The following is a 111,363-nucleotide window of genomic DNA, read 5'->3' as shown; positions in this document are numbered from 1 at the left end:
CCAATTAAACTACCTCTTGAGAATATGACGTTTGAAAGTTAGATAAATTAGATTTACCTCTTCAAATTACAACCATATTTGCCGTGCCTTAATAATAATCTATTCTCTTTATTCCATAGGGGTTGCAATATTCTCTTTCGCACAAAAAATTTACAAAACTACACTCCACATAAGATAAAGAATTTCCAAAAAAAAAAAAAAAAAAAAAAAAAAAAATGGACAAATATTATAGGGAAAAAAGGAAAAAGAATTCAAAAAATGAAAGAAAAAACATAAACAAAAAAATTTGAAGAAAACAAAAGTTAAAAATGTTGCAACCCACATAAAGACCAACAACTAGGAATAGGATGGAATTATATGGATCATCATTAATCGGACTATATGTGTTTGACCTATCTCATTTTATAAATAATTATTAGATTTGTGAACTTATATTTACATAGGATAACATGACACTTGCCAAAAGGGTGATAATTTGGGAGGATAGAACTTATTTTCTTTAAAACATTTCCATATATATATATATTAAAGTCTAATAATATGTTATAGGGAGATTAAGGATTCAAAGGAAATTAAGAGGTTTCCCAACTATTATCACGCATTATGAGGTTTCTGAAATAATAATAGGTGCATGCAAAAGCCACATATACGTAACCGTGGCTGCCCTTACAGTGACAACATGGCATGCTTATTCATCATCATAACTCAAAAAAAAAAAAAAAAAAAAAAAAAAACTCTCAATATTTAAGAATTCACCACATTACACTTCTTCCTGATCTCTCCAAAACTTCCCGTGAGCAGATCAACGGCTCCCATCCTCTTCATCGACTGGCCAAACTCTGTGAAGAAATCATCAGAATCAAGCAGCTCATCAACGATGTTGGCAGCACCTTCGTTGGTTAAAAGCGCTGCATCAGATTGGAAAAGGCCTTGATTTTGCTTCAGATTTTTGAAATAATTGTTGTCGAAGGACAGGGGGCTTCCTGGGTCCATTGGAACAGTTGTTGTGTTGTCTGAGAGGCTCTGGCATTTGGTTTTCAAGAAGGAGGCATAGTTTGAGTTTAGAGAAGGATCTTCATCTCCTTTTCCCGTGAAATTGTATAGCCTGTTGCTGAAGAATTGGCAATGCCCAACACCAATTGTATGTCCACCTGCCCAAAACAGAGCTATTAATCTTAATCTTATGGGAACCATAAAATTACACAGCACCCCAACTTAAGTGTATGAAATGCAAATACCCACCAAAGATCTTCAAAATAAGACTAAAAGTTGGGCTTCCTTGGGCCAATACCCGTCTAGTTGAATAAGGGTCTATGACAATTAAGGACAAAAACTTCTTCAAACCGGTCCAGAGGAAATATTCTCAAACTCATTTAAAATAGTGTCAAGTGTCAATAAACATTTAAAAGCCACATTAAATTTAGTCTAAGTTAGTTAATTGTTATGACGTTAAGAATTTAATGTGGCTTTTAAATATTTATAAACTTGACATTTGGAATGGATTTGATGATTCCAGACTGGTTTGAATGAAATTTATACTCCTATGGCAATTATTTACTCAAATTGCTAGTAATTTAGGCAGGTAGTACAAAAAAGGTCATATGGGATTCATATGTCCGAGTAAGTGGCCAGGTAGCCCAAAGAATCCCATATGGACTCTTTTGAATTACTTGCCTAAACTGCTAACAATTCAGACAAACAATTATTATAGATCTCAATCCCGTCCAGTTGGGCCCAAATTTTTTTGAATAGTGTTGTTAAGTTGAGTTTGAGCTATACATAAAGCCTGAAACCAGGTTTTGACCCAATTTGAAGTGATCGGGCAGCCCTTTGGATTTTGCATTTGGGCTCATATTGAAAAGAAATGAGGTTATATGACTCATCTTAGCCTGGCCCGTTTTGAATATCATTACAATCTTCTTATGTCGGCAGTCTAAATCCTAAAACTGCATCTTTGTTTGTCTCATGATAAACGTTGTCTTCACAAATCTTTCAAAAACTTATCATTTTTATGAAATCAAATGATGATGTTTTTTTTTTAAGAACTTTGTGAGCACAATGGCTTACACTTTTGTGAGTTTTTATTTTTATTTTTGTCTATGTTTCGTGATCTTATAGACTCATTACCTGATAAAACAACAAGATCATGAACAGTGAGGCTTTTGTTGGCAAAAGATTGTTCGAGGGTGGTGAAATTGAAGAACGGTGACGGGATGTTGGCCAGGGCCTCTGAAGCACGTGATATGGTTCCGTCCCTTCTACCCGTTACCACTTCCCATATTGATCTCTTGAACTGCAATCATCACGGATCACCCACAATCACTTCCAAGTTACATTAATTATAAATGAAATGATTACATTTTTAGAATAAATAGTAATTTAACATGATATTAAAATGATATTTGCAATGGCTTAATTACTTGGAAAGAAACAGAGTCTCTAGCAGCTAAAGCAACGATATCTGCACAAGAGACAACTCCAGGGCAGGTATTCTCTAGCTGGGTCTTAACCTCCTCAATCACATCGAATCCCGCCAGAGATAGGTTTGGAATTGCATCCTTCTCAGCAGTGTTATTTGGTGTAGAGTCCAGCAGTACAGAGGCATCACAACCCTGACACACACACACACACACACACACACACACATGTATATATATATAAATAAGATATCCTGTAATTAAAGACATGGCCATGGGAATGCATGCATGGATGCATGTGTTAATTTCATGCATGGTTTTGATAAAGAGATGTGAAAAATTAATATTGTACCCGAACGAAACAATCATGAAAATGCATCCTCAGAAACTTGGCAGGGAGAGTTGAATTGGTGGCCACGTGTTTCCAAATGATGTCCCTCACGATTTCCTCGGCAAGGGGACAAGTGTCCTTGTAGAAGTTTTCACACAAAGGCCCTCCATAGCAAACTCCTACAACTCCAAACACTGCTATAGAGATGAAGAAGGAACTCAAACTTTTATTCATCTCTCTCTTTCTCTCTCTCTTTGCTAATTACATTAATTGCATATCCTTAAATATATACAGAGTTAGCTGTCTTCTTTCTCCCCCCCAGTAGAGTTCATCACAAGAAGGCCACTTGATAATGTCAGTTGATGATGAGACTTGAGAGAGAAAGAGAGAGAGTTTGACTAGTCTTACTAATTTTTTATACTTTCTTTCCTTGTGTTAGTTAAAAGTACTATTAGACATATGAATAAATTATTGAAGGGAAGAGGTCAAAAAAGTAGTTTGATTTCTTAAATTTAAGAAAAAAATCGTTAAATGTCGGCTGGTAGTGTTCTAACGTACAGTAAAAGAAATGCTTTTTTCTTTCTTTTTTTTCTTATAAAAAATGATGGGAAACCAAAGTTAGAGGGGGGAATGATCCGAAATTCTTCCTTATTAAAGTTAAAAAACTGCTTGCTGGTAGCCGTTAGAACCACTCTTTCCTAAAAATGTTGAAATAAGTTTAAAAGAGCGTGAAAATGTCATTAAAAAACACAAATGTCGACAAATTAGTTGCATCTTCTGGCCATGCTTAACTAGCTCCCTTTTATAAATGTTTTTCTCTCTTATGATGTGAGAGTTTGAATATTCAAATATTACCATTTTCTTCTCTCTTTGTTTTTTTTTTTTTTTTTTTTTCATTATATCTCTCCTTAATTATATGCATCATGCATACATGGGAGAGGACACAAATACGAATATGTCTCACTTTCATGATATTTTGTTCTACTTGTATGCTTCAAGTGTTTGATAATATCAAGTGGACAAGAATGATAATTTTTATTTATTTATTTATTTTTATTTTTTTAAGGGGAAGCTTTCATATTCATTTATTGAAAAAAAAAAATCAAGGGTGGAACTAGAATATTGAGTTTTGGGGGGGTAATTTTTTTTTTTTTAAAAAAAAAAAAAAAAAATTGGGTGACCACCCCTTGGCTTGTGGGGGCTGGAGACTCCCTAAGGTCAGGGGTGGTTCCGCCCCTGATCAGAGAGCATAAAGTTCTAATAAATCATAGCCAATGAAATTACAATGTCATAGAGACAAACATAAAAATCTTATAATTAAATCATATCTATGATTTCAACATCCGCTAACCTATATCTAAACTTCAGTTATAGAACATATCTGCTCCAGACAGACTCAATCTAATACATAAGTTGCTCATATTCTCAACTTTTATTTTCTAGGTCATAAGAGCAAAACCCTCACACCAAAACTAATCCTCCTCAACCCAAAGGTCAGGATAAAAACATTCACCCCAAAGATTGCTCATGAAAGCCAATCTAAGGAGAAGTCAAACCCTTATTCAAAAAAAAAACAAAAACACAAAAAAAAATCAACAAACAGCTTCAACAGCCAAGGCGATGGAAGCGAAGCGCACTAGCCGGCGCATAGTGGACGAGATGGAGTTATTTTGCGCCGATGGACAGTTGAGGAGCCGGAGAACACGTAGGCCGGCGCATAGCTAAGCGAAACCAATTAAAGAGACTAGATCTAAATTTGAAAAACTAGATCTTAATTATCATTCTTGTCTTTGCCTCTTCGGTTGGACAAGAATGATAATTAAACAGAGTAAATACTAAAAAAAATAATAATAAATAAATAAATAAGTTCTTGGTCAAATGACACTAATTAATTGCGCACTAATTAAATACAATAAGAAGCATACAACTTTAAAAATAAAACAAAATTAATAACCATGGGGACGAACTTTTCAAAGCTTTTCCATATTTTTCGTTTTTTTTTTTTTTTTTTTTTAATTTAATGTGAAGATATATTGCATGCGTGCGTACTACTCGAAACAACCTTTTGGATGGTATCAAATTGTCTCGTCCATTATGTCGCGGTCGCTAAAAGATTCAATTAGATATAGTCAACGGAATATTATGGAGTTGTTTGCCAAACCTCAAATTACGGTTCGGTGATTGGTCTTCCTACTATGCTGATCGACTGAGATGCTTTCTTGTTTTTCTATTATATAATAATAATAATAATAATAATAATAATAATAATTAAGACTCGTAAAAAAGTTTGTTAATTTTTTAATTTTTGTAATATTTGATATGATTAGAAACATTTGAGAATGGTGAGATGAAAGAGACAGAGCGAAATATAAACAAAAATGACAACGTCAATCAGTGACGGAGTCAGGATTTTGATTCAGAAGAGTCTTTTTTTTTTTTTTTTACAATAAAAAAAATTAAAGTTGAACAAAATTTGATTAAGATATTAAAGAATATAACTAATAAAATAAATAAATAATTTAACAAAATTTAATTATTGTTTAAAATATATAAATGTATCTTACAATTTATCTTGTCACACCTATCACGTTAATTTAAAATTTGATTAGAGCTCAATATAATCATTATTTTTCTCCATAATGCCTGATAACTACAATTATATATTCCATATAATTAAAATATGTAACAAAAACTATATAAATTCATAATCAATTAATTTAAAAGAGTAATCTAAATATAAATGCTTATTAACGTAAAAGTTTGATTACATACCTCTCAGGCTCTCAAAAAAAAAAAAAAAAAAAAAAAAGAGTTAACAATTAATTTGAATTGTTGAAGGATTGAAGTAAGAAGAATTTATCTAATAAAAAATACAAAATCGCAAATTGTTGAATTGTTAAATGACTTCTTATTATCTAAAGAGTGACCTAACTTGGTAAACAATGTAAAATTTATGTAGTTTGAAATTTAAAACAAATAATAATTGAAAGAGGATAGGGTTGTGTGGAGTCCCAATAAATCTCAGGTTAAAATTATATCAAATAAAAAGAAAGAAAAAAAAATTAGAATTAAGCATCAACTTAGGTACATCATCAAAATGTAGGTCGTATTTGCATAAAGTTTGCATAATAGCATCAATGAAACAAACACCTGCACATCTAACGAAAAATATTGTATTAATTTATTATTATAATAATTTTTTATTATTATTATTGTCATAATTTTTTTTAATAGATAAATCTATTCGCATTCCGTAAAATATTCATAGCATAAAGCTCTTAAAAACATAAGCAAAAATTATGTGGTTACAAAGTTGTAGATACATCGAAAAATCTAACAATCAAATTGTATTCATGACCTCCGATCTCACCCATGTACAAACTTCATTTATGGCATAGATCTGCTTATGACAGACTAAATTTAAGACATGGGTAGATTATATTCCTACAATAAATTTTTATTTAACTGGTCGTGAGAAATAAGCCCTTATACCGAAAATTATTCTTCCTCAACTCGAAGGTTAGAACAATATAAACAAACAAAAAACTACAAACAGCAACGGCAAGCTCACACAAAAGCACATAAGATTCACGCGATCCACGCTCTAGCACGTTCGACCCACAACCGTCGCGTGCCAACCGAAGGGAAACCGTCTATTGTCTACAGGACTTGTTGGCGCCGGAGAAGACGGTGTAATGACACGTATAGGAAGATGAGCACTGTTTCTGGAGTCTAAACAAAATTTAAAACAAAAACCAAAAAAAAAAGGGAAGAGAGGAAGGATGATTTCCCCTTTTGGATGGCATCGAAAGAGGGCTAGGGTTTCTCCGGATAAAGTGAACATATACTGGATTGCATATTATTAATGTTTTTTAATAGCTATATTATTAATTAATTTAATTTTCGACCCTCCCAAAATTCGTACCAATTATACACATTTTAAGATTCCCTCTATGTAGTGTTTTTGGTTTTTTGTCCTACCCACGTGGGAGTACGTAATTATTATACAGTGAGTGAGATGGCGAGATATGCTCTGCATTCTCTGCACCATCTAAGCATTTCTGGTGAGATGGCTACGCTATGGGAGTGCTCTTAGAGGCGGGGGCGGAACTAGAATTTATAGTGTGGGGGGACGAAAATCCTATAGGATCTGTAGGATTTGGGAAGATGGACCGACTTATATAAATATAAAATCACATAGATACATATGATCTCTTTATATGTGTTTGTGCGTGTTTATATAAAATAAAGCATATAAATCTTGCATTTAATCTCATGTAATGGCAAATATACAATAGTATAAACAACTAGCAAATTAATAGCTTAGGAAAAAAAAAATACTAGCAAAATAGACTAAACACAATCTATATGGTTCAAGAAAAATGTATCTTTGAGTATGAAATTTTTTTCTTAACAATCATCCGAAGCCCCAAATAGCAACAATGCTAGAGCCAAACAATTTTGCAATTATAAATTATTAAACTATTTAACTTGTGATGTTAAAACAAATATTGTAAACTTAAATGACTCAAAATAACAATTCAAAAAACTGATTGCTGGTTAGAAACCACTCAAAAACCAAAATCATTTAACTTTTTCTTTCATATATTCAACGAGAGTCCAAAACCAAATTAAGTTTTTGATTAGAAGTGAACTAGAATATAGAGGGAAACTAAATGAATCGGGTATTTTAGGTGTTTTTATGTTGAAAGAGGGGGCAAAATTAAAATAATAATAATAATAATGATAATAAATTAAAAAATTTAAAAGGGGACACAAATCATATTTATAAAATTGGTATATTTGAAGGACATTTATGAAAATTTGTAAAATTTTGGGGGTACATTCGTCCCCCCAACCCCAAGCCTGGGTCCGCCCCTGCTCAGAGGTAATGCAACTTTTATGACAAGTACGTGGCAGTCCTTATGCTACTTAATTATTATGTCAAATACTAAATAATTAACGAAATATGCTAGAATCTAATAAAAACCTCATATTTTGCCCATACAAGTTCATGAGGCTCTCTCTCTCCTCCACATGCAGTTTTTTTTTTAAACTTAAGAAAAAAGTTGGGCCAAAGTTGGGTTTAAGTTGTGCCTTTATCATTTTCCTTTGTCTTTTTCCCTCCACCAAAAATATGATGTGGCATCTTGCCACGTGGAATTTTATGGACAAAATGTGGAGTTTTTATTAGATTCTAGTATTTCTCATAATTAAATTTGAGAAATAATTCATGTTGATTTTTTTTTCTTCATATTTTTCTCATCTCATGATCTTACAAATTAACTATTAAATTTGTAAACTTTTGTGAACCTCACACAAATTCAATGGTCGACCCTACAAATCTAATAGTTGATTTATTGAATTTGTAGGAGAATATGAAAGAAATATGGACAAATTATTCTCATTAAATTTATATGTCAAGTTGTGTTGTTTATTGTGTTACGTGACAATCATATAAACTGTCCTGTAAGTTTGAAAGAAAATTATAGTTAATGTTATCTTACCTCAGGTGTTTCCATGTTATGCTTTATGAAAATTCATTTTAAATGGGATTGGTAATTAGTTTTTAGTTTTCTTGTTTTTTTTTTTTTTATATATAATTTTTTTATTTAAGAGAGGGAAAGAATCACTAAGCCGAAATAGCTAGCCTAACACAAGATATGAGGTCAAATCAGTCATTTTGACAAATGATTGATCTTTCGATTATCGAGATAGATTGATCGATCGATCGACTAAGGCACCGATAACTCGATTATTTGTGTGGAAAACCCATTTTGTCTCCAAATCCAATCTATTCTAACCTAACCAAAGGCCTAAACAAGAATCTAAACACATATCTCTAAGGGAAAAAAAACAATATCCAAAATCATCTATGCATGTTAAACCGATCCAAAACCCGATTCAAAACCCAAACAATCAAGGATTTTAACTCAATTGTAAAAACATGCTTCCAAACATGCAAACAGAACCTCATCTTACTCTAATCATCATCAAATAGCTCATGATGGCAACAAAACTATCATCCAACTAAGGGAATCATCAAAGAAATCGAGAAACTAACCTCAAAAATGATATATGCTAAACTTAAAGCAAATCTAAGGTGTAAACAGTAAAACAATAACAAAGTAAGTATAAACGAGCTAAGAACAACAACTAAGCAAGATTGAGCAGAAGGGATTACCTCCTCTGGAGTGAAAAACTCAAGATCCTCCTTATCTATCTTCTTTCTTTCACTCTAAAGTTTCTGGAGGCTGAGAAATGAGTCTAAATGATCGAGAACCTTCATTTTAAACAAATCCATGCACGTCCAAAAGAGTAGAAATGTCAAAATTTCAAATCTGTAACTACACATCGATCACTCGACTTCCCAAAATCGATCTATCGATGCTAGGGTTTCATCGCTCAATCAATACTACTTAATTGATCGTTCGATGCTCAAGGAAAATTAAAATATCCAACTTTCCAATATTCCAATCCAACTCTACAGTTCTAGGGAGATTAAAGTATACTTAATCTTATTTAGTTTGGGGTGTTACAAGGCTAGTCATTTTCAGGCCTAAAATCCATTGCATGTTTTCTCCTCATGGAATTCCTTAAGTCTTCACTTACTATGATATATATATATATACTTAATTCACTATCTTATTTCATTATCTGCAATTTTCTATTTTAATTCTTTTAGCTTTCATTTTTCTGTGTTACAGTCGTAGACTCACATTTTCATCTGTAAAAATTTTGTTTTACAAAAATTGAACACGTACGTTGATGCAAAGGATGAGCAACCGGAGTAATCGATATATATATACGAGAGCTTTGAGGATGTTTCAATTGTACAGTTTTGACTTGGATAAAGGTATATATATCATGTTGTGTAATTAATGTGACTCAGGCTAGGGGCGGAACCAGGATTTTGAGTGTGGGGAGACGAATTTTTTTTTTTTTTTTTTCTAATTAAAATGGTATGCCAGAGAGACTAATTGTGGTTATCCTACGAGAGCGTGACCATAGTAGCACCTACCAAATACATAAATACATATGGTAAGATATAATTTCATAGTAAATCACAAGACATTTTTGTTAAAATTTTATTATAGTTCTTATTACCACTAACAAGTGAAAGAATGCCAAATAAATTAATGAATCCAAACCCATCAAATATTTAAGTTAATTAACAACAATGAAAACTAAAAACAACACTTGTATAATTTTTCTACATCAAAATACAGTAAATACTTATTCAAAATCTTAATCTTATGCATTTCAAAAACACAAAAACAAAAATTATTAGCAATATAAACTAAGCACAATCTATAGGATTTAAGAAAAATGGTACGTTCGAGTGTGAATTATTTCTCCTAACAAAATATATTGAAGCTCCCAACAACAATACTATCAATACTGCTCCAAAACAATGCTGCAAATCTGCTCCCAACAACAATACTGCTACAAAACAATGCTGCAAATTTGCTCCCAACTACAATACTGCTCCAAAACAATGTTGCAAATCTGCTCCCAACAACAATACTGCTCCAAAACAATGCTGCAAATTTGCAATAATAAAGATAAGTCAAATGTTAATTTTAATTTGAATTATGATCAAATCTCAAATTAGATTAATATTTAGGAACTAAGCCACACGTGATACTATGATACAGCCTACACCCACAAAGCTAATATTTAATTTTTTTTTTCTAATTCACCAAACCACTAACACACCCACTGACCCACTTGGCCACTAAGTTCTATCTCACGCAGTCCACATAGGAAGTAAGCTAGTAGCAAGCAATCTCTGCATTATGCAAGATTGCAACTTGCAATTTGCAAGTGTGCCTTTTATAATGCAATGCAACTAAGCTACAAAACAAAGGATTGAAAGAACCTTCAAGACTTCCTTCAAGATACGAGATCAATTGGCAGTTACGGGTTTTTTTTTTTTTTTTGTGTGAACAATTGGTAGTTGGGGTTCAATGTGATAGATGATAATTTGTAGAAGCACCATGTAAACGAGTGGCTGTAAATGAGACATATCATCGACATAAAGCCGAATAAGAATAGTAGGAGCATTAGCTTTTGAAAGGAATAGCGCACAGAATCAAAAGGGTTTTGTCTCCATGGAGACAAAACGCTTTTGGACAACAATGGATCAGCTGAATTTGGCAAACAAAGCTCGTGGAGCTAAGGCAAGCGAAGACTGGAGGAGCTAGCTAGCAGCTTCTGGTGGTGCGTGCATGCAGGCTACGCATGAGGGATTGGAAAAAATCCGTTCCATATCGGTCGTGGCAGTGCATATCAAATCTCGTACAACTGTTTTGTATACTACTGTTTGAGTAAGAAGAACACCAAGAAGAATAGGATGCCACAAAGAAAAAAAGAATAAGAAATATAAAAAAGAAAAGAACTTTTTTTTATTTCTGTCTATATTAAATATCATATCATAATAATATTTTAGCAAAAAGCAAGACTGCAAGTTTTCCTTGTCAATGGGAACTTTTAACATTGGCATATAAAAACTTATCCAAATATCAGAAACACAAATAGATACGTACCATCTGAAGTACTGTTAAAACTCCTGTCAGACTGATCACCTAAAGAGCTTGGATCGATTAGACAGCTAATTTGCACCAACAGATAGAAGCAGAGATGAACATAATTAAGTTTTTTTTTTTTTTTTTTTTTTTCTGAAAGAGATCAAGATATATATATACTTATATGAGTGATATATATAAAGTGGTGATGATCACGGGTATCCCACTGCCATGCAAGTTTCCCAAAAGAGCCCATCCTCCATTTCATCCTTAATAATTTCTTTTTGTTTGGATGGATCATCCTTATTAATTTCACCCATATTTGTTTCCTCTTCCCCTTCCCTCTCCTCTCTTGACAAAAATCCTAAGGTTACATGATCTGCTAAGCAGCAACTCGCACTCGGCCGCCCGCCGTGATCATCCCCATCACCACCACCACTGGAAGCACCAGAATCTTGCTCATCACAATCAAGAGCCTCATCAAAACCAGGCGTATGATGATGATCACACGCGTCATCACAGCTGCACGATTCAGCATCCTGGTCATCAGCTGCAGCAGCATCATCTGCATCTGCATGTAATTTATGATCAGGGCCAGCAGCGTCGTCGACGGTTTCAGAATCCGCAATGTCCTCGAACAAAAGACAAGGAGACACGTCCATTATTAATTTCTTCTCCCCGCAGTGGATCGATCGAAGATGTTTAATTAATTAGGTGAACTTTGGTAGCTCTCTTAAATCTGTTTAATTATATGGTTGTAAATTTAACTTAAAGTTACTATTTGTGAAGTTGACAAGACTATACCCATTCATCTCACCTTTCTAGTCAAAATGAGGTGGTAGGTTCTTGCTTGATATTCCAATTTGATAGTGGGTTTCATGTCATCCATCCACTCCCTCCCTCCCTTTCATGTCTTTGTCTTGTCTTGGTCTACTTTGAACACCACGTCTATATACAGTCGCTAAAACAAGAAAAACGCATGTCACCTTAATCCACATATATGGTGGGAAATGGGAATGATTTTTCAGAAAATCAATTACATTGAATAGATGATCAGTGGGAGCGATTCCAAATATGGAAACACGCTGGCAGATCGAGTGGCAAATGAGATAAACCAACAAGTTTGGGGTTTGCCGACGCGCGCGTCATGCACATTGTATTCAGAGACCAAAGTGATGCGATCAGTTTCGTAAGCACCATGCAATGCCCACTTGCACCCTCGACAAGCTCCAATAATGCTCTGTGATTCTGTGATCCTTTCGGATCAATAAGCTTTTACTTTTCTTTACTACTTTAAATTAAAGTAAAATAAGCTAATGAAGACGAGACGATTGAGAAAGGTTGCAATACCTCTAATACATCTGCCATATCAGCCAAAAACTTAACTCTCTATATCTCTCACCATTGCGTCAATGCTACTAATCTCTCACCATGCACCACCATTGTTAGGGTTGCTGGCCACCCGTTTCCCTACTTAAGAGGTGGTTTAGCCATCTTCAACTGGTCTTTAGAGGTAGTCAAACCAATGGTCTTGAGGCTAATCTACTTTCTTAGGCAGAGACGGATTTAGGGGGGGACCCGCAAATTACAAGAAAAAAAAAAATTTAAGTAAAAAAATAATAATTTAAGGTATTTTTTACCAATTGGTCCCTCCTCAAAATTTTTTTAGCCCTAAGTCTCCCCAAATTTAAAGCTGACTCCGTCCTTACTCTCAGGATGGTCGAACTACCCATATGGCCAAAAAGGGTGTTTTTTATCACCTCAAAGACCAATTGATAGTGACCTAACCAATTCCTTTGGATAGTTGAATCATTCTATCTGCTACCCCTCAAGTAGTTACAAGAGTGGCCAACTACCCTCAATAGTCGTGGTAGTGGGAGACTAATAGTGGCAGTGCAATAGTGAGGCTAGCGGCAAATAGAAAGAGAAAGTTTTAAGTTTTTGACGAACATGATAGAATTTAGACCGTTTATTTAAAATGCACTGCCCAAATTAAATGTATTGCACCTTAATCTCAATCCCTTGATTCTTGAAGACCAATAATTTATAAAAATAAAAAATAAAATAAAGCCTTTATCTAGTTCAGCTAAGAGGTGAAATGGTACTGTACGTTATCAATGTGCTGGTGCAAATCAAATGATTGTATAAGACAGTTTTGGCTGATTTGTCTGAAAAGAGAAAACCATGGCCAGTGTGTTCAAAAACAAGTTTCCTTTTTTTTGGTTGGTTGTGACGTAAAAGGTAAAAAATATTTTGAATACCTTGCGTTTGAAGTTATTTGTTAATGTTGCAAATTCAAGAAATGTTATCAAACGAACCCATCTTTTTCATTGCAATGATATATATCTTTGGTCCAGATCTCATCTGCTTCAAGCGTATGGAGCAGGCAAGGGCTAAGAGGTAGCTGTTGGTATGTTTCTTCCATTCATTGTAAAGGAAAAAGCAATAAGGATGATTATTGCACCTGTTTTGGATGCATTGTTTTTTAACGAGATGGAAAGAAGATGGTAAAGGGGGCGATAGAAGTCCCTTCTATTAAAGGTATATCTCACGACAGCATCTTGTGCTCCTCAAGACAGCATAGCTGACTCTCAAGCTCACCCTCATTCCTTGATTTATGGTTCCTGGTTTCCTGCTGCAGTGTGTGCTCCTGGTTTTCTGCATCACATGGCTACATCTCTTGGCTGCACCACATGGCTGCTACAGCTGCTTTTTCAGCCAAAGACTGAAGTCTCATCTTTTTCCTTTCTTCGTGTTCTACTTGTATTCTTTATCTGGCTTTTAGATATTCGAATATGGGCTTTCCTCTTTGTATGTTTTACTTTCATAACTCTCTGTAAAGCCTTGATTATAAATAAGATCACAATCCTCTGTTTTGGTAAGTTAACCAAACAGAGCTTCTCTCAAACTTTTACACCTTCGCCTTGGACATGGTGCAGGGAAGAGCACAATCCTTTTAGAAACTTCAAATGTTGCAAGGGTTTTGGCAATATCAAGGAAAAAAAAAAAAAAAAAACCCTCTAGCGCTAATTACACTCTACTCACCTTAATTTCCCACCAGCGGTTCGAATTGGGTCCAAGTTGTCAACATATAGGTTAAAAAAGATGCATTTTACTGACATAAGGTCGCATCCTTCAAGTTTTTTAATCCTCAATTAGTAACATCCGTATATAAATCACTTGCCCTGAAATTTTAAAAGCCAAAACAATAAAATAACAAAACTTATTACAATGCGAGTACATTAAACTCATGAACTTCAAAGTGATGCGACTCTTCACATTCATTTTATATCGATTGACATAACGTGTTTTAAGTAGTTTCTCATGTCAGCTATTTGAAAAAATAAAATTATAAACCACTCAAACACGCTACGTTAACTGGTGTGTGGTATGAATGTAAAGAGTAGCATTACTTTGAACTACAAGTAAATCTTGAGTAGATAAAGTGCAACTTTATAAACTATAGGTTAGCAACTCGAAATCATCCAAAACTTTCCATACTATGGACTAGCAACTCGAACTTGATTTAAAATACGGGTGGATAGAAAGTATAATTTTCACAAAGCTCTATCAAAAGAGCTATAGCTTGTTTCCAATACCCAACGGCTTGATTGAACCAAGCCTCTGCAATTTAAGAAACTCCCTGAAATATTGTATAACAAAAGATTTTAAAGCAAGTATGCACTATTGTTTCCATGGCTCTAGAAATTATTAACAGTCAGTCAGTAGCTTGCTAGACTTATATAATGGATTTCTTGTATACCTTTATTCGAAATGAAAATGCAGCAAAGCACTTATTAGCTGTAATGTGCGCATAAAATTGGAGCAAGCAACAGATTTTGTAGCCAGGACTATGGCCACATCTGTGCCTGGAGCTAGAGTAGAGACAGTTGAAGCACTGGCGAGCAACCAACAAAATTTGAGGCCATAGATGACTGTCTCAGACAGACAAGAGAGTTCGATGTTGTGAACACATGCGTTGCTCTCTAAAGCAGATTTTACATGCCAACATGCCATTAAACCATTAATGAAATAAAGCATAAGGAAAGCAAACTGCAACGACATTCATCTAGGAATTTTTTCTTGCTTGTGCATCATTATTTCTCCAAGGATTGAGAGCTTCTCTCATTGCCTGAGCTTCTGGGGAATTCTCCCAAGCCCGCTTCTCTGACTCCAGAACAGTCACTTTGTCATCTGCAGAATAACAGAACAAGAGGAAAAAATTAATTGTTAGAACAAGAATCAATGGACTGAATGTGACAAATGTTCTTCACAAAAGGGTCATGGAAGGATTATATTGCTACAATAGCTAAATTTTCTGAAAAGGATGCAGTCGGACAGATGGAAAATTTTGCCAACTGGTAAAGATATTAGATAAACCTTTGTCACGAGTATAAAACCAGCAGCCCATCATTCAAACTCAAACAAAAAATATGACAGTAAATGCCTTATCTAGTTTCTTTCACTACAGCCAGTGAGGCCATCTGAATTCAGTTCCAGAACTAATTCTAGGGGACCAAACTTCACAGGAAAGCTTCAGTGGAAATGATGCTTGCTTTCACTTTTACAATAGTAATGCATCGAGTTCTGATGATCATTCAAACCTTTAAGGCTTGACATTTTACAACCAAACACTACTCTCATAATAAATATTCAAAATCTGATTCTGAAACCTCAAAATCTTAATTAGTTAAACAGGAAATCTGCACCGTTGCCAACATGGTGTTGCACAAGAAGTGTGATCTGTTGGTTTATGCACACTGATCCAATCCCATACAAGTATCATCACTAATAAATGATCAATACATTATGAACTGAAACAATTAAATTGCTTCTAACCCTTTCAATTTTTACTGTACAATCCTTGTCCAAAGAGTCAAATACCCAGAAATTCTTTCAGTACTTCTCTCCCCAAAATCAGATTCCTTCAAGATTGGATATAAGAATGTATATGGATGTAAACCGATACATACATAATTGGAAAATAAAGCAAATTTGCTTTATCAAGCAGAGTAAGTGTGTAAGACTCCATAATATTCATTGCAGCCAAGTATCACACAATGATAACAAATTCAAATAAAATTTGCTTCTCGGAGGAGAAAAATAAAAACCACCTTGATAATTCTATACATATGCAGACGCACCCGTTAACAAGCAGCTTAGGTTTTTTTTTTTTCCCCCTTTACCCAAAATCGGTAGCCAAGGCAATAAAAACCAAATCATAGGGCTTTTAAAATGTTAAAAGAACGATGCAGTGGTCCAATAAGTTGTTCCATAATTGTATAAATTGCAGTTAAAATCACTCAATCAAGTTCATAGAAGAAAAGGAAAACAAAAGGGTAAGACTGTGAATCAGGGATAAAATCGAAAAGGAGGGTTCTCACACAGAAGCCGGTTTTGATCATAAATATCTCCATGGAACCTCCAACCAAAGCTGAAACTACCGCAATCTTCAAATACCAATCCAGAAACTTCATTTCTCACTGCAAACATAATCACAATTTTCGAAAGAAAAATAAAAAATATCAATTTTGAAACCCAGAACTTGCTCGGCAATGCTCTTCTGGGTTATCGAGAAAATGTAATTAAAATGAAGAAAAAAAAAACCTGTTGGAGCAAATCGAGAGCGAGTCGCGGTGCCAATGGAGGTGGAGTGAACGCAGGTCGAGTTCTAGGCAGACCTGGCTTTTTAGTTTGTGGCAGGCGCCTTGTGAACTACAAGTCGTTTTGAGACAGAAAGTAGGGTGTGTTATTACGACATCAGGATTCGCTTGATTAGATCGGGCTTGTATGGTGTAGAAATAATAATTGCAGGACATCATCGCCGTTGAAAATATGAACGGTTGAGATTTAATTTCAATATTTAAAAGACAAATATTTCACATTTTTTCTTTCTTAAATTCTACCTAATTGTATTAATTAACAAAATGAAGTTTGACGAATTGACTTGGAACAATCTTCTTCAGCGCGTCCTAGTGGGTAGTTAGTTGGGGAAGAAAAACATATTATTTTGTTTGTACTTCTGTTGTCCAGATTAAGTTGGGTGTCGGTGTAGTAAGTGAACCTCATTTAGCATAGGAAAGTGTTAGAGAGCCAAATAAATGATTACAAAAAAAATTTTAAATTGATGTGGCAGACTGTGAGTCATAGACAATGGTGAGAAAATTGCATTTTTTTAATTTAAAAACTCTTGCCACGTCAGTTTGAAAATTTTTTTAGATTCATTTGGCTGACTCTCTAACTTTTCTCTTTAGCATATCCTTGCACTAATTAGTAACGGGAGAAGGAAAATTAGATTTCTATTTTTTAAATGTAAGGTTTTGTTTTTAAAAAAAATTAAAATTATCAATATATTAAAATTCAACAATAATTTAAAACGACAAAAAAATAACTATGGTCCTCCTTCTAACATTACCCATTCATAAACTAATCGATCGAACTACTTGCTAATTAGTGCACAACTCCCTATCTTTTTATTTAATTTGTTAATTTATTGATTAAATAATTAAATTTTATTTGGTTTTTATGGTCGAACACTCAAAACTAGTGCTGTCAATTTAGCTTACGAACATGACACATAGTTTTAGAGTTAAGGTTTAGGTTAAACAGGTTCGAATTATAAATGGGTGACCCGTTTAATAAACGTGTCGTGTTCGGGTTTGACATAAACATATTTACGGGTTAACCGGGTTTGCAGATTGACACGTTTATACAATTTATTTATTTTTAAATTTTTTATTTTTTATTTTTTTAAGTAAATTTTAAGTTTAACTGAATTTAGAGTTGACAGTTTAACTCGCGACCAGCGTACCTAACACGTAGTTTTAGGATTAGGATTTAGGCTAAATAAGTTCGTGTCATAAACGGGTCACTCGATTATGACCAGTTTAGTAAACGAGTCGTGTTCGAGATGTCATAAATGGATTGGCAAGTTAACCGGATTAACACGAACCCATTTTGCCAGCTCTACTCAAAACCTTACTAAAAAATATACATAATTACAATTTTTTTAAAAAAAAAAAAAAAAAGTGAAAGACCCAACATTGACAGCGTCTTTTTAAAAGAAGTTCACCCCCTTTTTTTTTCTTCTTAAAACTTCAGTTTAGTTTTCTGAACTTCGACGCAATTTGACAAACCCTCTCAAACTTTTAAATTTCTCACTTTAGATTCATGAACTTTCAATTGCTTTCAATGTGAACCCCTTCGTCAGATTTTAAACGTTACATGACGTTTATGCTCCTGACTTTTGTATAAAATTGCAACTTTACCCTTAATTCCAATTTTTATTTTAAAAAAAAAAATGAAAATTAGGGATATTTTGGTCTTTTTTTGGTATTTTTAACGAGAGGTCCATATTGAGAACAATTGAAAGTTCAGAGTTCTAAATTGAGATATTTAAAAATTTATGAAGGATTTATCAAATTGCGTAGAAGTTTATAGGGCTAAAATGAAGTTTTTTTTTAAAAAAAATTTTAATTATTTTTTAGAGAACATCAAGAGCACGTACATGGGGGCATGGCATAGTGGGGCATGTAAACACCATTATTGTTGGCATTTGGATATGAGCTTCTTCTTTGGTAACATCGCTTTCCTAATTATCTTTGGTTAATGAAATTATAAAAGCGAAAAAAAAAAAAAAGAAGAAGAAGAAATTATAAAAGCGGTTAATGCGGTGGCCTACCTAAATGTTGAAGTTAGAAGCTTCCTCTACTTTCTCGAGTAGACCATAAAACACCCACTCGCCCGTTGCAAGACTTGTCAAAAAGGGGCCCACGATGTGGCAGTATAATCTTAAGAGTAAAAGAGTGTTGTCGCAGCCAAATTAATTCGCACTGCCCGTCTCCTCATCAATGACATCAAAGGTCTTTAACAACATGACCTTTTATATATAAATTTTAAGATTTTTTTTTCTTTAAATATTATTTCTTAATTTCTTAATTATATTCTTCATAATACTCGTATTTTCAAAACATTTATTTTTGTTAATGGTCATATTTTTCAAATGATATAATTTTATGACTTTGGGTGAGTTGATAAAAGAAATAATAATAATAATTAATTAATTATTATTATTATTTTTTTTAAGGATTAAATACTCTAAACCCCCATAGAGTTTCCCAATTTTATTTTTTTTTCTTTAGGATTTCATTTTTATCACAGGAGGTCCCTGTGATTTTGATAAGTGACAAAATTAGTTCATCCGTTAGTTGACCGTTATGAGTAACACGTGGACCAATCAGACGTCGACACGTGGCACATACATTAATTTTTTAATTTTTTTTTTTAAAAATGTATTTTTTTAAAAAAAAAGAGATAAAAAATTGGGGGTGGCTCCTAGGCCATTTGGGGGTGGCTCGGCCACCCCCTTTGGCCATGGGGGTGGCCTGGCCACCCCTTGGGCACCAGGGGTGGCTCAGCCACCCCCATCCAGCCGGATGGGCCACCCCCAAATGGCCAAGAGCCACCCCCAATTTTTTTTCCTTTTTTTTTTCAATACATTTTTTTTTAAAAAAAAATTAATATATGTGCCATGTGTCGACGTCTGATTGGTCCACGTGTCACTCCTAACGGTCAACTAACGGATGGACTAATTTGATCACTTATCAAAACCACAGGGACCTCCTGTGATAAAAATAAAACCCCAGGAGAAAAAAAAAAAAAAGCTGAAAAACCCTAGAGGGGTTTGGAGTATTTAACCCTTTTTTTTAAAGTGTTGTTGAGAATGAATAAATGAACATTTCATTATAGTAATTAGCTACAAGTTGAGAATTACTATTTTACATAAGTGGAAGATAAATTGTTGGAATTATATATATATATAAACCGAAAACGGAAACGGAAGGGGCGTTGGAAGCTCATCGTGCTAGGGGCTCGAGAAAAGGCCCAACAGAGGACGGTGGGCGGCGAGGCACGCAGAAGAGATCGGCGGCGCACTCAAATGGAGGTGGAAGTTTGAGTGAAACCCCAAAAGCATCACCCACAAAGTGTACCTAAACAAGCAAAAAAAAAAAAAAGCAAATATAGAAAGAAACAAAAACAACTAGGGACCAAAGGAGAGGCAAGAGGCAGAGATGAAGGAAAATGAAAAAAATCACCCAAAGAGCTAGGGGCATCAGATAAATAGGTTAGCTTGCTAAGCGAAAGAAGATGATGGGAGGGAAGGGGGGAGGCAAAAGAGGGAGAGGGGAGAGGAAGGCAGGAGGGGAAGAACCCCCTCCGACAGCTGCTAGAGATGAAACCATAGCAGAGAGTGGAGTATTCTCACATTTTTAAATACATACTTTTTAACACGACACTAAAAATAATTATTAAATTTTGAATATAATTATAATATTTAGTAAATATATATTTGAGAACGAGAAGTGTTATATATCTTAAATTTTATTTTAAAAAATTAGTTTTCAAATGATATATTACTATCTCATGAGATGTATTATTTTGAAAAATTTGTCATCAATTCATAGATAGTGACACATCATTTAAAAATGAGATATACTATAGTGCAATAAAAATACAATTTTTTACCCATAAAAGTTTTAGGTGGCAAGAGGCTACAAGTCCCATCAATAGGTGGGGCCACAGCAACTACGGATGGGGCCAATGACCTCTTACCACCTAAAACTTTTATGGATAAAAATAATAATTTTATTGCACTATAATATTTCTCTTTAAAAATTAACTTTTAAAATAAAAATTTGAGATGTTTATTAATATTTCTAGGACAGAATATGAGACAACTCGTTTTTTCGAGCATCGGGAAGACCACTGCACGCACGGGTGTAACAAAATGAGAGGCCAAGAACATATTAAGAAAAAAAAAAAAGAAGTGAAGCTACAAGTGGACACGTTGCAGCTAGAGAGAGCGAGTACAGAAGTGATAAAAATATAAAAAAAGGAAAGAATCCGTGCGAGACAGTGACACAGGAGGTGGGCACAATGCTGCAAAGAGACGATAAGTTGGTGTTGGCGTTCAGACAAAGTTTCTCGTCAATCGTCATCTTCCTAAGCGACCACGACCGCAGCATCGTCCTCTTTTCAGACGCCTATGTTTTTTTCTCACCCATTTACTAAAACTAAAATAATAACTAAAAAACAATTTTAATAATTAAATCCTTTGAAAATACTCGGCAACCCTTTCCCTTTTCCTCCTAACTCTAAGAGCTTATAACTCTTCCAAGTTCCGAGTTGAAGAAGTTACTGATCCGTTTCAAGTTCTTCGGGGTTTGGTAACAATGCAAGCAGCTCAGGGAATCTCCAGTGGGCTTGCAGAAAAATCTCCTCAGGTTGGCTCTTATAGTCCCTCCCCCGTTTTTTGTCTGCATGTGTGATTTATTCAGGGATTGGCCTTTTCAGTTTCCGTTTTTATGTTCATTTACTGTTCTTTAATTAGTTAATTTATTAATTAATGCTAAAGTGTGCGCTTAGGAAATTTGTTCAATATAAGGAGCGTTGCTAGAGGACACTCAGCTTCTACGAGTTTTTGGGTTTGAACTGTTTTCTAGTTAGTAGATTTTTAGCTGTTTTGGTTTGAGATAGAAAATTTCCCAGTGGATGAATATTGTCTGTACGACAAATCTGGTATGTGGGTGTTCAATATTTTTTGGCAAATTAGAGTGAGGTTGCCTAAAATGTGATCTGATATGCTATTTGTAGGAGTATACAGGAAATAGCAAAAAACATTCATGGTCCTAGATTTATCCAAAAGTTTTAAATTCATCCCAAAAAAAAAAAAAAAAAATTCATGATTCTAAAGAATATGAATAGCTGTTCAAGGCGTGTTCTGGTATTTGAAACAGTAATCTTGGAACTGGTTCTGGAAACCCCACGTGTTGTTCTTGCAGCACTTGAAAGGAGGTTGGCAATGATGTGCTCTATATGTAGAACTTTGCAAATTTTGGAAAGTATTTTTAAACATTTTCACTTTGTTCTCGCTCATTGGGTATAACAGCGGTCTAGTTTTAAATATGAAGTTACCTAAGATGTGGTTTTTTATTACTTTAATTGGGAATGGATTTTTTTTTTCTTTTCTTTTTTGCTCGGAATTATTTCTCTCTGTTGTTTGTATATTGCAAAACAACATGAAAAATGGAAACTGTTTTTAGAGGAATGAGAAGCCTTTGAAGCAGCGGATTATTCAATGACCTATGACCATGAACTGTAATACAAAATTGTGAGATAGTTGCATCCAGTTTGATAGGATTTGCAATCAAAACACTCTTTCCAAATATGAACTGAGATGATTTATATACGTGTGACAAAATTTCTGGATACTTACAGAGCAAATGACATGCTTAATGCAGGCTGATGTATCAGATCCAGGACCAAGCGGGAAGCGTCCAGATATTTCACTTCAAATACCCCCTAGACCTGTAGGTTTTGGAAGTAGCCGAAGTGGAAAGGGTTTGCTTCCGTCTCAAGGTTCCTCAAAAGGTACATCATCAGGTGGCATATTGCGGGGTCTAAGCTTCAAGATTAAGGGAACTGCACCTGATGGTGAGAGAAGCTTCCTCCTCAATTCTGACCCCAAGACAGCTCCTGAAAGTCCTATTATGACCAACCTCAAGGCTGCATTTTCATGGAAAAGATGTACCTCTCTTCCTGTTACACCTGCATCAAACTTGTCCCCATCAGTTTCTACACCTATTTCAGCAAGGACATTTAATGAACGGCATAAGCCACATGTGAGTTGTCATATTACTTTGCAGTTCTTTCTAATTGATGGACTCTCAATATCAAAAGTTTTATGCACTGTCTGGAGCTATAGGATAACAAATCAATATAGGGGACTCCAATACTCAATTACTTGACAACAGAATGGTTGATGGTTTAATAAAATATAATATGATGCTGTTATAAATTTTGGTTTAAGAATTTGTCTTGTTTATTCATGCCTCATTCATCTCATTTGGAGCATATATTTAACAATAATGGCAAGACCACACTACCATCACATGGATGTGTGCCCCAGATGAAAGTGCCTTCTAGATCTGTATCTATCAAAATAATTGGAGCTTCTTTTGCAAAGGGGTTGAACCTACTTTTTTCCACCTTCTACTATTAAGCAATGTGCACCCACATGCTGCTAATTCTAAGGTCAATACTGCCGTTTGATGAGACCATGCAATTATGAAATTGTTGAGGTTTAAGGTGGTTATTGTCAATTTTGTGCAGAAAGAGGCTGTGCAAGCTATGGTTTCAAGGTCCCTGTCTGTGCCTGGGCAAAATATCGTTATTGTAAGATCTGTATCATTCGCTATCCATAATGAGCATGTCCCAACAGATCCTAGTGATGGTATGTTGAAAAACAATTACTCTATTGTTGTGGTTCCGTGTTTATGATCTTCAATTCACAGATTCATAGACCAGTATGACTTCAGCCATCTTTCATGTTTCAGTTAATCGTTGAGTGATTTTACTTTAATTACAAATGTCTATTTCATTTCAGTTTTCAAATGTTTGGCATGGTTGCTTGTTTCATGTTATTAAAATTTGTGTATTCCACAAAATATTTATGTACGCTTGTGTGCGAGCTTAACAATTAGGCTTTAAACAGGTATCAATTTCCACCAATGTTTCTGGTCCCTATTTGAGTTATATTCAAACAACAAAAAATGGCTGAAAGACTTATGGGCAATAATTAACCTGTTTATGTATATTAGTTCTGTTATTGTTGTCCCGTTTAAATTATTTAAGCCTTGTAAGTCCATTTCCTGGCATTTACAGATCAAATAACTTCAATTCCAGTGGAAAGCAATGATGAAGAGATTCCTGAAGAGGATGCAGTTTGTAGGATCTGTCTTGATGTATGTGAAGAAGGAAATACACTTAAAATGGAATGCAGCTGCAAAGGTGACCTCAGACTTGTACATGAAGAATGTGCAGTTAAGTGGTTTAGCACTAAAGGAAACAAGACTTGTGAAGTATGTGGGCAAGAGGTTCAGAATTTACCAGTAACTTTGCTTCGTGTGCCTACCTCCATTCAAAGGGATTCCAGACATGACCACGCTCAGAGTTTGCGTTCACAATCGATAAGGTGATATAACATCTAATATAATATATAATAGTAGAATCTAAGAGAATGTAAACCTTAAGGTGGCAAAAATTTTGATTAGTGGTATTTTAGGGTTGCTAAAATTGTGACGAGTGGCATAACTAACATGCCAAGGATTTTCATAGGATGAATCAAATTATATGGAAATGTGGCAAATGAGAAGTCATGTATTAAATCATAAGCGTATAATTATAATAAATGTGTACCACAATATATTATTCAACAGAAACCAACATTATTATTTGATTGTTATTTTCATCTTGCACCTTTCTTTCCTTTACTTTCTTTTTCTTTTTTATTATTATTATTCTTTTTTTTTAGTATTCTTTCTCAAGACGTTTCCTAGAAAATACTTTTTAAATTAAATTATAATGAAAAAAATGTGCGTGTTGTAAGCTCGTAATATTAATGTCAATGTCAAGGCTTACAAATTCAGCTTAGGCACTTTCGAGACTACTTTAGTTGGTTTTTTTAATTCTTTTTAACATAAGCTTTATTAGAGAGAGAGCCAACTAATAAATTTCTCTCTTGGGAAAATAATATTTTCTTAAGCACATATCCACCCTTTTTTTTTTCCTGCTAATTCTTTTATGTCTAATTTAATTCTTGATTTTGGCAGTGCCTGGCAGGACTTTGTGGTGCTTGTCTTGATTAGCACAATATGCTATTTCTTCTTTTTTGAGCAGCTACTGGTAGGCCATTTTGCTTTGAGATGAAACTTAAAACACAAAATATTTGTTGTTTCTGTTAACTCCCACGTCATTTGGAGGAGTTGGATATCATCCAATCAAATTTAGGTCAACTTAATGCCTGAGCATGGTTGGCTTTTATCACAAAACTCCCAAGGCATAGTGCTTGTTCTGTCATGAGAGACACACATAGTTTGTTATTCATATTTTATTTATCCGTTTACATGATCAAGGTCTATTTTTAGCATAATCAGCATGTATGGTGAACTACGAAGATTGAAATAAGGAATAGAAGTGGTTCCAGTTACGATTATCACTTTTTTTCTTTTCATTTTTGAATTACATGTTCTATAATAATTGGCATAGCAGTGCTAATCCTGTGCCTCTTTGTTTCGTAGATTCATGACTTGAAGACTGAAGCAATAGTGATTGCAGCACCCTTTGCTTTTACCCTGGGCCTTTTGTCATCTATTTTTGCAGTCATCCTTGGTATAGCTGAGCATCAGTAGTGCAAATTACAAGTTTCTGTTTAAGTTATGGTTTTCTTAGTTTTTTTTTTTTTTTTTTTTTTTTGACTTGCAGCAATCAAGGAGTACGTATGGACATATGCAGCTCTTGAGTTTGCACTCGTGGCCATCATTGTCCACCTTTTCTACACTTTTGTAAGTAATGCTATCTAATTTGGAATTCATGTATAATATGTAGTTTAATACACTGTCTACAGTATACTCCATGATTTTTTTTTTTCCTCTTTTTGGAAAGTACCCTAATTGTTTTGGATTCTCATATAAAAAAGAATAAGATGCTTATCATATCTTTTATAGAATTCTGCTCTTGTAGTTTAATCTGGTGAATTTTTGCTACAAAAATTAGAAAATAAAACAAAAAGGTTGGTGCCGTCCCGCTGCTAACATCTCTTGAATTTTGATGCAACACCAAGACCAAAGTTCTGGCCATCAATGGAGCCAAAGCAGACACATAGTTACCTGCTGCTGCTCCACCATCACTTCATCACTTCTAAACTTAGGGACAGTGAAGTGAATTGTTTCTTTCAGCTACAGAAAGTATCTCCAATATGCAGATGTACTGCAAAGGAAGAGTCAAAAGCATGTTTGGATAATTGTGACACATAAGAAAAATGGGATTAACTCGGACTAGGAAGTCCTCTTCAGCATGGACTCCATGCTAATATTATTTGAAAAGAAATTAAGATGGAACCACTCCGGTTGACTAAAACTAGCCCACTATGACCTTTCCCTTTTATTTCATTCTCTCATGTCTTTCTAAAATATACCCAAAATTTGCTTTTGCTAAAATGCAGGTGTTTCTACATGTTGACTTATTGGTCCTTTTCTTATTGACTACCTCCTTATTTTGATGTAGCTTCATCTGAAGGCCATTTATGCCGTACTGATTGCATCAGTTTTAGGCTTTGGCATAGCCATGAGCCTCAACTCCTTGTATATTCAATATTACTCTTGGCGAGTTCAGGTTGCGCAAAATCCTCAAGTGTGAGTGCGATCGGACTCACTGGATTGCAAGGTCCCCAGCGTTTTGTAAGAGTTGTTGCTTGCTTGCTTATTGTAAATTATTGGTGTACAAATTCATTACTAAAAAGTATTCAAGTGATGCCCTAAAATAGGCTTATTTTGTTATTTTAGAAGTATTTGGCGTGTGCGCCCAAAGAAAGAGGTTACACGTTAAATGTAAGAGAATCCCTTTTATGGGTCAACTGTCAACAAATGTTGCACGCTTGTAAAATTCTCTTTGTTCTGTCTCACTACGTATAATATTTTCACACTATATATTGAGGCGTAGAATCTTTTAGTTCAAGAAAATTGAATGCACTTTGTTCTACTTACTGGTTTTGTCAAGGTCATGATGTTGTGCTAAGATTCCTACCAGGTTTCCTGCAAATTCAGCTATTCATCCAAAATACATGCAATTCTGCCGCATCTCTCTATCAAGACAAGAGATTAAATTATACTGCATCGGTGTTTGAATCATTTTTCGTTAAACAACTTAACTTTGACAAATTTTTAAGAAATTAATTCCATCATAAATTCTTGAATATAACACATGCTAAAAGAATCAAATGAGATGAAACAGACTTACAAATTTACATGAGAGTGAGTGTTCACAATAATCAATATTATGTACAGAACACTAGGTACCTACGTACAGAAATTTCCTGTAAACTAGGTTGTAGGAAAATTCATTCAATCCGGTTTCTAAAAGTGCCATGCCCTAAGCATGTGAGAAACACATATTTTAACACCATGTACTTCTCTCACATGTTTTTTAATAGAATTCATAAATTAAAAAAAAAAAAAAAAAAAAACGTGAATCTTACGTGCCTAAGGGACATAGCACTTTTAGATACGAGGTTGGAGAAATTCCTACAAACCAGCTTGTAGGAAATTTATATCCAATACCTACTACCTACCAAAAAGGCCGTAAAACACAGGGAATCAGGAGGGAAAAAACACCAGAAGAACAAATGAATAAAATGAATCTTATTTATGTTTAGTCACAGGAAGGAACTGATTGCTGTCTTTTCTCAGCCATATTGTAGAACGGGTTCTTTTAACATCATCAGCAAAGAGGCGGTGCCTGTCATCAGGAAATGCAATTGTGTTAGGAAAGTGACCAGTGGTTCCCCCCACTGTAGCATGCATACATTTGGATCAAGTATCAATCATCAATTAGGTCAACAAAGGCTAACTAGGGAGAAAATCTTAGCAATCATATGAACAGCATATTTCAATATCAAAATCGATACAAAAATATCAGTTACCATCGAATTACAAGCACTACTCAGCAAGTGGAGAAGAAATGCAGAATTTTGCTTAAAAGAAAATGCCAGAAAATTTATTGATAAACCCCAGCATGCACTTTTGAGACACAGACAATTCGGTGGCTAAACCATCTTCTACTTTTGATAAAAACATTCATTTATGCAGAAATGATTCACTTAATCCATCACATAGATAATGCTCTAATTAAAATCAAACCAACCTTTCATACTCCAACCTCTGTGTAACTATACCATTCAATAACAGCTCTGAACTGTAAACTGCTGCCCCTGCAAGCATAAACCAATGTTGCCCAATACTAAGTGAAGTTTATGCATTTTATGGATTATTCAAAGAAAACGACACATGATTGTTGTTAACCTTTTTCAAGGAATGGCACACAGACATCATAATCTTCTTCACAAGATAGAACCAATAAATCCTCTGGAATTTTATCATCTTTCAGAGTAGATCTGCCAGTTCTCTCCAACACCTGGGGAGCATTTTGAGAGGAAATCAGTATCAAAACAATGATTTGGAAAATAAAAAATATTTTAAGCATCTCCGGACCCAGATAAAGTTAATGAAAGCACTGGCAATTGGCCACTCAAATTACAAGAAGAGAAAATTCAACAAGATGCAAGATTAAAATATCTATGTGCTTGTCGGTGGTAAGTAACTCCTAGAATCTTTCTAGTCGTGACCATCGAAGTGATCAGAACAAGTTCAAAATAAAAGTGCTACTTTATTAAGATGTTAACATATGAATAATACTATAACCTGCAAAAACTCCGTACCTGACCCTGAACGGTTTTAACCAAACTTGAAATTGTTTCTTTACCAGGCTTTGTATTTGGGGTAACCAAAACTCTTCGACCCTGCAAAGAAGTTATCATTTGAATATGGATAAAAATGAAGAAGTAGCCAATGCATCTGGTTTAAACCAACATAAACAGAAGACCTACCTTCAAAAGTGAATGCTGGGATGCACGTGCCAATGAAACTGGCATGCTAAAGCCGAACTCCTTTTCCTTCTTGGCATCCCTCAGTATGTAATTTTTCTCATCAATGAAACAGCTAGCTTGCCCACAGCTATCAAGCCATAAATGTGTCACCACTGGTTTTCCAGATGCAATAGCCTCTAACATATTCCTTGTACGCACAAATTGATCTGCTATGAAATGCGTGGCATCTGTAATAGAAGACGCTATGGAAATTCCTAGCCTGGCCAAAATCTGCGAGACAAGAATAACAGACAATATATAGTTTAAACCAGATAGCATGTTGCTAAAAAAAGATAGTGAAAAAGTCACAAACTACCTTCTTCTGCTGCTTAATTATATCCTCATCCAAGTGTTGGCTGTACAAGACTCGAACATAAGTCACATCTCTCCTCTTCCTTGAATCTTTCAATGCAGAAGAAGGTTCAGGCTGTGCAGCACTTAAGCTACGGATTTCTTTCAGAAGGCTCAGTCTTGACAGGTTCCTCTTGCATGACTGTTTGAAGTATTCATTGCCCATACAAACAGGTGACAAAGTATTCTCAGGTGTCTTGCAGTTGACTGGGGTAGGAGTAGTACATGCTGAATCAGATGGTTTACATTTCTCTCTTGGCGATTCATCCAACCTGGCATTCACTTTTTCAGTAGATGACGGGCAACTTGAATTACTATTTCTGTCAGAGTGCTTGCCTGTCTTTGACCCAATTAGATTGACAGATATCATTTTTCCATTGATATCACTAGACTTGTCATTAATAGGAGCATCCCCTGATCGTGTTTTCCTCTTCATCTTTGAATCAATCAAAGTGCTTTTAGCATCACGCTGCGACCTTTTCCGCTTGGTGACAGATTGTCCAAGGTCTTTCAGCAGAACAGATGGTTCAGGTGCACCATCTAAGTTATCAGATTCATTTTCCTGAACTGACAAATTCCGATGAGATCTGTTCCCCCGATGGATACCAGATTCATTATCTAGATTGTTAGATATCATTTTTCCATCTGTATCACCAGACTGAACATAAATAGGAGCATCCCCGGATCGTGTATTCCTCTTCATTTTTGAATCAATCAAAGTGCTTTTAGCATCACGCTGCGACCTTTTCCGCTTGGTGACAGATTTTCCAATGTCCTTCGGTGGAACAGATGGCTCAAGTGCACCATCTAAGTTATCAGATTCATTTTCCTGACCTGACAAATTTTGATGAGATCTTTTTTGATGACAGCTCAATGCATCAATTTTAGAACCAATAGTATTAGCTGTCAACCTTGGAGTGGATTGCCCGTGTTGACTTGCTTTTACATTTTCAACTTCTCTGGACTGATTAGAACCCAATCTAGAAGACTTTTCCTTCAACACTTCAGAAGCTTGGATGCCTGTACTACTATTGCTTTTCTCTTCTAAAGGACATACCTCCATCAGATGGTTAATCACTTCCTTATAATCACTGGATGCATTCTCAGCCTTCTTCAAACGATTTAACACCAATGACTGTCTAGTTCGTCGAGCAATGGGTGTATGCATACCAACATCACCTCGTAAATGCCGCTTCTTAACTGTGCAATCTCCACCTATGGTTGCACTGCCATCATGTGACTCACGTCTGTGGGACTCATTAGTGCAGCTTCTGTTCAAAGTACATCCTGCATTTCTTTGCTCAATGATCTTAGAAATCATTTTGTCTGAGTTTCCACTCCCGTTGGTAACAAGACATTCTTCAGCAATCATGTTAGCCCTCTTTGATTTTGATCTGACTAGCTCAATTCTACTCTGCCTCCTGACACTATCAAAAAGTTTCTCTGATGAAATTGAAGACTCTTTACTTAATTTGGCACTCATGCTCTTAGCTTTCTTGCACTGTCTTGAAGCAACCCGTACTTCAGAGGGGCTTACCCTCTTACGACAAGAGGGTTGTTTTGAATTAATTACATTATCTGTTTCTCCTTCAAGAGAACCTCTGCAAGAACCCTTTGAGTTGTTCTCCATACCTTGACGGGCATCATTAGCATCATGGTTCGCAATGCCCTCACCATGGAATAAGGCTTCCATAGCTTCAGCAGCCAATTGTGTGTCAAAACCTACATTTAATATTTCTGGCACATCTGGCTTAGTAATATTAGTTACTGAATGTCCTCCAGAGGGATTGTCATTAGACTGTTGATCCAACTCACTGACGAGATTTTTTTTCAATTTCATTCCATCCGCTGCCTTGTCATTAACTTTTGGATTATGACACACTAATTTGGAATCAGAATGAGCTAACCCCATTAGTCTGCTTCCTCCAGGCTTCCGGGGTTGGGTAAAGGATCTCCGCCCATGGTCTCCACTAGCAAAGAATTCTTCTTTCCTTCTACGGAAGATATCTCCCCCTCCTTCATCCTCACGGTTATCATCCCAGTCAAAAATCACTGCTTCTCCAAATAGGTTTCTATCATTGGCTTTCTTGGCAAAACTTTGCAGGTCCTTTGCTCTTGAGACAGAATTTGAATTTCCCCTAGTTTTCTTTCCAAGGTTAAATTGTTGTTCAAACTCCATGGCATTATCTTTAAGGAACTTATCAACAAAATCCAATGCATTGGCCTGAGATAATTCGCCAGGTTCTTGAGAGTCGGCATAACTTAATCCTCCCAATCCGTTGTCACATGCAGGCAACTGAGGCAACTCTTCTCCTTCAACAATGTTGCTGTTAAGAGGAAGTCCTCTATAGTCATCATGTGAATTCTCAGTGAAAAGTTTTCTAGCTGTTCTACTGCCAATGCTACATATGTTTTCATTTCCTGATCCCTTCATTTTTCTGTTGCATTCCCCAACATCATGTTCCTGATCTACTTCTTCCCCAACTTTTGTTGAATCCTCTAGGACAGACACATCATTATTTTTGACAGTAAGTACTTCCGAAGCCATGCGAGCTGCCAGACCAGATGCTCTCAATGACGCTGCACGAATTGAAGTAAACCCAAACTGCCGAGGTCCTGCCAAAACAGGAAAATGAATAAGAAATAGAGCCCCCAGATTGGCATCACAACTCCAATCAGATATTTATTAACTAGATTAAATGTCTTAATTCCAAACTTCCCTAGTGGCATGAGAAGACACATCTACCATTCTGGCATAAAACAACAAAAGAGAGCAGGTTCCAGCTTTGAGAAATCAACTACTTTTCCGTGAGATGTTAAAAAAAAAAAAAAATGCATTGTGTTGTATAAAATCGGCATCCTTCTTTGCAACTGAACCAGACAATTTTGTCAAGATGTAAACTAGCTCTAACTAAAACAAAACAAAATATATAAAATGTCATAACACAAGGAAGGCCTGAAAGTACACAAAAGACAAAAAGTGTTTTAATCCAGCAACTGAAAGAAAACAAAATGTCAAAAGCACTAACTGGTGGTTTAATATTTAGTTGCTTTTGCTGAAACTTATTGCTCAATAACTTTAAAAAAAAAAAAAAAAAAAAAAAAAAAAAAAAAAAGGAAAGGAAACATATAGCTTCATTACACATGAAAAATGCTCATGCTATGCACATAAAATCTAGCCTAGTACTTTTTCTCAGCTGAATCTTAAGAAAAAATTTCTTCTTCATGAAAGGTGGCTTAGTTTGGCAGTTTTTGACATATCTACAAAACTAAAACCTGGCAAAATCTGGAAGACTGAAAGCAATTTCAAAAACATAATACAGACAAAAAATTGAGGGCAAATTAAACTTTAACCTCTCAAACTACTGCCTCATTCTCAAACACACTACCAAACTTTAAATCCTTTGTACTCACCTCCTAATTCAAAGTTTTTGGTTTCAATTTGCCCCTTCCATCCAAATAAGTCATTAAGTTATGGAAAAACGTGTGAAATGACTAAATGGTCCCTAATGTGAAAACTATATAAAAAAAAAGAGAGATACTTAAAATAACCAACAATTCCATTTACCTATTAGACTCATGACGATCTCAAACATACTGTCTGAATCATTGCCAGTTTTTTCTTCAAGTTTTTATGTAAGCAACAATTTAGTCATTTTACACATTTTTCTGCCCGACTTAACAATTGACTTAGACGGAGGGAGTAAGTTGAAACTGAAATTTCTAATGTGGGGGTTGTTGCAACTATTTAAATTTTGGTAGTGAGTTTGAGAATGGAAAGGTAGTTTGTAAGAGGAGAGAGTAATTTATCAAAAAATTAACTATTCCACTAGAAACTGGCAGTCCATTTATCCATTTGGATGTGATGACATCACCTGAAATAATTAACCTTGCCAGATGTTTATTAAAACTAGAAAAAAAAAAATGCTATTTCCAGGAGTCTTATAAAAATTTGGACGAAAGCATGCATATTCATAGTATGCATTGCAGAAGCAGAAGAAACACATACCAGGTTTTGGTTCTAGGGAGCCTTGAACCACACATGTTGTAGTTGATACATTGACTTCTGTAAGAGGAGGAAAGCCTAATATGAATTTCCAACTCCAGTAATAACTTCATCACATGCAAAAGTTAGAAGAGGCAAAAGAATATTTTATTTCAACTCATAATCTTTTACACCTTAATTAAATGATGAAAAACATGTCCACACAACTACAGATTTGATAACAGGCTCGGAAAAAAGTACTAGTCTAACAATTTGCATGTGATGCATTTTCTTTTTCCTCTTTTCTTTCACAGCCAATGGATATTTGAATTGTAGAGAATAAACCAGTACAAGACAACAAATCATATAATCATGCCAAGATGGAGCTTCAGAAAAAGTATAAAAAGGAGGTATTTCAAATATTTATTCAAAACCAACTTTCTTTGTTGTCAACTGTCCTAGAAAAGATTCACCTGGCCTATGCTTTTGTTATTTTGTTTTTTTTAAAGCAATCGAAATATCATTAAATGCATAAAGCGCCCCTAGTACACAGGAAGTATTCAATAGAAAACACCTAGTTAGAAGAAGAAAAAGAACAAAAAAATCATACCTGGACTATGCTCTTTATCAGGTAAGGGATCAGGCTGCTCTGTTAATTCCTTATTACCATGTTCATGAAGAGAAGTGCACTGAATCTTCTCCTTGTCCACCGATTGACCACTGCCACTTCTCATTGATTCATCATCTGATTGCTCGTCGTTATCAACCAAAACTTCAGTTCCATCTGTTCCCTCCCCTTCAGTATCAATGGCAACTTCATTATCAAACTCATCTAGTAACTGGGTGCCCATATTGTCAATCCAATCTGGATCATCCAATACTTGGGTTTCACCACAAATATCCAAAACTTGAGTTTCCCCAGCAAGATTCACTACTTGGGTTTCAAATGCATCTTCAATGGGAACAGTATTATCAAAAGTCAGAGTGTCTCGCAGAAATTTTAATTCATCAGCATCTCCAGCTTCACCAGTTTCACCTAATTTTCCATATTAAAAAAAAGGTAAGCTCATAAACAAGGCTATTCGGTTTGATTACCAGCAATGAAATATCCCATATTTATAAACGCTGGACATCAAATAAAGGAAGAGAAAAAAATCAGACCTGGACATGAAATGATATACCTCAAAACTAATCAGATCACAAGACATAACGAGCTTATATGTTTGAAATTTTATGAGCATTGAGTCAAATACTAGAGCAAACCCACAAGCATGTAATTTAGAATAACAAGATCACCTTTTTTAATTGTTCTCATTAATCATAATCAAATTGAAGATTATCCTAATAACAAGGCAATCGCAATCCTCTATAAATTCCTCAAGTAATTCAACCAAAATGTGTTCTTTTTTCAATTCTTCAAAATGATAATCCTAAAGCAACAAAATTTGACATAAATAACAACAAAATCAGCGACGAACAACCAGTACCAGAAAGTGAAGGAGGTGAAAACTGGCTATCAAGGACCTGGGTCTGGGTATAAGGAATATTGACATTTGGCCCCGTCTTGATTGGTTTAATTTCAGCATCATCGTCCCCAAGCGAACCCATTTTCAAATCATTCGATTCACCTGCAAACAGAATCAAAATCAATGTTAAACCCTAAAAAGCAATGAACTTTAATTTTCCACACAATGAAATTAAAAAAAAAAAAAACAATTGAAGATTGAAAATAGAAACTTACTCAATACGGAGAGAGAGAGAGAGAGAGAGAGGGCTAGGTTTTGGGACCTTTGGGTAGTGGAGGGAAAATAGGGATGTATTGGGGGAGATTTTGGAGGGAAAACTGACAGTAATCTGTACGGGTTTTACTGAAAGAATAGAAAGTTCATTCGTTAATTTTAGCAGAAACCTAATTGTATTTAGTGTAGATAATAATAAATTGGCTACAATTACCCACGAGGGCATTTGGTCTAGTGGTATGATTCTCGCTTAGGGTGCGAGAGGTCCCGAGTTCAATTCTCGGAATGCCCCCATCTGATTATTATATTTTCTTTTTTTCCCAATTTTATATTTTACTGGTTGTTTGATTTCGTTTTCAAGGGATTTTTCATTTCCGAGTTTACCAGAAGCTAAAGTACAAGTTTTGTTCCCGCTTCTAATCTAATCTTTAAATTCACAAAATAGAACAAAGTTAAGTAGGTATATTATTGGGGAAGCAATTTATATTTGCATGTTGGGTTTTCTCAAAGTATGAATATAATATTATTATATAGGTTAATTATAAATTTATTTATTTAATTAAATGGGTCAAACTTTTAAATTCTAATTCGTTAATTTTGTGTTGTATTTGTATAATATTTAAGAGTCGTGCCAAAAATTGACAACCCTAAATATTGTGTATTGAGTTCAGGTCATATCAACATATAAGTATAAAAATATATAAGTCAATTTTAACCGACCAATTTAATTACACAAATCAAATCCATCAACCCTAACTCGTTAATTTTGTATTAAATTTATATCGAATTCGCGAGTGATTATAAAACCATAATACAAAAGCAAAATAATTAAGGGAATGTGTTGTTTTTTTGAAATTGATTCCTTTTCAGATAATTTACTGAAAACATTGTCCTAGAACATATTTTATGGAAACATTGACCTCGGATAATTATTTGAAAACAACCTGCGAAATGTTTAACTTTTTTTTTTTTTTTTTTCCTCATAAAAAAAAAAAAAAAAAAAAAAAACACTTTTTAATACAAGTCATTCCATGCAAATAGAATCGAAGTCTTTGATATTGTGGGTTTTTTCTTTAGGTTCTTAGTTTTTGTGTTTCTCTAAGTTCAACATGTCAAATCCCTAGTTTTTTAGGGTTTTTTTATTATTATTATTTTATTCTTTCTATGAATGACTTAATACTTGTTGAGTGTCATTGCATTTGAGTGTTTATAAACATGTAAAAAGAGACATATGACAGATGATAAATTGTTAACTTTGACAAAAAAATGATAGAGTGACCTATTTTAAACTTGGGCAAAACCTAAAAACTATATTCTTAAAATTAAAAATTTAATGAATAAATTCAAATCATATGAAAAATTAGGGGCTAAATATGATTTTTTCCTAAATATAATTATTGTTAATTGTAAATATAAATAAATAATCAAAGTATATGGTACATTTATATTGTCCACATAACCACGTTGAATATAATTAGAAGTTTTTTTTTTTTTAACGTAGAATATGTATTGATAAATCAATGATCAACCAGGGCAAATTTCTCTTGGATTACGATACCATAGATACAATTTAGAATCTCTTTGATCCAAACACTATCCGTGATACCAATAACTTCTTTTCTAGCTAAACTATGAGCAATTGAATTTGTGTCTCTCTTTACGTGAGTAATCTTGCAAAATCTCAAAAGATGCGCTCTTTCCTTGATTCCATCAACTATACGACTATATTTGCTCTAATTTTGATTTTCCGCTTTCACCACATTAACAATTTGCAAAGCATCTCACTCCAATATATATATATATATATATATAAAACAAACAAACAATTTCCTGCTAAAATCCACAGCACATAAAGCAGTCAAAGCTTCAGCAGCAGTTGGCCAAATCAAGCTAGAAATTTTTTGCCATATTACGAGTTGCCACAGCCCAGAAACTAGAAGATGTTCCTCCTCCTCTAGGGTTTAGCATATCATTAGAAGTTAGCATGACTTAACATCAAATAATGAGAAATATCATCTTATCAATTTAAGAAGATGGCATTTATTATCCAAAATTTAAACCAATACAAAATCACTCTTTTGCCACTTACAATTATAAAGAACCTCCTATTGGGGAGAGCACCATCAACACACTAATCTGACAAAGATTGATAGAGCTAATGTCAAGGATCTTAAATGTACTATAAAACTCTAATTCTTTTGACATATAAAATATACTATAACGCCAGTTCATTAGGTTAATTTGAGTCATTGAAATTCCTTAAATGCTGGTCAGCAACTCCAAGGTCTCTTCATTTGTAGATTTATTCACGCGGTCGATAGCCTTTTCAACCTACAAAAAAAGCATCATTAATGCAATCCATTTATAACAGATTTTTCCTCTAAATTAGGTTTTAAAAAAAAAAAAAAAAAAAAAAACGTTTAACTTGGTCTATAAAATTGTCATATGTCTCTTAAACACTTGAAAAACACATGTTTTTTCATTAACCTCAAAAAATCATGTGTTTTTCAAATGTTAAAGGACACACGACAATCTTAAAAGCAAAACTGTGTTCTTTCCATATATGACATTAAGGTAAAGATGGTTTAGTAAAGATAGCTAGCTATATACCTCTGATTGCCAATTTGTTCTGGCTGTTATAATTAGAAGAGTCACCGTTTGGCAAAGTACTCCGATAATCATGCCCCACCAGATCCCCTAAGAATGCCAAAATAACATTCAAATTCAATATAAATTAAGCAAAAAAGGATGTTACTGTGAGAGAGAGAGAGAGAGAGTGCTTACAACTACTCCTAAACTAGTTTTAAAGCCAAGAACACATCCAATGGGGAGACCAACAACATAGTAGCATGCCAGGTTAACATAAGCCACCACAGCTTGCCATCCACTTCCAATGGCCACACCTGAAAGTCCAAACAAGTGATTATGAATGGGAAATGTAGAGCTGCATAGTTCATGCATCTACTGCAATATTATATATCCCTATTACCAGATAAGATAGGCTGAATGCCATTCAAGAGGATGGAGATGGCAAGCAATGGTGTCAGATTATACACTGCAGCAAGAACCTCAGTGTCGCTTGAGAAGAGTTCGCCTAATCCAACCCGAAATATCATCACAAGTGCGCTGAAAAGTATACTGATCAAAAGGCTGGTCGCGCTCACCACCAACACTGAAAACTTAGCAACCTTTGGATGCCCTGCCCCAAGCTCATTGCTGATCCGAACACTGCAAACAAAAAATTCCTTAAAAACTTGTCACCATTGCTTTTTAATGATTACTATTAATTATGACTCATTGATCATGTGTTTTTCTTGCCAAGAAATTAAACATGTGACAAGATCGAGCAATCTAATTTGTCACAAACCTGGTTCCTGCAGCTAGGCCCAAGATGAAAGTTATGTCCCAGTTCAGATAATTCATGCTGAATACATGTACAACTTTGACAAGTTAGATAACAATTGATTAATGCTAATTAATGAAGAAATTGGCTGGAAGAGAGAGCGTTTGACATACCAAACTGAAATGGAGTCTAGTGAGATTGTAGGATCGGGGAGGAGCCCTGATATAAGCACTAGTCCTTGGCTGTACCATATCTCCAAACTACATTCATTAACATATAAATGATCAACCCCATTGATTAGCAAGACAGTAACCAAAGGGTGTTCGCCAACCCTTTCTCTATTTCTATTTTGGGAAAAAAGTATGCATAGCACATTTAAATTATCACTTCATTGTTAATGTCCCTCCTAAACTATAAATTATGTCAATGTCCCCTTTAAACGATTAAAAATGTTAATGTGCCATCCAATGCTAGAAAAAAGATAAAATTATCCTAAAAATTTTAAATAAGACAAAAATATCCTTATAAATTTGAGAAAAAAAAAAAAAAAAAAAAGGTGGGTCTTAGGGTTTTCATTTTTTTTCTCCTGTTTTTTTTTTTCTTTTTAAACAAAAAAAAATTAAAAAAACTCTTAAAATTATATTAAAAAGCAAAAATTAAAATAAATAAACCAAAGGGTGGCCCCCTTGGGTTTTCATTTTTTCCTTTTTTTTTAAAAAAAAAATTATTTTTAATTTTGCTGTTTTTGTTTTTTTATAATTTATTATTTTTTTTTAAAAAAAAAAAAATTATGAATGTATTTTTGTCCCCGTGGAACATCGACAATTTTTGATAGTTTCAGAGGACATTAACGCAATTGAATGTTTAGGGGCAGCGATAACAGAGTGATAGGTTTGAGAGAAGTATGTATCCTTTTTCTTTCTACTCAAAAAGACAAAACAGTGATGAATAATTTTCTTCCTAAAACACTCACAAAAATTTAAAAACTCATTTCAGGGTCAAATCAATTTTTTAACAAAAGCACAACCAACAAACCATATCAAAGACGTGTAAAATTGAAGGAACATACCACAACATGACAGCAGAAGCAATAGTCAGCTTGAAATAAGGCCAAATTCCTGTGAAGGCTTTTATAGAGAAGCCAGTCCAAGTTTCTTTGCAAGAAGGGCTTAGAAGAATGTAGAGTGCATTTAGAATGGAAAGAATCCACCAAGACAGGCTGAGCGTAAGAGCAGCCCCCAGAAGCCCATAATCCAAAATATAAACCACAATCCATGTGAGAAGAATGTGAAACAGGAGCACCCCAATAGACATATACGCCAAAGGATTCACAATGTTCTGTGCTTGCAGGAACCTCTGCATAGGGCAGCTTGTAGCAAACGCATAGAGTTGAGGGATCAAACCGCGTGCAAAAATCTGGCCTTGCTCTGCTATGCTCTCTGATTGCCCAATGGCTTTGAGGAATGCGCCCGAGTACCAATAGAGGAACGTTAGGAGGACTGCTGCTCCCAAGTGCAGGACGATTGCTCTTTGGCATATGACACCCATTGACGCCTGTCTATTCGCCCCGTACGCTTGCCCACACACGGTTTGCACAGCACTTGCCATGCCCAACTGTTTGAATCATTCAATCAAGCAAGAGATAGTCATGTCAGGCAAAAGGAAAACAGAATAAAAAGAGCCCCCATCATGAATCATGCAAAGACACAATGCAATTAAAAAGTGATCCGGGAAAGATTTCCCTCTCATTCATATGCAGAGAGCTACGATTTTTACTCGTTTTCCATTGACAAAACTAGCAGAGAAATTGTTTAATGCAAAATCATAGAAGTCCTACCATAATCCCATAAGCAAGACCTTGAATTCCTACACTAGCTATGGATGCCCCTGCGAGCTCCACAGAACCCAAATGGCCGGTAAATGTGAGGGTTACAAAAGAGAGCATGTAATTGAATACAGAGACAACAATGGAGGACCCAGATAGAACCCAGAGGAGCCTTGACTCCCACGCCACCAACCGAGGCCACCATCGGATTGCCACGGGCTTGTGTTCAAAGAACTCTTCGATTTCAACCGATTTCAACTCCGAAATGCGAGCATTTGATTCAAACCCGCTTAGCAGCGGCTGCTGCTCCTCTTCCGAGGGCATGTTTTGTGGAGTTTAATTTTTTTTTGTACTTCAATATTCGCGACATGTTGTGTTTTATCAGTGAACTCGGTAGAGGATTCAACAACCAGTCCAGTATAGAAGCTGAAGAACCCACCAACTCACTCGCGTGCTAGCTAGTAGCTGAAAACTGAAACTACCATTCACCTGAATTTCAACAAACACTTCCTTCTGATTTGTGGCCCCCTTTTTTCATTGAAAAGTCGAGGAAAGAAAAAATATTATTATCCAGGGCTGGGCCCACTTCCGTTTATGCGCCACTTTGTCTATCATTATGTTTGACAAAGTTTTTGAGGAATTTTTTTCAATCTAATTTATAAAAGTGACATGTATTTTTTTAACATGTGAGATGTACATGTTTTTTAATAGTGGAGACAAAGCTAGAATAATTTTTATTAAAAACTCATCTGTATCTTACATGTTATTAAAAAAAATGACACATGTCACTTTTATAGAGTAGGTTGAAGAAAATTCCTCCAACTCAGATTGAAGGAAAACTTTGTCCCATTCTGTATTGTGTTTTTCTTTTTAAATTTTTTTTTTAATAATTTTAAAATTATTATTAGGCTTGTAATTAATAATTATTAAATTTTAATTCGATAATAATTTTAAAAATCACCTTATTTTTAAGAGATAACAAGAAAAAAAAACACTTCTAAAATTACTTGATTTACAGAATATGATGCATCTCTCTAAAAATTCCACTTCCGTTTGTGCTGTTTGTTTATTAGGATTTGGCTTATATGGTGTTAAAACAAAAATTACATGAGATTTCTTAGAGTGTTTTTAACTATCCAAGTTTAATTTTAAATTTTTATAATGAAAAAGATGAAATTAAATCTAGACGGTTGAAAAAACTATATGCGATCTTATATATATATATCTATATATATATATTTTTTTTTTAAAAAAAAAATGCTACACTCATGTAGATCTCATAAAATAATAACACATCACTTGTATATATATATATATATATATATATATATCTTTCTTTCTTTTTATAGCACTTAACCCAAATCATATTTTTTAAGCACACATTTTTTTTTTTTTTTAAGCGCACATTATTGACTCCACCGGTGTTCTCTCCCTTTCAAATAAAAATGACCCATTTTAGGAATCTTGAATAAAATATCATTAAAATATTTCACAAATTTAAGAGAGTACAATAACTTGAGTTGGTTGAGGTTCTTACACTATTTAATATGTAGATAACCAAAAAACATAGCGTTGCTATGAAGCATATAGAATCAAATTATAAGTATTAATTATTATTTTGTGGATATTGGTGTGAGTCCAAAGCTACAACCAAGAGAAAATAATATTAATTAATTAAAAAAAAAAAACAATTAAGAGAAGTTGACCTATAGGTATGACGCTCTTGCAACTCTCAAAACGTTCTCTACTAGGGTTTCATCTCTAACAGAGAGCTCCGTCGGAGGGGGAGAACCCCTGTTCTCCCCCTTCGCCCTCCTCTCCCTCATCCTCTTCTGCTCCCGCCCTAAAGCTAGCTTATTTATTTGATGTCCCTTGCTCTTTGAGCATTTTCTTCCTCTCCCTCCCTCTCTGCCCCTTTTTTGATTTTAGGGTTTTTTGGAGGCCGATCTTCCACCCTTCTCCATCCGCCGGCCTGTTGCTGGGTCGGGTTTGGCTCCAGTTCATGTTCTACCCGATCGACCGCTTGTCGCCTGGTCCACCTCGACGCGTGCTCCACCACCTTGCTACTCAGATCCGCTAGTGCCCATCACACCTTTTGTACTAGATCCGTCTCTCCAGATGTGGTTTGATTTCGGTTCTCTCCGACTGTTTTGTTGATTTTGTTTCTGGTTGTTTTATTTAATTTCCTTTATGTTTGTTTTTTGCCATGTATTTTGGTTTGTTGTTTTTGTTGCCTATCCTATTTGTCACACTTTGTGTGTGATGCTATTGGGGGATTCACTCAAACTCCCCCCCCCCAATTTGTTTTGTGTGTGACACCGATCTTTTCCGCGCCTGTTCTACCACCCACCATTAGCTGTCGGGTCTTTCCTCGTGTCCCCCCACGATGAGCTCCAACGCTACCTTCCGTGTCGGTTTCCAGCCAGCACATAATCGGCTTTCTTCCAGCTGCCGTTTCCCACTTAGTGTGATTCTCCCGTTTTTTTCCTATTTTGTTGGTTTCTATTTGTTGTTTGTCCTATTTTTTTATATTCTGTTTTAGTCCCTTATTTCCATGTATACTTTTATTTCTTGTTTTTTGCTCGTATTAAGGCTCTGTCCCCTCTCGATTTGCATGCGTGATGCCCTCTGGGTTATTTGCTATGGTCCAAACGTTTGGATTGTGGATGCGAACGTTATTTTGGCTTTCGGGTCAAGGAGAAAGAGTTTCGGTTAGGAGTTTGTCTACCCTTAATTCCGAAGAATAAACATTACCTATGCATTAGTTTTAATCTATTTGACACGTATCTGTTTTTTAATATGTAAATTAGTCATGGGTTAGTGATTTGGTTTTGGGTTTGAAATGTAATACGTCATCTGTGATGCTTGTAATATCGTAGCTTTAGCTATGGTTACTTGTAAGAGCTTTATACTCATGATTTCTATGAATGAGATTAATATAGATACCCTTAAAAAAAAAAAAAAAAAAAAAAAAAAGCACTGTGCCTCTTTTCGTGACATTTTTCGGAAAGATCAAAAACAGGTGTACGTTTTCTGTGCTTGTACCTTTATTTTCTAAAAATACTATTATCTGAAACAAAATTGGTAAACATGTTTTCCCTCGCCTTTATGGATGACACCCTTATAGAAATCTGTGTAATTACACGGACATGACGATCGAGATATTGATAACATAATATAACTCTAGAAAAATACGTAAAAAATAAAATAAAACATAAAAACAACACCCCAAACTGCAACTACGAAACAAACGACAACTCAAGATCAAACGGTCGATTCTCATCAACAAATAAGAATCATATAACTCTAGAAAAATAAAGTAAAAAATCTTCTTTTTAAAATAAGATTTTATTTGAAAAATCGATCAAACGGTCGATTCTCATTTTAAAATAATATATATATATATATTTTTAAGATTTTATTAAAAATTAAAAAATTAAAATAAAAGCAAAACCCTTGGGGGTGGCAAGAGGGGGGCATCCCCAACGTTGGCTAGCCTTTCAATGGGTTCCTTATATATATATATATATATATATATATATAGAAAAAATTATACGTTTTCTCGTCAAACTATTAATTGAATCAATGTTTTTCTTAAGAACTACCAAAAATTGTTAATGTATTATTTTCAATAAAATAAAAATATTTTTATATATTTTTTAAAAAATAAATAAATTTTAAAAAACATTAACACAATTAATAATTTGAAAAAATGGTTAACAATCGGGTGGGGGTGGTAGTTAACTAGTAACCTTCCAATAGTTACCAAAATGCCTCCCTTCCACAATTGTGGCTATAGGTGGGGCCCAAGCAGCGGTTTTACCTACCCAATTTACAGCTTCACTTGGGGTCTACTTTCCCTAGTTGGAAAAACCAGAGCTATTCAGGGAATTAAATTTTACCTCTATTATTTTTTTTGATGAATTCTACCTCTATTATTTCTGACATCAATTTACATTTACTTTCTTTCTATAATTGGAAAACTAGTATAGAGTAATGATATAAGGAGGATTATAATTCTCCTAGACTCATTGTAAATATGATGTGTCATTTAAAATCACAAATAGATTAAAATTTAATAATGATTATCTCAAATTGAATGATAATTTTAAATGTTATATCACATTTGAGATGACTTTAGGAGGACTTTAATCCTCCTTATATCATTATTAAACTAGTATAAAATTTCTCGTAATGCTAATTGTCAAGTACATTTGTTAGTTAGATGAGTTGCCTCCAATTTAGTGTTCGAAAGCATTTTTAATTACTCTTTCATCTTCTTTTTCATTCCGATCATTAATGGGAAAGAGTATTCTTTATAACTATTTTCTCATTGAGAAATGCTACAATTCTTCCTAGCGTTCTTTTGATCCTATTTAAATATTATTATTATTTTTTTATAAAAAAAAGTATGGGGAATCAGTTAGATAAGTTTTTTTTTTCTGCTTTTTCATAAAATAATACTCACTAGAGATTAGGAGAAAAAAAAAAAAAAAACTATAAAACTCTTTTTCCTATTTTATTAGAAAGAAAAAAAAAAGTAATAAATTGAACTAAAGTTTTCTTCATATTCGTCATTCGTGGCCCACACAGATGTCGTTTATGATTTATCTGCCGGTTTGGTAATCACATGTCTTTCCAACATACGCAAAAGTGTCTTTTCTTGGCCAAATTTGTCAATTGCTCTTTTCAACTATTTTAGCAGCCGCCACCAACAAATAACCCACGAGCGGTTCCCACTTCCCAATTGCTTCGGCATTTTCCCAATTTCTGCCACGTTACCAATTATGGCTATTCGTGTGAATGCGGAATAATTTTAATTTTTTTTCTTCAAATTATTGTAGTTTTTAAAATTCTAATTAGATTTATGAAGACATGAGTCATTTTCGGAGCCAACTCAATGTATTTGGAGGTTTAGGTAAAATTTTAAAATTTAGTCTTATTTTTTTAATATTTAAATATTAATTAAATAATATTTATTTTAATATGGCATGAGATCTTTACCTAATAAGCACACACTTAGTATGTTTTGTTTGATACTAAAATTACCATTTTGCCCTTACTCTTTGTTCTGTATACTTAAATTAAACAGGCTTATTTTTGTCTTTCAGCATTTTCGTAGATTACAAAATAACCATTTTAACCTTTTTGAAATGTGAAAAGTTGAACATTTTAACCTTTTGCGAGGGGCTAAATTTCTACAAAATAATCACAACAGACAAGTCCGTGGGATTCTCAGATTTTTTTTTTTTTTTGTTTTTATTTTATAGAGGGCCTCGATATTATAAACAAATCATATTATTTTTTTTAAAACATGTTGACTGTTGAGGGCCTTGTGGCCATTGTGCAGAAGGTCTCTATGTTATAAAAAAATAATATTATTTTTTTAAAGCATGTTGAAGGCCTTAAGAAAGCATGTTGGGGCCTTAATATTATAAACAAATAATAATATTGTTCTTAAAGCATGTTGAGGGCCTTTACGCAAATTTTTTTTGGCCTTATTAAAAAATATTTTGGACCTTAAAAAATTTTTTTTTGGGTCTTAAAAATCTGGGGCTCTAGGCGCCGGCCTAACTCGCCTAATGGTTGGGCCAGCCTTGGTCGTCCTTTTAGTATTACTCGTCATTTTTAGGTAACTGCATCCGCAATATGCAGTTATTAATTGCTATCGGCGTAGTTATTGATGTTATTAACCGCTATATGCATATTAGATAATGAGTCTTTTAGGCATATATGAGTCTTTTGAGCTTTTATTATGGCCTATGTTTCAATTTTTGCAATCCACCCTCACAAAGTTCCAATTTTTTTTCAATTCGACCAATATCATCCCAAAATTCCCATATTGCCCTTGATTATTTTTTTATTTTTTATGAAAACGAAAACAAATTTGGAGGTGCAAAAATGACCAGATGACCACCCCGAATTTTTTTAATTTTTTTTTTTATAAAAAATAAAAGAAAAAATAAAAATTATGGGCAATATGGGAAGTTTTGGATAAAATTGGTTAAATTGCAAAAATTTGAAACTTTGGGGGGGTGGATTGCAAAAATTGAAACTTTGGTGTTCGAATTGAAAAACGCTATCAACTTTGAGGGGGTAAACTATAATTTTCCCGCGGAATAACCTACATATTATCTTTATATATATTTAACATATTTCTTAATGGAAAATCATGAAAGTTATAACTCAGTTCTGGTACCACATGCAAACAAAATTGACATAACATACTATAACTTCTAAGATTTGAAGTTTCTTAACTATCAAGTCTATCATGAATTACACAATAAATTGATGAAAAGAAACATATCATAATTCATTGCTTATTTAATTCTTGGGGAAAATCCACTTTACCCCCCTGAAGTTTCAAGAGTTTTTCAATTTGAACCCCAAAGTTTAAAAAGTGACAATATACCCCCCCAATGTTTCAAAAATTTTCAATTTAAACCTTCCGTTACAATTTCCGTTAAATTGGACGGAAATTTTTTTTAAAAAAGCCTGAGGGTAATTATGTAATTTTAGAGATTTTTGTCCAATTTAACGGAAGGTTTAAATTGAAAATTTTTGAAACATTGAGGGGTACATTGCCACTTTTTAAACTTTGAGGTTCAAATTGAAAAACCCCTAAAACTTCAGGGGGGTAAAGTGAATTTTTCCCTTAATTCTTCTTTGAAAGTCTAAATACTAGAAATCGGTTTCTCTCGTTTGACCCATTTAAGATGCACAAAGTTAAAGGACATTGCATATATTTATAGAGTAGAGAGAGGACCACTTTCCTATATTCATTAAATTCTTGCTGCCAAAACAGAGCTTTCATCCTCCTCTGGTTTGGCTACCATAAACAGAACACAATTAGTTTTGCTGATGAGATTTACTACACAGGGATAGGTGGGTCAGAACTCAGAAGATAGATGAGTCATGAAGTCTTTCTCTGTTGTTGACAATTAAATGCTATAAAGAAAAACTTACGAATACCGAGCAGGAAAAAACGGTTGCAGTTGGAAGTTGGAAATGGCTGCCCGAGCGTGAGAGGTATATAATATATTAATATTATCATCTTTTTGAAATAAAAAAAGGAAAATAAAATAATGTGGGGCATTCCGAGAATCGAACTCGGGACCTCTCGCACCCAAAGCGAGAATCATACCACTAGACCAAATGCCCTTATTATGCTTAACGCAATAATGTTATATTAATTGTAAATGTAAAATTCCAGCATAACTCAGCCATTAATACCTCCAAGACGTTTTTGGTTATGATTTTATTTTTTTTTATTTTTTTTTTAAAAAAAGGTCAGCATGTTACCCGACCACCATTTTTAAACCCCATATATATATATATATATAAATTTAATAAATCAACTATTAGATTTATGGACTCATATGGACCTCACAAATAATCAACGGTGAATTTATCAATTTACTATGCAGATAGTTAAGAAATGATTAAAAAAGAATGAATTATATCATTTCTCCAATTGCTAACTATTAGAAAAACAAAAACAACAAAAAGAAATTGCTAATTATCAGGCTATCCTAATTAAGAGCAACCAAGTTCTTTACTCATGTTGGTTAGCCAAAATACTGTAATAAAAAATACTTAAAAAGATCTACATCTAGCTAGCCATTTTGACTAAAGATTTGACTAGTTACTACAATGTTCCTCAAATTTGCCGAGCACTATAACTCAACAATACATAAATAAAAATAAATAAATAAATAATTCAAGTTGATTCTCTTTCCTCTTCACGAATAGTAAAAATAGTTTTTTTTTTTTTTTTTTTTTTAAATGAATATTTTAAATAGAATAATTAAAACGCTGAGTGCTTTGAAAAAATAAGTAGTTAAATAGAAAATCATGTTCTTTTTAACTAAATTTTACCTGAATATTTCCTCGGCCGGATGAGAATATTACTTTTCTTTCATAGCAAACTCTCCTCTATACTTTAAGGTTGTCAAATAATCATTTTAATACAACTCATCCAGGCCAAAGCGTCTGGGTGAGTTTTTGTGAGAACGGTAAATAAAGTAACCGAATTTGGAGAGCAACTTGCAGAATAACAACGGGAAGACGATGTTTAGTTGTGTTACCAGTCCACAATCTCCAAAGCTAGAAGATAGATTTGAGATGGTATCATGAATATATTACAGATTAAAGAGAGGCCTCTTTGAGTCGGATGCTTATAGTACAGTTGCCCAATTTGAGGAAACACTAGTCTATTTGTGCTGTTTGTTAACCACTTCATGCTAAAAAAGAGAGAGCAAAAGCTAGCAAAGATTTTTTTTTTCTTCTCTTTTTGAGAGAGAGAGAGAGAGAGAGTACAGGACCTCACGTTGGATGCATTTGCCAATTCTACAAATTGAACAAGGCAAACATCATCCGACCAACCATACCTACTTGAGGTAAGAACCACAAAAACAAAAAGGGTTAGTGGGATATGATAATATAACTGTTCATACTGCCAAATAAAGTATATCTACGAAGGGGGAAAATCCAGCTAAAACTAGAGTTAACTTTGAAGTGAAGAAATTCACATTTTTCCTTGTGCCTGATGACTAGCCAAGTTGCCCGGCATCATCTAGAGGATGATTATAAAGTGGAGGAACGAATGCAACAAAGAACCAGCATACCCCACTTTTTCTCTTTCCATTACACCGAGAAAAAAAAAAAATTCATTAGGCGCCACAAACTTCTATCATGGGCACTTCATCTGATGCATTAACTCAAAAATTTAATAGCTTCTGATTCCAGCTGTCCTGGAATTGTTGAGAATATTTTCCAAGATCATTCTATTTACCAACCCAGTATTCAGTGAAGAAAGGCCTGGCTGGAGAAGCATTGCATGGATTAAGATGGAGGAAGGCTTGTGATCATGCCAATTCAGTTTAAAGAAAAATAATGAACAGGCAAAGCTGCAGGATCGACCTCCCAGAAGCCTCTCAGGCTGCCATCTCTCTCTTCTGTCAGCCGGAAAGCAGGTATTTTATGGGAGAATTTAAGAAGTTCAACCTGAGGAATTCCAATAGTTACCTCTGAACCCTCTTTTATTTGAGCCTTGAAAACTGAATTGAAACCATCCACTTGCTCCAAAACGAACACTCTTATCAGCAAATCATCTTCCTCAACAACTTCTACAATGTCGTATTCACAATTCTCCAAGTCGGAACATTTGATTTTCGCAGACCAGTTCCTATACATTGCCCAAACTTCACCTTTCCTGGGAAAGATGGCATATTCATTCTTCTTACCAGCAGGATCAGTTCTTATCTGATGTGAAAAAGAACTGGTGGAAGTATAGGCCTGCGTTTCACCCCTTTTGATCTTAAATCTCCCGCAACAAATGGGCATGTCTCCATCAAGCCATCGGATAGTGTGATTTGGCAGCGAGCAGGACATAAGCCATGTAACTTGCAATTTGAAAACAGGTGAAGAATCAATTTTCTTAATTTGACCATAGTACTTTGGCAAGCCATCCTCATCACTGTATAGCGCCCATATCTGGCCAACCTGAAAGTTTTCCTCTGATTTCTCAGCATCAAAGTTATAAAATTCAGGTTCTGGAATTTCAATAGCCTCGGGGGTGGAAGCGAGAGGATTACTATAATCCTCATTAGCATTACAATAACTGCTATCCCCATGCTCTAAGTGGCTACTCTTGACATCCGCCTGGAACATTGATGCATTTCCCTCGGACTTCATCGCGGGTCTCACTTCTTCTGAAGGTATTGAAGTTGAACCATTGTGATGCATATTACCACCCTCCACTTCCAGATCTCCGGGCACAGCAATCTCTTCAAGATTAAGGGGTAAAGATGCAGGATCAAGTTCAAAAGATCCTACGGGCACACCTTGTCTTTCCTCACCAGTCATTTTATAAGACGGAACACTGTGAGAGAACCTAAATAGTTCTGCTGGTGGAACTTGAAATGTGCCACTTTCTTCCTTAACCATTCGACAGAAAAGACTTGCAAAACCTTTCACCTTACCCAAGTATGCAACACATATACCCGCATCCTGTTCGTACTGCGACAATATTTCGACAAATTCATATTCATACTTACGATGCTGGTCTGGTTCAGAGTACCATTTGATATCCCAGTTCTTGAAGAGGGCCCAAGTTTCTCCCTTTTTTGGATAAATCTTGAAAGTATCTCTACGGCTGCCCTTCTCCCACGAAATCAAATGAGAAAACATAAGACGGTCTTCAGATTCTTCCGAGCTCCCATTTTTGTACTTACCACAAGAGGTAGGCAAGTCCTCACTGACCCATTTGATTTCGTTTTCATCAGCTGGGTCTGGCTCTAGCCAGGTTATCCTCAGCTTAAAGCCAGGAGAGAGAACTTTCCTGATCCGAGCATAGAATCTAGGCATGGCATCCAAGGTATCATAAACAGCCCATATCTGCCCTACTGCAAAACACTCTTCTCTCCTGCCATTTTCAAAGTCGCTGAAATCTGGATCAGGATATTGAAAATATTCAGGATCTGCTGTCAATTTGGGGCTGGAATAAGATGTTGAATCTTCATGAGCTTCAGAACTTTTCTTGTGGTTATCTTCGTTTGCCGTTTCTTTTCCGCTCACCTTCTTGGTTTCCATGTTTCCATTTAGCAAGCTTTCCCCAGAACAAGCATTTCCATTCTGTTTCACCTCTTTCAGATCCTGTTTTACATCAGCAGCTAAATCAGATAGATTATTCGATTTAGATGCCTCTTTAGATGCATCTCCATTCTCCACTCCAGTGGCAGCGGACGATCCACTCCCCTTGGCTCTTTTCCGATTGCCCATAATGTCATCATCATCACTCAAGTTTTCCTTGTAAGAAACCTGCTGCTTGTGTCGCATAGATCTCCGCCGGCTTTGGTCTCTATAACATTCCAAATTCTGACCATCCTGAAGATTACCATCTTCACCAACTACCACATCTTCTTCAGATTCAGAGCTGCTATTGGAGTCGCAACTCTCACTGGATTCCTCTACCTGCTTCCTCCCTCTCTTACCAGTCACCTTTTCAGAGCCAACCTTAGAAGTGCGACCTTTCTTTTCTGTTTTAGAACTCTGAGCACCAAGATTCCCTTGACATCCCACCTCAACTTTGCAAGCATCATCTTTCCGCAGGGGGAATGCCGACTGACTCATTTTAGTAGTTGGTGGAGCACCATGCACGTTCATGTCGTACGCAATGAAGGGCTTATTGCAACTTTGACAACGGAGAGATCTATTGACAACTTCTCTGTAGTACTGGTACCTTACTGAACAAAATGGACAGACAGTCCAGAAAGTTGGCCGGATATCAGAGTGCCCCGCTTGAGCAGGCTGTTGCCGCTGCTGTTGCAGAGGATTCAAGCCCGTAACTTTGTTCCTAAAATCATTTTGAACCCCAACATTTGAGTTCCAGATGGGCTTTTGAGGGGGCCGAAATTGTGCTGCTGGTCTACTCAAAGGAGCTCTGCGTTTCATGTCATGCAAGGACCGTCTGTCTCGATCCAGAAGCACTCTTTGTGCTTCCCCAATTAGCTTAAAAGCAGCTTCTGCACCGGAAAATTTGTTTTTATCAGGATGAAGTTGGAGAGCAAGCTTCCTGTACTGCTTCTTAATCATTGCCTCATTAGCTGTCTGCTCAATCTGAAGGATGGCATACCAATCCATCTCATTCCCAAATAATTTCTGGTCAGCAGAGCAATGCACATCACAAACCGTAAGCATCTGAGAAACATTCTCCACATCAGGATATAGTTGTTGGGCCTTGAGAGCAGTTTTACGAGCCCCTGAAAAATCCTTGCTTTCCATCCTCTCCTCAGCAATCCTCTTGGCCCTGATGGCCTCTTCTTTATTGCAATCCATCACTTATCCAGAACTAGACCTGACTCAGATTGCTTCCCAAAGTTTGTAAGACAACAGCTACACTGAAAGCCTGTGCTTGCTTGAAACCCTCCAGATATCCCCGCCCTTCACCCAAGATATTCTACTCTCACGTCCAGATGGGTCCGGCAGATTTTCTGCAATTGACACCAATTAAAAAGCTACTATTTACTAAGAAAAGAAGCAAGGGGAGGAAGTCATTAGCAGCACGTGCAAGCTTCCACCCATTAACTAATACATAAGCATTCGAGTCAGGTTGCATCATTTCATAAAAATAAACAAATAAAGCAGCCAAGAGACAATTAGCCTTCATTTTTATCTTTTTATTTTCAAAATATTCACTTGTCTTATTGACTCAAAATTCAACTTAGAACAAAAAAAGTACCCAAGAGACATTTAGCATCCATTCAGGTTAGGAAAGAACAATACTTTGAAAATGCTAACCATCACACAAACAGAAACCTACTCTATTGAGACCAAGCCAGAGAAATACAACTTGTGGCCAAAATCACATGCACCAAAACACCATATTATGGATCAATTATTTCAGCCTATCACAAACCCAAGAAAGATTTTTACCAAACAAATAAAAAGAAATAATATAGAAAACCATATCAAACAACACTAAAAAAGCATAAAACACGCCAATAAACATGCTTCAACTTATTCAAAATCCATGCAATGGCAGTTCAACAAATAAAAACCTAATAACGTTAAGAAAATTGCAAGACGCACACTCTGCATGCTACCATCTTCAAAAGCTGGAAAATTACCCATGAAACATAATCTCGCGGTCGCCACTGTCAAAGTGTGAACCAGACCCAATGACAGCAGAGCTTAAAGGACTAAGACCATTAAGAAACTAACATTGTTTTAACCGACTGAAGAAAATCCGAATCAAACCCGCAGAGTGTAAGAGGCTTTAAAAGGAAAAAAAAAAAAAAAAACCCAGTAAAACCCTCGTAACACAAAAACGAAAACAGACACCCAGAAACCCTAATTTCATTCAAATTGCGCAAAACCCAACTCAAAAAATTTCATACAAACCCAGAACAATGCTACGCATAGACTAAGATGGGTCACTCCGTATTTAAGTTAAAAACAAGGAAATAAACAATTTAAGGGGAAAAAAAAATTAAGACATTTAACAATTTGGGAGAAAAGGGAGAAAAAAACCTATAACTAGTTAGCCAGTTAAGCACAAAACTTGTAAAGAAATTAAGCAGTTATATGAAAGAGGAGAGAAAGGGAGGGCTTACTTGTTTTGGTTGAGACGAGAGAGGCCAGAGAAAGGAGCCTGGTCTGAACCAATTGCGGGGTTTAAAGGGAAATGGGGGACGAGTAATCTGAGTTTTGACTCTAATTTCTCAAGTGGCACTGCCATGTTTATTATGGCAAACCTTGTAATTTATGTTGAAGTTGAGGGGCTGTTTTGAATGAATTATTTTGCCAATATGCCCCTGTATTCTTCGAATTTTAGAATGTTATTTTGCATTATTTCAATATACTGAGTTGATGACAGATTACTCAATCAACTGAAGACTACACCTTATGAAGTAAAGGTTACTAAATCGAATCGTCACCCCCCCTTTCCCTCCCCTTCCGTGGACTCATCAAAAGAAAATTAAAAAAAGAAAATAGGAATGATTGAGCTTGAGCATATCACGTCAGCTAAGTATACTGAGAGAATGCAAAATAATATTTCTCATTAATTTTTGAAAGAAATTACAAAAAGAACTTTTAGGGTTGATAATAAATTAACTCTTTGCTAAATAGGCCTCGACCCCATCAATTCAGACCCACACTAGGGGTTGCTCCCTATTAAGAAATGTATTGCTTTGAAATTCTTGCTAACTTTTATGCATACTAAGTAACTAAATGGGTTACTTCTCTCACTCATTTCTCCTTTCACATCTCCATTAAAATTAAGAGTAATAAAAACCTCCCTTATAATTTTCATTTTCACGCTTTAAATAGAAGAAAAAAAATAATGTTATATATTACATTTTTATCTCACAGCTATTACACAATATAGATGTGATAGTTCTAACTAACTCCGAGAACAATATACTGGTTCATTGTTGTTCTTTGAATTAATACATCATAGGCAATATAAGTAAAAGTTTTTATTTTATTTTATTTTTTATGGGTCCTTGTATGGTGGAAACTATCCATGAAGTATCTAGGTTCTTCTATGTTTATTATCATTATTATTATTATTTTTTTAATTTTTCATTTTTAAATTACAAAATTGGTGGTTAATTATGATTTAGTGCATCTATAACTCAATCTATAATTTTGCTAAGAAAAGGGGAACGCCGCTTTTCTTACATGAAGCATCAATGACGCAATGGTTGTGCTTTTCTCCTTAATTCAATTCCTCCCCTGGTTCGATGGATATGAGAGAAAGAAAAAACCATTGAAGGGCACAAGACCAGCAAATAATCCTCCACCAGTTGTTCTTACTGAATGTCTGGAATGTACTCTAATTCCTTGGAGGATTCGAATTAGTGATATCCACGAGGCGTGGTTCCCAGCCGATTGAGTTATCTCTTAGAAACCTAATCTATTTTCTTAAATAGACTCTCATCGTCAATCTCTTGCTGAAATGGTTTAATTTCATTCGTTTGTAGATTAAAGCAACATTCAAACTTTTTGTGCCAAGTTGCACTGCTTGATTGTTTAAAGCAACCTTCACAATAGCATGCGCCTCATCGAGGTCCATACGGCAATTCGGGATGAGTTTAAGACTACTCTGGCATCTCTTCTACATTGCTCACCCTTGCCGTCTTTATAAAGTGTCCTTGGTTACTCTCCCATGTTGGTCTTGCAATTACAGTGGCCGATGGCTTAGAAGTGAACCAGTCGCATGATTTGGGCACTTGCATCCAACCATGCATCATGCAGGGTCCACCGGACAGGAAAGATTAAATCTTTCAATTCTCAAAACCAATAAAGCATGGATTTTTCATTTCAAATTCAAGGAAGTGCAATATTTTATAGATATCTCGCAGGCATGGATGTGAGTGGTTCCCAGCAACAAAAGCGGAAACCTTGTTTCTCACTTCAATCCAACTACAACCAGGCATTTTCTTCACCCCTTGATCCAGCATAGCCTTTCTAATCATCTCTGCTTCCTTCCACTGCCCGCTTGCACAATACAAATTTGACAAAACCACATAACCTATCTCTTTCTGAGGCTCTAAAATCTTTAAAGCTTCCCCCAGATGTGTCCCTATCCCTACATCCCCGTGTGCATAACATGCTCCAAGCAGAACCTCAGATGAGCTGGTCTTTGCATTACCTGTTCCTGAATGCCGATTAGCCAACTCTATTGCTTCTGCCAAGAACCCACCTCGGCCAAGCATGTCAACCATGCATGCCACGTGATCCATTTCAGGGGAAATCCCATAAATTGAATCCATTGATTCAAAAAACAAGCGACCTTTCTCTATAAGCCCCAAGTGGCTACAAGTCATCAACAGGCCAATGAAAGTCACTTTATCCGGTTTTACACCATAAGGCATCATTTGTTCATAAAGTTGTAAAGCTTGGTTAGCCCGTCCATGTAACCCAAATCCAAACAACATTGCATTCCAGGAGACCAAATCCTTGTTAAGAATTTCATTAAATGCACGGCTTGACCCTTCTATATCACCACACTCAGCATACATGCTAATTAAACCATTGCCAACATAGACATTGGCATGGGAGCCAGAGCGAATTATGCAACCATGGACCATTTTACCATCCCCTAGTATTGCCAGGCTAGAACACGCATGAAGGGCCGCTCCATATGCAAAATCATCAGGCTGGACACCACTTCTCATCATGTCAACAAAGAAGCAAAGAGCTTCATCTCCATGCCCATTTTTTGCGTACCCTGTGATCATAGATGTCCATGAAACTATATTCTTCACAGGAGCTCGCTGAAAAGCAAGAAAGGCTTCCTGGGTGTCGCCTGCTTTCATATGGGCATCAATGATCGCATTCCAAGACACCTGAGTAAGCGTTCCAATGGAATCAACCACCTTCATAGCATCATCCTGGCAACCTAGTCTAGCATAAAAGCTTAAAACCGAGTTCTTTGCCTCCACCGCAGAGCTCCAACCAGTCTTAATAATAATACCATGTACCATGCATCCATATGAAAGTTCCAATGATTCAGAACACACATTCATGAGGGAACTTAGTGTCCACTGATCTGGCCGACACAAACTCTCTCGCATCTCTTTAAACAAATTCAGACATAATTCAACTTCACCACATTGAGCATGACCGGCAATCATAATATTCCAAGCGATTTCTACCCTTTTGGGCATCATGTGAAACACTTCACACACAGAGTCAAGTTGACAAGAATTTGTATGCGCAAACAAGAGCGAACACCAGGTTACTTCATTCCTACTTTGCATTTCTTCAAAAACTTTTCTAGCACCAGAAGGACTCAAACACTTCCCATACATATCAATAAGCGAATTACCAACCGGTAATGAAGATTGAAACCCTTTAACAATAACCAAAGCATGGACTTTTACTCCGTATGTAAGCTCACATGCTGCTGCACACGCACTCAAAGTTGCGGTGAATGAGTAATGGTCGGGATTGGTATCGGAGATTCTCATGTGACGGAAAAGGGATAGCGCTTCTTGGTGAAGACCCAGCTGGGAATAGCCTGTGAGCATTGCGTTCCAAGCGACCGTGTCTCTCTGGGACATTTCGTCAAACAGTTTGCGAGCGTATATAATTCCACCAGATCGTGCAAGTCTTGCGATCTTAGATGTAATCTGGAATAAGTCCCAGTGCATATCATTCTATTTCGGTAATCAGAGAAGCAAACAGGCGCAAAGAAATCCAAAAACACTAGACTTGGGAAAAAAAGAGGTCCGCGCAGTCGGAATATAAGGCTCAGTGAGAACGCACCTTTTATAATTCTATAAGGCGCAATCAGCTGGGACGGCAACTTTCATGAAACGTCCCTTGTTCGAATCTCACCTCACCAAAAGAGACGGTGAGGAAAACTCAACATATTTGATCTCTGAGTTGCAGATGAAACAAAAAGAAAAGAGAAAAATATGAAGAAGAAGAAGAAGAAGAAGAAAAAGAAGAGAAAAGAAGATGAGGAAGAGGAATTCAGGACAGAGAGACTCAAAGCGCTCGGGGAAGTCTCCAGAAGGAGACGGAAATAACCTAAAGAACTCAAGTTGAATTCATGGAGTCAGATCTTATTTAACATATTTGTAATGATAATTGAATTTTTTTTTTTTTTTTTTTTTACTGTTAAAAGGTAGAATATGATCTTTCTATCAGAGAATATCCAGTTCATGGCTGAAATTTCTTTTTATAAATTCTACAGCCATAAATAGAACACATGTCCCACTACAAAAAAAAAAAAAAAAACAATATTTAAGATTAAAAAAAATAAACAATAAGGGGTGATTACCCTATCTTGGCCATAGAGGGTGGCTGGACCACCCCATTTTAGCTGGGGTGGCTCAATGGCCGGCCAGGGGTGGCCGGACTACCCCATGGCACTTAGAGGTGGTCCGGCCATCCTCTAAACCCAAACTATAAAAAAAAAAAAATCGTTTGACCCTTGGGAGTGGCCTTAGATCTGGCCCTTGAGAGCGGTCCTAGATCTGGCCCTTGGGGTGGCCACTCCCAAGGGCCATGGGCCACCCCCAGCCCCAATTGGGGTGGTCCGGCCACCCCAATGGGTGGCCAGCCACTCTTAAATTTTTTATAATTTTTTTAAAAAAATATATAATTTTTTTTTAATTTTTTTTATTAATGGGACATATGTTCTATTTATGGCCTCAGAATCTCTTTAAAGAGATCCTGACCATTAACTGGATATTCTCCAGTCCAAAATAAACTGACGAAGATCCTATTCCGTTAAAAGTTGGGCTATTTTTTTTTTCCCTATTCAAAGGGGAAATACGTGGAGCATACTTGATGAGGACACATTTGGTTTTGAGCTAAAGAAATCATGGTATAAAATTCGAAATAAAGGGGCTAAATGGGTGTTTCTTTGGTGGAAAGAAACCTTTCATAAAAAACTATGTACAGTATATATATATATATATATATATATGGTTAAGAGTATCTTATTCACACACTAAAAGAGCTCTCTCTCTCTAGAATGACCATTTCTTCTCTTAAAATTTTTCCACAGCAAATCCCTTCATCAAGAATTTTAGATTCCATGAGTCAAGGTAAGTATATTATTTTTTTATCAATTTATGATTACTGAATCTTTATCGCTATATCTTTTATGAAAGAGTAATACTCTTCATACTCATTTCAATTTTGGATGAATTTATGTTTCAAAGGGGTAGCTCAATCGGTTGTGAACCACGCCTCATGAAGCAGAGGTTACTAGTTCGAATCCCCCCTCTCCCTTTCCTTGTGTGGACATGTCAAAAAAAAAAAAAAAAAAATTTGGATGGATTTTCTTTTGTTTTATTTTTTTTAAAGCCACTTACAATATACTACATCAACCGGTGTAAAATGAATATAATAAATGAATGTGAAAAATAGCATTACTCTTTACAGAATGCAGCAGCAGCAAAATAAACCAAACCAACAGCCGTCGGGCACTACACCTGTACAACAAGATAGGCTCTCTTGACTCTATCTTGCTACTTCGAGTTATAGCATGGTTTTCAAATGCAGCAAGAGCATAATATACGGGTTCCAAGATTGCCAATACTTCCAAATATTATCGGTCACACTCATAAGCAGAACGATTGAATATATAGCGCTTATGCATTTCCAAAAACTTTATTTTCATGGAACCTTTGAAACCTTTGGAAACCATAAACTCTTTGTAACAAGACCACGAAATTCTTCAGGGCAAGGCGATGCCATATGCACTAGTCATCAGTATCTTTGTCAAGCCTAATTGCATCCAAGAATGAATGCAGCATCATGCTCGAAAAATCATTAAGTCAAAGCACACAAGGCATTTACCAAATACAAGCAATTGATAAAGGCTGCAACAAATTGTTATTGAAAAGGGAAATGATACAGCATGAAAATTTATGTGGAAAGAATCGCCTTGCAGACTCATGGTTCTGTCATTAGACCAAGGTCAAATGTTTCCCAAACTGTCCCAGGAAAAAATGGATTAAAAAAAAACAAAAAAAATCAACTTTCCTGATGCAATTGCCATCTGTTCTGCCTTCAGTTATAAATCGGAAACAGAGTTTATAGTAATATTTGTTACATAATGCTATTGCACAGACTTCCCAATAGAAATATCCGTGTCTTCTAGTTTCGAGCAACAGATAACATGAATGAGTGCGCTCATCTGTTAGATTGACAATTGAACTTAGCGGGTGCATAATGAATTTAATGCTAATATTAAGGATTGGCCAAACAAACCTCATTAGTACTTCGCCATAATTTTCCTAAATTGTTCCTTTGGTGCTGCAAATGGAAAATGAAACAAGATGCCAGAAAACAAATCAATAAATAGCCAATTAAGTAGAGACTGATTGAAAAGACAGGTTGAATATTATTAAGCTATTTACAATCATCTTACCAGGCAACCCAGTGAACCTCTCAAACTGCTCATATGCCTGTCCTATGAACATCTCCAATCCAGTAACAATTATAGCTCCAGATTCTTCTGCTTCCCTCAAAAGTCTAGTAATTTTGGGGGTATAAACAGCATCAAAAACTAGTGAGTAAGATCTCAGAGCATGCTGCAAAAACAGAATGCCAATTATTCTCTTGCCTCGAAATTTGATTACAAGTTGATATCGTAAAAGCTAGGGTCCTTTCTGCAAAAAGTGAATTACTAAAGTGCTTATGAACTCCGATACAAAATTCTATAGCATGATGCAACTTCGTTTTGATGTATACCAAGGACCAAACCAGATCAATTTGGCTTGTTCGTGAAGACTTTTCAGTTTGATTCAGGCAACTTTCTCAACTCCGTAAATGGAGAATTCAATTCTTTTTCATTCCTCCACTAGCTACTCCATCAGTAGCTGATTTCAAATCTCAATGTTATCGTTATACCCAAAAACCCCTCCCAGGACTGGAAGGACCCACGCCAATTCAAAAAATTACAAAAATTTAGTTCATTTTAGATAGTTGTCATGTTGGTTTCACTCTAGGAAAATGAGAACTTTGCAACCCTATTAGTGTAATAAAGGAAGCAAATTTAACTAAAGAAGGGAAGCAACTAGAACTAGGCCAATCTGGGAAAAAACTTATCCAAGCAGTTTGGGTAGGTTTTGTTTGGCATATATGAGAACAAAATTTATCTAAAACATGGTCAGCATACTACTTCAACAATGAGAGCCAAATTAGTTAATTTCTGAGTCAAAGCATCTTGTTAAACAATCTCGGCCCGTATTCTTGCCCTACTTATAATCTTACACTGACGGGTGCTTTGCCCTTGTACTACTATAAGGGGCCTTGCAGTAATCTGGGCTTCTTTCAAAAGTTCCCTGCTAGAAGATTTAAAGAAACAACCTGAACTGAATCTAACCTCATGGAGGTGGATGCTTTTTTCTTTTTTTCTTTTTTCTCTGGGAAAAAAAACACATTATAGTAGTTGACGTTCATATAATTGAACAATATTGTTGGCAATCTGTGCCTTTTTTCAAAAAAAAAAAAAAAAAAAGAACAAATTTTATCACCCGATATTGTAAAGTAATTTAGGCATATCTATCATTTCTTTTTTTCTTTTTTTTTTTTGTTAAACATTTATATTCACAATAAACCCCAAACCAGCCCAGCATCAATTTTCATTAATATGATTTTTTCATACTGTAGTTCAGTCCTAAGTTCATATTAAAAGAAGTGGCCTACGTTAGTCAGCCTAGGTTGCTGCCAAAGCCAAAGAGACCCAAACTGAGTAGGACTGATGAATACTTTCTTATATCCGAACTCCTTTAGGGTCAGGTACACCACCCCTTTTATGGCCTTCATCTCCACATAGGCCAAATAAATCTTTCGTTTAATTCTATCCAAACATGCTTTCTCTGACCATCCAGATCTGGGAACCTTCAAGACTTGCAATTACTACCAATGCATTCTTTTGATGAAACAATACATTAGGTTGCAATATTCTAAATATCTATGAGGCTACCAAGAAAAAATCAACATCAAAACTTTTATTCCGTGCATAATGGAAATAGATAGCATGGCAGAGGGGCAGACCTTAGGAATAGGTGTTTCATCAACTTTTGGTTGCATTCCAATAGCTGTTGTGTTTGCAAGGATCATACCATCCTCCGGATGGAAATTAGCTAGATCAGCAAGAGATAAAGCATCTCCTCCAATAGTATCAGCAAGTTCTCTGGCTCGATCTTGAAGCGAAATAAATGGATAAATTAGAATCATCACTTAAGCAACTACACATCTCAGCAATGTTATTATGGAAGTTGGGGGAGAAAAAGTCATCTTGCTAGGATGCTCTTACTCAGTAGCATGGATGAAACGCATGAATGCATGCTTTGCTGTTTTGCATGCATTTAAGATGCCAGTGCCATAGATAGCATGACTAGAACATGTAAATCACATAAATCTGATGATGAAATTCTATCATACTTCAATAAAACATTTCTGAAAGGTTGTGGTAACTTCTAATCTAAATAATTACAACAAACCAGCATGTACCAAAATGCTGTTCATCAGTATTGTAAATAGTGAAATTCTTAAATAGGAATATTCTGACAAGCCCTATCCATGGTACTTGAAATTATGTGGCAGAAGGAAAACTACCACAGTCAAGCAAGAATTAGTTTACCACACAACATCAAGACAAGACACATTGAAAAGTTGAAAGAAACAACCTAGAAATAAGAATTATACCAAAAATGGGATAAAATAATTTGCAAGAGTAGGAATTGGGGCCCAGTGATAGGAGGAGGGGGTAAGCATCCTATGGTAAACACCAATCTGTTTGAAGGAGAAAAGATGAAGGAATTATTATTATTATTTTTTTAAAAGTAATGAAAAATTTATTGAAAAAACATAAGGCTCCCCTAAGTACACAAGTTGTATGCACATGGAGCTCCCACAAGCCCAAAACCCAAGCAACAACAATAAAACACCTCAACCCAACCAACCCATCAAGCCCACAACCCCAAAACGCTAAGACGAGTGAGCCTTGCCTTTCCCATGCCTAGATCATGCTCCCATGTGAATGGAGCATTCTAAATTCAAAAGGTCCCTACTACCCTTACCCTTATGAGGGGTATCCACTATTAAGTCTTTGATCCCCTCATCCCCAAACAACGCCCAATATAACATAGAGGCAGGGGGAAAATCACCCAAAGGGTATGCAAGCTCGCCATCCTCCCCACCCCAAAAATCTTCATCCTCCCCATCACTAACCACCAACTCTGAAGTTGAATCAAACTCACACTCTGGGTATGAGAATGAGATGGACAAATAAGGGATTGTTCAAATGAGAATAATTGGCTTTGTTTGGCAAATGATTTCGCCTTTGTTACTGTAGTATAAAATGATTGATGTGATATAAAATTTTGAATTTTTTGTATGAAAAATTGAAAAACATTTGTTTTGTAGTGATTTTTTTATTTGAATAGTAATAAAAAGTGGATGGTGTGATATAAAAAGTGAAAAAAGTTAAATGTTTTGATGTCAATTGTTTTTGGGGAAATGGTGCAAGAATAGTAGTAACAAGGGGAAGAAAAGCTTTGCCAAACAAGGCCAACAGTGGCATTAATGAGAAAGATTGCTTAGCTGCAGCTTTAAGACATTAAAAACAATATATCACAGGCAAACAAATGACAATACTACAATATATGTTACTTTCTCACCACTATGAAACAGTTCTTTTTTAAGTAGAAAAAGCTTAACAAGTATGCATTACTTTTTTTCCCCACCGGAAAGAAAAGTTCCAATCATAACAGTCACCTTTCCTTCTACCAGTTCATCTTCAGCGCTTCTTTTGTTGTTTTTTAAGAAGCAAAAATATTTCAGAATAATTTTTCATAGCTATTTCTGAAGGACAAACCATAGTGAAAAACATTGAAAAGACCATGCTTTTGAAAATCACAGATCATCTTATAGGTAATATGTAATAACGAATGCCAGACACAGTCACAAGTCATTACATAGAATCCTAAAGAGCCAATGGGAAAAAAATTTCCACCAAAAAGCTTTTGAATGCCAAAGAAACAAAGAAATCTAAGTGTTTATGACACTATCAACAATATAGGATCAGAAAACCAGGTTAATAAAAAGCCATGTATACCAAACTGCACACTGCAAAATAATAATAAAAATAAATAAAAAGAGAGAAAAAATCAATCTAAAGCCGAAACCTTACCATAAGTGCGATTGGCAATCACAACCCTTGCTCCCTTTTCTTTTGCACCGTAAGCAAGTGCCTTACCAGCGCCTCCAGCACCAATGACCACAAAAAGCTTACCAGCTAAAGGAGAATCAGCAGTATTGCTAATATTATGAGAACCTAAAATGAAAAGCAGAACATCCAGAGCATCTTGAAGTTAAACCACAGAGAGAGAGAGAGCAGAAACTTGTGTATATCTGTATATTTAACTAATAAATACTTTACTCATAAAACACAATAGATACCTCGTAGTCCATCTTCAATAGCAGAAATTGCACCAACATAGTCAGTATTGCAACCAAATAACTTCCCATCGGTGGGTCTCCTTATAATACAATTCACAGCTCCTATTGACTGTGAAATTCCATTAAGATGTGAACAAATCATGCACTATTGCTTAAATAAAAAAACAACTAAAGCTAAGGCATCCCTGAATACTCTAATTAATTTCAGTGATGCTAAAGACACTGGGCTAGGTAATCAGACAAGCACTAACATAAATATATTTTTAATACCTTCGCAACTGGATCGACCTCATCGCAGCATTTAAGAGCAGCCTCCTTGTGTGGAATTGTACAACTGTGCTTGGAAAAGAAGTTTAATTGTCTCATGCTTCAAGTATAGAATCATAATGTATTCTAAATCTTTCAGAGAGATTAATCTAGAAATATGCCAATATATCAAAATGAAACCATTGGAACAACTTTTAAAAATAACAATATCAAGTAATCAAACAAGCTACAAATCCCCATCACCCCAATAAGAAGGCCAGCCCAAAAATCTTGGCCACCCGAAGAAAAACTATAGAAAACTATTTTTGATAAGTAAAATCTATAGAAAACTATAATCTCGGCCATCATACATAAAGAATAATAATACACTATAGCCTTCATTCAAAGTACTCAACAAAGAAGATTGAACCTGAATCCGGCGAAATCTGTGGACGAGTAAGTCCGGAGAAAAGTTGAAACATCATCCACCAAGAGAGGCACATAAACTCCATTGAAACCTACTGACTTGAATGCTTCATTGTATAAAATAGGCGATTTGCTGTGATGGACAGGCTTCCCAATTATGCCAAACACTTTTGTATCTGGTCCTATGTCTCTGAAGTTGTATAGATATAAAAGATCCTTCATTGTTGGTTGACCGGGGGCTGAAACTATTCCTGACTCAATGGTACCAAATGTAAGAAACCCACCAAATTTTGGGCATAGTATCCGCGAGATGAAGCCCCTCTCACCCATAACCATTGCTATAATTGGCACCTGCAATTCCATTATTAGATAAGCCAATAGAGCTTAAATATGTGAAGAATCTAGCAAGACATAACGTTAAGGGGTTCTACCATTACCAGTCGGAACAAATAATAAATGAGCAATTGCATAGAAAGAGAGAAAAAAAAAAATTAAAGGGGGGATAATTAGCTTTAATAAGGACAGTACTACTAACAAATGCACTACTCCAGAAGTCAGATGGCTGTATTTATCATTGTTGAACGCATATAAGGTAGAATATCTGATGCAAACCTCACCATATTCTCTCCTTCTAACCTTCAGTGCACATTTGATCTGAGTAACATTTTTTTTTTTTGTGGCATCAGAGTAATAAATTCATCTCAGTAAATTTGCATCCAACTTACTGCAGTTTTTCATTGATCAAAAGAAAAGAAAAGAAAAACAACTAAAACAAACCAACTTCTTACACCTAAAACTTAATAGTACTGACACTTATCATCTAAGACAAAAGCCTTAAACTCTGATTAGCAAACACTTTCGTTATAATTAGTAAGTCCTAATAAACACGAAGATGAATCATCTGCTGTGAACTTGAGGTAGGTGTAAAAGCTGCAATCTGCTAGCGATCAGTAATGGAATATATACAACTTACACCATTCACAAATTCCATATATGATTCATTCAGCCTTGACATTTATCTGGTCGAATCAGAAAAGGTAGTAACAAAACATTGATATAAATATTATTGCTTAAAAAGCAGTACAATAATACATACACGGCTTACTTGAGAATGCACAGTTATTTGGAAAACACGAGCCACATCAGTGATCTCCAAGGCAGTTGTTGCAATCTTCACTATATCAGCACCAGCCGCTTGTATTCTTGCCACAAGGTTGCCAAGTTCCTCCACAGATGGAGTATCTTGATAATTGTGAGAAGATACAATGAGTTTGAACTTTTCAGGCTTCTTTCCATAAATGGAATCATTGAACTCATGAGCAACCTTCACAAAGAAATAATGGAAGTGAAGATAATTTAATTATTCTCATCTCGGCAGCAATTCCAAAATGAAAGTAGGACGGAGGAACTATTCTTAAATATCTTATAAATAGCCCTGGGTAAATGTAGGCTCTTTGCACCTGAGTGGCAACAGAAAATATTCTGACAGTCTATCAACCATTTGGTACATTACTTGAGATAATGATATAACACGTGGTACTCAACAGAAGTTTCTCAAAAAAAGATACTAGTAGGACTCAAAAGCAAGATGCTGTCATTTCTACCATTCAAAATTTTTATTCAATGAGCACAACTTATTATGTCACCCTCATTCAGAACTTTAGAAACCTTATAAGATTTTTTTTTAAAAAAAAAAAGAAAGAAAGAAAGAGAACAGAGCAGTGAACAATCCATGAAGTGATGGATGCTGTTCAGATTGATACTAAATAAATCTGTTATCGAAATCATACTTTGTGTATATATGTATTTATGTTTGTGTGTTAGAACAGTCAAACATCACAAAAGTGCAATCAAGTTTCGAATACAGGCCATAACAAGGTCATACTACAAATTTGCACCAGAATGCAATGCAAACAGATTATTTGGAAAGTGACAAGCTTACCAGTATTATAGTAAGATCCAAAGTTTGAAGAAATCTTCATAAAATTTCATTGGGTTCTACTTAAACCCAGGGACGGAGCTGGGGGGTGGGCCAGGTGGCCGGTGTAGGCCATGCCCCCCAACCCAGGGAAAAAAAAAATTATAAGGTAAAAAAAAAAATTTATAAGGTAATTTTGTTTTTTTTTTGTTTTTTTGTTTTTTTTGCCTATTGGCCTCTGCCCACTAAACTTTTTGGCCCTTGGCCCCTGCCCATCCCAAGCTCTGGCTCCGTAGTTAAACCATCTCAAGCCCCCAACCACTTAAGTTCTTCATACACAACATAAAACCATCGATTTTGTTTAACCAGGATACATTATATATCACTTCAGATTACAGATTCTAACTCCTTGTTAACACAGTTACAACTCCGCTATTTGAAATGTTTTGAGTTGCAAATTAATTAGGAAGCAACCTGAAGCTCAACATCAATGTAATCCGCTCCAAACTCCATGGCTAATCGGAGGGCATCCAGTCGCTTCTTTTCATCACCATCATATTGACCGCCTTCCCATGTAGGTCTAGAAAAATACATAAAAATCAGATAGGTCCACAAAGGAGACTCTTAAAGGTTATGTAAGAAGATCAGATTCTAATATCCCTTGACCATGATCATCCATTCCAACAGATGGCACGTTTCAAACTCATACAGATTGTCATAATATTACATGTACTTTGAAAACAAACACACATAATAATGCACAAAGAATTCAATCATAAAAGAATTCTGCGTTATAAACCTGTAAGTGACTAGCGTGGGCAGCGGACACTCTTTAATTAGGGTTTTAAGATCTTCATAAGGATTGAAACTCTTCAAACTGTCTAATCGGACCTCCACAAGGTCAGCACCCTCTTGTTTTGCCTTATCCATATTGATCAACATCTTATCGACAGATTCCGCCATTACAGGAGCACAAAGTAGGGTTCCATTATTCCTTACTCCCCCACTTCTTATTTGGTGGGAAGCAGAAGAAGCAAGCTGAATTCCAATCAAATAAAAGCGATCAAAATAAAGTGATGAAAAATTCAGACAAATATGACCACAGCTGCAATTAATTCACATCAAATATGTAAATATCTGTTTGGTTGCTGAGAAAACGAGGGAAAGCAAAGTAAAGTAATTTCCTTTTTGTAAACATTTTCTCAGCAACCGTTCAGAAAAAAAAACAAGTAAACAAAAACAGGAAAAGAAGAAGAAGAAGAAGAAGCCATCCAATTAAGTTCATCGCAATTAACTAGCATTCAAATCTTAGAGCCTCTTAAATAGCCAAAAGTACAGCAGTCTGCAGAAGGTCTCCAAATTGTCCACTCTTTTTCCGTTTCTTATGAACCAAACAGTAAAGAAAACAAAAAAACAAACAATTCCCTGTACAACAACATAAGATCCGTTTGGCAGCCGAGAAAACGCAGGAAATGGAACTGCAACAAAGTTGCAGACAGGCGACCGCTGGAAATTGAACTCTAAATTTAAAATTTCTTTCGCTTCTCTGTTTGCTTTTCTGCGTGTTTTTCAGCAAAGCAAACCATACTGAAAAGAAAATGCGGAGTGAGAATACAGAGATGGAATTGGTGAGAGTTACCAGAACGTTGCCAGACTCCATTGCTTGGTGTTTTTTTGACTCGCGCTAAAATGGGTACGTGTTGTTGGTGCGGTTGGTGCATACATATATATATATATAGGGAGAGTGGGGTAAGTGGAGGTCTGTTCAAAAATGGTTGGTGGGATGTGCAAATGGGAACCTTCCATTTTGCGTGTCTACTTAGCAAAGCATTAGGGATTTGGGCCTTGGGCCTTCGGGTTGGATCCTGAAAGTGAAGCAAGTTCCGTTTTTTTTTTTTTTTTTTTTTTTTTTTCTTAAGCGTGACAATAGTAGCACTAACTCATGGGGTACCGTCTCTAAGGGATAGCTCAATCGGCTAGAGACCACGCCTTATGAAGCGAAGGTCACTAGTTCGAATCTCTCATCTTCCTCTTGTGTGGATATGTCAAAAAAAAAAAAAAAAAAACTCCCCGCTCAGGTTCAAGTTATTGGGTCCGTATTGCTGCTGCTATTTGTGAACCTTTGAGTTTTTGAGGGGCTGTAAATTACTACTTTCTCACTCTTCGGGAAGAGTTTGTAATCAAGGTACTTTTTGTATTTGAGAATTAATATTTGTTTGATCTTTAATTTTTTTTCTAGAAAAATCTGAAAAAAACATCATGTAGAAGCAAGTTTTTGGCCTTCCCAAATAAAAAGATTCTATTGATTTTTTGGAGTTCAAGATCTAAAAGCCCATTTTCTAATAGATAAGTCATACAGAGAAAATTATTTAATATAGAAAATTTTCTTTTTTCATCCCATCTCGTCTGTTTGAGAATACCAATGTCATGATGTTAAAATTTCTCTACTTCTGCCTATTTTCATTGCTAAACAACTCATATGCGGTATAAACTTCCATTTTTGGTTTAAATTTTGGAATTTTCAAACACCATTGAGTTTACTGTGCATATTTCTAGGGATTTCAAAATTATAAAAATAATTAATCACTTAATAGTCTTGTTCAGACTGTTTCAGAGTCGAATAACCATGAATTAATTTTTCATGAGAGGATTCCGTCAGCTCCATAGAGTTAAAGATAACTTATTTAGCTTTCTCCAATGTATTATATGCCTTGTAACATGCACCTTTGGAGCCATTAATTTGAAAATGTCATTGTCTCTGTGATATGAAGATTCATGTTTAGAAACCTTTAAACACAACATACACCTTGTTTAGGTGCTCGTTTGGAGCTTTCAAAACCTTTTATGGCTACCGTTATCCATTCTTATTGTTTAGGAGGATTCATGGATACCTACAGAAAGATTAATATATATTAGTTGCTTGTTTAGTAGTTCTTTTCGATAATTTTCAACTAAGATAATATGCAATAAAATTGCTAGTACCTTTTATAAATTCAACTTCGAATGAGTAATTTGCAATAGCATTATATCATTTTAATCTTTTTCCTTCAATAATATTTCTTTATTGATAAGAAGATCTTTAACAAATTTATATTATCAATTCTGATAATAAAGTCTTCTAGGGCTACATAAATGTGAAAAGCTTTTTATTGCTAATTTAATAGCTAAAAGTTCTTTTTCAAACTTGATATAATTATGTTCATTTGGTTTAAATTTTTCAGAAACAAACAAATTAATTCTTCTTTTTCAAGTCTTTTAAGAAATGATATTTGTTAGTTCTTATTCCTACATGATTATGTTGAGTTGGATTCTCATAATCTAACCAAATTTTTTTCTACTATTGCTTTCAATACACATCCCCAACAATTATCTAAAGCACCTGGTTCAAGGATAAGTTTACCTCATTTTTCAGGAAAATAAACTTTAGGTAAAACTTTTAACTCGTTTTTTACTTGTTTTACTAATTCTGAATCCTCTTTGCCTTGATAAGTTTTTGAAAAAGAGGAGTTTCTTTTTTAAAGAGAAATTTTTTTTATATAATTTCTTCCATAATTAAGATTTCTAATGAACTTCGTAATTGTTTTTTGTCTTTAATTTTTTCAGGAAAGTCTTTTATTGTTGAGATTCTATGTTGTAGTTTTAAACCTGATTGATTCAAAACTAATCCCAAAAATTCTATAGATTCATTTTCTCCCTCAATTTTATTTGGGAAAAGGATTATTCCATACTTCTGAATTTTTTTCACAGACAATTTTAAGGTGTTTCTTATGTTCTTTCATTGTTTTTGAAACACACAAGAATATGATAAATCATACAAAAATCTTTAAGGTTTTTAAAGGGAAATTCTTGAGGAGCAATATTAATACCAAAGAACATCAAGCCCAACAAGATGCTCAAGCAAAACCGGTCAAATGCGCATGTATATCACGTACAAGAAGCTGTCGGCAATGATAAGGGTCAACCGGTAGTTACCAGTTCTTCCTTCAGCAGCCAGACAGATGTGACCCACTGAGTGCGCTAATTCAGACAAGAGGAAGGTAAGCAAAGGCAGCTGTTGATTGGTCTTAAAAAACGCATCCTCTTTCTTGATAGGAGAACATCAAATTTTATGCGTTTTTAAATTGCAAGCTTTTATAAAACGCACTCTCAAACAATACATCTTCTACCATTTGATTTAATCGCAATCTAATTTTCAGAAATAAAAGAAACGCATAGATAAAGAGAACCCATATACAGGCCCTGAAGGGTTGGCTAGATTCGTTTTACATTTAACAAGGCCCTGGAAAGCAAGTAATAATGTAAATACAGGGCAATACAATTCTTAATTACCGTATGGTGTAATTGAGCAGCCATAGAATATAAATGACAACAAAACTGTACAAGAAAATTCTGCATTTATTCCCTCTCAGCTTGAGACCCTTCTGAGCTAGCAAGCAGACCCTTCTCGGATGAATCCTCAACATTTTCACTTTCTGTTGCTGATGAACACACAGGTATACCCTTGTTCTCTGAAGCATCCATCTGATCACTAATTTCAGGTTTAGAGCCATTTGATTCCTCCGTTGCGACTGCGACTATGCTGCCAATTGAACCCTTCTCAGATAAGCCCTCAATATTTTCACCCTCTGTCGCCGAGGGACACTCGGGCAGATCCAAGGTTTCTGAGACATTTTCTGGCACAGTTCCACAAACCTGAGCTTCAGATCCTTCTGGCTCCTCCAGTGCTACTGAGCTGGCAACGGGACTGATATTGGAGGAGTGCTCTACCTTTTCTTCCTTGGTCGCTATGGAAGATGAAGGCACATGAATGTCTTTTGATAAATTTTCTTCTCGCACAGAAGAGTCCTCAATTCCTTGTTCCTCAATCCCTATGGAAGATGAAGGCACATGAATGTCTTTTGATAAATTTTCTTCTCGCACAGAAGAGTCATCAATCCTTTGTTCCTCAATCCCTATGGATGATGAAGGCACATGAATATCTTTTGATAAATTATCTTCTTGCACTGAGGAGTCCTCAATCCTTTGTTCCTCAATCCCTATGGAAGATGAAGGCATATGAATGTCTTCTGAAAAATTTTCTTCTCGCACAGAGTCCACCATCTTTTGTTCCTCAGTCCCTATGGAAGACGAAGGCATATGAATGTCTTCTGAAAAATTTTCTTCTCGCACAATGTCCTCAATCTTTTGTTCCTCAATCCCTATGGAAGACGAAGGCATATGAATGTCTTCTGAAAAATTTTCTTCTAGCACAGAGGAGTCCTCAATCTTTTGTTCCTCAGTCCCTATGGAAGCCGAAGGCATATGAATGTCTTCTGATAAATTTTCTTCACGCACAGAGGAGTCCTCAATCTTTTGTTCCTCAGTCCCCATGGAAGATGAAGACAAATGAATGTCTTCTGATAAATTTTCTTCACGCACAGAGGAGTCCTCAATCTTTTGTTCCTCAGTCCCCATGGAAGATGAAGACAAATGAATGTCTTCTGATAAATTTTCTTCTCGCACAGAGTCCTCAATCTTTTGTTCCTCGGTCCCTATGGAAGACGAAGGCATATGATTGTCTTCTGAAAAATTTTCTTCTGGCACAGGTGAGTCCTCCATCTTTTGTTCCTCAGTCCCTATGGAAGACGAAGGCATATGAATGTCTACCGATAAATTTTCTTTACGCACAGAGGAGTCCTCAGTCTTTTGTTCCTCAATCCTTATGGAAGATGAAGGCATATGAATGTCTTCTGATAAAATTTCTTCTGGCATAGAGGATTCCTCAATCTTTTGTTCCTCAGTACCTGTGGAAGATGAAGGCATACGAATGTCTACTGATAAAATTTCTTCTGGCATAGAGGAGTCCTCAATCTTTTGTTCCTCAGTTCCTATGGAAGATGAAGGCATATGAATGTCTTCTAATAAATTTTCTTCGCGCTCAGAGGAGTCCTCAATCATTTGTTCCTCAGTCCCTATGGCAGATGAAGGCATATGAATATCTTCTGATAAATTTTCTTCACGCACAGAGGAGTCCTCAATCTTTTCTTCCTCAGTCCCTATGGAAGATGAAGGCATATGAATGTCTTCTGAAATATTTTCTTCTCGCACAACCCCACAGTCGTGAGAAACATTCATTTCATCATTTGATTCCCCCACAGCTACTACGCTGGCAACTGGACCCTTCTCAGATAAGTCCTCAATGTTTTCACCTTCTGTTGCTGAGGAACATTGAGGCAGATCCATGTTTTCTGAAGCATTTCCTGGCACACTCCCACAAGCCTGAGAAACAGTCGTTCCATCATCCATTTCAGCTTTGTATCCCTTCGATTCCTCCACTGCTACTGAGCTGCTAACTGGGCCCACATCAGAGTCCACAATCCTGTTCTCTACCACTATGGAAGATGAAGGCATATCAATGTTCTCTGATTTATTTTCTAGTGGCAAAATCCCACCAACCTGAGATATAAATAATAATAAGAACAAATCAGTAAGTGAAAAAACAAAAAAAGGAACTGGAGCCTTGCTAAGGAGGCAAATATAGTTAGGGATGGGATACCTACTAGATACTAATCCTACCAAGATTATCATTGGAAAGTTACTAAAAATAAATATATAGACTGTTTTATGTACTTAGGGTCCTTTCATGTACCCACCCATGTTAGGTAAACCTCGGACCCGTATAAAGTGCCCCCTCCACATGGATCAAGTAATATTTCGGCTTCCCGGCGGGCTGGCCCCAAAAAATTGTTTACACCCAAGGGGATTCGAACCTTAGACCTCATGGACTACCACAAAGACCAAGACTTTTACCAGTTGAACCAACCCCTTGAGTAAATTGAGTAACAAACATTCATTTGAAATAAAATACCTTACAATATCTTAAAGGAAATGAATGTTTGTTACTCAATTCATTCACTTGTAAATTTAAGATACTGAAAGCTTTTTTGTACAAGGAAGATACAAGAGAGGACATTGAACTTTTGTTAAAACCAAAAAAAAAAACAAAAAACAAAAAACAAAAAAATCTACTTTTACCTAATGCACTAAATCAATTTTGAAAAGTAAATTTTTTAACTAAAGCACTAAAAATCATTGTAAACTTAATTTTCACTGTCAAAAGTGGTTTAGCTCTCCATTTTGACAAGTGTTATTAGGGCTGTTTAAAAATTTATTACAGCCACGGCTATCAGCATGGCCGCCCACAGTGGCTGCAAGATCTGCGTGGCAGCCACTGATCTGTCTGGCAACCTCACGTTGGCCGTCAGATCTATGTGGTGGCCACCCCAGGGCCATCGGAACTGTCTGGCAGCCACTGCAGTGACCACCAGATCTATCTGCCAGCAGCATCCACACCTCACAAATGAGGAATGGCCACCACCCAAACGAACTTTTGGCTCTTTTCTGTGTTATTTCTTTCATTTTTTGAAAATACTTCTTAATTTTTTGCTTTTTAAAAACACTTCCCAGTTAACTAACTGAATTTTCTTTTATGAACCCCACATACAACACTTTTTCAAATGTCGCCCCCATCAAAACCACTTCTCAATTTTCACTTTTTCAAAACCCAAAACTCAAATTACTTTCCAAAAACTTTACCAAACAAGCTCTAAACTTTTCTTGAATGATTTGGGTTTGTCGAAATAGCTTTACTCCAATAATTTAGACGGTTAAGCCTATTGGCTTTTAAAATTAAGGTACAAAGTCACTGAAAAATATTTTCAAGGATTTCTAGTTTTGATTTATATGAATACTAGGCAAAAGCTCACCAACCTGAGATACATTGATTCTGTCACCCATCTCAGCTTCAGAACAAATTGATTCCTCCAGTGGTGCTAAGCTGTTAACTGGACCCTTCTCCAAGAAAACCTGAGTCTCCTTTTCCTCTGTCCCTAAAGAAGATGAAGGCAGGTCCATATGTTCTGATACAGTATTTTCTGGAGCAATCAAACCAGTCTGCAATGCATCCATTTGATCACCCATTTCAACTTCAGAAACTTTGGTTTCCTCCCGTGGTACTGAGCTAGTAACTGGACCCTTGTCAAGTAAGTCCTTGATCTTTTTGTCCTCTTTTGCTAAGGAAGAGGAAGCCCGAACCACAGCCTCTGATATACTTTTGGGCATAAGCAAACTGTGCTGAGAAACATCTATTCCATTACCCTCTGCTTCAGACCATTTTGATTCATTCACTGATTCTGAGCTGTCAACAGCACTTTTCTCGGATGAACCCTCAACATTTTCACTCTTGGTTGCCGAAGAACAGACAGGTAAACCCACTTTTTCTGAAGCATCGTCTGCCACAAGTTCATGAACCTGAGAAGCATCTGTTTGGTCATCTATTTCAGAATTAGAGCTTTTTGATCCCTGCATTGCCACAATGCTGCCAACTGGGCCCTTCTCAGATAAGCCAGCAATATTTTCAACTGGACCTCGAGGCAGATCCATGTCTTGTAAAATATTTTCTCGCACAATCCCACAAATCTGAGTAACATTCACTTGGCCATCAGTTTCAGTGTCCAATAGTTTTGAGTCCTCCAGGGCAACTGAGCTGCCAACTGGACCCATATTGGAGGTGTCAACCTCTTTTTCCTCTCTAACTATGAATGATAAAGGTCGATCAGTGGTTTCTGACCTATTTCCTTCTGGCAAAACCCCACCAACCTGAGATGTACATATTAGACACAACTAATCAGTAAGTGACAAAAATGCACTTGAGCCTTAGATCAGGAGGCAAATGAGTGGATCAGGTATGAGACAGGCAATAGGTTCAAATCTTACCCATCAAAAGAAAAAATAAAATGAAGTAAATTCAACGTTTATATTACGCACTTCTAACAAAAGTAGTATTTATTGTTTTTATGTACATTTAAGATATTGTAACATATTTGATTTTGAAAAATGTTAGGGCACTAACTTTTTTACTAACAGAGGCTTACTAAATTGATGTGTAGCTTATTCATTGGAGAAAACAAAACAATTAATTAAGAGAAATATAACAAGAACCAATAAATGATCTACACATCAGTTTAGTAAGCCTCTGTTAGTAAAAGAGTTAATACCCCTAGTATTTCTCTTTGATTTTTATTATCATTCAAAGTTTGTAGAAAGTGCAGCAAGATATTGGAGAGGATGTTGAACTTTTTCTGTTAAAAAAAATAAAGGTTACTATTATTGCCTTTACCTCTTGTATTAAAAATGGAAGAAACATATAAGTACGATTCTGTAACTTTATTTTTCATTCTTTGAAATGGTTTCTCTACATTAGTTTTATTTTTTATTTTTTATAAGTAATGTATAATCATTCAAAGCACAGATTTTCTCTACATTAGCATACGATTTATTATCTTTTTTTCTGGAGCAATTTGGATTTCTTAAAATAACTTCACTCCACTAATTTTTAAATCTGACAAGCCTACTGGTTTTCAAAATGACAGTACATAGTCCAGAGAATTTGTTTCAAGGATTTCAAGTTATGATTTATAGTACTAAAATTTGGCAAAGTCCCACCAACCTGAGGTGCATCAATTCCATCACTCATCTCAGCTTCAGGACATTCTAACACCTCCAGTGCTACTGTGCTACTAGCTGGATCCTTCTCAGACAAACCCTCAGATGGGTCCACTTCCATATTGCAATCGTCAACACAATCACCCACAGAACTTGGCATTTCTGGTGGCAGTGGCCCTACATGATCTTTTGGACCAAGCTCAGCATTAGTAGTTTCGGGAACAACTGAACACACAGTTTCCAACCTAGGTTCCTCCTGAGCTTCACTACCGCCATGTTGAGCATCCCATTGGCCCTTGTCAGAAAGAATCTCATCTGAAGAGACAGTATTATACCCCCGGGCAGTATCAGCTGGACCAAGAACAGCTCCAAGATCAATGTCTCTTTGGGAAGTTTCCAAGCCCTCAACAACAGCTTTGCTGGAGCATTCAGTAGCTTTAGCTTCCACAGAAGCCATGTCCAACTTGTCAGAAACACTCCCACTAAAATTATAAATGTCTGAAGACGCTTTTTCAGCACATTCTGTTTTTTTCCCAGAATTACTCTCTATCTCAAGCACATCAGGACCCACTTCTGGGCCTGAATGATCTGGAGTTTCCAGAATATGTGAGGTCACTCTGAGATGATCACCAACATCGTCAGATTTTGGTGAAACCCTAAGACCTTCAGGGCTGTTAAACTCATTAGACGATCTCAGAGGCACTTTAACAAAATCCTCCATTTTATTTTCAGAACCACTCTTAGTCATACCAGGAGACATCACAATGTCTGGATCATCTGGATTTGTTGGAACAGATGAGGTTCCAGGATTATCACCAGCATCATTAGTTTTTGTGGAAATTGTGGGACATACAAGGCCAATGGGATCAATAGGAGATGAACTCGGAGACTCTTTCAAAGACTTGGATTTGTTTCCAGAATTATCATTGATTCCAACAGGAGGCTCCACTTCACCAGGACATGCCAAAGATGAATCCACCTGATCGCTAGTGGCCCCTCTAGTAAATCCAGCAAGATCACCATCCTGAGGTGCTCTCTGACAATGATCAACATCTTTCTCGCCAGCACTAAGAGGAGATGTACAAATGCTCTCCATTATACTTGGTGTAATTAAGTTTTCATTAGAAAGCTGTCCTGAATCTTCAATCTTTTCTACAGTGCCCGCAACAGAATTGCTTTGAGGTTTGCCTTCATTAGTCAGGGGAACAAGGGTCTCACTCATAACAGGAGCATTGGCATCTTCTACTTTCACATCAGCTTTAGTCTCAGACTGTTTTTCAACAAAAGCTTGAGCTGCTGCTTCTATTGTTGGCAATGCTGAACATGCTTTATCCTCTGGACTCTGGATTTTGGCCATCTCCACTAAGATTTTACTTGATGCAGCTAATTTTGAGGCATCCCTTCCCTCACTTCCAAAAGACTCAACAACTCTAGTTTTTGATGGGACAGTTCCCGAAAAGACCTCCTTCATCACACGAGCAACATCATTTACATCAGCAGTCTGAATTCGGCCTAAAAGGGGGCTCTTATCTGAGGTTCCAGCAACAATGTCAAGCTTTGTCTGCTTATTTTGGGCAGCATTGGCTGATCGCTCTTTTCTTTTTGGATCATGACCAGCTAAACCACCAGGGGACTGGACTTCACATGCTTGAGCTTGAATAACATTCATCAGTTCCTGCGAATCAGTCCCTTGCTTACTTCTTAAGGAAGTCGTTTTAGTTCCCAATGAATCCCCAGATCTATTCTGTGATTGCAGACCTGATTTAGGATCCTGACCAGCTGAACCATCCAGAACAGCAGGTACTACTGGAGCCTGTTTCCTTCCCCTACGCCGTGGTGCCTCTACTCTGGCTGGAGTCTTACGACCTTGCCTTTTGACTTGCATAGGTTCTGAAGGGCAAGGAGCGATAGATTGAGAGACTGGAGCCACAGAAGAGTAAGACGGGGCTGACTGAGTCTTGGCAGCAACATTAGGCAGAGTCTTACCGACACCTTCCATAGGAGAGGCAGGAAAAGAATCAGCTGGACGACCAAAATCTGGAGTTGCAGCATTTGAAGATGACACAATTGGATGACTTCCATCCTCTGAACTGTGGTTCTTTATCACCTCAATGACAGTCTGATTTGATACTGGTACACATGGGACAACCTTTCCTTCACTCCTTGCAAGCTCACTAATGTTTGTTTTCACCGAGCTATTTTCAGATGAAACCTCCATTGTCACAGATTGCTTCTCACACACATCAATATTTTGACACGGTCCCAAGGCAGCCCCTGCACAAGTTTGAAATCATCCTTGAATATATGTGGTGCAACAATTTCATCGACTTTTAAATGTGTAGTACTTACCTGGGGATCTGGCAGCACTTTCTTGCATTGTTGATGGACTTGTTATCTGCTTGCTTTGGGCTAAATCATCTGATAGTTCAGTTGACTCTTTACTCTGACCAGGTACTCCATCAGGCGCATGACATGCTTGCTCCTGGACAATATTTGTCATTTCCTGAGCATTGTTCTCTTTCTTGCTCTGCTCTGAATCACCAGATTTATCCAGTGAATTGGTACTTGGTTTTAAATTCTGACCAGCCAACACATTTGGAACTGCAAGTGATGCTGTTGCCGGTTTCCTTCCCCTACGCCGGGGTGCTCCGACTCCACTCTGAGTCTTTCGACTTTGCCCTTTAATTTCCATAGGGATGGAAGGACAAGGAGGGGTGGATTGAGAAACTGGAGAAACTGAAGAAGGATGGGTTGACTGAGAATTCAAAGCAATCCCTGCGCCAGAATGCTGATCTGTTCCAGCGATACATTTTAAGGCAGCAGAACCAGGCAAAGAATCTGGAGCGTGGGCACTGGGGATGTCAGATATACTTCCACTCATTGCAATGGCTTCATTCCCAGATGGATTCATGGGTTTACTTTGTGTTTGCTCATTTAGTTTTGGATCAGGGTCAACTAAACCAGGAACCGCAGGTGATACCAGCCCCTGTTTCTTTCCCCTTCGCCGGGGTGCTTCCACACCACTTTGAGTTTTCCGACCTTGTCCTCTTACTTGGATGGATACAGAAGGGGAAGCAACAGTCAATTCAGAGCCAGGCGTAACAGAAGGTAGAATGATGGCAGGCTGAGAGCTAGGAGTAATCCCTGCAGCAGTATGATGCATGGTTTCACTGCTAACCTTCACATTGATAGAACCAGGTAAAGAATCAGGACCAGATGTTAGATTAGTCACTTTGCCTGGTCCAGGAGATGCTAGAGGAACCGTGGAAGCTGGTGATTTATCTGATGTTGCTCTCTTTGGCCTTCCTCGTCCCCGTCTAGAAGGTGGTGTTATCTCCTTGCTTTGCTCCAAAGGTTGAGGCTCCACAGTGGGTGGTGGTGGGGGCAGCGGGATTGGAGCAGGTAGTTCTGTTTTAACAACAGCCGCCACAGACGTACCAGCATCTGTTGGCGACTTTGTCTCTATCACTTCTTCCTTTGGTTTGGGAGATTCCGGAGAGTCAACCTGACAAATCTTCTCAAACTCCTCTTCTGTCCATTGCTCTTCATAGGAACGCACCTACAAAAATCAAAGTAAATTAAATAAATTTAAAAAATAAAAAATAAAAAATAAAAAATAAAAAAAGGAAAATTCTCAATCAACTGGAAAGGCTATGGCAGTGCAATATATATATATCAAGGCAAGAAGGCAACTGCAGTAAGCACACACTCAAATTATGCTCATCACACAAAATCAACAAACCTCTCTAGCCCGTTTGCCCCTTCCATAATGTTGTGTATTAAGGCCCCCAAGATACTCGCTCTTCCGCTTTACCCCAATATTAGATACCACCTCATCCCTTGGCACTTCATATATCTTCATTGCTTCACAAAATGCTTTCAAATCATCATCTGTCACAAGGCGAGAAGGCGGGGGAGGTATAGGATCCAAAACATCCATCTCCTGTCCACATACCAACTCCTTCCATGTTGCCTGCAGAAATTCAGAAGTTCTGTAAGTTACCCCAAGAGACAAGCAGCAACACTAATATCCAAGGATTTTTGTGCAGCCCAAAATCAAAGACAGAGACAGCCTTGGTGCAAACGCAAATATCCATACCATCTCTTTTTCCCGCCTTTGTTTGTCAACCGATTCAAAAACATCAATCTCTGACTCACTGCCAACACAAGATAATCATCAAATTATTGATCTGGGAAGAAAAAAGGGGGGGGGGGGGGGGCGGGGGCGGCGCGTGAGTTGGCTATTATAACCCCTTGAAAGCAGAACAACAAAGTCGAGGCATTATGCAAAAACGCATTAGTGGAGGGCTATGGCATAAATACAGCATAAGGTATTATTAAGTCCACAAAATTCAAATCCAACATGATAATCCTTTCACTTGCAAAATTTCCTACATTTGATCTGCTACAGCCCAAGATGGAGTAGAAAGGTGAAATACCATTTGCGCAATGGTGCAAGGGATTCTTCTTTTGATTAGGGTAACAGGATAATGGGAAAGATGCATTCATCTATTAAGAACCCTTATCCAGAGGATTTGCAGCCACTACCACCAAACTGTCATTTTCAACAAAGGTGGACATACTCCACAATAATGCTAACAAGTGCAGACAGACAACTAATGCATAACGACAAACAAGATTTACCTGCGGGCTATGAGATCATTTAGGGAATCATCATCTAATACAGGTGCAGCTTCCTCTTTCTTACTCTCCCGGAGGAGAGACTCCAAGTATTCCCTTCGATCTTCGGCACTGTTATAAACAACTTGTCAAAAACACCATGAAACGCTTGAAAATCTAAGCTGCAAACTTCTGATTCACAAATATTCTAACTAACCTTGTATTATTGTCAAAAAAACCAGCAGTAATGCTTTGATTAGCAACGCCCAGTTTGTGCTCAGCTGCAGCTCTGACTTGTTCTTCAACAGTTTGGACCTTAATACAGAAAAGATGGTTGTTCAAGATGAGTTAAACAGATTTTGTTTTTAGGGAAAATTTAACATATCCTACAAGGAACTTGCAAATCCAGGGATCTAAACATAGAAATCTTTTGAAAACACCATATCTTATTATTATTCTAGCATCCAAAACTTTGTATCTCCTTTCCAACTCATTAATTTTGTTCCCAATTTATATCGTCCAAATCCAAAACGGAATGATACTACAGCCCATTAATTGAAGACGGAAATTATTCAGCATCCAAGCAGGTTGACACCAGAGTTCAGTTTTCTTTCACTCACAAAACAGGCAAAAAAAAAAAAAAAAGTAAGTAGAATTTTGAAAGGCCTGTGGAGTTCAAAACTAAAGGTCTTACAGTAAAACAATGATTGGATCATTAACTGTCAATAAATCATCTTCAGAGGTATTCAGATAGTTCAAGCGACAAGTGGTACAGTTGAACTTTAGACAGACATCTTCTCTACTGCTTTAATGTACATACAAAATAAATACCACAGAGAGAAAGGAGAATAAAAAAAAGGCATGCCACAAGGATACTATAAATTAGTTTAGAAGAGCTAAATATTTGTAGAATAGAGAAAGATTTCAAAAAATAGGAAATGAAGGAAATTTGCATGCCTGTTTAAGAACAAAACAGACATTTGTCCATGAAATCACTCCACCTTGGCCAAGATAAGGTAATGAATAAAGCAGCAGATGACTAGCTAGATTAGGTCATTCAAGTATATAAGAACTATTACATAGTATCATCAGTATCCTAGGGATCTCATTAACAGCCCAAGCAAAAGTCGTGCACTACATAACATCCTCCCACCAATAAATAACAATAATAGTTACAAGCAAAAATATAAACCACAAATCCCCAAAACGATGAGTAAACTTGTAATCCAATAGATTAACACAAAATGAAACATAAAAAGTGTAGAGACAGGTTAATCTATGCCGTAAGGCTAGAGGCTTTACTGCTGCATGGAAGTTTGACAGGGGCAACATTGTTGGTGTACCAGCAACTAAACTTCTTTCCTAATTTTTGAGAAGCTATGTAAGAGGTTTTGTTTCTGTCGATTTGTTTTTGTGTGTGTGTGTGGGTGGGTGGGTGGGTTGGGGGGAGTGTCCTTTCGAGATAGAAATTGCAGTAAGACCTGCATCACTTACCCTGAGATCCAACATGCAGGTTTACTAATATTAATATTAAGATTTGCATTTTTGGTCCCCCGTCATTTGAAGTTTTGACAAATAGCCTACTGGGGTTTGAAAAGTGATTAATCACTCCCTAGGGTAAGAAAAAAGAAAAAATAAAAAATTCATGCCTACCGTCAAAGAAGTTAACAGAATCTACTAACTTGACAAGTTAACACCAATCATATTGTGAAGCATCACTTACAATAAAAAGGAAACCGGAGGGAGTGGCTAAACCACCCCCATGGCCATTGGGGGTGGCTCGGTCACTCCCTTAACTTTTTTTTTTTTTTTTTTTTTTTTTGGCTATTTGGGAGTGGCCGAACTACCCTCAAAGATATCCTCAAAGGAGGTGGTTTCATGGCCTTGGAGACGGTTCAGCCACCCCTCATTTGGCCCATTTGTTTTTTTTTTTTTTTTTTTAGTATTTAATATTTGGTGTTTAAAATTTTTATTGCAAGTGACACGTGCACAATACGATCGGTGCTGACATGTCAAGTTAACGGATTTTGTCAACTTCTTTGATGGTAGGGACCAATTTTTTTTTCTTACCCTAAGGAGTGATTAATCACTTACCAAACCACAGGGAGCTATTTGTTAAAACCTCAAACTACAAGGACCAAAAATGCAATTTTTCAATATCAATAATACAATCCCACGAACCTAGGTATCCAGCCTCTTCAAATTGAAATATATAGCTCAAGATAAGAAGTTTAGCCCAAGGGGTAACACAATATGCAGGGAAACAAGCCTCACGAGACAGAGATCATTAGTTCGAATCTCCTCATTTCAACATCTAGGGGCCAAACTCACTCCATCTAAAAGACAAACGAAAAAAATAGAAAAGAAGTTTTGGTTCTTTCTTAAGATTACGAAGTTTGACATGATAATCCAATGCGAAAACTGCTTACAGTTTCAAATCGAAGAACAAGCACATCTCTCTTCTGACCAATCCTATGAGCCCTTGCCTGCGCTTGCAGATCAACCTGACAATATGCCAAAAATAAAAATAAATGAATAGATAACCAGCTTCAGAATCCCTATATCACAGTATCATCGTGACAAACAAATCAAGGAACAGTAATTTATATATTGCCTGCGGATTCCAGTCGGTATCAAAGATGATCACTGTATCAGCAGCTTGAAGATTCACTCCAACACCACCAGCTCGAATGCTAAAACCACATATCTAAATGTCAGTTTCAACCTAATCGTGCACATGCTACCCACACATGCAGTACATCAGAAATTTCTATATTTTTAACTTCATTTTGGGGACAGTACGGATAACTGGTACAAGAGGAATGGAACAAGTAGGTAGATAGCCAAATTTACAGGCAAGCATATATAGGTAGCTGAGATCGGGGAAAGCAGGGGACAACTGCTAATCATTTAGCCCGTGATTCCTATCACAAGCTTCAACCTACTGAACCAGGTCCAAGGCCAGCAAGCATTAAAGTCTGCCAAACACAGGCTCTTACAGGTGCCCGACAGCTATAATATAATTGACACCCTCCCAGCCTCCCTCCAATGTCAGCACCCTATTGGCTACCTTCATCTACCGTCAATACCTTATTGTACTACCTCCCACAGGAAAATATCAAGAGACCCCCCAACCCCCAACCCCCCCCCCCCCCCCCCCCCCAAAAAAAAAAAAATCCAATTTCCTAATTACGAGTGCACTACCACACCCAGTAAAGTAGAATGTATTAGAAAGAAGCAGGAAGTGCCTAGAATTTACTAGGCATCAATCATTACCTGAGCAGAAATATAAAATACGGAGAACCTTGTTTGTTGAACATGTCTATAAGGGCACCACGATCACCCCCAGATGTATGCCCGTCCAACCGAAGGTATCGATATTGCTTCAAGTTGAGATAATCCTCCATAACATTAAGCAGCCTAGTCATTGTGGAAAAGAAAAGAACCTGCAACATTATAAGTTCCAATTGAAGCCATAAATCCCTAAATCCTCAACTTATAGCATGATATCATACTAAAAAAAATCATGTAAAAGAGAAGGTACTTGAGGTCTGGGCATGATATCCCATTCGAGTATTAGAATCAGGGGCAGAGCCAGAAAAATTACTTTTGAGATTTTTGGGGGTGGGGGAGGCAAAGTACTAATGGGAGATATGTATCCTTGAATTGATCAACAATTCTTTTGATCTTGTCATCCAATCATCAAACTAAAAGCAACATGGACAGTCATTGTTTTTTACCTTCATTTTTAACTTTAATATTACAAATAAATTTAAAGATAAAATATTGCTAACATTAAAGACCACAGGTACGTAAATATGTAATACTTGGGACCATATTAACGTACACCACTAAACCATTTAAACATAAAAAATATAAATGCTCCAGAATATTGTGCAAAAATATCATATAAGATGAACAATGAACTATAAATAATAACTGTAAATTGTAAGAAAAAAACTGCAATGCAATAGTAAAAATTCATTGAGCATCAATCAAGTTCTCCCAACTACTATAACTTATAAAGCATGAAAATATTTAAGGATAACATACCCGATGATCTGTTGCTTTAAGTTTGGGTAGTAACCGATCTAGCATCTCAAGCTTCCCACATAGTCTAACAATTGTTGGCAGATAATGCTTGGGTACTAAACTATCAACCTAAAAAACGCAAGCTAACATTAGGCTCAAACCAATATAGGCAACCAATGAAGACTGAAACATAAGGGCTTTAAGTCTTGGTTGGCCTCTTAGAATGAAGGAAAGGAAAGTGCTTAACCAAGCTTGGCAACAAATGCCACTTTTCAACATTTTATTCTCTTCTCCCTTCCCCCATTCGTTTTGAGAACCAGCCAGAGCTTAAATGGATAAGGAAAGAGCATGCCTCCTCTGCGTGAAGCTGGCTGAGATATGGATGATTGCATATATTACGGAGCTCCATAACAGAGTTGTGCACAGTTCGAGCCTGAGAAAGTTGAGTCAATGTTAAGAGTATATAATGGTAGCTATCCCATATTAGTCTATCAGAGTTCCATAGACAACATGAAAAAAAAAAAAAACAAGGGAAAAAAATTGAAAGCAGTAAATTGAGAATAATGTACTATTGAAAAAAAAAAAAAAAAAACCTTTGAAGCTCCAATAGAGCCAAGATTTTCTTCCACCCTCTTCATCAAAAGCTTTTGATATGCAGATGCCTCACATCTTATAAGTCTCTCAATCTTTTCAGGCAGTTCATTTTCAACCTACCAAAGAAAGAAAATTCAGGATGCAACATTAACAAATTAGAATGACTTCCATAACAGAATGGCAGTAAATTAAATTGCTAAAGGAAAATAGTTTTCGCTTCTCAAAAGCTGAAAACTCTTCTCAAATGTCAGTTATCCAAATGGATTTTCCAATGTGGCCCCCACCACCACACTTTTCAAAACAATCCACAAAATTATCTTCAAAAAACAAAAAACTTCTCAAAAAATAACATGTACATTTTTTTCAGATGTTGAAACTGCCTATTTATAACTTTTCAGGTGTACATACTGTTTTGTTACATGTAAAACAAATAAAAATTAAAAGAAAACATAGGCCAGTATGGTAGCCACTAGTGGCCGCTTGGCCCATGATGGCAGCAACCAATCTGAAGGCCACCTGACCAATGATGGCGGTGGCCGCCTTATGGCAGTCTCATAGTGGCTGCTAGGACCATATGGCAGCCCCGCGTTGGCCGTCAGGCGGCCTCACGATGGCCGCTAAGCTCGTATGGCAGCCCCTTGATCCGTCTTGCTGCCCCATGCTCGCTACCAAGACCGTCGTCTGGCAGAACCACTGTTGTGACTGCCGCCAAGCAACCACTACCATGGAGTAACTCCAACAGTTTCTCTTTCTTTTTTTAAAAATAAAATAAAACTTATTGCAAAAAAAAAAAAGGTTTTTTTAAAACCGTTGGGAGTTACTTGCAAAATGTGGCGGACTCTCTCTGTGTGCTAGCAAGTTGGTTTCCCAACTTTCCTCGCCTAGCATTGCTCTAATAAGCATGGGTGGTTCTTGGTGGTGGCGGGGTATGGTGGAAGTACACGAAGGGGATTCATTCTAGAGTAGGAAGGGAAAGATGGCAAAGGATGGAGGTCCTTCACCGCAGAGCTGCGTCCGGTTGTGCAATTTTTCCAATCACGATATGGTATCAGGGCACGGGCAAAAGTCAGATGATGTTGGTGTTGAAATTTCCTGCAAAGGTGAGTGGGAATAGGTCGTTTGTTGAGGTACTTGCAGGACTGAGGAAAATTTTGGCTTTGTCCTCATTAATGAAGGGTTTATCTAGTAATTATGATGTGTCTGCACCGAAGGGACAGGCTGCGGCTGGGCTGTCTATGTCTGGGTTTGTGTTTGGAGATGAAGGAGATCCTTGATCGTCCGCTAGTGGAGTCAACTCGAGCAGGGGTGATAACTTTGATTTTCGCCCCTTCAGAGAGACATTAGTTAAAAACGGATGCAAATAGTTGTATTTAGTAGTTTGACTTGGGTCTAGGCCCGAGTAATGTAGGAAGTAAGACAAGCCCAATGGGTGTCGTGGTTAGTGAGCTGAAGGCCATCTCAGAAGGTTTTGTTCCTTCAAAGGCCCCCGTGAGCATTTTAGGCCCACCTCCAATGACTCACTCTAATCCAGACCCTAAAGGTAAGACCCCAATGGGCTCTAGGTGTGCTCGGGCAAAGTTCTCTTTAAAGCCCAGAACGAAACTTTCACACAAGTAGAGAAGGGTAACAAGACTAGGCCTCTTATTTGGGCTCAGACACGGTGAAGGGCTTGGGTGCTCGCTTGGGTTAGCCCGGAGGACCTATTGCGATGAGTAGCGTTGCCGTCTCGGCTGATGATCCTCAACCTTCGACGGGAGGGATTAGAGGGAGTTCTTTCGCCGGCCCCTCTATGCTTGTAGATCTATGTTATGCCTTGCAACTATTGCTACTCATGGAAGGGAGCACTGTGAGGTCTTCAAATCCTGTTGGTGCTCAACATCTCTAATGTGCTCTGACCAGAACGCATTGAGGGCCGCAATCCCAGAGGGGTCTCTCGTCGGTGCTTCTGTGTTGAAGGAGTTGCACCTGAAACCTCTTTCGAAGTCATTATCTATTTATCTCAACCTCCTTTTTCAGAAACTATCGAGGAGGAGATTGTTTTGGTTAATTTACTTCTTTCTTCAAAAAGAGCTGGCAAGGAGACAAGGATGGATGAGTTTTTGTTTGGACCATTTGGTGTTGGTGTAATTGGTGTTGCTCGGTTATATGGAGATGTGGCTCACTTATTCAATCAGGTTGATGGCTTGGATGCTGAGGCAGGCCTACTATTGAAGGGAGTCAATCAGGCCCATTGATGTTATCGTAGACCCTAGGTCTGAGTGGGCTTTAGCTGTAAAAGGGGAAAACTTATTTCTTTACCGGACTTTGATCCTTTTGCCTTCTATTTATCTTCTAGGCTTATGAGGGAGATCAGTGTGAATGGCTACAAAGGAGCAAGAGGGATTAACCGGCTTGTGTGTGAGGAGCCACCACGTCTAGAGGTGTGAATCTTTACAATAGGGAGGAGGCCATGTTCTACATACCTCTTAGTTCCTATCCACATGTTGTGGGTGGGAATACAGATTGCTTGGGGTTGGAGTACTCAGATTGGGTTTTGTAAAGAGTGAAGGAGATCCATCACGTTGTGGGGATATCATGCCAAGGTTTTAAGGAGCAGTTTATGGCAAAATTGACAGCTATTGAAGCCAGTCGTGGTTTTGGCCTCCAATTCCAATCTAGAAAACATAGGTAATGGGGAGTTAAAAAGATTGGCTTGCTCTATCAATTATGACTCAAAAGGTGAAAGTTCAAACTATGGAAGAGGCAAGTGTAGGGGTTTCTCAGTTTTTAATTAAGTCCAAGTTGTTATCTTGGAATGTAAGAGGGTTGAATGGGGTGGATAAACATCTAAGGATAAGGGATTTACTCAAAGAATGGAAGGCTGGTATTGTCGATTTTTAGGAAAATAAGCTAGAGGTCATGTCTTGTTGTGTTGTGTTGTGTTGTGCAAAGTTTGTGGGGTTGTCATCATGTGAATAGGACCTCTAGAGAGGCTTCCGGTGGAATTTTGATTAGCGGGATAGGAGGTCGGAGGATAAAATCGATGTGTGTGGGGGAGTTGACTATTGCATGTTCATTCAAAAACGTTGAAAATCATTTAACCAGGGCTTTGCGGGTGTTTATGATCCTAATACTGAGCATAGAAGGCTTCTTTAAAATGAATTAGTTGTTTTGCTCAATTGGTGAAACTTGCCTTCATGCATTGGGAGTGATTTTAATGTCACTCGGTTTCCCTAGTGAGACATAAGGAGGAGGCCCTTTATACCCATCTATGGTGGATTTTTCTTATTTCATTTTCAGGTCTAATGGATCTCACTCTTGTTGGTGGATATTTTACTTGGTCAAATCAAGACCTTCCTTCTTGGTCTAGGATTGATAGATTTCTTGTCTCTCGAATTAGGAAAGCCCAGATTACTAGCGTATCCCAGAGGATGCCTCCTAGACTGTGCTCATACCACTTCCCGATCCTTCTGAATTGCGATGACTTTCAAGGGGTAGAAGCTATTTCAAATTCAAAAACATGTAGCTGAAGTTCGAGAATTTTGTGGATAAGGTTAAATAGTGGTGGAATTCTTATCGCTTTCAAGGCAATTCGAATTTCATTTTGGCCCGCAAGCTTCAGGCCTTGAAATCTGATTTAAGAAGATGGAACAATGGGGCATTTGGCAATGTAGAGAGGCAGAAAAAGATTCTTTTGGAAGAGTTACGAGGTCTTGATATCATTGACGAAAAGAGGACCTTATCCGACTAGGAGAGAGAGATGAAGGTAGAAGTGTTAACTGATTTTGAGAGGTCCATTCTCATGGAGGAGGTAAGTTAGACATAGAAATCTAGGGCCTTATGGTTAAGGAAGGGTGACAACTGCACGAAGTTTTTTCCCAGAATGACCAACTCTAATAGAAGAAATAACTTCATTGAATCTATGTAGGTTGATGGTTCTATTTCTCCCAACTAGGTTAAGATCAGCAAGCACATTGTGCAATTTTATAAGAATCCTAATTCTGAGCAATTCCATTGGCGGCCTAAGTTGGACGACCTTTCTTTTACTTTATTGGTAAGGTTGAGGTGGTTGGAGAGAGCGTTAGAGGAAGGGGAGGTTTTGGAGGTAGAGAAAGCTATGAACGGTGATAAGGGCTCTGTGGTTACTCTATGGCTTTCTTTCATGACTTCCATGCTAGAAGAAAGTTTGAAAGAAGTCCCAATGCTATGTTTATTGTTCTCATTCCTAATATTTCAAGGGTTGCTGATCTAAAGGAATTTTCTCCGTAAGTCTAGTCAATTGCATTTACAGAATTATTGCAAAGTTCTAGTTAACAGGCAGGATATGGTTTTGGAGAAGATTATTTCTAAGTCTCCAAAAGCTTTCATCTGGGGAATGCAAATTCTAGATCCCATCCTCATTGCTAATTAATGCCTCAATAGCAAAATCAGATCAGGGGAGAGGATTTAGAAAAAGCTTATGATCATGTTAATTGGATTTTTTTTGCTTTATATATACTAAGGGATTTTGGGGGGAAATGGGGTACTTTGATAGCTCAATGTATTTCTTCAATGCCTTTTTTTTGTATTGGTGAATGGCACTCCCACCGATTTTTTTAGCAGTTCTCATGGCTTGAGGCAGGCTAACCCTTTGTCTTCGTTGTTGTTTGTCATTGTGATGGAGGCTTTGGACAAGATGATCTTTGCTACAAAGAGGGAGGTCATGTTGTCTGGCTTTTCTGTGGGGACTGAGAATGTTGGTGGAATTGATATCTCTAATCTTTTGTTTAAAGATGACACTTTAATTTTCTGTGGGATAGACCCAGATCACCTCCATGATTTGTGTTGCTTGTTCTTATGTTTTGAGGTTGTCTCGGGCTTGGAGATCAATTTGGGTAAGTCTGAATTGGTTCCTGTAGATAATGCCAATACTGTAGAAGGTTTGGCTAGGGTCTTAGGTTGCAGGGTCTCCTCTTTGCCTATAAAGTAACTAGATCTTGCTTTGTGTGCTTCTTTCAAAGCAAAATTTATTTGGGATAGCATTATTGATAAGGCTAAGCGTCGTGATTTTAATTGTCTAAAGGGGGCGGTAGGGTTACCTTCATCAAGAGCACCTTGTATAATTTGCCTACCTATTTCTGAGTATTTCATGTCATTGTTTCCCTTGCCGGCTTGCGTTGCTAATCAAATTCAGAAGCTACAAAGAGATTTCTTCTGGGGAGGTTTGGATGTAGAGGTCAAATTCCAATTACTAAGTTGATCCAAGGTGTGTTCTCCAATCAATGAAGGGGCTTTGAGGGTACGGAATTTGCTCATGTTCTAACTAGCCCTTTTGGAAAAGTTGTTATGGCGTTATGCTTATAATAGAGAGGCTCTTTGGAGAATGGTAGTGGATGTTAAATATGTTAGGCAGAGGGGTGGGTGGTGCTCTAATGGAGTCATTGGATCATATGGGTGGGTCTCTGGAAATTCATTAGAAGGGGTTGGGATGAGTTTTCTAGATATGAGGTGGGAAATGGCTCTGTGATTAGTTTTTGGAATGACATGTGGTGTGGGGAACAGCCCCTTAAGGCAAAGTTTCAGGAGTTGTTTAGCATTGCCTGCCTTGGGGATGCTTTCGTGGTAAATCATCCTCAGTTCTATAATTGCTCAGCTCAGTGGAACATTAATTTTGTTAGAGCAGCATGATTGGGAGTTGGATTTCTTTTCCACGGTTTGCAATCAAGTGTATTCCATTAATTTGAAACAAGAAGACGTTGACAAGCTTTGTTGGAACCCCTTCAAGAGATGGTAGTTTGATGTAAGAATGTTCTATAATGTCTTAATCCCCATGTTAGCACTCCCTTTTCTTGAAGGTGTATTTGACATAGTAAGACCCCTTTGATTGTGGCTTTCTTCACTAGGCCAACTGCTTTAGGTAAGATCCTCACTTTGGACAACTTTTTTTTTTTTGATAAGTAATGATGATATAAAAGAGCGCAAAGGGGCGCAACCCATATACACGGGAAGTATAAACAGAGAGCGCCTAGGAGGGAGAGAAATGAAAAAGAAAATCAGAGAAACTAATCACTAAAGGAGCTAGCCAAGCGGCCGTCCAAGAGTAAAGAGTAAAGAAAAATAAATGAGTCAATTCCTCTACGGTCCTAGTAGAATTTTCAAAACATCTAGCATTTCTTTCATTCCAGATACACCACATAAGACACAGAGGAATCATCTTCCAAACAACCGCGCTTCGAGAACGACCTCCCGACCACCAGCTAGCAAACAAGGCCCTCACCCGGCAAGGCATGACCCAATGCAACCCAAACCGCTGAAAAATCATGTGCCAAAGAGCCCTTGCAAGCTCACAGTGGAGAAGAAGATGATCGGCTGACTCTCCGGTCTTCTTGCACATACAACACCACTCCACTACCACTATGTTCCTCTTACGCAGCGTGTCATGAGTCAAAATTTTGCCTAGGGCCGCAGTCCAACCCAAAAAAGCCACCCGCTGAGGCACCTTAGTGAAATATCATTGTGGTAGATTGGTGCTGCATTTGTTAGAAGAGTGGGTAATTTGTTGACCACCTCCTATTCCATTGCAAGATAGCCAATGCCTTATGGATCTCCATTTTCGGTCTATTCAGGTTAGGGTGGGTCATGCCTCATCGTTTCTTGCTGGTTGGCGAGGACAGTTTGGTAGTCCTCAAAGTGAAAGCTTTATTGATTGATGATTCCACCCTGTTTGATGTGGTGTATTTGGAAAGAAATAAATGTTCAGAGGGAGCTTTGAAGACAAGGAGAGGACTGTAGCGGAGCTAAAGGCCTTCTTTTTGTTTTTGAGAAATAACTCATCAAAATTTTACCAAAACAAATTTTCTCTTATGGACCCCACATACAACACTTATTTTCAAATGTGGCCGCAACCAAATCAATTCTCAATTTTTACATTTTTCAAAACCCAAAACCCTTCTCAAAACTTTACAAAACCAACCCAAACACTTTTCAAAATTATTTCCTAAGCCCTTAGAAGAGATTAAGTTTTATGTCATGCACTTAAAACTTCATTACAACATTGTAACAAGTCCAGTTGTTAATGGAACTAGCTTATAACTCGGGCTATGCGCAAAATTCTTTATTATAATTTATTTTTTGATTTAAACACATCATTTTTCATTATAAGTTAAAAAGACGTATAAAAATATATCTCACCTCTTTAAATAAAAAAAATTAAATCTTTGTTCCTATAAGTATATATGATTTAAAATGAATAGTATAAAAAAAATAAAAAATTTAAAAAAAAAAAAAATTAGCAAGAAGAATACATCGATTATAATATAGTTAACGCAATTAATGACGCTAATCAATTACATGTGGATTATATTGAAATATAATTAACGCAATTAATGACCGAAAAAACCGATATATATATATATATATATATATATATATATATATATATATATATATATATATATACACGTCTTCTTTTTTTTTTTTTTGAGAATCCTAAACATATTAATATACATATTAAATTGACCAGATGTATTAATACAAAATAATTTGATTTATATTATTTGTTTTCTTATTTGATTCGGACATTAATAATACTTAATTTATTGAATAATTTATATATGGAGAACTCTTGAAATACAATTAACGCAATTAATGACACTAATTAATGATTGGTTGGTTTTTTAAGAAAAAACCGGTTCACTCTTAAAAAACCGATTAAAAAATTATGCCTTAAAAAATCAATTTAGCCTTTAAAAAAATGGGTTCACGCTACATGTCGCAATTTTAAGGACTTCTGGGAGGGGTTTCGGCTTTTATATATATATATATATATATAACTCAAATCTACCAATGAGAAAATCAATTGTATGGAAAATTTGTACATCAATTTAGAATGAACATATGATCATAACATCACTAAATTTACAAAGAACACAATAAATAATTATATATATGTAACTCAAATCTACCAATGAGAAAATCAATTGTATGGAAAATTTGTACATCAATTTAGAATGAACATATGATCATAACATCACTAAATTTACAAAGAACACAATAAATAATACTTTCAGAATTTCAGGTGCGACTGCAATAGCTTAACAGAGCAAGTAGAACCACTAGTACCTCAGGGCATTTTATGCATGCATATGGTCATGTCCTAGATATGGAAAAATGCTACTGTTAAAGGGTCTTGACAACAAAGCACTTTGGCAGTATTAATTATATTCACTAGGCACCTGGAGAAAAAAAATTACCAACCAAGGATTCTGAAGCTACACGGCGTGCATATATACATACATACAGATATGACAGACATGATGACCACTGAGAAGTAATTTTCTCTGAAATGTACAACTACACCATAAGAAGCAGGACTAGAGCCACCGACACTCAGCACCATTTTCATTTAATGAGAATGAACTCCAATGCATCAATGTATACTTTAAAAACTTCCTAAAAGGTAAATGTGATTGCTGAGCATAAAATATCATATAAGTACCTTGTGTTTCAGCCTCCGAAGTACAAATGGCCGTAAAACTTGGTGAAGCCGGTTTATGATCAAAAGATTCTCCTCCTCGGACAGTAACGCCTTGTCATGATGCAAACATTTAGAGTTATAGAGATTAATGCAACTAGAATTTACATAAGAGAGCAAAACAATCAATGTCTTAAGAAGAGAACAAGTTTAATGCTTACTTCATCCGGTGAATTATCACCATTACTCTGAAATGGTTTGTTGAACCATTGAGAAAAATCTTCCGATGAATTAAAAATGTTAGGCAACAAGAAATTAAGCAGTGCCCACAATTCCTCAAGATTGTTCTACATAAAAAAGAAAATAAGAAATTAGTCCACAAACAACATCAAGTTTAAGAAAAAAATAACAGGAAAGCAAAATCACACTAAGCACACGTAGAAGTTATTAGACAAATTGTAATTCTTATATCAATGCACAAATGAGAGTTAAGAACAATAAATTGGAGAAAAGCACAACAAAAGAATAATCTCACACCTGTAGTGGTGTTCCAGTTAATAGCAATCTGTGAGAGCTCTGATAGTGCCTCAATTCAGCATTCAATTTACACGAAGCATTCTTTATGCGATGGCCTTCATCAATTATAATGTAATGCCAGTGTATTTTACTTAGTTTTGGTCTATCATGCTTATTCATCAGATACTCATATGTTGTCAGAAGGACATTGAATTTCTGACAAACAATCTTTTCCCTACAATACAAAGGAACAGCTGAGTGACAAATAGCACACAAAAGTTCAAAAAAGAAGCAAAATCAGCAAATTAAAACAGTAGTTAGTGCTCAAAAGTTATTACTTAAATAGCCTACGCCGCTCCTCTGGAGGCCCAGCATAGACGATTTTATGCACACTAGGGGCCCAAGAGTTGATTTCTGACTCCCATCCAGGTAGAACTGATGACGGCACAACCACAAGAAACGGCCCTCTATCATTTTTGGTTTCCATGAGGTAACAAATTAGAGCAATAACCTACGAACCCACAAGTTAAATTGTTAACATATACAATGATGGGGAGCAGTGTAACAACAAACTAGAACATAGACTGCTGCTGGGGTATGACTGATTCAGAACCAACCCATACCTGAACAGTTTTACCAAGGCCCATTTCATCCGCAAGAATTCCATTCAAATGGTTGTTGTACAGGGAAAGCAACCACCTTAGGCCATTCATTTGATACCTGAAGGTCAAAAACTGCAGTCACTAAGAATTCAAATTCAAGAAGACAACAAAGAGCATACTCCACACAAGAGAACAGGATTGGATAAAAATTCCAGTCAATAAGTTACTAAAGGGGCAGTAATAAATATCAATTAAAATGAGAGCAGGAAACAGCCACCCGAGAATAAATAACCCAAACAACCAAAAAAAGCCAAGATAAGATACATTTATAATTAGAGAGTGCACAGTCAACTTACTCCCTTAGTTTTCCACCCCGAAGGGATAATGGCTGCTCAGCAATGGTCTCTTTTATGCTGCAGCAATCAACTAGATTATCAGATTTTTGGCAAGAGCATATAATTCTTTGCTTGATAAGCAATCGAAATATCATTAAAAGCGAAAAGCGCTACTCAGGTACACAGGGAGTATATAGGAAAAGAGCATATAATTCTTTTTTTTTTTTTGGCAAGAGCATATAATTCAATATTTATAAACAAAAGAAATTGATGAATCAGTGGCCACAAGGCATCCAGATTTCACAAGAAATATAAAATTCAAACCATCAGCTGCAAAGTGACAGCAAAAGCTAAGAGTATAAGATTAAAAATAAATTAATTAATAAATAAAAAGGCAGCATTAATACCTATGAGCCATCAAATAGTACTTCTCATTGCTTTCCATATAATGCTGCAAAGAATACACAATAACATAAATTAGTAAAAATGAATGTAAACAAAATAGAGAGCACAAACAACAAACTTGCCTTCGCCTGATCACTTTCGTCTTCATTTTCAATAGTAGTTTCACTCTTCTCAATAACACTTTCAGTTCCTATCTCATCCATATCATGCTCAAAACGCCCTGCTGTAGTTTTTGCCTCCTGTAGCTTGGATCCAAGCTTTTGAAGATATTTCTCTGTCTCTTTGAGAAGTTGTTTAACACGATCTGATTTGGCATCCTAATATGATTATCGGAAATGTTATGCAAGAAGAATAAAGGTATCATGCCGCTGTTACATCAGTAAAAGAATCTAGTAAGACAAATCAAACCTGCACCATTCGCAGATACCCCTCCACGTCATTGATCTTCAATAAATTAATCTTCTCACGCTGGATTCTGTCAATCTTTTCTCGATGGATACGTTCCTTCCTCTTATGGAACTCCTTCACATACTTATTGAAACCCTTCCAGCGCTCTCTCTTAATTTTGAACACATCATCCAGTCTTTCCCTAAAGTTCAGGTTATCATGCAAGTCAATAAGCGTATGAATTGTGCTCAAAGGCATACCATTATTAAGAAGCACGCGAAGAAATCGACAACGATGCATCAAAAGATTAAATGAGAAAACTGAATGGTCAGAACTGAACAGACAAAATACATACTTGTGAACTTCTATCTCACTAAAGAATTCCTTCTGCCTCTCACGAATTCTCTTTTGTCGCTCTTCCTTCATTTTCTGCTCAAACTTTTCAACTTGCTTTATCCTCCTACCATGTCTATGTTTCTTGAATGATTTCAAGCGATCCATTTCAGTTGTAATTGGTTTAAAAAAATCATTCAGAAAATCACTGCACAAAACAAAAGAAATTTAGCGTCAAAGTGATAAGAGTATAACTAAAATTTGGAATCAACTTTAGGAAGGTCCATTGCCTCCTGAGGCGGCGTTGAAGATCCAGCAGTTGAAGTTTTTTCAATTCTATGACACTTTTGGTTTTTGCAGATATGTCTTCTGACGAGCTTACATTTTCCTGCATCATAAATGGGCCACATGCAACATCAAATATTTTTACAAAGTTAGCCCAACTAACAGAGCATCTTCTTGAATGCATAGTAAAATGTGTGTGTGTGTGTGTGTTTTGTGAGCTAAGTGAATTAAGACCATATCATGGCAACACATCGTTTAGATGAATATTTTCATCAATTAAATATTCAAATTGCAACACCTCCCCCCCCTCCCCCGGCCCCCGCCTCCCCCCAACTATGGGAAAAAACAGAGGCATCTTTTCAGAACCAAGAAAGTCAGAGTACTCTTTCCTTGAGTTTCTAAAACGCTCCGTCCTCAGATATTTTTACAAAGTTAGCCCTACTAACAGAGCATCTTCTTGAATACATAGTAAAATGTGTGTGTGTTTTGTGAGCTAAGTGAATTAAGACCATATCATGGCAACACATCGTTTAGATGAATATTTTCATCAATTAAATATTCAAATTGCAAACCCCCCCCCCCCCCCCCCCAACTATGGGAAAAAACAGAGGCATCTTTTCAGAACCAAGAAAGTCAGAGTACTCTTTCCTTGAGTTTCTAAAACGCTCCGTCCTCAAATAGCCTCTAACACAAATGGATCACTTTAGTCAAAAAATCAGCATTATTCAATTTTGCAATGTGTATATATCCTCTGCCTTTTGATAAGTTAGAAACTTTGTTAAAATAGCAAACAGAGGTTTGACACCATACAGGGCCAGTAACAAGAGGGATTACTTATGAACATCACTTGCAGAAACCCTCCGTTTCAAATACACTGGTTGGTTGCCGTCTCTGTGGTATCACCCATACTCTGATACTACAGTATGACAGACAAGAATTAAGTTCTGACAACAAACCCACAACTTTTAATCCCAATCCTCCAAGCCCAAGAAAACAAAAATTGATTCTGACAACAAACCAGCAACTTTTAATTCCGAACCTCCAAGCCCAAGAAAACAAAATTTGATTAGGATAGCTGAAAACCATGATAATTGCCAGACAAACAAATTTGACCAGTGCTCAGATAATGATAACAAGGAAATAACTAAATGTCAAGCACTCAAGTATAAGTTTTACAACAAACCTTCAACTTGTCAAAACAAGTGGCAATTCTTTGTTTTGTTTTCCGCTGTTTTTGTACCCAACTTTGCTCAACTAGGAGTTTCTTTTTCTGCTGCTCCATAAGCCATTTCATTGACATGGTGTATTTTGGAGAGGGTGGTGAATCAGTAGATACTGACCTATCTTCCTCTTCTTGTTCTGCAGTAAACAAGATACCATTATTTAGCATGTCATCAATAGGAACTGGTTTGTCTTGTTTAGAGGCATGGTTCTTACCCTGGGATACACGTTTTGACATCACATTAGCATCCTTCATTGGAATTGCGGTGTGATGATCATTGACAACTCCCAAAATAGGTTTCCATTGCTCTTTCAATGTAAAAGAAGACAACTGACTATCCGCATGTTGATTCCCTGGACCACTGCTGTTACTGAGGTTTTGAAACTGACCAGGATTACTATCTTTTCTTTCTGGCACCAACTCACGCTGAAGAGAAGAGGCCAGCATGGGACCCCTAGAAACCTCACTATGACCACCAATTCCAGTCCAGCTTCTGCCCATTACAGAAGACGCTTGGTTAGCCCTTCCAACTTGCAGATGGCCATTCTCGACATCTTCAGCAGGAATACTAACAGCTAATGCACCCCTTGTATTTAAAGAACCAGGCTGCTGTGGGACCATGGTTAAACATGCCTGTGAAGCTGCTATTTCCTGAGTCTGCGTTTCAGCCTCATGTTTTCTTGCAGCTAGAAGATGTTTATTTTCTTCTGCAAGTACAGAAATGTCTGAAGTTAGGCTGTTTTTGTCCTCAGTCATTTTTAGGCTCTCGGCTTCTCTTGGGAAGGTGTCAGCCTCCATGAATCTTCCAGTAGATGAGGCAACTGGAGGGAGTATATCAGTTTCCCTCACAGTGTTTGGTCTTCCGAATGGCATCATGACATCAGGGCTGCCACTAGGCTCATTCGAAGACTGCGCTTTTCCTTTATGGTCACTCAGCTCTTTCCGAGGTCCATCTGTATTGCCACCTGATTTTTTCCAAGTTAATGAATGGAGACCAATCAAGAAAAATTACTAAATATAAGTTACCTTCTTTAGGAAAGATGTTTCCAAGTGCAATTTCAAGATGTAGTTTCTTCGGCAACAAACCATTTCTGCACATAGAAAACCACTGCTTATAACAACCTGACTTGAGAAACATACTGAAAAAGCAACAGCAGATGCTAAATAAGTGATACCAACCTGAATGCTAAAAAGACAAGGCACTGGGCTCTAAGCTGTTTCAACTGTTGTTCCTTGAAAGGCATGCCAGAAGCCGTGGGAGCATGGGGAAATGGGGCTTTTCCTGTATCTCTAGGAGCCGCACTCCTAAGCATACTCATTTCTGAAACATTACTTTGCCTGCCACTCTATTGGGAAAAAAACTCATGTTATGCTGGCAAGTTGATAAATACACAAGGTTTTAAATGGCAGAGTTGGAGATGACGCATGCGTAACAAATTTTAAACATGACCTAAATCAATAAGATCACAACAACAAAAAAAAAAAAAACAAATACAATGAAAAGAGTGAGCCTACTAGGAAATAAACATACACAAAACTCAATAGAAACATAAAAAATAAATATGCACTAGATTGACTTGTTTACACCAACATATGTTGAGCAAGAAGACATCAAACGAGATTGACCTGCTTCTAGTTGGCTAGTTGGAAAATGATGTCTTTGTCTAAGGGTGGTAGGTTAAACCTTATCAAAAGTATTCTACCCAACTTACCTACAAATTTCATGTCCTCTTTCCTCTCCCCACAAGTGTTGCAAACCACATTGAGAAGCTTCAATGTGATTTCTTATAGGGTGGGCTAGACGAAGAGTTCAAATATCACCTGATGGGTTGGTCCAAGGTTTGTACACCAATCTTTGAGGGAGGGTTAAGGGTTAGGAACTTGTTGAGGTTCAATCGTGCTCTCTTAGGTAAATGGCGATGGCGCTATGGGCTTGAGAGAGACGCTTTGTAAAGAGTGGTGGTGGACTCTAAGTTTGGTAGTTCTTGGGGAGGGTGGTGCTCTAATGAGCCTATTGGGGGTATGGGGTGCGTTTATGGAAGAATATTAGGAGGTGTTTGAGGATGTTTTGTAGTCACACCAGATTTAAGGTGGGAGATGGTTCCAAGATTAGGTTTTGGCATGATCTTTGGTGTGGAGATATGGCCCTTAAGGAAGCCTTTCTAGTTTTATTTGGTATTAAATGAGCAAAAAGCGCTTCTATTGTGGCTCACATGGAGTTTTCTGGAGGTGCTATTCAGTGAAACGTAAGCTTTGCTAGAGCAACTCATGATTGCGAGGTAGATGTATTTGCCTCATTCCTCAAGATGTTGTATTAGTGAGAATGAGAAGGGAAGGGGATGACAAGTTGTAGGGGACGCCCTCCAAAAGAGGGTTGTTTGGTGTCAATTCCTTCAATAGTATCATAGGTTGTAATGATGGTTCTTGTTTTCCTTGAAAGAGTGTTTGGCGGACTAAGGTCCCACTGAGGGTGGTCTTTTTTGTTTGGTCGGCGGCCCTAGGGAAGATCCTTACCATGGACAATCTCCAAAAGATGTGTGCCATTGTGGTTGATAGGTGTTATATGTGTAAAAGGAATGGGGTGTTTGTAGACCATCTTCTTCTTCATTGTGAAGTTGCTTGTGCTATTTAGAATGTTTTCTTCAGTTGTTTCAGGTTATCTTGGGTTATTCCTAGACAAGTAGTCGACTAGTTTGCTTGTTGGTGGATTGCCGACAGCACTCAAAATTCTGCTATGTAGAAGATAGTGCATTTGTACCTCTTGTGATGTCTATGGAGGAAAATGAATGATAAAAGTTTTTAGGACCGTGAGAGGACTTTAGAGAAAATTATATCTTTATTTTTCAACACCATATATCTTTGGATAGTTGCTTTTGTTTCATTATTTTCTTGTTCTCTTTACTCCTACTAGTTAAGTGGCTTCTATTGTGTACTCCTTGTGTAATTGGGGTGCCTTACACTTTTAACGATATCTCGATTACTTATCAAAACAAAATATTCTCAAAACTAGTACTTTTTGGATGAGATCTCCCTCTTCCGCATATTTTTTTTAGTTTACCTCCTCCTCCCATCCTAAAATGAGTGCCTTCATTTGAAACAGCACAAAATATTCTCAAAACTAGTACTTTTTACTCTTACCCATTCAAAAATATACCAATGAGTCTCTTGGTATATTTTTGAATGGGTAAGGGTAACAAGGGAAAATGAAGATAATAATTTTCTTGACTTTTTGAAAGTGGACATTTATTTTTAGATATCTAAATAGGAAAATAAGATACTCATTTTGGGATGTAGCACAAATTACAGGTCTGATATAGCAGCACACTCTTAATTTATCCGAGACACAGGAAGTAATGATTATGAATAGAAAGTACCTGAACAACCTTGTTTGCATCAGCTAACATGTTTGAACTTCCTCCTTCATGCTCCAAAGAACCACTGAATCGCATTGGACTTGAAAATCCTGATTCTACTACTGGATAAGAATTAGAAGCAATGGCCATCCCTCCCTGAACCTTGCCAAAAGCACCTAAAAATTCCAGAAATACCCCATTGAGATATCATTATCAGATCCAGGACATCTTTAGACTCAAATATTGAGATTCTTTATAAGCAATGTTCAATGTCCAACATTTAGGGAAAAAATCAAAAGAAAAGATTTATTCCAGAATAATAAATTTTTGGCATAAGTTAATCAGGGCCAACACTAAAGCGCAATCCAAAAATAAGAAATCTCATCAAAAATAAACTCTTTACCCACATGGCTCTAGCTCTAAAGTTAGTTACACCAACTTGGACCCCGGTTAAATTTGAAACATTTCCGGATTTTCAAGCCCCAAAACTCAGGTCTATAATTTTCCAACAATTTTAAATCCATAACTTAAAACATTTTTCAGATCCTTACTTGATCCAAGAGATGGAGCTGTTGAGTGCTGCGCCGGAATCTCTGCCATCATATTACCAGAAACAACATTAGAAGAAAACCTGGGAACTTGAGATTTTTCAAATGGTACGCCTGTTTTATTTTGATTCCATCCACCCCTGATATCATGGGAAGGTAAGGAACCCCCTTGCTGTTGTCCGGAAGCAGAAGAAACTTCCACTTCTTCGGGGTATTTTGGATTTGGAGCCCGCAACATTGAATTGCTAATGTTTGCCGAATCCAACTGCTTCTCTATCATATGTTGACCCTCTTGCTTGGTTCTAAGCATTGGTCTCATGCTACCAGACAAAGATGCAAAATGTTCCATTTGACCACTACTTGGAACCATGTTAAAATTGGTACGCTCACCTCCTTTAACTGGAAGACTTGCCAACGGTTCAACCTTGTTCATCTTCCCCTTCCTTGGATTAACTACAGCGTTTCGAGGATCAAGTTGCTGAGTGTTGTCATGCTGTTCCACTGGTAATGATGTATCTCCCCTCTTTCTCTTTGCGGTGGCTTTTTTACCATCCCTTTGCTGCCTTTCTTGTGATTGTGAGTTGGCAGATCTAGAGTCCAAACTAGATGGACTTTCATGATCAAAAGACTGACTACTCCTATGAGCTACAGATCCTTGATAATAATCATGCCCTGAACTGCTTTGGCCAACAGGCGGCCTGTTTGAAGCATATGGGTCAACTTTAGACACCTCACTGTCAGCCAAGCCCACTTTTGAATCTTTTGCAACCCCACCTGCATGTGAAGACCCTGTATACAAATGTTCCCATATCTTAAAGAATAATCCAAAATGGCACAATTAAGCAATTTTCAACATCAATCCCAGTTTGACTAAGAGCAGTTTACCTGGAAACTGAGCAGATGCTGAATCACCTATTTGGTTACCACCAGTCAAAGGAAGGCGTGATAACTTCAAAGCTTCAATATCAAGGCCATGTTGGTTGATAACAGTCTCCATCGCCCTGTGAAAAAAGAAGTTAGAATAAATAAAATGAACTACATTGACGAGTCAACCAATATAAATCAAGCACTTAGGTTAACAAGTTGCAATCTCCACCTGATACCTTAGAGATGCCAAAACAGAGAATACCAGAGTTAAGAGGGACTATCACACAAGCAATAAAAGGAAGACGTTAAGCATTAAGAGCAACTAATTTAAGGGTATCTAAAAAAAACTTAAATCAAGTTTGTGGGTTCTATGTTAGATTAGAAAGCCCCATATGTGCCATCATTATCCTCCTACCAAACAGTGCTTTTTGTGTATGATCCAGCAAGACTAAACTAATAAAGTAAATTAAACATGTTCAGGTGGGAAAAAGTCTCCTGCTTCAGGCATATTTCTGCTTAAGCTCGTTATGAAACACAGTAGCACTTTTTAACTGTGAAGCAGCAGAACAGACTAAATTCCATTTAGGAAAATAGGTTGGCCTTAAAAAATAATCATCATCTTCCTCCAAACCTCACAAAGTTATTTGGGCAATCTAATTCTAAATAGATTTCAGTTTCCACTGCACACATGTCGGTGCCATTTAATGCCTCAACGTCAGAATGGGAGGATGATGATAGTTAAGACGGCATTGCACAGCGGCACCACTGAATCAGGCCGGCCATCCTTTTATGTCACCATATAAGTAAAGCACACAAGAAGCATGCATCCCTATCAATTTCAATCAACATTAAATACTTCAGTTCACTATCTGAATTACCAAGATTTACTCAATCCACCTACTTTATAGAGGACAAGAAGAATGGCAGCAGTCAATAATTCTCTCGCAGATCAAAATAGGTTTTCTTTCTTTTTAGGCCAACACCGATCAAAATAGCTTAATGGGCTTCCCCTTTACAATTTTTTTATGAATCTGAAGAGATTATCCAATTTTTTTACTTATTAAAAAAAAACAAGAAAATGAAACAAACAATTATTCATGAATTGGAACTTTATACCTTGATATTACTTGATATGGCATCGAATGTTCTTTCCCACTTGACTTCATGTGTTGCAATATCTGAAAGACGCAATATAATAAACATAAATACACGTACAATTATGGCATACAAAGTAATGAGAGCAATTAAGAACGTTTATTTAAGAAAAAACTAAACGCACCACATAAAGTTTTGTAGCCAATTTTGCAGGCTCATCTTTAGACTCTTGAATGAGTTTGTGCAGAAACTTTGCTGCCTCCATCTCGACATTTTGTGAAGAGGCCATCTCATTTTAACTATAACGCAATAGGGAAGAAAAAAAAAAAAAAAGATAAGCATATTAGAGTCAAACCATAATTCGCTGGATTATAATGTGAAATCCAAAGCACCCCATCTCATAATTGGTTAGGATATAACTTATATTACAAGAAGTTGTTACATGCTAAAACAATATAGATATGCATTACAGTGAACCGACTGAGTTCAGTTCAGTGTACTAGTTACAAATACACACCTGAACGAACCTAAAACTTACCTGCTAATCACTGTATCACATACTCGAGCAAAATCACTTCTTAACATCATTGATGCATAAAAAAAAAAGGAAGGAAAGCTAATAGAAAAACATTAATTGAAGTTATAAGACCATTAGTATCTTCAGGATATAATACTGAATCCAAAAACAAGAAGCAACAAATTTAACCATAACTCCATAAACCAAATAAACAAATAAAATCACCGCATTCACCATTTTAGGAAAAGGGCATTATCTACAAAACCAATTCCATGAGGTGTAGTAGCGCCAGCACTTCTCTTTTAGTGACAGCTCAAATAGATGGCTTTGTAATTTCAGAATGATTTCCTGCATAGCTTTTTTTCTCCGTTTCTCAGTTGAGATTAAAGCTACCAATTGCATATAAATTCGTTCATTTTCCTCTCTGAAAACATATGCCCTAATTTTCTTTTTCCTGATGAATACCCTAAAAACGACATCTTGCACAGCATTGCATCAATTAATTTATACAGCATACACATACACACATACATACAGCTATAAATCTGCGTCGTCTGCAACCGTTACCAAAACAAAAGGACGCTAATTCAGCTTTACACGGTGATAAGTTCTAGGAAAATTTCTTTCTTCGAGAAAACTTTCCCAGGAAAATGTTTTGACGGGAAACAAACGGGGCCTAAGAAGGTACGATCATCTGGATGGTTACCTTATCGGAGATCCGAGCGGAATTCCCCGGAAACGCTACCGGGAAAGCTGACACGTACAAGGTCAGCTACACAGTGCTTGTGCGATCGTAAACCCTCGCTAAAAAATGGGACGGGAATTGCATAAGATAGTCCGAGTCCCAACACGGTTACACGGGCCAATGGGTCGCACGTGGGAAGATATTTGCTTGAGATGCTTCCCTTCTTTTTTCTTTTTTTTTTGGAAAGGGAAGATGCTTCCCTTCAATTTTATGGAAAGTTGGAAAATACCCTATTTAAGTACTTTTAATCAAACTGAAGTAACGTTAATGTTGGTTGTTCTTAAAAAACGCTTTTAAGGTTTATTGGATAATCTTATATTGATAATTTAAAATTTAGGGATAAATGCAAAATTGATCCATGTGGTTTTCCTAATTTACAAATCACTTCCTGTGATTTAAAAAATAATTTATAAGTCCCTAGGGTAGGCCAAAATAACTTTTTACTCCCTAAACTCATTTTCATTTAAATGACTTAACGAAACTGTTACATTGTCACATCATACCCAATAAAAATAAGACATGTTTTATTTTTTATTTATGCTTTTAAAAAATGACAAATTAGCTTTTCTATGTCATTTTGAGGCTCCAGCACACACTCCGCGTCAAATTAAATAAATATAATCCCTCTATTCCTACTGTGCGTCTTCATCCTTATATCCCACAGTGCGTCGATAATCTTCCTCACCGATTCACTTTCCTAAGTTGAAATCGCTGCCAGAGAACCGCCGGAAACGTCACGACGATAAGACGCCTCACTTTCAAGCTTTTTTACTTCCAGTTTTAAGATTTTGGGCATCTTTGATCTTATGGTTACTCTGAGATTTGGGCATCTGCGTTTTTTGGCAGTGCTTTCTACGGAAACAATCTCTCCCTCTTTGTGTGTCTGGTTTTTTTGTTTTTGTTCTATAGCAAGTGCTTTCTGGTTTATGTTAAATAAATGTTAGAAGATAGTGGCTTTAAAAAGCAAATTGTAGGTTCATCTTTTAAAAAGTTATCTCTTTTTTGAGATATGCTTTTAACTCACAGATCAAAGATGCCCAAAATCTTAAAAGCAAAAGTAAAAAAAAAAGGTTCGAAGCAACGTGGTTGTTCTTTTTTAAAAGAATAAATAAAAAAGAACACGTGTCTTATTTTTATTGGGTGTAATATGGCAATGTAACGGTTTCCGGTAAGTCATTTAATGGAAAATGAGTTCAGGGGGTAAAATGTTATTTTGGCCTACCCTAGGGACATATAAATTATTTTTTAAACCACAGTGAGTGATTTGTAAATTAGGCCAACCACAGGGACCAATTTTGCATTTATCTCTAAAATTTAATTATTAATTTTAAGGAAAAATTGCACTTTGCCCCCCCCCCCCCAAAAAGTTAGTAGTGATTTTCAATTCGACCCTTAAAGTTTTAATTTTTGCAACCCACCCACGCAAAATTTCAATTTTTTTCAATTCAGTAATTCCGTCAGTCAAAGCGGCTTTAACTGACGGAACAATGATCACATGAGTCGCACGTGATCACTTTTAATTTTTTTTTTCCTAAAATGCCCCCATCCCTGTTGCAAAATACCCTCCCTACTTATCTCCGGCAAGAAATCAAGAGCCATCTCAAGTCAAAACCTAATTTAAGGGGAAAATAATCAGATCATCAAAAGTTGCACTTTAACATTAACATGGTAGAATCATGAAATGACAAAATCGAAACTTTAAAACCACCAATTAGAGACTTCAATTTCATATCTGAGAATTACATTTAACAAAATATTTGTCAAAACATAGAACTCCCAAAATTGACCACCAAACTGTGAGCTTAAAATTTCAACTCTTCAATAAATCACGAAACAATCATAATCCGATCTAATTGAAGGTCCAAATCCATTTTCCGTTGGGGTCTTAATCAGTTGATTTGATCATCAATTCCAAGAAACTACAATCGGGGAAAAAATCCCCATATTGGGAGTAAAACCTAACCCTAACTACGCTATCCCTTAAATTCCAACCAAATTAAGATCATTCAAGCAAAATGGACATAAAATCTTGTAAAAGCAGTCTCGATTCCATACCGGTTTGGTTCGATTGAGTAAAAACAAAAACGAAAAGGCGAAATCTAAGCAGGTCAAAACAGGTCAAAGATCCACAATTTACAGGCCAGGTTTCGCTGGAATCCAACGAAGGCAAGCCTTTTTGAGCCTCAAATCGGTTAATATTGACTTGATTCTATTCAATCTTCTCAGTTTATTGTTCCCGCAGCTTTCAGAATATTCCGGCAATCCCTTTTTGGTTGTCTAGTCGAAAAGAGGAAGCTTGGGAAAGGAATCGAAAATTCAAGATTTTGTTTAGTGGGTCGGAGTTTATTTTTTCATTTCTATGCATGTATTTTTGTGGGTTTGAAATGGCTATTGGAACATGTCAAGTTTTTCTTTTTCTTTTCTTTCTTTTCTTGGCAACCAAACGAGTATTAGGGTTTGACTTGAGATGGCGTTTGATTTCTCACCAGAGATCAGTAGGGAGGGTATTTTGCAACAAGGATGGGGGCATTTCAAGAAGAAAAAAAAATCAAAAGTGATCACGTGCGTCGCACGTGATCATTATTCTGTCAATCAAAGCGGTTTTGACTGACGAAATGACTGAATTGAAAAAACAATTGGAATTTTGTGGATGTGGATTGTAAAAATTGAAACTTTGAGGGTCAAATTGAAAAACGCTGTCAACTTTGGGGGGTAAAGTGTACCCTAACTTTAAATTAAATAGTTACATTTCACTATTAAATATTTTATCATTGAACAAAAATAATAAATTGTATAGAAATTAATATTGTAAGATTTAAATTATTTAAATTAAAAGTAGTAACTAATGTAAGAATTCAATATATAATTAAATGCTAATTGACAATAAAATTAGCAGCGGAATGAATAATTATATAAATACCTCTAGCCATGCTTTGCTCAAGCTAATTGAAGAACAGCTTCACAGAAACAAATCTGGAAAACAAAAAATATTGAGAGGTTCTTCTGACCTATGCCTACCAGTGAGTGCCAATTAATGGAATACACAGACATTATTTATAGGTAGGTTAGGGGACCCTCAATTAAAGCTGCTACCTTAATTATTCCTCCCATCAAGGAATAAAAATCAAATCAATACAGCTAATTGATTCCACAAAAATAAAATCATTAATAAAATCAAATACTTGTTCCACAAGAATTAAATCAGTGATTTAATTCAGAATATTTGATTGGAATCAAATACTTGTTCCACAAGAATTAAATCAGTAATTTAATTCATAATATTTGATTTATACAATAAGCTTTAATTTGAATAAATTATTGAACACCGTAATTTTATAATTACAATAATATATGTGACATAAGGAACATACTTTAAATGGAATTTCTTACATTCTCCCACTTGGCCCTTATGACACATAAATTCCTTATGGTGTTCAATTCTATGATATGGCCAATAATTTATTTATTCCAACCATTCATGGAATCCTCCCACTCATTCAAGGAATACCACACACGAATCATGGCGGTAAAGCTTTTATATGGTAAGCCATCTCTTCCATGTATCACGATGTGCAATACCTCCCTAAATGAGTACTTTATAGATAATGTACTTTATGCATGAACTTCCTATAAATCATTCGGGTCCAACTTTAATTTTATCCCCACGGATAAGAATAATATATATATGCGCACAAAAATCTTTATAACATAACCTTTATGTCTATAGACCAATTAAAGAGAAACTAAGTACAAATGAATTAATGAATCTCATATATTCCACATGACTTTATACTTTCTTTACCGGTAAACCTTTAGTCATGGGATCTGCAATCATTAATTCAATACTTATATGCTCAATAGACACTTTTTGTCACTTAATGTTCTCTTTCATAGTGATATTTTATGTCAATATACATACTTCTGCTTCTACTCAGTTTATTATTAGAAAAGATAACTGTAGCAGAATTAACTCAGAAGATCTTTATGGGTCTTATTACAAAATCGACAATCTTGAGACCTTTAACAAAAATGTCTCAACCATAATGCCTGTGTAATTAATTCATAGCATGTAATGACTTTTGCTTTCATGGTAGATGTAGCAACTGTAGTTTGCTTACTGCATCTTCGGTACATATATACTGAAGTTGATTCTCTACAATCTACACATTTGGCAAAAATCAAACCTGAATAAACACCACCAAATGGTAAGTGTATCTTTAGGTTAAACTGTAGTTCTTAGTTCATTGCATATTCCACAATACTATATTGACCCAATAGTCCGACTACTATTTTAATGTCAAGTCTAATGTAGATCTGTGCACACATATGAAATATTTTTCACCTGCCTTTGTTCTAATACATTTTTGGGATATTATCCCCCTTAATAATAGGTGCTACTGAAGATTCATAGTTCTTCATTCTGAATCTCTCCCAAAACTTTAGTGAAAGGAACTTTATGTAGCAAACCTAAATTAGTGCTTGCAAGCAAAATATTATCTATATATAGGACTAAAAGAAATGTAACTTTACTCCCATTGACCTTAAGGTATATACAATGATTAACAAGGTTCTCAATAAAACCATGTGAGGCAATAACCTTGTAAAAATTATATATACCAATAGTGAGAGGCCAATCTTAGTCCATAAATAGATATCCTTAATGTGCAAGCTTTCTGACTGTTATCAATAAAACCTTTAAGTTGTCTTATGTACACCTCCTCCTTAAGATCCTCATTTAGGAAAATTGTTTTTCACATCCTTTTGATATAGCTCTAAACCAAAATGAGCTACTCATACCATGATAATCAATGCCTTCCTTTTGAGTAAGATCATTGACTACAAGTCTAGCTTTATATTATTCAACATTACTTGGAAGCATCCTTTTAGGTTTTGTAAACCCATTTGCAGCCTATGGCTACAACTCCCTTTGGTAAGTCAACAAGATTGCAGACTTGAATTTTAGCCAATGATTTCATTTCCTCCTTTATGGCATTGAAACACAATGTGAAGTTATCTTCGCCAAAAATGATGTGAAAACAATTTTTGGATCGTCCTTAGGTCTGACATAAAAATCAGACTTCTAGAAGTATACAACATAATCACTAGGATTGTTGGTCACCTTATTCTAGAGAATCTTCTTAATCCTACTTCATTTACTTTTGACAAAGTTTGAGTAGGTTCATTATGAGCTTGTTCCTTATGAGTTGACCGTTCTGAAACCGATTGTGGTTCAGGATAATCAATTTGATTTTCCTTAAGCACAATCAAACACCCTTCATGTGAAGAGTTTCAGTCAACTCTTGTGCTTCCTCTAATTCAATCCCTTGAGGATAAGCACTCCCACCAAGTTCAGCGTCCTCTAGAAATTTTGAATATCTAGACTCAACAATTCTAGGATTAAATGAAGAACAGTAAAGCCTAAACCCCTTGGAGTTTACTGTATAACCTATAAAATTTCGCTAGTTGTCCTTGAATCTAATTACCTTAGGTGTGGATTTTAAATCCTCACTATAGCAGGACAACCCCATATGTGTAAACAATTTGAACTTGGTTCCATTCATTCCTTAATTTAGGTGTCTTATGGACAACTCTGAATGGAACCCAGTTAAATGTATACACAGCGGTTTTCAAGGCTTTACTCCATTAGGAGAATAGAACATTACCTTTCATGTCCCCTTTTCGTGTAACTACCATAATACTATCTGCCTCTATCAGATCTTACGATCTTGACTTTTGTTTTGTTCTGTTTCTCTACTTCTACCTTATAGGTACTGAAAGCATTTAATGCCCAAACCTTATGATTTAGAAGATAGCGATACATAAACCTTATATGGTTATTACCGAAAGAGATAGGATATCTCTAACCATTTAGGCAAGAAGTATGGAAAAGGTTACACTTATACATGATCTCAAAAATTTCAAAAATCCTTTTGTTGGCACCTTTAGTGGTATAGTTGGTCTGCTTTTCCTTAATGCAGTCCACATAAATACCAAAAATAGTAAATTTCAAGAGTCGTAAAAACTATATCATTTATCGACATTTTATTCTTTATAGAGATATATTCCAATCTCCAATGCCATAACATAGAGGATTTTCTCATTCATAAGACTCTGCTTTATGTCAACATTTATATGTAGGGATTAATTTTCCAAAAATTGGGATCTAGATCAATTTTAAATAGACCATTAATTGAATATTCCACCCAAAAGTTTTAACAATATTCAAACTTGATTTTAACAAACTAAAATAGAAATTAAATTTCTAAAAGAATTGTGGTATATATAAAAACATTATTAAGGTCAAAATAATGTAATTGAATTTTTTTTTAAAAAAATTAATCTATAGATCCCAACAACCTCCAATTGTAAACAAGTATTATTTAGAAAACCCTACATTATGTTGACAACGTGGACCGCTAAACCAAATTCAATCCACATAGTCCTTAGGAGAGTCAATAAAAGAGATTCATGACACACTAGGTGTATGAGATTACCTTTATTTCAAGTAATTTATGATACTTTAAGCAATCATTCTTTATATGCCCATAATTTTCCTTAGTGTAAGAGAAACAAGTATCTTAATTGCCATAACACTTTGTTGGCACCTTGTTCTCATTCATCAACTATTGGACATGATTGGCTATAACGGTCTTTCCCATAACATGAGTAACTTTCTGGATTCTCATGTCTTAATCTCTCATCTTCTTGAACACACATGATCAGAAGTTTCTCAATTGATTAGTTATCCTTATGTGTGCCACAAGATATTTGAAAAAAATATCATATTTAGATGAGAGAATTTAAAATAAAATTGACCATAATGACTCAAAAAACTCAACCTTTAGGGACTTTATAATGAGCTGTTATATCCTTCATTTCCATAATGTGCTCAAGCACATTTTG

The 111,363-nt window shown here is 36.3% G+C and overlaps 9 protein-coding genes and 2 non-coding genes across 21 annotated transcripts; 2 read left to right on the top strand and 9 right to left on the bottom strand.

Moving 5' to 3' along the window:
- Positions 1–744: 744 nt before the first annotated feature.
- Positions 745–6,135, bottom strand: LOC132181673 (peroxidase 3-like). 2 transcript variants are annotated; one of them, XM_088513648.1, is made up of 5 exons: positions 6,119–6,135; positions 2,770–2,965; positions 2,421–2,612; positions 2,128–2,293; positions 745–1,151 (listed from the first exon to the last, which is right to left on the bottom strand). In XM_088513648.1, exons 1-5 carry the CDS (start codon positions 6,133–6,135, stop codon positions 745–747), a joined length of 978 nt encoding a protein of 325 aa, XP_088369774.1. The 2 variants fall into 2 exon arrangements, with proteins under 2 accessions (XP_088369774.1, XP_088369773.1); XM_088513647.1 differs by lacking the exon at positions 6,119–6,135 and having other exon boundaries at positions 2,770–2,982.
- A 9,045-nt stretch (positions 6,136–15,180) lies between these two features.
- Positions 15,181–17,016, bottom strand: LOC148587718 (DNA mismatch repair protein). 2 transcript variants are annotated; one of them, XM_088513776.1, is made up of 3 exons: positions 16,884–17,016; positions 16,663–16,759; positions 15,181–15,470 (listed from the first exon to the last, which is right to left on the bottom strand). In XM_088513776.1, the coding sequence occupies exons 2-3, from the start codon at positions 16,751–16,753 to the stop codon at positions 15,346–15,348; spliced, it is 216 nt and encodes a 71-aa protein (XP_088369902.1). In that variant the 5' UTR covers positions 16,754–16,759; positions 16,884–17,016; the 3' UTR covers positions 15,181–15,345. The 2 variants fall into 2 exon arrangements, 1 of the variants encoding a protein (XP_088369902.1); XR_015911531.1 differs by lacking the exon at positions 16,884–17,016 and having other exon boundaries at positions 15,378–15,470; positions 16,661–16,752.
- A 4,272-nt stretch (positions 17,017–21,288) lies between these two features.
- Positions 21,289–26,819, top strand: LOC132167481 (RING/U-box superfamily protein). Its single transcript, XM_059578471.2, has 8 exons — positions 21,289–21,559; positions 22,577–22,957; positions 23,448–23,568; positions 24,000–24,309; positions 24,947–25,019; positions 25,415–25,505; positions 25,599–25,678; positions 26,400–26,819. Exons 1-8 carry the CDS (start codon positions 21,509–21,511, stop codon positions 26,529–26,531), a joined length of 1,239 nt encoding a protein of 412 aa, XP_059434454.2. The 5' UTR covers positions 21,289–21,508; the 3' UTR covers positions 26,532–26,819.
- Positions 26,820–27,096: 277 nt separating this feature from the next.
- Positions 27,097–35,008, bottom strand: LOC132184374 (BRCT domain-containing DNA repair protein). 3 transcript variants are annotated; one of them, XM_059597993.2, is made up of 10 exons: positions 34,893–35,008; positions 34,639–34,779; positions 33,762–34,187; positions 33,176–33,232; positions 29,132–31,782; positions 28,777–29,046; positions 28,609–28,689; positions 28,193–28,304; positions 28,035–28,101; positions 27,097–27,629 (listed from the first exon to the last, which is right to left on the bottom strand). In XM_059597993.2, the coding sequence occupies exons 2-10, from the start codon at positions 34,757–34,759 to the stop codon at positions 27,533–27,535; spliced, it is 3,882 nt and encodes a 1,293-aa protein (XP_059453976.2). In that variant the 5' UTR covers positions 34,760–34,779; positions 34,893–35,008; the 3' UTR covers positions 27,097–27,532. The 3 variants fall into 3 exon arrangements, with proteins under 3 accessions (XP_059453976.2, XP_059453984.2, XP_059453991.2); XM_059598001.2 differs by having other exon boundaries at positions 28,035–28,092; positions 34,893–34,980; XM_059598008.2 differs by lacking the exon at positions 33,176–33,232 and having other exon boundaries at positions 34,893–34,980.
- Positions 35,009–35,110: 102 nt separating this feature from the next.
- Positions 35,111–35,182, top strand: TRNAP-AGG (transfer RNA proline (anticodon AGG)). Its single transcript has one exon. It is a non-coding gene; the product is annotated as a tRNA-Pro (tRNA).
- Positions 35,183–36,905: 1,723 nt separating this feature from the next.
- LOC132184789 (protein DETOXIFICATION 41) lies at positions 36,906–40,399 on the bottom strand. The gene is made up of 8 exons (XM_059598551.2): positions 40,071–40,399; positions 39,303–39,847; positions 38,407–38,493; positions 38,258–38,314; positions 37,880–38,118; positions 37,675–37,793; positions 37,501–37,587; positions 36,906–37,221 (listed from the first exon to the last, which is right to left on the bottom strand). The coding sequence occupies exons 1-8, from the start codon at positions 40,380–40,382 to the stop codon at positions 37,150–37,152; spliced, it is 1,518 nt and encodes a 505-aa protein (XP_059454534.1). The 5' UTR covers positions 40,383–40,399; the 3' UTR covers positions 36,906–37,149.
- Positions 40,400–47,147: 6,748 nt separating this feature from the next.
- TRNAP-UGG (transfer RNA proline (anticodon UGG)) lies at positions 47,148–47,219 on the bottom strand. The gene has a single exon. It is a non-coding gene; the product is annotated as a tRNA-Pro (tRNA).
- A 1,140-nt stretch (positions 47,220–48,359) lies between these two features.
- On the bottom strand, positions 48,360–53,264 carry LOC132184135 (uncharacterized). The gene is made up of 2 exons (XM_059597652.2): positions 53,174–53,264; positions 48,360–52,051 (listed from the first exon to the last, which is right to left on the bottom strand). The coding sequence occupies exon 2, from the start codon at positions 51,894–51,896 to the stop codon at positions 48,936–48,938; it is 2,961 nt and encodes a 986-aa protein (XP_059453635.2). The 5' UTR covers positions 51,897–52,051; positions 53,174–53,264; the 3' UTR covers positions 48,360–48,935.
- A 913-nt stretch (positions 53,265–54,177) lies between these two features.
- Positions 54,178–57,095, bottom strand: LOC132169332 (Tetratricopeptide repeat (TPR)-like superfamily protein). 2 transcript variants are annotated; one of them, XM_088513490.1, is made up of 2 exons: positions 56,838–57,095; positions 54,178–56,701 (listed from the first exon to the last, which is right to left on the bottom strand). In XM_088513490.1, the coding sequence occupies exon 2, from the start codon at positions 56,630–56,632 to the stop codon at positions 54,851–54,853; it is 1,782 nt and encodes a 593-aa protein (XP_088369616.1). In that variant the 5' UTR covers positions 56,633–56,701; positions 56,838–57,095; the 3' UTR covers positions 54,178–54,850. The 2 variants fall into 2 exon arrangements, with proteins under 2 accessions (XP_088369616.1, XP_059436369.2); XM_059580386.2 differs by having other exon boundaries at positions 54,178–57,095.
- A 1,843-nt stretch (positions 57,096–58,938) lies between these two features.
- Positions 58,939–67,820, bottom strand: LOC132182933 (bifunctional 3-dehydroquinate dehydratase/shikimate dehydrogenase, chloroplastic). 3 transcript variants are annotated; one of them, XM_059596312.2, is made up of 12 exons: positions 67,730–67,820; positions 66,890–67,128; positions 66,565–66,670; positions 65,269–65,496; positions 64,177–64,523; positions 63,771–63,834; positions 63,501–63,609; positions 63,232–63,375; positions 61,092–61,240; positions 59,461–59,623; positions 59,301–59,345; positions 58,939–59,226 (listed from the first exon to the last, which is right to left on the bottom strand). In XM_059596312.2, the coding sequence occupies exons 1-11, from the start codon at positions 67,748–67,750 to the stop codon at positions 59,305–59,307; spliced, it is 1,611 nt and encodes a 536-aa protein (XP_059452295.2). In that variant the 5' UTR covers positions 67,751–67,820; the 3' UTR covers positions 58,939–59,226; positions 59,301–59,304. The 3 variants fall into 3 exon arrangements, with proteins under 3 accessions (XP_059452295.2, XP_059452287.2, XP_059452303.2); XM_059596304.2 differs by having other exon boundaries at positions 58,939–59,345; XM_059596320.2 differs by having other exon boundaries at positions 58,939–59,345; positions 65,278–65,496.
- Positions 67,821–70,236: 2,416 nt separating this feature from the next.
- SYD (P-loop containing nucleoside triphosphate hydrolases superfamily protein) lies at positions 70,237–104,533 on the bottom strand. Of its 4 annotated transcripts, XM_088513723.1 has the most exons (36): positions 104,422–104,532; positions 103,383–103,497; positions 103,220–103,281; positions 102,122–102,237; positions 101,627–102,025; positions 101,240–101,281; positions 100,710–100,864; positions 98,515–98,681; positions 98,362–98,426; positions 97,551–98,300; positions 97,297–97,472; positions 96,119–96,216; positions 95,851–96,036; positions 95,517–95,697; positions 95,231–95,425; positions 95,111–95,154; positions 94,725–94,781; positions 94,390–94,486; positions 94,105–94,277; positions 93,788–94,001; positions 93,472–93,597; positions 93,275–93,364; positions 84,819–84,935; positions 84,578–84,658; positions 84,247–84,354; positions 83,470–83,639; positions 82,808–82,886; positions 82,623–82,697; positions 80,411–80,508; positions 80,218–80,325; positions 79,673–79,730; positions 79,316–79,546; positions 77,923–79,132; positions 75,578–77,847; positions 73,840–74,727; positions 70,237–72,525 (listed from the first exon to the last, which is right to left on the bottom strand). In XM_088513723.1, exons 2-36 carry the CDS (start codon positions 103,485–103,487, stop codon positions 70,486–70,488), a joined length of 11,031 nt encoding a protein of 3,676 aa, XP_088369849.1. In that variant the 5' UTR covers positions 103,488–103,497; positions 104,422–104,532; the 3' UTR covers positions 70,237–70,485. The 4 variants fall into 4 exon arrangements, with proteins under 4 accessions (XP_088369849.1, XP_059445633.2, XP_088369848.1 ...); XM_059589650.2 differs by having other exon boundaries at positions 101,240–102,025; positions 104,422–104,533; XM_088513722.1 differs by having other exon boundaries at positions 97,551–98,288; positions 101,240–102,025; positions 104,422–104,533.
- Between the last annotated feature and the right edge of the window lie 6,830 nt (positions 104,534–111,363).

Source organism: Corylus avellana, chromosome 2, assembly GCF_965113065.1.
Source record: "Corylus avellana chromosome 2, dhCorAvel1.hap1.2, whole genome shotgun sequence".
Lineage (NCBI taxonomy): Eukaryota > Viridiplantae > Streptophyta > Magnoliopsida > Fagales > Betulaceae > Corylus > Corylus avellana.
This window is presented reverse-complemented; position numbering and strand designations above follow the sequence as displayed.

What these genes read in the sequence shown, in the direction of transcription:
- LOC132167481 (XM_059578471.2), top strand. Translation starts at nt 21,509, where the DNA reads ATGCAAGCAGCTCAGGGAATCTCCAGTGGGCTTGCAGAAAAATCTCCT. An exon ending in ATGAACGGCATAAGCCACAT is followed by an intron (nt 22,958 to 23,447) that starts GTGAGTTGTCAT and finishes AATTTTGTGCAG; the next exon opens with AAAGAGGCTGTGCAAGCTAT. An exon ending in TTGCGTTCACAATCGATAAG is followed by an intron (nt 24,310 to 24,946) that starts GTGATATAACAT and finishes TGATTTTGGCAG; the next exon opens with TGCCTGGCAGGACTTTGTGG.
- LOC132169332 (XM_059580386.2), bottom strand. Translation starts at nt 56,722, where the DNA reads ATGCACTGGGACTTATTCCAGATTACATCTAAGATCGCAAGACTTGCA.
- LOC132181673 (XM_088513648.1), bottom strand. An exon ending in TTCATGATTGTTTCGTTCGG is followed by an intron (nt 2,613 to 2,769) that starts GTACAATATTAA and finishes TGTGTGTGTCAG; the next exon opens with GGTTGTGATGCCTCTGTACT. An exon ending in TGATCTTGTTGTTTTATCAG is followed by an intron (nt 1,152 to 2,127) that starts GTAATGAGTCTA and finishes TGTTTTGGGCAG; the next exon opens with GTGGACATACAATTGGTGTT.
- LOC132184135 (XM_059597652.2), bottom strand. Translation starts at nt 51,896, where the DNA reads ATGGATTGCAATAAAGAAGAGGCCATCAGGGCCAAGAGGATTGCTGAG.
- LOC132184789 (XM_059598551.2), bottom strand. Translation starts at nt 40,382, where the DNA reads ATGCCCTCGGAAGAGGAGCAGCAGCCGCTGCTAAGCGGGTTTGAATCA. An exon ending in CTAGACTCCATTTCAGTTTG is followed by an intron (nt 38,315 to 38,406) that starts GTATGTCAAACG and finishes ACATGTATTCAG; the next exon opens with CATGAATTATCTGAACTGGG. An exon ending in GAACAAATTGGCAATCAGAG is followed by an intron (nt 37,222 to 37,500) that starts GTATATAGCTAG and finishes CTTTTTTTGTAG; the next exon opens with GTTGAAAAGGCTATCGACCG.
- LOC132182933 (XM_059596304.2), bottom strand. Translation starts at nt 67,750, where the DNA reads ATGGAGTCTGGCAACGTTCTG. An exon ending in ACAGATTTCGCCGGATTCAG is followed by an intron (nt 63,835 to 64,176) that starts GTTCAATCTTCT and finishes TTCCAAGCACAG; the next exon opens with TTGTACAATTCCACACAAGG. An exon ending in TATTGAAGATGGACTACGAG is followed by an intron (nt 63,376 to 63,500) that starts GTATCTATTGTG and finishes TTTTCATTTTAG; the next exon opens with GTTCTCATAATATTAGCAAT.
- SYD (XM_059589650.2), bottom strand. Translation starts at nt 103,487, where the DNA reads ATGGCCTCTTCACAAAATGTCGAGATGGAGGCAGCAAAGTTTCTGCAC. An exon ending in AGCATCTGCTCAGTTTCCAG is followed by an intron (nt 102,026 to 102,121) that starts GTAAACTGCTCT and finishes ATTTGTATACAG; the next exon opens with GGTCTTCACATGCAGGTGGG. An exon ending in GGTATCTGCGAATGGTGCAG is followed by an intron (nt 95,426 to 95,516) that starts GTTTGATTTGTC and finishes TAATCATATTAG; the next exon opens with GATGCCAAATCAGATCGTGT.
- LOC132184374 (XM_059597993.2), bottom strand. Translation starts at nt 34,759, where the DNA reads ATGGGTTCGCTTGGGGACGATGATGCTGAAATTAAACCAATCAAGACG. An exon ending in TTCACCTCCTTCACTTTCTG is followed by an intron (nt 34,188 to 34,638) that starts GTACTGGTTGTT and finishes ATGGAAAATTAG; the next exon opens with GTGAAACTGGTGAAGCTGGA. An exon ending in CAGAGGTTGGAGTATGAAAG is followed by an intron (nt 27,630 to 28,034) that starts GTTGGTTTGATT and finishes TCCTGATGACAG; the next exon opens with GCACCGCCTCTTTGCTGATG.
- LOC148587718 (XM_088513776.1), bottom strand. Translation starts at nt 16,753, where the DNA reads ATGAAGTTTCTGGATTGGTATTTGAAGATTGCGGTAGTTTCAGCTTTG. An exon ending in TATGATCAAAACCGGCTTCT is followed by an intron (nt 15,471 to 16,662) that starts GTGTGAGAACCC and finishes GTTATTCTGCAG; the next exon opens with ATGACAAAGTGACTGTTCTG.